Source organism: Centruroides vittatus, unplaced genomic scaffold, assembly GCF_030686945.1.
Source record: "Centruroides vittatus isolate TY-2023 unplaced genomic scaffold, ASM3068694v2 contig_749, whole genome shotgun sequence".
NCBI classification, from domain to species: Eukaryota; Metazoa; Arthropoda; class Arachnida; order Scorpiones; family Buthidae; genus Centruroides; species Centruroides vittatus.
The window spans coordinates 528,720-660,552 of record NW_027122485.1 but is presented as its reverse complement, the minus strand read 5'-3'; the positions used below and the strand labels follow the sequence as shown (position 1 = coordinate 660,552).

At 29.7% G+C, this 131,833-nt stretch overlaps 7 protein-coding genes across 9 annotated transcripts in view; 5 read left to right on the top strand and 2 right to left on the bottom strand.

The window, feature by feature from the left end:
• The first annotated feature begins 13,559 nt into the window (after positions 1 to 13,559).
• LOC136981261 (tubulin beta-1 chain-like) lies at positions 13,560 to 34,141 on the top strand. Its single transcript, XM_067277563.1, has 8 exons — positions 13,560 to 13,718; positions 13,976 to 14,084; positions 14,871 to 14,981; positions 15,458 to 15,702; positions 19,795 to 20,148; positions 24,794 to 24,933; positions 33,556 to 33,698; positions 33,769 to 34,141. Exons 1-8 carry the CDS (start codon positions 13,662 to 13,664, stop codon positions 33,948 to 33,950), a joined length of 1,341 nt encoding a protein of 446 aa, XP_067133664.1. The 5' UTR covers positions 13,560 to 13,661; the 3' UTR covers positions 33,951 to 34,141.
• A 2,128-nt stretch (positions 34,142 to 36,269) lies between these two features.
• LOC136981280 (uncharacterized) lies at positions 36,270 to 38,182 on the top strand. The gene is made up of 2 exons (XM_067277583.1): positions 36,270 to 37,075; positions 37,120 to 38,182. The coding sequence occupies exons 1-2, from the start codon at positions 36,270 to 36,272 to the stop codon at positions 38,180 to 38,182; spliced, it is 1,869 nt and encodes a 622-aa protein (XP_067133684.1).
• A 12,742-nt stretch (positions 38,183 to 50,924) lies between these two features.
• LOC136981235 (glutamate receptor ionotropic, delta-2-like) lies at positions 50,925 to 74,755 on the bottom strand. Of its 3 annotated transcripts, none has more exons than XM_067277513.1 (11): positions 74,592 to 74,755; positions 58,967 to 59,134; positions 55,251 to 55,319; positions 55,016 to 55,116; positions 54,697 to 54,787; positions 54,475 to 54,633; positions 54,241 to 54,406; positions 52,598 to 52,812; positions 51,592 to 51,697; positions 51,311 to 51,476; positions 50,925 to 51,160 (listed from the first exon to the last, which is right to left on the bottom strand). In XM_067277513.1, the coding sequence occupies exons 3-11, from the start codon at positions 55,311 to 55,313 to the stop codon at positions 50,941 to 50,943; spliced, it is 1,287 nt and encodes a 428-aa protein (XP_067133614.1). In that variant the 5' UTR covers positions 55,314 to 55,319; positions 58,967 to 59,134; positions 74,592 to 74,755; the 3' UTR covers positions 50,925 to 50,940. The 3 variants fall into 3 exon arrangements, with proteins under 3 accessions (XP_067133614.1, XP_067133615.1, XP_067133613.1); XM_067277514.1 differs by lacking the exon at positions 74,592 to 74,755 and adding an exon at positions 59,771 to 59,827 and having other exon boundaries at positions 58,967 to 59,124; XM_067277512.1 differs by lacking the exon at positions 74,592 to 74,755 and having other exon boundaries at positions 58,967 to 59,219.
• LOC136981279 (patched domain-containing protein 3-like) lies at positions 74,113 to 77,789 on the top strand. The gene is made up of 3 exons (XM_067277582.1): positions 74,113 to 74,821; positions 74,896 to 75,210; positions 76,552 to 77,789. Exons 1-3 carry the CDS (start codon positions 74,113 to 74,115, stop codon positions 77,787 to 77,789), a joined length of 2,262 nt encoding a protein of 753 aa, XP_067133683.1.
• A 4,505-nt stretch (positions 77,790 to 82,294) lies between these two features.
• LOC136981260 (pancreatic lipase-related protein 2-like) lies at positions 82,295 to 91,300 on the top strand. The gene is made up of 10 exons (XM_067277562.1): positions 82,295 to 82,423; positions 87,466 to 87,623; positions 87,688 to 87,834; positions 87,996 to 88,104; positions 89,466 to 89,582; positions 89,650 to 89,757; positions 90,009 to 90,257; positions 90,698 to 90,818; positions 90,893 to 91,078; positions 91,163 to 91,300. The coding sequence occupies exons 1-10, from the start codon at positions 82,333 to 82,335 to the stop codon at positions 91,242 to 91,244; spliced, it is 1,368 nt and encodes a 455-aa protein (XP_067133663.1). The 5' UTR covers positions 82,295 to 82,332; the 3' UTR covers positions 91,245 to 91,300.
• A 19,410-nt stretch (positions 91,301 to 110,710) lies between these two features.
• On the top strand, positions 110,711 to 114,629 carry LOC136981278 (patched domain-containing protein 3-like). Its single transcript, XM_067277581.1, has 3 exons — positions 110,711 to 111,621; positions 111,695 to 112,009; positions 113,350 to 114,629. Exons 1-3 carry the CDS (start codon positions 110,913 to 110,915, stop codon positions 114,627 to 114,629), a joined length of 2,304 nt encoding a protein of 767 aa, XP_067133682.1. The 5' UTR covers positions 110,711 to 110,912.
• Positions 114,630 to 131,263: 16,634 nt separating this feature from the next.
• The window catches only part of LOC136981234 (patched domain-containing protein 3-like), a 17,329-nt gene continuing 16,759 nt past the window's right edge, over positions 131,264 to 131,833 (bottom strand). Inside the window, exon 4 of the mRNA XM_067277511.1 lies at positions 131,264 to 131,833. This exon is cut by the window's right edge and continues 977 nt beyond it. Coding sequence (XP_067133612.1) covers positions 131,540 to 131,833 — 294 coding nt within the window. The 3' untranslated portion in view covers positions 131,264 to 131,539.

Below are 131,833 nucleotides of genomic sequence, written 5' to 3'. Positions count from 1 at the left end.
AAAGAAATTTGCGTTAGAAGAAATGGAATATTTTAAAAGTTTAATATACAAATTACATGATTTGTTCTATAAAATCACAGCGTGAATTTATCTTAATATATAACAGTGTTATTTTCCATTATTACCTTAATAAATACCGAAAAATTACTCTTAACTCAAAGATTTCCGCAGTGTGGACCAACGGTTAATACGTCATAAAATTGATTATCTAGAAAGTAATTATCTATGGAATTCTCTCCAGGTAAATAATTTTCAAAAATTATTGAACCAAATAAATTATACAATAAAACTGTACAGTATCAAATTACTTTCTTGTCTTATTAAAAATTAATTATACTCTATGACATTTTAAATTTTTGTTTTTTGAAAAGATACACGAAATCTTCGAAAGTAAATACGAAGTAGTCTAATTAAATATTGATTAAAAGTAAGTAAAGAGGAAAAAAAATGTATTAATGTAAACAGGTTGAAGTACGTTACACAGATAAATATAGAGACAAAAATAATAGTCAAATTTCTAGAAACTTTCTGAAATTGCCACTAAAATACTAAATATGCGAGTGTCCGTTGAAAGAAAACGCGTTATACGTGCCGCTTGCCAAAATAGGTAAATTGGACCTAAAAGTAATTTTATTCATGCCGTAGCTTTAGAGTTTAAATAATTATTTCTAAAGAAATGAAGTAAATATACTTTTAATTAAAATAAATTTAAAAAATATTGAGTAAGTGATAATGATAAACTGAAGATTGAAGATTGAAAGATTGATAAACTGAAGATTGAAGATTGAAGACTGAAAAATTGAAGATAAAACCAAGATAAAAAATCAAAGTTAGTAATGCATAAACTGAAATTAAACCATATGATTTCCGTACAGTAAATGTCATTTGTATGACACTTATTTCGTCGGATTAATCACGGACTTATTGGAATGACATTGATGAACTGATTTTGAAATATTTCATATTGAAGAGTCAATAGAATAATGCTATAATAATTGAAATCTTCTATTATTTATGATTAATAATTCCTATTGTGAATATTATACAATAAAAATATAAATGAAGTATAAAATGACGTCGCCAGATTAAAGTCTTCTCACGTGCCTTTGAGTACACATGCCATTCCTACTCTGTACTGTATTGTCTAGTTCAAAACCGGACATATTAACGTAATTTTATTTCTTTCATTAAATTAAAAAGGAAATTTAAAATTTTTAATCCAAATAATTTAAACTTTAATATGTATATAAAACTTTATATACAAATTTTCAGAATTTATTTAAATGAAATAAGCATAAATCTAAGTCTCATTAGCAGGAAGGTTAAATGTTTTGTTTATTTAGATAGTTACAGTAGTAAATTATTTAGGTTTATGAAGTTTCGAATATGTACAGTACATAAACTTTAAAACAATTTTTTAATTTGAAATTTTAGCGGAAGTACCAACAACTAATGAACAACTAAATTCCATTATTTTTCAATGCAATAGAATAATATTTAATTCTATATGAATTGTTTATAATTAAAATTTTGGAGAATTATTTAACTAGAATAAAATTATCGCTTTAAATTATGCGAAAAAAGAATTACGAGAACCGTATATTAAAAGAATTCAACTTTTAAAGTTTTTTTTTCTTTAAAGAAGATTTACTATTCAGGATTTGCAGGAATACATCAGAAGATATTTTGTTTCACTGCTTATTAATAGAGATGTTTTTATAATTTTAGGCTTTTTTTACAGGAAGATTTTTATTAACGAAAAATACAATAACATCAAATTTAATCTTTGACAGACGAATAACAATCCCCAAATGAGCAAAACTCCTTTCAGAAAAATTTAATATATATAACAATTTTAGTTTCTTTTTCCAAAAGTTCAATGGTATCTTCACCGAATCTGGTAAACAATATGTCAATAGAAATGATCTTATTTCAATATCTAATAGAAATATATGTATAATACAGTATTCACGTCAGTTTCGTTAATGATCGTAGAATGCGTACGTTTCTAAATACATGTTATTATTTATACTGAATAACTAAAACAATCAACGGATATGTTATCAATTACATGGCCAACCGTAGATTTTAAAACATTTATTTATTTTAAATATTCCTGTTTTCTTCTACATGTAGGCTAATTACATATAGTAACTCATATTTAACATAATGACTTACTTTAGCTTAATTCACATAGTTAGGATATAAATTTTGAGATAATTAACTCTATTCCAATGCTTAAATAAAATAAAAAGAAAGAAAGGTTATTAAAGTTACATGACTCTGTCTTTTTTAATTTTTTAAATATTAACAACGCAAGATTCGATTTCTGTGGTCAATAGTTGCTTCCATTCGAGTCATCAATAAAACTAAAAAAAAGAAAAGAAAATTAAAATAAATGGATATAAAGAAATAAGCTTCACAAAGAAATATTCGACAATATATCTCTGTAAAGATCACTTCCTATATTAATTCAACGACAAAAGTAAATGTAGAGAAAGAAAAAACAGCTGTTTAAAGAAAGTAATCTACAATTGTAACTGCAATGCAGCATATAAGCCTACATTAAATAAATATTTCCATTTATTTTCTTTCATATTATCATATCAAGCAATAATGAACGAGGATTTTAATTTACGTTTAAGATTTTATGTAGATGAAACTGTTCTTATAAGCAGTTAATAGAATAGAATAAAATTTTATATTATTAATATTTATATTGCAATGCTTTCTACGTTTAATAATTATTTATATTTCACAAAAGAACTGTATCAGTTTTGTGACTTGTTTCCGCTTTTTTATGTATAAGCATATAATCTACGTGTTATATCGCGATACTCTTACTATACGCACTTCTAAAAGTGCATAATTAGCATACAATAGAATTTTATATTATATTATAATGCATATTTTGTCAGCTATTTAGAAAAATTTACTAAACATTCTTAAAGCGTAATTTTTAAATTATTAAAAATTTTATCGAGATTGATTTACAGTATTTTTATTTAGGTGTACGAGATTTATTTTTGCTATTCCAATACATTGTAGAATTGGAAATGGTACCTACAAATGACCGTCGTTATATTTCTCAGTAAAAACACGAAACGAAATAGTACGTCAGGGATTAAAGACTATAAGTTGAGAAATCACGCACAGTTATTTCAACTTTTAAAATGATATTAAGTCATGGGCTTAGACAAGGGATGTCCAACGTTCAAGCGTGTTGAACACTGTTCTTTACGATGCCTTTAAATATTAAATTAGCCTGTAACGTTACTGAATTATTCAAACTAATTTAAATTAATATCCCTAAGACTATGCGGAATGTTAATATTAATGTTAACAATGTTCATAAAACTATTGTGTTCGTACACCGTGACATTTTTTCTTCCTTCGTTGATTTTGAAACCCAGAAAAAAATTCTGTCCACGCCCTGTAAGCGCATCTTTTAATAAACATAACTTCTATGATTTTTTTGTTAAAAAATGTCCTAAAAGCCAACATAGATTAAGTTTTAACTGTTATACAGTATATTAGAATAAGGCAATGTTTGAACAGTAAAAAAAAAAAAAAAAAAAAAAAAAAAAAAAAAAAAAAAAACACATTTTATACTTAAATTTAAAAAAAATTAAATAACAAATAATTAAAATTTTTAAAATATTGCAAAATTATTAAATATGATAATAATAGCAACAATAATTTATATATATTTAGCATAACAAGTACTCTAGAGAACCAGAAATCGAAGATGCAATAATTTAAAAGATGTTTGTAGCAGCAAACATCGTTAATGATAAAATAAATTTCTTATAAGGGTTCTTAATCTTTATTTATTTATTCTAACTTAAAACTTTCTAATTGATGTTTATTTCGTAAGAAATCTTTTAAATTATATACTTTACTTATAAAAAAATTATTTATTTATAACAATGTACTCAAATACTATTAAAGTTATAAAATATGTTTGCAGATATTTACTTTAGATTTTCTTAAATACAGTTTTATCTTTTAAACTTTTAGACATTAAATTTGTTTTCAAAATAAATTGGGCTTCAATTTGAAAAAATTGTAGATCTATAAATTTTCACTGCCGTCCGTCCATCCGTGTGTCTTTCCTTAATCTTGAGAACGAAGTTAGATAGATAAAAGAAAAGACCAGATATGGAAACCTTAGAGATAGTAAGCCAAGATTAACTCTATACGAATTTCCGGTTTGTACAGAAAGTTACGTTATTTCAATTCAAATCTTTTCCCCTGAAAGGAGTTAGATAGGTGACTAGCACGACTCCTTTGCTAACGAAAAAGTATGATGTACAGGGGCAAGACACTAAGGTAAGTAACTAAAAACTCATAAAAAAAAACGATATATATTTGATAAGTCCATATCTCTGATATGTTAAAGTTTTATTTTGTAGGACAGTTAATAATGCATTTGACATTAATATAATACCGCAGTAAAGATTTAAAACATTAATTCTTAACATTAAAATATCAGCGATATTAATTATTAACGTAAAAACTCATTCATATATTTTTTTAAATCAACGTTTTCGAAATTCTCGTTGGATGTGATTTTAATAATAATGTCGATGTTTTCTAAGGCAATCAATGAATAAAAATTTACACAAAGTTCTTCACGAACGTAACAATCCAAGATATCTTACTTTTTTACTGTATGAATGTATAAGAATTTCAAAACTTTCATTGCACTTCTATCTGCTACGGTATTATTGATGATATCTATCGAGTGTCTTCCAAGAAAATGGCATTATATTCTATCATATATAAGTTTTTTTGTTTTGTTTCGTAAAGTCTACTGGAATTATAAATCATACTATGACAGTTATCTAAGAAGTAACTATGTTATACAAGAGAAAAAGTATTTTGTTTTTATTTTATTGGTAATGTTTTCAATTTTTAATATTTGTTAATAAATAAATAAGTTTTTATTTATTTTAATTTTTCTTATACATCTAATTAATGTTGTAGAATAATATTTTCCTATTGTTTCAAAATTTATTTTATCTTTGCTAATAAACTATCGACAAAATTCAAGGAATTTGTTAATAAACACAGGGATTCTTCGTATTTCTCCTTCTTTCATTCTTTCCATACCTCAGGGATGAATAGTCTTAGGAAAAAAGAACGAAAGATGAAGAAATATTAAGAATCACGTGTTTTTCTTCAATTAATTAAAATTTTTAAAGATTTTCTTGTAAAATTTTTTAATGAAATTATTGTCCTGGCAATTTACCAGTTTTATTAAGGATATTTTATTAAATGACACCAAAATGATTCATGAAACGACAGACAAGTTTCTCAGACCTGTCACGAAAAAGTCCATGTTTTGTTTCTTCATCAAGACTCTAACAGTTCTTTCCACATCCTCATTTCAGTTCATACAGATGTCTACGAAAGAAAACCTTCGTGAACATCTGTATGAATGGTGGTGATTACACGGAGAAGTAAATACCGATAATAAAGCTCACTCAAGAATTATTTTAATATGGATATTTTAATAAGATAAATACTAAGACAAAAGTAATCAAAATGGAATCATTACTCTTCATTCAACCTTCGTACAAACGGCACAAATGATTTGAATCTTTCTTTTCAGATAATGAATTTTCGAGATCCAATAAGAATATATCATCAAAAGAAATTTTTTAGTTTTCACAAGTAGAAATTTCATATATTTCATGCGAATTCTATCGTAAGGTTACATATTGAGATATCTCTTCTTATATATCAGAAATTCCTTTTTATAAAGACTGCTGGTTATGTCTTCGTTAAGTGATATCACACAAACAGCTCAAAACCATCTGTCAATTATTCTTTTCTTTTTGTTAACGGATCTCTTTATTATGATCAACAATATCAGTTAATAGTTTCAACTATAGTCCAAGAAAATTATATAAATTCAAATTATTTCTAAAGTTTTCAATTTTATTTCATAAAAGAATTAGAAGTATTGACACATTAACACTAAAAAATAAATTATTTCATAAATAACTATTTAAACAATAATATTATAAAGCATGAAAATTAATACATTATAGCAGATAATTTTCTCTCGAGGCGTTATTATTATTTTACTTAATTTGTTTTCAGACAATATATATGATTATATGAAGAATAAACACACGGCTGAACATTGAATATTGTTTATGTCTAAGATTTTTGATTTATTACAAGATACTATAGAAAGTTATATTCATATCCAGCGTAACTTAATAGAAGCATATAACCCATTTTCATTTTAAAAATATTGTGTACGTAAAGAAACACGAAATTGGATTGTAAAGTAATGAATATAGGTCAAATGTAATTTGATTAAACTTGCTACATTTGTTATAGGCACTCATTAGTAGAGAAGCGTTCGTAAAATATAGAACGTGACAGAATATTTTTATCATACATACTATATATAAAAATTTAAACATTTAAATATAAAACTTACATCTAACCCATTCAAAAACTTGAAGTATCCATATTATATTTGACTTTAAATTTAGAGCATTATTTTATAAGTCTATTAATGTTAAATAAACATATTTATTCGTCCCTTATTGTAATATCGAAATATTTTAATGTTTAAATATTAAAATAATATTTTAATCCACAAATATTTTACATTATTGTTTCATCGGAATCCAACCTGATTATTTGTCGAACGTGACAATTATAAAACGTGATGCTTTGTATAGATGATGAATGTGTCCTCGAAACCTATATAAAACTACCAAATTTTTCTGACAGAAATTATAATGTGTGATTCTATAAGAAATAAATTCATATTACCTAGAAGTAGAGCACATTTTGTAAGTTTATAGCCTACCTAATTCAATTCTGACTGATATGCAATTTTATAATAATCTGTTCTATTACATCAGAGCTCCATCCAAATTCGAATAAGAAAAATTAATTTTAAATAACTTTTATATGACAAAAACATTTCTGTACACACAAAAGAAATAATCTGATTTCTATAGGCCACTCATAGACCAACAACCGATTTTTCTATTTTTTGAATCATAGAACGAAAATCTGTTTTGTTGCATGAAATTTACTTCTATAGATTCAAAAAAGAAAATAGAAGAATGGGAAAATATATACAGCATAGAAAAGCTTCAGTTAAATTTCTCGGAATCACTATATCCAAAATAAGAACTGTACCAAGTTTAAATTAAATATTAATATATCGTACAATAAATAATTAACCACAATGATAATAAATGTTTAAATATAGGTTTATACAGCCTAACTTATATACATAGAAACATTATTCTTACGTTTTAAATTATATTTTAAAATGTAATTAAGCGTTTTAATTTGTTTTATTCTACATATTTTCTGTTTTAGAAAATGTGAGTTTATAAATGTTTAAAAAATACATTTATAAATAATAAAATATTTTAAAATCTAAAAATGTAATCTAAGATAAAATTATTTCAGTTTTAAATAGTATTCATTTTAAGCTGTAGAGACTTACATAAAAATATATATAATATTTCGAGTCCCTTTTTTCAAAGACCAAAGAGGTAAGTCTCTATAGCTTGAAATGAAGAGAATCCTTGGGATATGTCGTCTTTACGTATGACTTTATGCAACGAATTCATTTTACTTATATATTTTTAAAAACAGCAAATAACAATGCAAGTTTTTGGCTTTCAGTATTATTTAAAATTTCTGGCCACAACCAAAAATTAATTTTTTAAAAATAAATAATATATTAAATTTAGGAACAGTTCCAAAATACTTATTATATAACTTCTGGCATATTACTAATTTATATTGAAATGAATAACAGATACCATGAAATAATCATTAACTTTTCTGTACTTTCTTTTTTATTAAAAATAATATATTAAAAATAGTTTATACATTACGTATTTACGTAGAGGCAAGTTTCATTTTATTCAGTTAGTTTAGATTTGTCAATACATCATTTACTCAGTTAATGACTTCCCTTGTGGTATTAAAACGTCAATCAGATTTTTAAAACATATTTATCATTACCTCTACATTAAAACTACTAACAAAACAAAATTTGCATGTTATACGCTGTTTTGTAATTTATAAACTCTTCTAGAGATAATAAATAATGTGTTTTTTGTAATATATTGTAAACAGAATAACAACGTATTCCTATATTAAACTGGTAACTTTCATTAATATTATGTCTTAAGTGACATCATTTCAGACATTTTATGTTGTTTAAATTGTAATTGTGTGATTTTTTTTTAATTTAGGCTATGTAATGATTTTCATTAACCAATATAAAATTATTGTGAATATATATGACGAAAGTTATGATTTTATTTTGTACAGTTATATGAGGTTATATAACAAGAATATATCATCCAAGTTACTTTCAAAATCAGAACAAAAATATTACGTTTAATGAGTTTTAAATATAGCCAGAAATTTTTATTTTGAGCAAAAATATAGATTTAAAATTATACTGTTTGCCAAGCCGAGTTCATGGTCGTTTATCAGTTTAAAAGCAATAGTCTTATATAAAGTGGCACGTGTTTCCTCAACTTCGCAAAAAGTTCGCTTATTAATCGATTATTATTTCCTTCCTTTCTTTAACAAATAATGGGCCAATCTGTAAAAGGAATCGTTATACTTAAACCAGTTTTCCTTTAATCTACATTATCAGAGGAATTTGTGATGTTCGACATGTAGACAACATGCTAAATAAAATTTCGATCTTCCATCATCTGGTAATGGATATAAAAAACAAATGTTTTATATATAAAATTTACAGTAGAACTTTATGACCTTGATATGGATATTGGCATAGAGTTATATAACAGTCACCATTCCCTTAATACTTATTATTAGGATATTCGACATATATATATGTCAATCTATAATCTAACGGCCTTTCGGATCGATATTATATTATATACGACGCATATATTAGCATTTTATGTGTCAAAATTTGGATTTACATTAGTCGTTCTTAACTTTATTTTTATACAAAATAATAGTTGTTTAGACAAGTTTGTATTACCATAAATGGCATTAGTGTACAAATTGACGAGAGTGTTATTTGTTTTCTCAAAGAATAATGCTCATCAAAGAAAAAGTGAGATTACATTAGTATCTATTTTTACACCATATTCAGAAAATTATGAAGTATATATTTTAATTTTTTTTTATTTAAATTAATAATAACGTACTTATTCAAATCATTATATTACGGAAGTACAAAAATCTCCTCTTTTTCTGCACAATCATTATTATTATAAATTTTAATTCTTTTCTTTATGACTGTAACTTAATTTAATAATTATATAAAAATGTAATCGACTAGTAGTTTATACCCCTTTATGAATTACAGCTCATAAAAATTGTGTATAGTAAATTGTAAACCTAAACATATAAATCAAGAATTACTTATTATAATAGATCGTTGACTTATAATGATAGAAAGTTCACGAAATATATCAAATTTTATGTGGCTTCTCTATATTTATAGCGAATTTCTTTTACTGGGACGTCTAAGCGGTGCATGCGTTTCCTTTCAATTGCACATATTCGAAGATAAATAGACAGATAAAATTATGAGAGCGTTCTATTTGCATACAGTAATATGTGTGCAATAACAATAACTTGTCAGTGTAAAATATGTATATGTATCGGCATTCAAAGTGTGTTGGAAATTTCCTACTGCTGTATTAAAATTCTAAGTATAAAACAAGTCGATAGTTTTTGTTTTCTCTCAATAGATGGCGAAACGATCTAAAAAGTAAATTTCAGAAAAATTTAATTTTTTTTTTTACTTTAAAAAGCTTCAAATAATATTTTTTTATTTTGAAATTTAAGTTGAATTATAAAAATAATTGAGATGTTTTTAAAAATCTTTTATCAAAACGAAAACAATATTTTGATTAAATATAAAAATAAAACACTAAAAAAATACATATTTTTCGTATTTTAAAAATATTTTAAAAAATGCAGTGTGAAAGTATATAAAATTTTTTAAATATACTGTAGAATATAAAAGGTAAAAATGTGAAAAGGATTTATAAAATTATTTCATAATTTATAAATTCTATTTTATAAAATTATAAATTATTAATAAAAATTTGAAATAAATATTTTAATGAAAATATAAATATAAATACAGCTCCCAAATTTTATAATTAAATTGGAAAATGTAAAACATGAGTATTTAATACATGTTGCATTTTATACAATGGTATACATGTATATAACCATTTATATACAGATATATATATATTTTATTATATAATTGCAGATTTCTTTGCATACACACTCATACACACCTACACACATATAGCTTATATAAACGAATAATTTACTAAAAACAATTTATTTTCGATACCAAATATGGTAAAATTCGAGTTCTTGTCACGATGAAGTAGCAATAAACAACACCCACATAAACCTATATCTTTCATGAATTTTTAAATATAACTGGTCTTAAATCCCACGAAACATATTGACATCTTACAAAGAACACCTTACAAGTTTTACAGGTATAAATAATTCCTTTGTTCTAAAAACCAAAAGCAAAATTTTACATTATCTATCTTTTAAATTTTAAAAAAATAAACTTATAATAGTATAGAACTTATTTAATGTTAATGACAATTTATTTTTGAAAGCAATAAAGTTTATGAATAAAACATTGGATAATATGTGAGATGATATAAGAAACTAATTCAATTGAAAATTTAAAATAAAATCGAAATTTTTAAGGTTTTCGGTATGTAAAAAAATATTTACAGCCATTCATGTGTCTTAAAACAATTACATTTAATAAAAATAAGCAAATAATACGTTAAAGTAATTTTGTGAAGTATCCATAATGCTAAATATTTTATATATAAGCTACCAAACAAGATATAGATAACAAACAATTTAGATTTATTTTATAATATTCTTGAATATTATTCCTTATAATAATGAAAAATATATTAGAATAAAACCTCCTAATGAAATTTATTATTGTTTTATGGTTTGTTTTCTGTTTTATTATAGTTAGAAAAAATTAGAAATAAAAATTTACGTTATTTCTGAGAAATGTATCGAAAACATATTTGAAGTGGTTTAAGTGTCGTTTTTTAAGTGCAAATCATTTAAAAAAAATAAAAAACAATGTAAAGTATTACAGAAAATTTTATTTTTTTAATAGAAATAGTTGGTAAAGGTTTCTAAGTACAGGAATAAAAATTCTTCATATAGCCTAGATACACGTACCGGTACAATTTTTTATATTAGAAATATTTAAGAATTATTTTTATAATTTAAAACCATTTTTCTTTTATTATACATTTATTTGAATAACTTTTGAAATTGTCTGGTTAGTGAAATGCTTAAAAGGACAAAATTTTTAATTAAAAAACAATAATTTCTAAAATTTTTATTAAAAAAGAGAAATATTAATTTTATATTAAAGAACAAGACTTTTTAAAAAACATCTTAAGAAAGACTATTTCTAAAGAATGTCAGTATTGAAAATTCATCTTCAAAAGTAAATGTTATTTTTTAAAAAATATAAAAAATATAATTCTCATCCAAAAAAGTACAAAGGAAGAATTCAAAGTTTGGATATTTGAAAAGAATTTTTAAAAAGTGATTTTATTTTATTTTTAAAACATTTCAAAATCCTTTTTTAAAAAACTTTATCCAGTTAAAACTTGAAAATAATTTTCTATTTAAAAAATATATTTAAACATTTATTATATTTATTTAATTTAAAGATAAATTTTAGATCAAATACAAATACAGAAATGAGAAAAATAAATAAATAACGAAAATAATTTTTTATTGAATTACAAAATACTGGAAAACATTATTAATTTTATAAAATAAAGAAATATCTTAAAATCTAAAGGATTAATTATGTATTTTAAAAACCTATAATTAAATATTTTTATAGTTATTAAAACATTGAGAAATCGGAAAAATGTTATATAAATCAAATTTAATTAATATCATATTACTTCGTCATCTAATCAGAACGATGAAACAGGAAAACGATAGAACAACTTTCGTTAAAATTAAATAGGTGTTATCTCCGAAGCTAAGATACAATATCATTTCATCTATTTATTATAAATACACCATTTTAATTACAAAAATATACAAACGTAATTTAAAAAGTAGTACAGGTTAAAAATTTTTTGTAATGCGGGGCATTATTACAAATTTTTATAAATACACACTAACCTTCGAAACAAGAGCGAATTAATTAAAAAAGTTAAAATTAAAACATTTGATGATGTCATACAGCCTACGACTGCATTGTGACACGTCATACTAGCATTTATATCTCGTATCAGATTTTTGTAATATTTATTTTAGAAAAATACATAGATAGATAAAGAAAAAAACTCAAAAGTTATGCGACGTGTCGTCTCGCTGTTATGCAGTTCGCTGACCTAGTAATGAAACCTTTCCAACCTGTTAAAAGCTTATTTAGTGCCTCAGGAAGTCGTAGTAGTGCTGAGGACGTGCCACTTAAACCATATTAACGGTCAAGATGATAAGAAATGTTTGGAAAATTGATAAAAGAACGCAGCATATTAGATAATATAATCATACAACAGATTTTCAGACGTTCAATGCTAAACGAATACTAAAATTAGAATGTGTAGTTAAACTTGCTGGTCTAGATACTTCGTCTACTTGTAGCATTTTCAGATGTTTTAATTGTAATGGTCCACTAGGAACTAAGTCATGTGATGACATTGATGAGACCGAAAGTTCTGAAACCATTAAAAAAAGAATCTCAACTGATGAAATCATACACTCAAACGGCTATTGGGGCTAAAACCTAAATTACTCATATGTTTGTCTTCTATGCAACGTGACACTTCAATTATCTAACTTGTGTTAAATCGATCATCGATTAGTAATTACGCTGATTACATAAAGCAAATGCCATATCAGAGCTGTTAACGGTGTCATATGATAAGAAATTATATATATATATATATATATATATATATATAATTTCTTTATATATTTCTTTATATTTCTTTATATATTAATTTCTTATATATATATATATATATATATATATATATATATATGTAGAGAAAATAAAATAGGTAAATGCTAGCTAAGTTCGTAGTAAAGAAATTTACTCAAATATAACTTTTAAATTATATTGCTGCGTTCTTAAATGATATCGTCAGTCGAAACTACATAATGCGACCTGTTTTCGACACGAAACTAGGTTAAAAAGAAACCTTGAAGCATCACAATTTATTTTTCACTCGGGTCGACAGGTAAAGCACGTGACAGATTTAGAAACGAAAGTGTGACGTTCTAGACGACTGTGACGTCATGGTTTTCGGTAACAAAATTTTGTTTACTGTATGTCCCCGATTTAAGATATTTCAGAAGAATAATGCTTTGTTTATAAGCAAAGCGGCGTTAGAGCATAAAAATTATTGAATTTTATAAAAGCAAGCTAGACTACGCCCAGTTTACATTGCAACTGGTTTGAACCTGATTTAAAAGGGAGTGGATGAATGGTGACGTTGCACTGTTCTTATTGGTTAGTATTCAATACGATAATACTGAGCGTATAAACGACCTCATCCTCTTTCGGCTTTCTCTGAAACTTGGTAGAGCTATCGATCTGCGAACTAACTTTACGAACTTTGTAGAAAATGCGTGAAATCGTTCATATACAGGCTGGTCAGTGTGGAAATCAAATTGGTGCTAAGGTAAGCGTTAAAACGTGCAATTAAGTCGCATCTGTTAAAAATATATATATATATATATATATATATTGTGACGTTACCTGTTGTATTCGGATGTTTCACGGGTGATATCATGACTAAATTTAGCATTTTAACTTTACAAAACTAAATACGCGGAGTAAATATATCTAAGAATTAACTTAGAAAACATTTTACCGTAGTGCATACATATCTAAAATGTGTACTGATGATGAGAAAAAGTAATTTTTTAATTATTTCAGTTCTGGGAAGTTATATCCGATGAACATGGAATTGATGCCACAGGATCATACCATGGTGATTCTGATTTACAACTAGAAAGAATTAATGTCTATTATAACGAAGCTGCAGGTAATTATAAAATTTCATTTTTTAGTCACATAAAACTTAAAATTTGCAAAATAATCCCTTATGTTATCAGATTAAGGAAGTGAATAATGTGTTGAAAACATTATCTTGTTAAATCAACTGAAGAAGAAATGTTTTTTTAATAGCACTTTTCATTATTATTTTTTGGTCTTGCTTTATAATATATTGTTTAAAATGGAAATAATTAAAAATATGTTACATTCTAATTAAATTCAAACATTTTATATAGTTGTTCTGTAGATATTTATCTGTAGATATAGATCTGTTTTGCAATATACACAGTCTGATGTGATTTGGTCTGATTATCCTTAGATGTATTTATTGTTGTTGTTAAATATTAGTTATTTTAAGCAATAATAATTAAATTAAAAACAACATTGCTTTCTTAAAATATTAATGATCGTGAATATTTTAAGAAACATTTTTGCTTTGAATATATAATAAATTGGTTATTATTTACTCATATTGATCTTAAATTTATTGTAAAACTTAATATAATTGCAATTATTTGCTTTTTGTCCAATATTGTAATAAATCTTAACAACATATAGCTGTTAAGATTTATTAATAAAATTGTTTTAAGGTAATTATTTCCAAATATAAACAGTTTTTTAAACTTAATATGTAGAAATTATAAAGAAATGGTCAAAGGTCATGATTACAAGTTTTTATATAGTAATTTATAAAATAGAAATACAGTATCAGTGATTATACATTATAATGAGTAATTATTTGGTTTCTAAACTTAAAATAATTTAAATTTTTTAGGTGGTAAATATGTTCCTAGAGCACTTTTGGTTGATCTGGAGCCTGGAACAATGGACTCTGTACGTTCAGGTCCATTTGGACTCTTGTTTCGACCAGATAACTTCATATTTGGTATGTAATAAACAATGATTTATATATAATTAATGTAGCTCATTACTTAACTCTATTTTATTTGAGAAAAAGTTAATGCAATAAACTTTTTTTTTTTTAAAAACAGTTCTATTTGGTTTAAATATATTTTAAGAAAAATCATGAATTTCATCTTTTATAAATTCTTCTAACAATTCTTATTTCATTCCTTCAAACTGATATAGGTCATATTGTTTGTAATATATTGTACTTAGTCATCTCTTTTATGTAATTTCCTGAAGTTGATCCATGTATTATAAACTTGTGTTGAAATTTCAAAAATAATTCTGTTTTCAAAGAAAAATTTTATCTTTATCTATCTGAACAATATATAATAATTTTGATATAGTAATATTATAAAATATACTGGCAATGTTAAATTTATCTTGGAAAATATAGATAATCTTTTTGCCTTTTGTGTTCACTTAAAAATTTTTAACAAAATTTTAAAATTTTAGGACAGAGTGGTGCAGGAAATAATTGGGCCAAAGGTCATTACACAGAAGGTGCTGAATTGGTAGATAGTGTTATGGATGTTGTTCGTAAGGAATCTGAATCCTGTGATTGCCTGCAAGGTTTCCAGCTCACTCATTCTTTAGGTGGAGGAACTGGTTCTGGTATGGGTACTTTACTCATTTCCAAAATCAGAGAAGAATATCCAGATCGCATAATGACTACATTCTCTGTTGTTCCATCTCCTAAGGTGAATTTTCAGTTTTAAATCTTTTATAAGATATATAATATTTATCAGAAATGAGTTTGCTTTTTGGCTTTGGCATACCAAAGCAAGAGTTTTATGCAATCCAGTGGCGTAGCATAATGGGGGCGGCAGGGGCGGCCCGCCTCGGCGGCACTTTTAGGGGGTGGCAAAATTTCACAAAAAATAATAATATCATGCAAAAATAACTAAATAAGGGGGCGGCGAAATTTTCCTCTGCCCCGGGCGACTGACACCCACGCTACGCCACTGATGCAATCATAATTGATATTAATATTTGTCTCAAGAACATTGCTTTAGTATTCTTATATATAAATCATCTTAAAATCCAACATAAAATTTTATTTAAATAAATGTTTGGTTTTTAAAAGCATATTTAGATAATATAGTTTTCAGAATCAAATATTAAATAAATATGAAAGAATGCATACATGATTTATCTTTATTTTTCTAAAGATGGCTTTTAAAAAATCAAAAACATCTAATTCTTGTTCATGTATTAGAAAAAAACAATTTTTAATTTTTGCCTCTGCATAATTTCTCTTATATCAATAATGGAAATTACAAGATAGCTGAAGCAGTAAAGTCTGTTTGTGCTTTGTAAGAAGAGAACAGAAGATAAAATGATACTAAATAGGTTTAGTATGCAACACTTCACACATTTACTAGTTTTGTTCTCCCTTAGTCAGTGAGAAATGTTGACAGAAGTTCTTTTCTCTGTTGATAGCCCACAATCCTTCACATCTTTAAACATAGAACTAATAAAATTGTAATGATTAGAACTTGACCAGAATTATTTTCAATGAATCTTAATTTATTTTTTATATGCAGTATTTTAAATTAATCAAATCTTAATTAATATTAACTTTACATATATAGTATATTTAAAACTTACCTGAGATATCAAAAATGTACTTTGGATCATTTTCCTTAATTTTCTTTTATACAGTTTTATTCTCTGTCCTCTCTTCTTGAATTAAAAAACAAGATTAACTTAAAAATATTACAACTCTAGAATAAAGCCTTGAAAGCATACCTAACTGCAAGTGTTGAAAGCATATCTGCATTTCTTTCATTCTTTTAAAGTATGAATGTTTATGGGAAGAGAATAATAGAAAAGAAAAGTGATATTTTTTTCATTCTCACAAAGTATGAACTGGCCTGAAAGGCATTAGCTTACCCTACTCAGGGACTCAGGTTCAAATTACGTAGGGAGGCTTAGGAATTTTTCATGGGCAAATCATCTCAGAAAGTCAAGCATCATTCCTCACCACCTGACTATTTTTATTATGGGCTTGGTAGAACAAATGCATTTCTAATAAGTGTGACACACAAACACACTTTTTAATTATGTTAAGAAATATAATAATTTAGAATTAAACAGCAAAATTTATTGAAATTCATGTAATAAAATGAAAATTTCATTTCTTTTGCATTAGATTTTCTTATTTAGTAAGTTTAATTTTTATATTTGTTTCATAAACACGAATAAATTGTATGACTAATTTTTTAGTCATACAATTTATTCCTGTTTATGAAGCAGTACAGCATACCTTTTTTCTTCTGTTTCTGTTGTCATTAGAAAGAAAAATTATTAAAAGGATAATACTAAGATTACTGGATATAATTTTTAATAATTTGATGTCCAAGTGTAAAAGTATACTGTAAGCCAAATGACTATATAAGAAATGAATGATTCATGTATAAATATAGAGACTAAAACATTATTTCCAAAATACAGGGTGTCTCAAAAAATGTATACACACTTTAAACAATTATAAAGTCAATGCTTATTAAAAATACAGTCAAACCTGTTTTTATGCAGGGGATAGGGACCGCATTAAAAAAAACGCATAAAAAAAATCGCACGAAACTTCACGAATGGCTGTAAAAAATAGTTTTCGCAACACAATTAAAAAAATATTTTTTTTATGCGGTCAACAGGGATCGCATAAAAAAGTCTCACATAGAAAATAACTCAAAACCGTACGAAATAGAATTTATTGACAACAGATGTCGGCACTTGACTGCATTGTCTGGTCTATTGTCTGTTTTACATATTTTTGTCCAGGTGGTGTTTTGTTGACTTAAAAAGTAAATTATTTCATTTTTCGCATATTCCTGCAATAATATTACTATAATAAGTTCATTTATGCTATAATAAGTTTATTTAGCTATAATAAGTCAACGTGAGACATGACGAATCGCACGAGACTAGTCGCCAACTATACCGCACAAATAAAAAATCGCACCAACAAAAACCGCACAAATTAAAAATTTGCATTAAAAAATCGCACATAAAAAGACCGCATAAAAACAGGTTTGACTGTATATTTCATTTTCAAAATGTAATAGAATTTTACAGACATTATTTAATTGTTTTGTCAACACCTGTTTTCAAACTGACATCCATTCTGGTCCAGGCACTGCTGACAATGTGAAGCAATGGAATCACAAAAGTCATGAAACATTTTGTTTGGTATATATTCTCGTTCAATGGCTGCTCTCAACAGCAACTGTTGCAGGTTTATGTAGACTTTGTCTTTTAAGTATCCCCTTAAAAAGAAGTCTAGTGGTGTGAGGTCTGGTGAACATGGAGGGTATTCTACAAAACCCCTTCATCCAATCCACCTGTTTGGCAAGATCTCATCAAGGTAGGATCTAACCCTTTGATGATAGAGTGGGTGGTGCCCCATCTTGCTGAAAATAAAACTCATCTTCTTCAAAGTCTTCTCCAATGCTTGGGCATGACAGACTGTTGCAGCAAGTCCAAGTAAAATGGGGCCAGTTACAGTAGCATCAAAAAAGATTGGTCCAATTAATCCTCTTGATGATAAGCCACATCACACTGTAACTTCTGGTAAATTAACATGATGTTCCACCATAACATACAGATTATCAGGTCCCCAATAGGTGCAATTCTGGCAGTTAATTGTACCATTTAATTTGAATGTAACTTCCTAAACTGTGTTTGCACTTCAACTGCATTTTCACACTTCCAGTAGCATTTTAGTATGAATTTCCTTTGTTCAAAGCTTAATCTGACTTCCATTATTAATTTTAATGGGTTTAACATGGAAATAAAAATACACCAATTGAGCTATCAGCTTTTAAAGTGTGTATACATTTTTTTGGGACATCCTGTATAGTCAAGTTATTATGATAGAAGATGGAGAATGATAACAACTGATCAAAAATCCTCACTATTATTGAATTTCAATAAAATATGTAAAAAAAAATATTTGATTTGCTAAATTGATATTTTAATATAACAATAGCACAATAATTTTGATAAGAATTTCCTCAGTATTTTTTATTTTGTTATTTTTTGAATTAACATGGTATATTCATAACTAATAACATAATGTCAGTAACTAAAGTGAGTGAATATTTTTAAGGTGACCAGACCTCTGCTTTCAGATGGCCTGTTCCATTGCTTACTCAGTTCTAAGAATGTCCTATTATATATATAACTGCTCTATTACATTCCTACAATTGTAAAAAGACTTTTAACCAATACAAATGCACTAATAATATCTGATAGTGCTTGAGTTGGCTTGTGTAAACAGGTTGTTAAATTTTCAAAAATTAGTGATATATTTTTATTTCTGAAATAAAGCAAAGAAAAAAATTGAAGCATTAAATTTTGTATTTCACTATGGTCTAAAAATTTCAAAGGCAAAAATGTAATAAAATGTGAAATATAGAGTTGGGGTTCTAATCAACAAAAATGCTTACAAAAATAAAACTACTTTCAAACATTTCTGTATTTAAAATTAATGTATATTTATATATAATAGATAATAATAGAATAATAAATAAACATTTATGTTGTGATTTCAATTTATTGTAATTGTTTAATAACAGATCAATTTATACACTAGTCTGATTAAGGACTGATAACTTTAAATTTAATGCAAATGTAAAACATTAAAAATTAAATTTTTATATTACAAGATTGATTAGATTATAATAAATTTTATCTGCTTCCAATTTTTCATTATCTTTAAAAAAGTATTGGAGTAAAAAGTTTTTGCTATTTTACTTTGATTTCTATATTCAAATTTTAAATTTCAGGTATCTGATACTGTGGTTGAACCTTATAATGCTACACTTTCAGTCCACCAATTAGTAGAAAATACAGATGAAACATTTTGCATCGATAATGAAGCTTTATATGATATTTGTTTCCGAACTCTCAAATTAACATCTCCATCATATGGTGATCTGAATCATTTAGTATCAGCAACAATGTCTGGTGTCACAACATGCTTAAGATTCCCTGGTCAACTTAATGCAGATTTAAGAAAGTTAGCAGTTAACATGGTTCCATTCCCCAGACTTCATTTCTTCATGCCTGGTTTTGCACCCCTTACATCAAGAGGAAGTCAACAATATCGTGCTCTATCTGTTCCTGAATTAACACAACAGGTAAATAAAAATGTTTAATGTTCTGTAGTCAAAATTAAAAATAGAACTTTCCTTAATTTAAGTTTAATGTAAATAAATATTTTTCTTATTCCTACTATAATTATTTTGATACATTACATTGACTAAAGAATAAATATCCAATGAAATGGATAAAACAAAAAAATAATAATTTAAATATCATGTTTGTAAAAAGAACAAGAGAGAATTATTACAATATTTATCAACCATCATAATTAATTCTAATAGCAATGCCACTGGTGTATTTACAATAATTGTTAACCAAACTTAATCTTGCATTTCTAATGAATATCCCCCAATTTTTGACCAGAAAAACCTTTCTAAACAGATTATGATTATTCTTTCTATAATTATTGTACAGTATAATAATACAATAAAAAAATCTTACATGATGATGATGACAAAATGAAATCTGATGATCAAATGAATAGATGAAATATTTTATTTAGGTTTTTGCAATACATTGTAATCATATTTAAACAGTCTTATCATCTTTTTAATTTTGTTAAAACTGTTAGCACTGTTAAAAAATGATATTAAGCTTATATTCTGAGAAACTTTAGTTCATAAAGTTTTTTTTTTTTTTTTAGTTTATATAAAAGTAAGGTATTAAACATTACTTTTATAAATCTCTATTTGAGAATAAAATAACATCAATTTTTAAAATAAAATCGTTTTCAAAATTTATTTTGGAATCAATTTTTTTTTAATTTCAAGCCATTTATTGCTGATTTATTTTACTGGCAATCAAATTATTTTAATACTTTCTCTGAAATTGTTAGTTTATATTTCATTTCATTAAATCATTTAAACAATCTTGTCATTAAAAGTGAAGTAAAATATAAAAATTGTTAAGCTCTGAACTTAGAAACATGAATATTAAATATTAATACCACTATCTGGATCAGGTTATTTATATATGTGGCTTGGAGGAATAAGGGCTAATGTCAAGTGCATTGGCTCTTATTCTTCCAAGCCACAGATATAACTTTAGTTGCTAGAATAGCATTTAGAATAACTACAGGTAGTAGATTAACAAGGGATTTTGATTTAATAATTATTTATTAAATAAATAATTACATATACTTCAGGAGAAAAACTTATATATATAATATATATATATATATATATATATATATATAATATATATAATTTGAAGGAGTTTTTATTTTTTGCCACAAGTACCAAATTTTATCACTATTACATTGCAGATTGTATATGTTAGGTTCAAAGACCAAAAATGCTCATTGAATGAAAAAATTGATCACAATGTACTCTGACTTCTCAGATCTAGTTACAATGCAAATTTTGCGTTATGGCACTTTTATAAATGTGCACAATATGTTTTGGCATATTCAATATGACCACAAAGTGAAATTTGTGTTGATATTCTTTTAATAATCAACCAAAACACGATGCATTGTGGATGTTTATCAATGCAGCCATGATGAATGTGATAAAAATATTCTGTGCAAAAATTTGTTACTTATTTTTGCATAGAATATTTTTAATAAATAATTTATGTATAATTTCCACCAAAGGACTAATTCTGAACAATGTTTATTATTAGAAAAATACTCATCAGTGAAAATTCTTTTCACAAAACATTATACTATGATTCTTTGATTCTTTTTAATCATATAAGAAATGTACCTCTTCATTTTTTGCAATTCACAGTCAAGAAGACAATTTGCTGTTAATTTTGTTTATGAATCCTTGGTACCTACATATACCTTAAAATCCTAAATATCCTAAAAGAAAGTATTATAGATTTAAGTCCAATAAGAAATTTATTTGTAAATCATTTTGTCAATTGAATGCAAATTTGTTTTCGATAATGACATTTCCACAAAGAGACTGACTCCACACAAATTTTTATATTAATATTAGTAAAAAATAATGATAAATAGAAGTTTATCTTAGAAATTTAAGGCTTTAAGGCAAAAATAAACTGTTTGTTTATTTTTGGTATAATTCTCAAATTAGATTAGAGTTTGATTTCATTCTAAATAATAAAGAAATTTCTTACTTATTTTTGCACAGATATTTTTATCACATTGCTTCATAGCTGCATTAATAAGCATTCACAACATGTGGCATTTTCATATTACCAGATTTATTGGCTGATTATTAAAAGAATATAAACACAAATTTCACTTTGTAGTCTTATTGAAAGTTGAAAGCCACAACACAATTTGTATTGTGGCTGGATCTTAGAAGTCAAAACATGTGATCGATTTTTTCCCTCAACGAGCATTTTTGGTCTTTGAGCCTAACATATATACTGTAAATATTTGACTGAGATAGTTATTCTAGACTTACCTTCCCAAGTTTAGAATATCTCCTAATACAAATTATAAACATCCAAATCAAATAGTTATACATTAAAGTCAAACAATATTATAATTAAATTAATAATTAAACTATTAGTTACATATTAAAGACAAATTTATCAGGTTTGGATGTTTGTATTTGTGTATATATATATATTATATATATGCCATGCAGAAGTAGATACAATGGCTAGTGGGAGTTATAGGCCATAGGTATCGAGTTGTCTCCAGCTGGCACCATAAGTAACTAATATAACCATACTCTGTTATATCTGTGTAAATAAGTTCTAGAAGTGAGGATTGGATGAAATCTAACTAGCATAACTGGCAATGCAACCACACAGTAAGCAGGGCTGTGTTCAGTAATGCAGAATTCTTGCTAAGTCTAGTTATGCTGCAATGTTGAACTCATTTCTAACTACAGCTTGACTCCTCCCACCGCTAGAATTCTAGCTTCTTTTATCTATGTAAATTCTACTAGTGACGTCATTGTTTTTGTCTCATACGATTTGCAAGATGGCTGCTTGTGTTGGACCAAATATTTATTATTATAACAATCACAATGCTATTCTCTCATTCAAATCATTATCTCATTCTAAAATGACTTCGAAATGTAAAATTATCATATATTGGTATAACAGATTCAGAATACATTTTAACAGAAGACAATGGTCCATTTCATTGATTACAATTAATAATTGATTCGTTAATTTCATCATGATCTGACGTAGCTTCATTTGAATAATTGTATTGGTTACTTCATCCTTTTTGATCAGTTCGTTTGCAACAATTGTTGCAATCATACAGTAATTTTAACTTTGTCCACCATTTTGCCCAGTTGTCTAACAGAATCGTTCAATGATGCTCAGAACATTCTCAGCTCCGCCCACTAAGCCACTTAGAATTCTAACTTAGATGTTCTGCGTTACTGAACACAGCCCAGGAGTTGTGGATTTGAATCTCACTTTAGGTTGATTCTTTTCTTCCAGAACCTTCTAAATTAATTATTAAATTTAGCAAGAGATGGTGCCTAATGCCTGCCTCTAGTGCCAAATAACATAGCATTTAATTAATAATGCTTATGAAATGACCAATTTTGCAGTGTGACAGGTTTTAACCTGTTTTATAGAATTATACATCTATAACAACTGTGGAATATTTATCTTATAACAACAGATCTGCATACATCACACACTAGTTTCTTTCAATGTAGTGAAAAACACCTCAGTGGGCTTTTAAAGTTGACCATGCAGTCAAATAAAATTCCTGCAAAGGAAAATTATAAGTTTAAACTGAAGTGTAATGCATCCAAAGTGACCCAAACATTAATACAATACTTGGACAAGAAACAGCAAGCAAAAGAATAATGCAATGCCAGCTCTAAAAATTTCATATAGGAAACATGAGCCAGAAAATAAGCAGTGTGGATATTCAGCTTACAGTTGACAATGACCAACATAGCAATTTTCTTATCCAAAACTGTTTAGGAAATATTTGCTATACTACATGTTCATCATTCAATAGTATCCAGATACCTGACTGCTCTAGACAAGATCAAAAAGCAGATAAATGTGCCTTATGAATTAAAAGACAGTATTTGTAACATAGTTGAATTCAGTTGGAGCAGTGACTTTTGTAAGTTAAGAAGCTGAAGCTGTCCTAAAACAATGAAAAGGCTCCTTTGTAAAAAATTTAAACAGTTGGCTACCTGAAAGTAAGCATTTTATACAGATAATAATATGAAGCCAGAAACATGAGGTAATATTTCATTATCTATATTATCAGAATATTTATTGTTTCTGAGATTCTTCTGTTCTTCAATATTTCTACATTCTAATATTTTTGGTAAGTTTGAAAGACACTGAAATTATTCCATTATTGTATTTCCATATTTATTTACTTTGGAGTCCTTTTTTTTTTTTTTTTTTTTTTTTTTTTTTTTTTTTTTTTTTTTTAGGCAAATGGAAAAAATGACATAGAAATTTCAAAAAAACAAATTCCTAAATTTTAATCCAATTTATAAAAATTATTAATTTTATTTTCTTTATCGCAATACCTATTTTATATATGTATTTATTTATTTACTTTTAAGATTATAATTTAATTTCTATTCTTTTTATAATGTTTAAATATGCTTGAGAAAGAATATATTTTATTAATAAGTCTTACACTAAAACATTTTGTTATTAATTTTTTAACATTTAAAGGCAAATTAGATATTATGTTATTTTTTCTGTTTAAGTTACGTAATTAAAATATCAAATATATGAATATAATTTATTGTTAAATGATAGATGTTTGATGCTAAAAATATGATGGCAGCCTGTGATCCTCGTCATGGTAGATATCTTACTGTAGCTGCCATGTTTAGGGGAAGAATGAGTATGAAAGAGGTAGATGAACAGATGCTCAACGTACAGAATAAAAATAGCAGGTAAGATTATGTTTTTGTTGTTTTATTTTAATAATATAAATGCAAATGTTAATGTAAAGAAAATTAATCTATATTTTGTAAATAGTTCCAAAATGAATTTTTAGTAGTAATGTTTTGACTTTACATTATTATCACATATTACATATTATTATCGCATGTTTTTATGATTAAATAGAATAATATGAGACAGTTGTCGTATCTACACAAGGCAATGAATGGAAGTATTGCAAAAGTACTTTTCTAGAACTTTCTAAAAAAAGACTTTCTGGAACTAAATGCCTGGAAAAAATTGCGTGAAGCAGCATTTGAATCTTTAATTCAGTACAAAATGATTATTGTAATAATTTTTTTATTTTGCATGAAAACATAAAACTGCAATATAAGAAAAATATAATCTTAGACTAGAAAAAATTAGGTTTAAACCTATCTAAAAATATATTGACTTAAAATTTTCTCAGAATTTATAGCATTCCAACTTAATGTTGAACAATTTTTAAAAAATTTTTGGTTACTATATTTTTGATTATATATGCTAAATGTTATTTTGTATTGCTACTAACAATTAGATAATAGTGTAAGAAGATGTTTGTTTGCTTGTTCTTATATTTTAATGGAAGAAGGTCATGCTGAACTTGAATGAATGCTTTTCATTCAAAACTGTGTTGTGAATGGAAGCATTCATGATTCTTTTTGTTCAATGTGGTCACATTAAACAGAAGTCTCTAATATCTATATCCATAATCAAATGTAGAGTTAGAAGTTAACCAATAAGCATTCATGTACTAAAAATAAAGTGAATTGTACAAAAATAAACACTGCAAAAATCTAATGAACCAGCAATAAAATTATACACAAAGTGCCAACATTTTCACCTGTGTTAAACGGGCATTGTCAGGCAACAGACTGCTGTGAAGATAGAGGGGATTGCCAAACAGGTGTATAGGGGAAGGGATGTATGATGTAAGAGAGGAGGGAGATTTATATTTTGTAGAAGTACTTCCAGGCATTTTAATCAAAGGAGTCCTCATTGCAATAGTTTATGGCTGCGTTATGGGAGTGGCCTTGTAAATTTCCACCTGTTCTGGATGTTTAAGCATATATAGTTTAAATTTGTAATGTAGGTGTGTCTCATGGAAGTCCACCTGGATGCTGGGGTGATGGATGACATACTGGCAAGGCACTGGACCCAAAGTACAGTAGGTAGGTCAACCTATGCTTTTGTGTCTGAAGTTGGTCATACTCCAGTGTGTTGTGATTGGCTTACAATGCAAATACTGACTGGACATGGGAGGTTTCCCCACTTCAAGTCCAAGTTTGGACAAGAAGATAGTGCCTCGCATACCCACAGGAGCAGTTACTATGTACTTGACTGTCCTCTTACTGAGGACTTCCACTGAGGGGCTGACCAAGCAACTGGTCTAAGCCTTCTGAACAAGTACTAGCAGCTAGTAAAGGAAACTTAAAGAAACTAAAGGAATTGATGGAAATTAATAGGTCTCTTTGACCTATAAGCTCAGTGGACACACTGGGCAGGGCCCCTTTTCTAGGGGATGGGACCCCTAGAAGAGGGGCTCCCACTGACTGTCATTGTGAGCTAGTCTCTCATTGGTAGAGAACTCTATGTGCAGTACAGGCTGCACCAAAATGTATGTCCATGTAAGAGGGTTGGACTTGAGAGTGAGGAAGGGAATGAAAGTTGGTGGTCCCCTCTTGGGTCACACTGGAACCTGAGCCAGAGTCAGACCCAAACATGTATCTCAGGTTCGACTTAAGAGTCCAAGTCACCCAGTAACTGCTGGGTTCCAGACCGAGCTTATGATTAAGACAGTCTTTGTATTCTGAAGTGCCACTTCACAGAGCAGAGGCAATTTACTTAGAGTTTGTTAATATGAAGCTGGATGTCTGGGTTGGATGCATATGTAGCCAAAGCCATATTGTTTAAACCAGGGTTGTCCAACCTTTTTTCTTAATGGGCCAAATTAGAAATTTAGTATATTCAGTGGGCCGCAAAGGTAATTGATATAAATATATGCTTTTAAAAAGATCAAAATGTGAATATCAAATTTTAATAACAAATAGACCAGTAAATAATACAGTATTTTTTTGTAATTATATATTTCTTTTATGATATTGTTAATATCTGCTTTTGTGGTACTAGTCTTAATTCTAAGAGTGTTAGTTAAATGGGAATAACTTAACCTATTTCTTTCAGTAGTTTTATGTTTTTCATGCACAAGAAAAATTGTTCACAACAGTATGTATTGTACCATACCATGTGCAAAACAGTTTTTTAGATAAATTGACAATTTCATCAAATTCATTGAAAGAATGAACTTTTTTTATAAAATTCAAGAAGGGAATGTTCTCTAGGATAAGTTTTTTCAAAGGTTTCCTGCTTTGAAATTCAATAAGTTCTAGCTGGTATTTGGCTGGTGCTTTCACATAATTAAATGAAAATGGATCACTAAACAATTTTAATTCAGTTTTTATTTTTCTGAAGTCAGAAAATCTGGTAGTTAAATCTTTTAACAAAACTACACATAGTTTACTACATTTTTCAAAGTTAACAGGAAATTCTTTTTTTCATTTTAATAAACTCTGAAAATGCACAATTTCACACAGTAATTTTATCATGACAAATAAGGCAAATATTTTTACACGTTTTCGATTATGAAATATTTTTATATTTTGTATTCCAGAAGATATTGAATTTTCTCTTTTCTTAGTATTAGATGCCATGACAAAATTCTGGGCTATAAAAATATAAATTTAAGGATAATGAAGTAATTATGAATATAACTGGAGGCAGTGCCGTAACTAGCCTTTTATGTGCCCGGTGCGAGCATCTGTAACTACACCCCAAAATTATGACCCAAAACTTGGTCCAGGTCATTTCTGTGCCCCCCCAGGGTCTACACTCTGTGCCTGGGCACTGCTGGCACCTCCCTAGTTACGGCACTGACTGGAGGTTGAAAATATTTAAATTTTTATATTAGCAAAAGAAATACAGTAGAGCATTGATTATCCGACCCCCGATTAACTGACTTATCGGTTAACCGACCGCGTTCTAGTCGGCAAATTCAAATGTCCGCTAGTGATGTGGCGCTACAATATTTGGTTATGTCTTGCTACTTTAATATTATTTTTGTTAAATTTTTGCATGTTTTAGCTGGCAGCACTGGCTCGACCATGAAAGAGAGGCTAGTATTTAAACCAGGCCTAATACACTATACTAATAATGTATTTTTTCATACTTTTTGGTTATCCGACTTTTCAGTTATCTGACCAACCCCAGTCCCCAATTAAGTTGGATAATCGATGCTCTACTGTATATAGATAGACCTGTCTATATTATATACTTGTAATTAGAAAAATTGCCAAAGTGGAATGGTCTAATTTATTCTTTATTTCTATAAAGAGTAAATTAGCCCTTTCCACTTTCATTAGGACTAGACTCGAGTCACTAAAAATGTCTGATACATAATCCCTCTTTTCAAAAGAGTGTTTTTCATCCGCCTGATGAAAGGTACACATTCAGCCTTTTTTTATCACTAACAACATCACTTTGTTTCAGTTTCAAAGATTTTTGTATAATCAAAATGACACCATGCCACCAATATTTTTGATTAGTCAGTTACAAATTATGTCACCAATTATGTCATTACAACATCAAAGTGTATCCAGTGAAATGAGAATAATTTTTATGACATAGTTTACCAAAATAAATAAAAATGTACGGTACCTTAAAAATTTAGGGTTCAGTAAGCTGCATAAAAATATAAAGTGGGCCAAGGATTGGACATCCCTGGTTTAAACCTTTTTTGGTGTTCCTTGGGACAGATATGTAGTGGGCGAGACATAGTACCTATGTATTGCCCTATGCTATGTAGGTGGCAGTTGTAACGGTGGCCTATGATGGGGATGCTGTAAATGCCTGGCAGGTGGTTCTTGCTGGGTTGGTCTTTGGTGTTGTGGAGTAGAGAGTCGATAGACAGACTTCTGCAGAAAGCCAATTGACATTTGTTTCCTCATGCAATTTCCCAGTAAAGTTTGTCAAGAGTTTTGTTGTAGGTGATGGTCTTGTATTACAGGAAGGAAGAAACAAAATTCATAGGTGCTACATCTTGCCCACTACATATTCGTCTCAAGGAACATCAAACATCTATCAAAAAAGTTTAAACAATAGGCTACATCTTTGGCTACATACACATCCAACCCCAGCATTCAGGTGGACTTCCATGAGACACACCTACTAGATTACAAATCTAAACCATTTGTGCTTAAACATCTAGAACAGGTGGAAATTTACAATGCCACTCCCATAACGCAGCCATAAACTATCACGATGTGGACTCCTTCCCACTGCCTGGAAGTATTTCTATGAAATATAAACCTCCCTCCTCTCTTCTTACATCATACACCCCTTCCCCTATACACCTGTTCGGCAATTCTCTCTATTTTCACAGCAGTTTGTTGCCTGACAATGTCCATTTAACACTGGCAAAATCATTAGTATAATAAAGCCTGTCATTAATTAAAGTTTTATAAGGTTCAGTTGTGTTTTCCCTTGTTTTCCATTTGTATACTGATTTTAAAGTGAAGATCAATCTTGTAGATTTTCTGGAAATAGAATTGATGAAACTAACTTTTAAGCTAATTAAGAATAAGAAATAATAATAAATCAACTTAATAAGAATTGATGTAAAGTTGCAAAATTTCTAAGATGTGTGCTTTGTTTACTTGTTTTAAAATCAGATTTATATAAATCTATACATTAGTAATATTTCTTCAGAACTATTTTATAACTATAGTATTACCCAACATATGCTTTGTGATTTCAAGATATTCAAAGAAATAATTCTGAAAACAATTTCATATGTAAATAATTTATTTGAAATTGTTGAACACAGACTTTATTGTGAAAGTGGTATGTTTTTTCTTTATAAAACAGATTTCAATAAATATTAATAAAAAATTTATTAACACACATTAAATATGTTTTTCTATCAAAAGCATTTTAGAGTATAAAATTGTTTTTAAAACAGGTTAGTTATTCACCTGGAATATACTTTAAATCAGCAGTTGGCAACCAGTGGTCCGCGAGAAAGTTTGGGTGGTCCGTGAAGAAATTTGGACATTGATCAACTGAAAGTTACATGAAGTATTACAAAAGAAATGCAAAATGCTTAGTTGCTTTTTTTCACTCATTGGGGGTTTTTATTCAAATCTAAAACCAAATACAAAGCGACTGTTATCAATAAATAATGAACAATAAGTAATATTGTGAATGCGATTGTTGTTCTTCATGGAAAAGTGCTAATAATCCATAAACTTATTTCAAAGAAGTGGCAATGAACTTTAGGCTTGTAATAATTTGTTATAATTAAACAAGCAAATTTCATATTAATATAGTAAAATTTAATCCTGTAGACCACTATCATGAATTTTTTTAAACAATACAAAATCTGTAGTATAATGATCATAAAAGTTCAAAATTGTGAATTTAGTGGTCCATGAGGTCAGAAAGGTTGCAGACTGTTGCTTTAAATCATATTGCCAATGCTTTTTTAATGAAATTTGTTTTCTGTAAACTGTGAATCAAACAGTAATGATAATTAAAACAGAGTTAAAATATCACAAAATAAACCTCTTCTACTATTAACACTATGTTTATAACTCGGGCAACATTGTTCTGGCGGTCTGGAGGGGGATGACATTTAGTTCTCAACCTGAAGAAGGTCTTGGTGGAGGCCAAAAATGTTAGGTTTGGTTTTCCGTCGAATACAACACTGCTAAAAGTTTTTGTTGTGACGTTGTAGAGTTAAACTTTCAGATTATATTTTAATATAATCTGAAAGTTGAAAATTTTTTATTAAAAATCATCAATTTATTTTAGTGTAACTTGAAAAATGTTTTTTCTCTCTACCTAAGAACGACTCTGATTTCAATGTGGTGCTTGGGTTTTGATCTAATGATGAGACAAACTATGTCTCATCAGTGTTGAAAATTGACTTCTTTAAACTTGTAGCATATGGTGATCAGTGTAACCTATATTTTTTAAATTTAGGAATGAAGTTTAACAGACTTAACTAATTTTGTATATTTTTAGAAATACACTTTCTAATAAATTGTCAGAGAAAAATCTAAACAAAGAAAGAAATACCACTTATATTATCATTAACTGAGTAGCTTTAATTTGATCATTGACACAAACTTAGAAAATAGTCAAAAATTTAATGAAGTAAAATATAAAACTGAATAATTTTTCAGAAGACCCCTATTTTAAGATTTTGATTGAGTTTGAAGTTTTCCATTTAGTTTATAAATTATTTTATCTTGTGATATTTTAAAATATCAATGCAGTGAATATATGCATAGCTTTTTAATTAAAAGTATAACATTTCTTTAGAAATATTCAACTCCATCTTAAAGTAAATTTAAAAAAGAACAAAATTCATGTATACAATATTTTTCACAGATTAAGCAAATTAAAAAACATTTAATAAGTTGTTATTCAAATCTAAAGATGGAGTAGATCGATATTTTGTAATTCTGTAAATAAATGTTCTTTACTGATTTAAACTAAAATTTAAAAATTTTTTATTAAAACATTATTGCATTAACTTATAACTAAATAAAATGAAATAGTGATTTGCAGTATAATTTTTTAACTTTAGTCTTAATAAATTGAATAAATTGACTTAGAAATATTTAGAGAGACTAAAAAATTGTCTTCTTTTCCAAGGGCTGTGGAGTTTGTACACAAATGCTTTGACTCTGACTCCAACTTTAACTTTTCAGAGTTGGAATCAAAGGGGTAACTCAAAAATTGCTTTTGACTCCAACTCTATAGCTGTTCCCTTAAATATATAATTTTTATATTTTCTTATGGACTGGTGATGAGCCATGAAGCAAAAGCATATTACAACTTATTGGGATAAGAATATAGAGAAAATCATTACTGTCAGGCCTGCTGTAAGCGGGCGTGCAAGGCGTGCACTGCACACAGGTGGCACGTCCAGAGGGCGGCAAATTGGTATTGCTGGCAAGCTCAGCGTAGGTTGTTGTAATTAAACAGGGGTGGCATAATTGGTATTGCACATGGGTGCTCAAACAGCTAGTGGCACTGCTGATTACTGTATCTCATACAGTTTGTACAAGAGAATTATAAAATCTAAATGTTGTATTATTATTGTGTTTGTTTATCTAAATGTTTTATATAACCCTATATTTGAAATGTTCTGTTGATGATGTGATTTGTAAATATTTTAGTGTATTATACTTAAAATTTAATATATCAGGTTGTAATGGTAAAATTTAGAAGTTTCAATTTTTTTCTAGAAATGACTGGAAAAAATATTCTAGTATCTCCAATAGGAGTGTATAAGAATAGCCAAAGATGTTTCATCACATTTCTTTGGAAATACACACATCAGCAATGTCTGACAATATGAAACTTTTAAAAGAGTATATTTTGCAAGCTATTGCTCTATCATTTCAAAAGTGGCCAAAACACAACAAAGGTCTTAAGATCTCATCTGCAAAGCATTTATAATATTCATGGGTGACCAAAGGTCAACTGGCTGATAGTGCAGAAGAAAGCAATGATTTGTGTTTGTTTGACATCATGACAATGGAGCTGCTTCCAATCAATATTGCTGTCATGAAAGAACTCTACTGCAGTGGTTCTCAAACTTTGTTTGCAATGGAACCCTTTTACATTATTTGTAATATAATGGAACCCTTATTTAAATTAATACTTATTATAATAAAAGAAATATTTTATTTGAAACACACTTACCGTAAATTGGAATATCAAATTTTAGTGAAATGAATGCATCTGTTTTTTTGACATAAGTATCTTCTGGAAATTTGGTTTTATACTTGATAACTGGATTCTCATATCTGGGGCAGCATCCAGTCTGCTTCAATACTTAGTTTTTGGTCTAGCATATCTCGAAAATCCTGATTCACACCAATATGTACCAATTTCTTATGTTATGATTAAATGTTGCTTTTCAATGTGGCTTTATGGAACCCTTGACCTTGCTTCATGGAACCCAAGGGTTCCGCAGAACCCACTTTGAGAACCACTGCTCTACTGTGAACAACTGGATTGTTTGAACATTGAGATAAAGAACTTTATCCAAAAATGGGCAAAGTCCAATACTACAATGACAATGTGCCAGCTCATAGATTTAAGATGACCTTAGAGCAGCTCACCAGTCCTGATGAGATGTTCTGCTTCATTCACCTTACAGCCCAGACTTGGTGCCAACTGATTACCATCTATTTTGCACCCTGAAGAACAGTATTGCTGATATGCAGTTCAATGACAATACCTGATATTTGAGTCATTCTAGACTCACAGGATTGAAAGTTTGCAGCAGAGATGGTGAGATTGATTGATATTGATGGTGATTATCTACCAGGCTGAACAGTAATCATTGTTGAATTAATTGTCAATAAAGTTTATTCAAAATGTCTAAATTTCACTCTTACAACTTGATGATAATAATAATAAAGAATAATTGTATTATTAATTAATTTTTTCTTAAATTTTTAATTAGTAATTTAATCTTTGAATATTTCATGATAAATTTTTTATTTTGTTATTTTTAGTTATTTTGTAGAATGGATCCCAAACAATGTTAAAATTGCTGTTTGTGACATTCCTCCACGTGGTCTGAAAATGTCAGCTACATTTATAGGAAATTCTACAGCCATTCAGGAAATTTTTAAAAGAATTTCAGAGCAATTTTCTGGTAAATTTTTAATTCTTTTTTTTTTATTAAAATGTTTGTATATTGTTTTGATATTTATTTTTTCCTTCAGCCATGTTTCGCAGAAAGGCTTTCCTTCACTGGTATACTGGAGAAGGAATGGATGAAATGGAATTTACAGAAGCAGAATCAAATATGAATGATCTTGTGTCAGAATATCAGCAATATCAAGAAGCAACAGCTGATGATGAAGCAGAATTTGACGTTGACGAAGAACCAAATTACGAGGGTTAAAATAATTACAGATACTTCTGATATTTATCTAAGAAGAATGTTGGTTGTGAGAGGTATTAATGGTTAACTGTTAAAATTTATAATGGAAGAATATATTTATCATTTGTATTTTGATAAAATAGAAAAATTTTGTAGTTTAACCCGGTTGTAAAAAAAAAAATGTTTCTATTAAAATGGCTGTTGTTATTTTATATTGGTTGATAAATGTCATTTTATCCTTTTGATAATGGTTTCACTTTATTATTTCTTCATCCAAAAGTTAAATAAAAGAAATTTCAAAAGGAATTGAAGGATATTAATAAAACAATATAAATTTTTTAAACTGGTTTACCTAGTGGTAAAGTTTAAGTTTTTGTTGTAATATTTTATAATTTTCAAATAGATAGCATAGCCCTACATGTTCAGCAAAATAAAGTTGAATTTGTCATAAAAGTACAGTATACTGTTAAATGAAAGTCACAGAAATAAAAGGAAATATGTAGTCAATCATATGATATATGACAGGTAGTTCAAATTGTCATATATGATATATGACAATTTGAAGTAAGTAAACTCCGGCAGTACTTTTGGAAACCATGTCATGACTAGAGAGGTGAGAGTGAACATGGATAGCATAAATAAAGTGATATTTGGGTTGAGCAACTACAACACACACCAGTTTCCTGGAGTAAGCTCACCAGATTATGGTAAAATAAAAAAATTTGGAAATTCACAGAGAATACCTACTATGAATATAGATCTAACAAGAAGAAAAGCTGAAATTTCTCAGATGTAAGCAATTTTTTTTTTAAAACAGTCATAACTAACTTGTGTTAAGGGTGACCATGCTAGTAAATATAATAAACCTCTCAGCATCCCAAATTACTCTGTTCGAGTGAGAAGCTGCCTGGGATGAGTTGGTTGCTCTGTCACCTATGTGTGGCGTCAGACCTGTGAAGCTTGCTCATGTTGTCACTGGATAGTGTTCTTTCTATTCTCTGAGATCCTTGAATCTCTTGACCTAGTTTGTCCTCTCTCCAGACATGACTTCAAACTCATTTCAAGCGAGGAGGGTTGTCGGACTATCCAAAAAAACTTATCAAGTCCAACTAAACCAAACAACAAGTTTAATAATTGTAAAAGCCTTACTGTCTTTAAATTCTAATATTATTGTTAATTGTCTACTTGGACTTTACTTATTAATAGGACTTTATACTGGTGTTTAAAGATTGGCACAGTAATGAGAGTTATTTCAGGAAAGAACGAAATTTCTTTATTATATCACCTGTAGTAATAATTTCTGTACTACAGGTGATATACAGTAGAGCGTCGAAAATTGGCGTCAATTGGGGACTGGGGTTGTTCCAATTAGTCATTTGTTCCAATTTCCGACTTTGTACGAAAAAATATATTAACCTGTCCGATGTTCAAATTTTTCTCCGTTGCGTATCGCTTTTTGTTGAATTTTTCTCTGTTGCGTGTCTCTTCGTGTTGAATTTTCGTCGATTTTAAGCCTAACGAAAATTTTTATAATAATAATCGAGGCTATCGTATCGTTAAAAATTATTTCTTTATTTTGTACAAACAAAATAAATATATTGAAGAATATAAAAAACATGAAAATTATACTTTAGAAGTAAATTTAGTATCAAAAACGTTCGATTCAGCACGACACAGTCCGACTGAAAATCGTTCCAATTTCCGGCCATTTCAATTACCGACGCTCTACTGTAATAAAGAAATGTGTGTTCCATTCTTTGGAATTATTTTTGTACGTCAGTTCGAACCTGAGGATGACCTATGGAATAGATCGAAAACGTTAGTTTTCTTAATTAAATTTCCCTCAGCAACTTATAAGGTGGTGGTTATTGGAGTATATATATTTTTGCTGAGTACGTTTATGTTCAATATCATTATGGCGGCACCGGTTGAAGCATACAAAGAGTACAGGAAGTTAGCGATGAAATTGGTCAAAGCTAATTGTAAGTTCGAATTCTTAAAGGAATGTTTGAAAAACAAAGTTTTTCCTATGTCAATCTTTAGACTCTCCGTCCCAAAAGAGTGCTACTCGCTAAAGTTCAGATTTTGTTTGGCGTGTCTAAGAAGGTCTATTAAATTAGTAAGAAATAAAAAATATGGGCTCCTGCGTCGCTTCATTGACCTCGAAGATAAGATTTTTGAAGAAAATCCGGAAAAGTTAATAGATATTAATGAAGGTGTTGTTGGTCTTACGGATAATATCCATAAGAGTTTAAAAAAGAGCTATGTTAAGAAAATGAAATGGATTCTTAGTAAACAAAGCACGAGAAAGATTGGAAAGAACATTACTACATATGTTGTATGGGACCAAGTTCAAGTTCCGGAAAGAGTAAAGGAAGTAGCCTACTGCGCGACGGCCCGAACTTCGTCCCCGAGAACGCAGCGAGTTGGGAAACCTCCATCCAAGAGATCGAAAGAGGATTAGTTGGCTTGGATCCGATAGAGAAAGATTATCTACGTTGGAAAACGATTATTATAAATCCAGAAAAGTGGAGAAGAGGAGGGACTGAAGACAAAGACATCCGTTACACTAAACGTTGGCTGAAAGTAAACAACTTGGTGGCTACAAGAGCGGATAAGAGTAAACAAATAGTTATCATGAAAAGGCAGACTTATAATAAAGCATTGGAAGAGTACCTCGAAGAGACGGAGTGTGTTAGAACCAAGGATAAAGTAGTTGAGAATATAGATAGGAGGCTCAAGAAACTCGAAGGAAGTAAGCTCTCGACGATTTTACCGTTTATCAAGAAGTGCTGTAACCCCAGACCTGGAGTCCCAAGGCTATTTGCATTTGCTAAAACGCATAAGGAAGGCAAGAGAATAAGGCCAATTGTGGAAAAATTTAAAGCCCCTACGTATTTCTTAGAAAAAAGGTTACACGGTTATCTTTCCTCCCTTCTGGAAGGCAATATATTGATTGCAAAGGATCCTACGGTAGTAGTTAAAGAGCTTCAAGACATAACTCTGATGGATGAGGAAGTGGGTACTATATTAGATTACGAGAGTATGTACCCATCCGTGAAAATCGAGTCCTGTTTGGAAGCACTAATGGAATCCTTATTTAAAGTAAACCCAGAGTTGTTACACCACAGGGACGATGTTTTGGAGTTGGCTAACCTTGTATGTTGTGAATCCTTCTTTGGTTTCGAAGGCCATACTTACAAACAGAAAAGGGGAGTTCCTATGGGAAGCCCTATGTCGGGCTTCTGTCCGAATTAGTGGTTAAGAAAATTGAAGAAAAAGTTCTACACAGCTTCAGGAACAATATAGTTTACTACAAGAGATATGTTGACGATGTCCTCATAGTATGGAGAAGTAATCGAGGAATCAGTACCTTTATAGAAAGAATTAACGATAACGAAGACGGCCTACGTCTGAAACTGGAGCAGAAAAGCTCAGTAGAGATACACTTCTTAGACATCAATATCACTTTTAAGAAAGGGCATCTATCAACTAAAGTGTATACTAAACCCACGCATAGCCCACTCTACATCCCGCCACAGTCAAATGATCCATTTCGTTATAAATTGGCAGCCTTTCGTACCTTAGTCAGGAGGGCTTTTACTTATTGCGATAACGTTATAGACATGGTTAACGAAATCGACAGGATCATGCGAATAGCTGAGAACTTGGGCTACCGAAGAAACGTAATTAATGGTATCGTGAAGAAGTTTGAAAAGAGTGATGCAAGAACCTCTAAACAAAGGCCTAGTGGATATACTAAGTTTACGTTCAACAAAAATGTACGGGGCATTATGAAGGAGATAGCGGACATTAAAAAATCAACATTGATCTTAAAACGAGCCCCGAACCTCTACAAAATTCTGAGAACGGATAAAGAAGAGATTAAGAAAGAGGATAAAGCTGGGGTCTATAGGATCCCTTACGAAAACCAGCAATTAGGACTAAAACAGGAATATATAGGGGTTACAACGAGAAACCTAGGTGTAAGAATCAAAGAGCATAAATATGATGTAAGGAAAAGTTCTAACGCTACTGTTCTGGCCCAGATGGCCCAGGCCGAAGGATTCGTCGTTGGATGGGAAGAAGCGGAAATCGTCAAACAAATATATTCTCCAACTTTAGCAGAGACGGCGGAAAAAATAGAAATTTACAAGAGTAGACTCGACAACAGATGCATTAACGCCAAGGACGCTGAGAGATTACAGTCAGCTTGGAAGTTTGCAATTAAGAGACTTACAAATGGCTCATGACTTGCGATGTGTTTCGTTTTCGGAGGACTTTAATATTTTATTATCTGTTAAATGATGTTAGCGTGTACTAATAACCTTGGTATTGTTATGTGTTTGTTAGTTTACATTTATGTATTTTTTGCGCTTTAATTCTAATTTTAATTAGTTGCTCCGTTGTCGTTTTTTTTTTGAATTTAAATATTTTGTGTTCCATTCTTTGGAATTATTTTTGTACGTCAGTTCGAACCTGAGGATGATCTATGGAATAGATCGAAAACGTTAGTTTTCTTAATTAAAATTCCCTCAGCAACTTATAAGGTGGTGGTTATTGAAGTATATATATTTTTGCTGAGTACGTTTATGTTCAATAAGTTTAATATTACAAATAACTAGTTATAAGAGAACAAATACATAGACATATAGATAGGCCATACAAACGTATTCAGAATTTCAAATGAAACATCGAAAGAACAAACTCAAACATATAACTACTTATCTGCTACTAGGCCAGGAGAGAGAAAGAGTTTACAATCAATTAAACATAATACCTCGGTAGTATTTATGAAACCGTGCCGGTGCTTATTCTGCAACTTGAACACAAAACTATATGGTGTATTTTCTCGGACACATGGCAATTTTCATCACTAATTTTTCTGATCAACTGAAGAAAACTTAGTGATGAAAATTGCCATGTGTCCGAGAAAATACACCATATAGTTTGTGTTCAAGTTGCAGAATAATACCTCGGGTAGAGTGTGTGATGTCTTCTCTAGGTCATCGAATCTCTGGCGTGGTGACCAGAGGCATTTTGGCGACAGAACTACTCCAACGTTTGTCCCAAGACTCAGGTGCAAACCTGTTATATCTGCAACCTCTTCCCACCAAGTGTGAGAATTTCGGTCAGGTGATTCTATGTCACAGCTGCGCTCCAGTGGGCCGCAATAAGATCTTGTCACGGGAATTTGACAATCTGGGCGAAGGTTTATTTCCCCTTTGTTATTTGATTCTCATGAACATGTAATCGTTTAGGTGTCATTATTCACACACATCAACAGCTAGCCAGTGTTGTCAGATATTAGGGAGATGAAACACCTATAGTGTAACTTAAAAGTACCTACTTTTTCCTACCACCATATTAAATTCCCTACTTCAGTTTTAAGGCTATAATATTAAAATAGAAATTATAATAAATAATAACAATAGGAATTTATTAATAGTTACAGATAGTAATATTTTATTGTCATAATTCAATGCTCTAAAAGTATTTTACATATCTTCATCACTGCTAATGTCTATATACAATGAAGACACTGGATACCATTGCTGTTCTGTGTTCTTCCTTCAAGTTCAACACATTCAAGTTACAGGAATTGAATAAAGAATACATATCTTTTGGGATCACATAATCATAGGAACGTTTTCCTTTCTTCTTCATATCCAGTTTAACTCTAACCAATGCCTCCAATATATCTGTAGCAGTTCTGTTTCGTGTTTTGTTTTAATGTCAGTTACCATGGAAAATATTCTTTCTACTGCAGCATCTGAATGTGGCAAATTAATACAATGTTGGCTAGCATTCTTATATTTTCAAAGTGACGAACATTATTGTAATTCTTGCACTGTGACACCTTTATCCAAAACTGTATAGTAGTTAGCTTAATTAAGCATTTCAGATTTTTCATTCTCAGAAAAGAAATGGGGCAAATTTCCCCATTCATCTGACAGTTTTGTTTCATTTAATTTAGTTTTAAACTTAATCAAAGCTTCTGGCACCATTCTTGGTACATCTGATTTACAGTTCAAAGCCATGGAAGGATCAAACAATCTGAATTCGTAACTTAAGGCATAATCTTGCTTTGAAAAGGGCTTCTTGGAAAGCAACTTGATAAAATCTTAAACAACATAATCTAAAAGTCAAAATATTTGATTTATTGTACTTGACATGGTTTGACATTTCCCATAGAATATTTTCGGTTTCTGTCCCAAGTTTTACTTCCACTACAGGCAATGAATTATAAGCAAGTTTTGGGTTGCATGTGAATATTTTTCCACTCTGTACTTCAGAAAGCTTCATAAATTTACTGGCAATCAGTTGCAGAAATCTTTTGCGTTTTGACCCTAATACTGTTATGAGCACTGTATCAGACTGGAGCATTATATTAAACAAATTTATATCAGGCAGCATAACATTCAAGAACTGTAAATATGCTTTTGTGAATAAATTATCTAAATCATTAAAGATTACTTCTGCAACTGTGCTATTGTATCATTGCTTTTGAAAAGAAGTTCCGTAAAACAGACCACTGCTTTTGGAATTCTGTCAACACAATGAGAAAGAGCCATCCATCTTGTTCTGCTTGGACCGATTATTTTTTGTTTAGCTACATTCATATATGCTTGCAGCTCCAATATAGCTTGTCTGTTTGAACTCCATGTCTGTTCAAATGTGGACAAGAAAACTAAATGAAAAAGTGACTGTATATTTTTGGCAATACTTGCAATGAAGTGTGCTGTATAACAAATAAAGGACAAAATTACGGTTTCAAAGTTCCTTTTCAAAATACTAGCATCAAGAGTTTTTACTTATCACACTAGCATTGTCACTACAATATCCAACAATTTGGACTATTCAAAGATCATGTTCATAGACTTTTTTCAAGATTTCTGAAAAGGTTTTCAGCATTTGCACCATCAGCCCCTATCTTAATCTAAGGTGACCAGATTTTAACATTGGTAAAACGGGACAAAATTCACGGGGAGGGGAAGGGGTTGTCTGTTTAAAAAATTATTCTAGAGCCACAAAATTTTATCATCAATAAAACTGCATAAATTGTATTGTATTTTTTTAAATTTCAACATATGTAAAATTTACAAATATAATAAATATAAATACTATTATAAATTTTTAAAAACTTTATTCTTTTACATATTTCTCATTTGAGTGAATTTTTTAAATAAATTGCTGCTGTTGTTTAAAATGTCATAAAATTTTCACAAGAATTTGTTAAATTATATTTTACACATAATATTGCTTTTATAGTCTCAACACTTAATTGTGATTTGTCAGATGTCCACAATTTATTCACGGTAGAAAAAACGCGTTCAGTGGGGGCATTTGTTCCTGGTAAGGACAGTGTGTATTTCACAATTTTTAATGCGTTATTGTATGGAATATTGTTTCAAAATGATGAAATATTTTTAGCCATTTGTTCTCTGTTGAGATTTTTGCTGATGCCCAAGATTGAACCTTTTCCTTATCAATATATTTCTAAAAAATAATAATACTTCATTAAAAAGATTATTTTCGGAAATATTGCTATCTGGAAAATGTTGACTAATGTGATCGAATGATTTTTGCACATCTTCCCAATTAAGTTCTTGTTTTAACATGACCCAATGAATATGCTCAATATCATTGTAACGTTCCAGCAAAGAATGCCCATTGTTAACATACACAGCCATAAGGGTCACATTCCTCTATTTTGTTCTAAAGGGATTGATTACAACCACCCAAGTAGAAAGAGTTGGAAAGGAAATTTCTAAAGGGACAAAATATATGTCTAATATGGAGTACATCCACAATACGAAACGATCTTTACCGAATCTTGAACATAAGAGGCAAGTTAAATATAAATTTTTAAACGTGTCCGATACGCATAGGTTCCTATCGTTTTATAAATTTGTAAACATTTCGGCGGCGCTTTTGATTACGCAATGGCGTCGACGAACGGTGCACATACGGTAAGTAATCCCAGAACTTTTTATTTATTGCATAGTTTATATGGATTATTTTAAAAAAATTATTCGTGAATTGGAAATGTTGAGTCAAATTAGTCTAGAATCGATTAATTTTATGGAAGAAAACATTTCACACAGCCGTTACTTCTAAACTGCACACGCGCCGGGCTCTGATTAGCTCATGTATTTAAGTGACACGTACAGTACAACACGGATTTATATAACACGGAACGTATCTACCATGTTATAGAAGAGTCTACTGTAATTTTAATGGCCGCCGCCATCTTAAAATAGAAAGTTTGCAACAAATCAAGTATAATTTATTTTTATATCGATGTTTCTTGTAAAAATTTAATTAGAAAAACACTGCGTAACGTAAAAAACAAAATACTTTTAATTGTAACGTTCGGCAAATTATAATTTGTGATATTTTCAATGGCCGCCGCAATCTTGAAATAGAATGTTCTTTAGAGATAAAAACTTAATTTTTATGTTATATCGATTACTTTTGTAAAAATTTAATTAGCGAAACATTGCGTAACGTAAGAAAAGAAATAATTTTAATCGTAACGTTCGACATATTAGAATTTATATTTCCAATGGCCGCCGCCATCTCGAAATAGAAAGTTTTCTCGAATTTTTTTATTATAAAATAAAATTATAAATAAAGTTGAAATAGATATATCTATTATTTGCCTACTCTAATATATTTTTATAAATTTATTTATTAATTTTTATATAATAAGAAATAAAATTGTTACATGTGCAAGAGAAAGTTTTTAAATAAAGTAAGATATTATCTCCTCCAAGTACTTTAAAGAGTTTAATTTATATATCATGTAAAAAGCCCCCTTTTGGTTGTTCCGACATGACAGAATAAGCTTTAAAAAATAAAAATCATTAAAACGAAAATAAATTAATAAATATGCATTGAATTAAACATAATCAGGTATTTTTACTAAATCGGCTTGGTCGTCCGCGAAACGCAACAATATTGGAAACAATAGATTTTTCCATTGTTTTACTTTCTTTGTTGTAAGTGGGCGATTTTCCAACGAGAAAGAAACTTTTGAGAGTTTTTTGCTTCATTTCGTGAGAATAATTGCTTCAGATAAAAATGTAAGTAATATTTTGGCAGATTACACAATATATCGTACAAATATTATGATAAAAATAGAATTAGTTTTATAAAAATAGGAATATTATTCATCGAAACGTTTTACAGATTAGAAATTGTCATAATTCCATTGGCCATTGCCAGTTTAAAGTTAAAAGTTCGCTAGCAAATAATAGTTATTTTTTTCGCAATTTTCCTGTTTCTTGTAAAAATTTTTATAGCGTAGCGTAAGAAACGACATATTCTTAACCGTTACGGTTAAGAATAAGGTTCGACAGATAAGAAATTCTTATATTTATAATTGTCGCCGCCATTTTGGAATGAAAAGCTCTAAAAATTGAAAGTTATTTTTTTCTTTATTTTGATATTTCTTGTAAAAATTTTTTAACGTAACATTGCGTCACGTAAGAAACGTAATGTTTTTCATCGTAACGTTCGACAGAATAGAATCTTTGTTATAATTTACCTAGCCGCCGCAGTCTTGAAATATAAAAGTATTTTAGGAATGAAAGAATCTTTTTATTTTTATATCGATATTTTTTTGTAGTAATTGAATTAGCGAAACATTGCGTAACGAAAGAAACGAAATATTTTTAATCGTGACGTTTGACAGATTGGAATATGTTCTATTTCCACTGGCCACCGCCATCTTGAAATTAAAAGTTCGCTAGCAATTAAAAGTTACTTTTCTCGTTATTTTCATATTTCTTGTAAAAATTTAAATAGCGAAACTTTGCGTAACGTAAGAAACAAAATTCTGGTCCAATAGCGGGCATTGCCTTTGAGTTTAAACGAGCACTAAACCTACTAAAAACATTTATTATTCAACGGCCATAAAAATTGTATTTTTTTAATGATGTTTCAAAAGTTAAGTTATTTTTCTGCGAAAAATTTGCTGATCAGAAAAGGCGCGCCCGCCGTTCGATGAACCGCTCCGACGAAAACAAGCTTAAGAAATGGCGTCGACGAACAGTGCACATGCGATAAGTAATCCCACAATTGTTTGTTTATTGCATAGTTTATATGGATTATTTTTAAAAAATTATACGTGAATTGAAAGTGTTCAGTCAAATTGGTGTAGAATGAATTAATTTTATGGAAGATAACCTTTCACACAGCCGTTACTTCTAAACTGCACACGTGTCGTGCTCTGATTGGCTCATATATCTAAAAAGCGAAGATTTTACTGCGCCGAAATCAAACAGCGCATAGGTTCGTATCGCTGTATAAATTTCTAAACATTTCGGCTGCGTTTTTGATTAAAAAGCGAAGATTTTACTGCGCCGAAATCAAACAGCGCGTAGGTTCGTATCGCTGTATAAATTTCTAAACATTTCGGCTCGTTCTTTGATTAAAAAGCGAAGATTTTACTGCGCCGAAATCAAACAGCGCGTAGGTTCGTATTGCTGTATAAATTTCTAAACATTTCGGCTGCGCTTTTGATTAAAAAGCGAAGATTTTACTGCGCCGAAATCAAACGGCGCATAGGTTCGTATCGCTGTATAAATTTCTAAACATTTCGGCTGCGTTTTTGATTAAAAAGCGAAGATTTTACTGCGCCGAAATCAAACGGCGCGTAGGTTCGTATCGCTGTATAAATTTCCAAACATTTCGGCTCCGTTTTTGATTAAAAAGCGAAGATTTGACTGCTCCGAAATCAAACGGCGCGTAGGTTCGTATCGCTGTATAAATTTCTAAACATTTCGGCTGCGTTTTTGATTAAAAAGCGAAGATTTTACTGCGCCGAAATCAAACGGCGCGTAGGTTCGTATCGCTGTATAAATTTCTAAACATTTCGGCTCCGTTTTTGATTAAAAAGCGAAGATTTGACTGCTCCGAAATCAAACGGCGCGTAGGTTCGTATCGCTGTATAAATTTCTAAACATTTCGGCTCCGTTTTTGATTAAAAAGCGAAGATTTGACTGCTCCGAAATCAAACAGCGCGTAGGTTCGTATCGCTGTATAAATTTCTAAACATTTCGGCTCCGTTTTTGATTAAAAAGCGAAGATTTGACTGCTCCGAAATCAAACGGCGCGTAGGTTCGTATCGCTGTATAAATTTCTAAACATTTCGGCTCCGTTTTTGATTAAAAAGCGAAGATTTTACTGCGCCGAAATCAAACGGCGCGTAGGTTCGTATCGCTGTATAAATTTCTAAACATTTCGGCTCCGTTTTTGATTAAAAAGCGAAGATTTGACTGCTCCGAAATCAAACGGCGCGTAGGTTCGTATCGCTGTATAAATTTCTAAACATTTCGGCTGCGTTTTTGATTAAAAAGCGAAGATTTTACTGCGCCGAAATCAAACGGCGCGTAGGTTCGTATCGCTGTATAAATTTCTAAACATTTCGGCTCCGTTTTTGATTAAAAAGCGAAGATTTGACTGCTCCGAAATCAAACGGCGCGTAGGTTCGTATCGCTGTATAAATTTCTAAACATTTCGGCTCCGTTTTTGATTAAAAAGCGAAGATTTTACTGCGCCGAAATCAAACGGCGCGTAGGTTCGTATCGCTGTATAAATTTCTAAACATTTCGGCTCCGTTTTTGATTAAAAAGCGAAGATTTGACTGCTCCGAAATCAAACGGCGCGTAGGTTCGTATCGCTGTATAAATTTCTAAACATTTCGGCTGCGTTTTTGATTAAAAAGCGAAGATTTTACTGCGCCGAAATCAAACGGCGCGTAGGTTCGTATCGCTGTATAAATTTCTAAACATTTCGGCTCCGTTTTTGATTAAAAAGCGAAGATTTGACTGCTCCGAAATCAAACGGCGCGTAGGTTCGTATCGCTGTATAAATTTCCAAACATTTCGGCTCCGTTTTTGATTAAAAAGCGAAGATTTGACTGCTCCGAAATCAAACGGCGCGTAGGTTCGTATCGCTGTATAAATTTCTAAACATTTCGGCTGCGTTTTTGATTAAAAAGCGAAGATTTGACTGCGCCGAAATCAAACAGCGCGTAGGTTCGTATCGCTGTATAAATTTCTAAACATTTCGGCTGTTCTTTTGATTAAAAAGCGAAGATTTGACTGCGCCGAAATCAAACAGCGCGTAGGTTCGTATCGCTGTATAAATTTCTAAACATTTCGGCTGTTCTTTTGATTAAAAAGCGAAGATTTGACTGCGCCGAAATCAAACAGCGCGTAGGTTCGTATCACTGTATAAATTTCTAAACATTTCGGCTGTTCTTTTGATTAAAAAGCGAAGATTTGACTGCGCCGAAATCAAACAGCGCGTAAGTTTGTATCGCTGTATAAATTTCTAAACATTTCGGCTGCGCTTTTGATTAAAAAGCGAAGATTTGACTGCGCCGAAATCAAACAGCGCGTAGGTTCGTATCGTTGTATAAATTTCAAAACATTTCGGCTACGCTTTTGATTAAAAAGCGAAGATTTGACTGCGCCGAAATCAAACAGCGCGTAGGTTTGTATCGCTGTATAAATTTCTAAACATTTCGGCTGTTCTTTTGATTAAAAAGCGAAGATTTGACTGCGCCGAAATCAAACAGCGCGTAGGTTTGTATCGCTGTATAAATTTCTAAACATTTCGGCTGCGCTTTTGATTAAAAAGCGAAGATTTGACTGCGCCGAAATCAAACAGCGCGTAGGTTCGTATCGCTGTATAAATTTCTAAACATTTCGGCTGTGCTTTTGATTAAAAAGCGAAGATTTGACTGCGCCGAAATCAAACAGCGCGTAGGTTCGTATCGCTGTATAAATTTCTAAACATTTCGGCTGTTCTTTTGATTAAAAAGCGAAGATTTGACTGCGCCGAAATCAAACAGCGCGTAGGTTCGTATCGCTGTATAAATTTCTAAACATTTCGGCTGTTCTTTTGATTAAAAAGCGAAGATTTGACTGCGCCGAAATCAAACAGCGCGTAGGTTCGTATCGCTGTATAAATTTCTAAACATTTCGGCTGCGCTTTTGATTAAAAAGCGAAGATTTGACTGCGCCGAAATCAAACAGCGCGTAGGTTCGTATCGCTGTATAAATTTCTAAACATTTCGGCTGCGCTTTTGATTAAAAAGCGAAGATATTACTGGTGACTAAAATAGAAAACAGTTAATTCCCTGTTTTAAGTCCTTAAGACAGGGATTGTGTCATTAACTGTCATGTTTTTTGAAGAAGTTCTTGGAATTTTCAGCGAAAAGAAAGAAGGATGGAATATCATTACCATTATATGAAATTTGTCAACCAACTTCGGAAGGAGGGTGTACAGAAGCGAAAGACGGACAACAGGTTGTTCTATCAACATCTGCAGAAATGGAACAGAAACTCGAGGACAAGAGTGCGTTTTATTAACATCTACCTACGGAAGGGAAGTAGAAGCGCAATGATTAACAAATTTTTGATTCGTTAGCAACATCTACTGTTACTCTTGTTTTATAGTTATTTGAACAAAATAAAATTGATGACATTTCAAAGAAATTTGTCTAATCTGAAAATCCAGGTGTGGCCAAAATTTTTCTCAATAAAAAAGACTATTTAGTCGAACATCCCCCTTTGCAAATCATCAACTAAAATTTCCCAAGATATAAGTCAAAAAGAAAATTTTTACTTCTTACTATAGTATATTACTTCCAAATAAAGAAAAAGTATTAAGGTTATGATTAGTCTAGTCTATTTCTAAAGATTCGATATTTTGTTTGTACTGTAAATTTTTCGGTGATGGAAAATTGCAACTTAATAATGAATATGAATGCAAAGACGCAACCATTTATCACGTATTTTTAGTAAACATGAGAAAAGTGAACCTCACATCAAAAATTGTATCAGTTTTGTTCAGAACAAACTTAGCAAAAAATATCACAATTGATTCGCGAGAACAGAAGTTGTATGAGACAGAGAAAGAACTGTATCAGTGTATCTGGTAATCGAACGGATAATTCATGCAATACAGTTTTTAGCCAGACAATCCTTAGCTTTCCGTGGATCATTTGAGCAGTTGTTTAAAAATAATAATGGCAATTTTTTTATGTTAATAGGAACGTTCTCAAAAGTTGATCTACTTATGGCAGGACATTTACGCCGTATTTAAAATCCCAACTTGAAAAAATATTATCCATTATTTAGGATATCAAATTCAAAATGAAATTGTCAAACTTCTTTCTGATGCAATTAGCCAAAATATATTAGAAATGGTCAAAGATGCTAAGCATTTTTCGATTATTTTGGATAAATCCCTGATGTAAGTCGAGTTGAACAAATGTCAATTATAATTGGTTTCGTACATTATAATAAAAGATCATTTCATTTGTGTTAATAAATGAAATTAGAGAACATTTTCTAGGATTTTGTTCAGTAGACGACACGACGGGAGAGGGATTGTGTGATTTTATCTTAAGTCATATTAAAATACTAAATTTAGATATTCTAAATCTTTGGGGACAGGACCGCTAATATTAATATGAAAGGCAAATACAATGGGCTACTGAAAAAATACTGGAAAATTATCCTAGAGGTTTTTATGTTCCTTGTTCAACACATTTTTAACGGTTTTTCGAAAAAGTTGTCTGAGTTGAAGGAGGTTTGTATTAAAAATTTTTAAATTTCCGGTAAGAACAACCAATACTAAGCAGAAAAATAATTTCATCAATAAACACCAAGGGCTGTTTGCATATAGCAAATAACACATTTGTGTATAGCAAATAAATGCTAAGAAACATTTATTTGCTTTTTTGAAATTTTTGAACAAGTAGGCAAAGCGAGTAGGGGCTAAGCCACTTGGTAAAATATAATTTGATGAAAATCATACAGATGAATTTGATTCAACAATGTAGTTTAATATATAATAAAATTTGAATGTATTCAAGATCTAATTCCATTTGTAAACAATTTAAACTCGTGCTTCTAAAATAATTTCTGAATATTACCATAATTAAAAGAATTTATCTAATACTGTTATTGGACAAATTAGATTTTGACATGTTCAGTTTCTGAATAGAAGAAAATAAAGTATGTTCAATTTTAAAAATTTACTGTAGACCCAATATTTTTAGTAAAGAATGAATTTATTTAAATATCTGTGCGAACATTTGTATATGAATTTCGCTAATTTACATTGATAAGTGCCTATATTCCGTATAAATGTAATGCCAGAAATATGGTTTTGTTGAAATTCAAACACGAAGATAAAAGCTATACTTTTGGTGCCTAAGAAGTTCAGGACTACGTGGCTCTATTTCTCATAAGTTAATCTTCAACTTTATTATTCCTATTTATATTATTATTAAAAACGAGAGCTTAATTAGCGACTAGCAGTCTTAAAAGACTCAAGTTTTCTTAAAATTTACTTAAATACATTTCGCAAAAATTAAACTAAACTTAATGATCGACATATTAAACTTGAAATGTTTGCTGATTTTTCCTATCTTTTCTATCTCATTTATGTCTACCAAATACTTTGTAATTCGTGCATTTTAGAAACTGTAGAGAATGTAGACTGCCAGGTCTTACATTTTTCCCGTATGCTTTACGTCTTTTTCGTACATTTACGGTTTATGCTTTTCTTTTGCCTGTAAGACAATTTCTTCCTTTTTTTCCTCTCGCATCTATACACACAGGGGCGAATCTAGGTTTTTCGGGGCTTAGGGCTTATTGAAGTCCAATGGCTCTATTTACAATAAAACAAATACTATAAATTATCATTATTACTACATTATTAATATTAACTATTTTTTACTACATGATAAGTGCTCATTGTTAATGAAAAAGTATAAAAAATTTGTAATAATAATTCAATTTTTGTGGGCCCTTGACATTTGGGGGCCCGAGGTTTAAGCCCTATTAGTCCCTATGTAGATCCGCCCCTGTATACATCAAACTACTACATCAAAAGATTTTTTATTTTAAAACTCCCAAAATATTGTAATTACAAGTAGAATGTTCTAGCTTTATAAATGTTGTTGATATATATTAAAATTGCAAGAATTTGTTAACCTTGATGAGCTGCATGAAGAATTGTGAGTGGAGGAATGTTTTATTAGTGTTTTAATTAACAAGATGTGCAAAATGAAAAAAAATACAGGCAGAGATATGCCTGTATTTTTTTCTAAAGTTTCCAAGAAAAATGTTCCAAACATAAATAAAATCATAGGGTTTTTACTAAGCATTCCAGGCTCTAATACCTTTGTATAAACGGTTTTTTTCAGCAATAAAGATTAAATAAACAGATGTTAGAAACAGGAACCATCCGGAGCTGATCAAAGTGTAACTACAGAATGTAAACAATTTCTCTCTTAATTCACTTATAAGCTATTTTACCAATTTGCAAAACAAGATGAAAAATTATTAGCAGCAGCTAAATCACGAGAAATATTAAAAGTAAATGGCATGTAATTAATGTAAACAATGTTCTACACAATGTAATAAAACGTTTGATCTGTGGTAGAATTTTTTTTGTGAAAAAACTTGGCAACCATTAGAGAATGTATTATACTCGACTCAGTGATAAAGATTTTTGAAAAATTTTCCATTATGAAATTTTATTAAAAATAAAAGTTTGGATAAAGCGCTTTTTCTGATATCTTGATTGGAAATAAATCTTAAGAATAAAAAGAGAGTCAAAAACAGAAAAATTACAACTACCTTTGTGACATAAGTTGCACAGTAGCTCTTATAATTTAATTTGATTTAAAAATCTGTGAATCCAGAAAAATAGGTTCTAAAAATAAACAAAAATTATAGAGTTATAAAATGTTTTTTTTTAAATAATATATTTTATAGGTTACCATAAATATATGTTATATAAAAATATTCTTACGTACTTGTATATGTCGTAGTCTGAATACTTATATATATTTGTAGAAGTATAAACTCTTATTTTTATTTAATAGATAATTTACAATTTTAATAAAATATACTTTTACATTTTAAAATTTTAAAGTAAATTACTCGTATTTATAGGCTATCAATTTAATAAAATTTTATTTTTTTCTTTTCCAAATTTTTTCCATTAGAAATGCGACAATCGATACTGCCATACCAATTAAATAGACTATAAAAGCCCCTATAATATCTCTTAATGATAAAGCAAGCTCAAAAGAATTATATCCAGTTGTAGAGGAAAGTGTGCAGGTGTGAGCTGGTATTAAATGTTGTAAGATCCACTTGGATAATAATCCCGTTCTTGTAATTAATTGAAAACTATAAAAAAAAAAAGAAAAATTATCAAAAAGTTATTTATAATGAGAAATTCAAAGCATTTTCCAAATTACAATAATATAATATACATACAAAATAAAATTATTATGCGAAGTATAATTTGGAAGATGTTATTCAAATTACAAAACTTACAAATGGTTAAATTCGTTGATATATTTATTATTTTTAGAAAAAGCAAAACTATAAGAATTCTTGAAAAATTTAAATCCGGTAGTCGCCAGCATGCATTTGTTATGCTTCATTAATTCTCTTTGTGCTATGAAGTTTAGAGCGAATGAATTCTGAAGGAATACATAATCTAAAATATGATTAAGTTTTTAATATTCTCATTTTTTTAGATTAAAGTTTTATAAAGAAAATATTATAAAAACAGAAATTTATTTTATTTATTTAATTAATATTATAAAATTTACCCTTTTCTAAAATAAGTTGCAGAATCTTATCGTCTTCTGTTAAAAATAAGCCTTTATTTTCATTTAAAGATTTCTTCAAAGTTGAAAATATCGGTTCTTCTCCTTTCTTTATTAAAAATATTTATAAATTACAGTTTAGTTAAAGTAAAACTTGACATCTTCTTAGGAGGAATATCATTAAATTAAAAATAAAATACTTTATTCAGATGCTAGGGAAATGCGGAGAAAAATCATTCATTTTTCTTTCACCGCGTCTCGAAATATAAGTGATAGATTGACCGAATTTAGAGAATTTCCGAGCGGACCGTTTGCTTGGCCGTCGTTTCGTATTTTAATATATTTTATATTCCACTTAAAAAAATAAATTATGAAAATAAATGCAAGCGCTGTCTAATGCATCAAATTAAAAAAGAAAATAAAACGGTATTAATCTAATTCAGACGTCGTGGTATGACCTGTACGAATTGACGTTTGGTCCACCACAATGTGCATTTTGTAACTTCTAATTTTAAAAATTAACTGATCATAATGGAGCGTAGGAGGTCATAATTTTGTTTATTTTTTTCAACCTTGGACTCTAAAAAAAAAGTCCTTCTTCAAGCCCACCTTAGGATAGGCCTACAAAAAGGCGACCGAGTAAGGGGACGGGATCCAACATATCCGGACACACTATATAAATACAGTCAATAAAACTACTATATAAGAAAAAAGAAGCGTGCGGGGAGAAGAGAAATTATATATAGATGGTCTCCAAACAATACAGATTTACGATACAACTCTGAATCGATTTTGAATTGTCATGTTCTTGTGAAAAAAATACGAATAAAATCGGTCATTTATAGTTATCAATAATGACATAAAACTATAAAAATCAATTTTCCAGATAAAATAGATTTAAAAGTTCTCTCTGAATATTGAAGTCGATATTAAGTTGTGCAAATACGATATAAATACTTTAACAATTAAACTACATTTTACTTATAACTTTATGAAACTTGCAACTTACTAATACATTAATATAAAGAGCAGATCCATTTCTGGCAATCCACTTCTTATCTGTATGATCCAAGATTCCATGTAAATCCTTCTCTACTGCATATGTTTCTAAACTCAAAAAAGCTGTAAGATTTGCTGTATAGAAGGTGGTAATCACCAAAGTGAATAACCACCAAGCCGCAAACAGTATGCGAGTGGAGTCATAACTTGGATTTAGTTCACTGCCTAGAAAAAATATCATTTTACATATTATTACAACTGAAGTTGTATACCGCATTAATTTAACATTAATAAATAACATATATAAATTAATAAATAAATTAAGCGAGAGAAATCAAGCTTGTTCCTAAATTAACTTCTTGAATAAATGATCGAGTAAATTATGCATATTCAGTAGCATTCGATCTACGACAAATATAATGAAATATTGCTTTCTTTTATTCATTTCATTTACAAGAGGAATTAGTCGATACAAAGAATGTCGACCAATATTTACAGTACAAAATATTTTAATTATGACTTCGACGAGATTGAAATTCCAGCGCGCCCCGATTAAATGGCTTTTAAGTTCCCGTCTCCATTTTCTTTGTTTCATTCACGTTGTATCTTTGTTCTCAGGATAAGGTACCGTCAATCATTACCTGAGAACAACACTAATAACTTCTCTAAACAATTATTACTTTTCTCTATCAGTAATTACAATTTTATTAACTGAAAAATGACATTATTTTGTTCCGTACTTGTTATAATTTGAAAAAAATGTAGAACTATAAGTTTCCACTGTCGTCCGTCTGTCTTTCCTTAATCTCGAGAACGGAATTAGATAGCTGAAATTCGAGACCAGGTATGGAAACCTTAGGGGCAGGAGGCCTCGATTACTAGATACTATACACAAACTTCCGATGCAAACCGGAAATCACGTTATTTCAATTCAAAATTTTCTTCTGAAACCAGGTAATAGATTATCGGCATGACTACTGTTAAAGGAAAAGTATAATGTACAGGGACTAGCCACTAATAATGATTTAAGGTAGAGAGCATATATTTTAAATTAAATAAATGAAAAATATGATTGAAAATTGCAGCCCGGCATTATGACGATGTCACAATAAATAATTGCTCGTGTTCTGCTTACTTATTATCTTAACTACTTTTCATTTTCTTATCATTAAATAAAGGCATATCTGATGGAAACTAACATTATTTGTTTTTTTTAATGTTAATATGTTTTAACAGCATAAATCAACACTTTTATTTTATTTCGTTTAGAATCATTGATTGATAAGTAAATGCGTGTTTTGCAGGTCTTTAATCTTATTTGGAGAACGTGAGTGGATGACTAAATTATACAGGAACTAGATACAAATTTCTACCATAAGAAATAACGAATAAGTTCGTCCCGATTTAAGTTTTAATTTACGCGTAAATCAGCAACACTACGTTGTATCAAGTATTTAATGTCTATAGAAAAATGAATATTTTCTTATAATATTGTTGAGATATTTTTTTAATCGAATATAATATATATTTATTGTATGGAAATATTACTTAAATTCATGCAACTCATGTAAACTGAATTGTTAATATCGTAAAAATAAATAAATAAAATGAATTTAAAATAGTGATAGAATGAAATTACAAACCCCACATTACCTTGTCTAATTAATGCAGAATAAACAAACCAAAAGCATTCAATTAATTTGTAATCATTCCTTTTGTCCGGTTCTTTCTCCACGATTATCAATTTATAATGAATATGTTGCAATAAATAAACGAGTGGACCCATTAGAATGGAAAAAACAATGAGAATAATCCAAACCTGATCAATAAAACAAATTTTAATAAACTTTAACGAGATAGACATTAATAAATTAAATATTAACTCACGTAGAGATTAAACGGAGAAAGCAGAGCTCCAGCATTACCACTTGCACTTGGTTGTTTCATAAGAATACTAATACTGTCTTTGAAAAGAGTAGCGGAGAAAACTGCAACTTCCTTTCTCTCTTGAATCACCGTAAGAGGAATTGCAGCAATATCTGCTTCCTAATGTCAGTTATTTTGTATTCGAGAACAATTCTGAATTTTTAATTATAAAAATAAACTTACATTATTTGCAAGCATTCCGATAATTCCTATCCAAGTTCCATTGGGTAATTTTGAACCGTAAACTTTATGGATCGGTATAATAATTTCATAACTAGAGAGAAATAATAAATATATTATTATTTTTTCTATGTAAGGAATGTAAGTAATTTCTATATAGTCTAAATAGGCATATATAATTAAAAAACAAGTGGATAATAAAAGTCAAAATTATTAAAAAATTATAAATTGTTTAACTTTTGTAATGTAGGTTTATTTAATTTTTTCTGAGAAATAACATCAGATTATTTAACCACATATTATAAAAATAGAGATAACGTACGTAAAGTTAAAATATTCTGCCATTTTATTGATGATTTCGAAGCTGAATCCTTCCCCTGTGCACTTTTTCATGCAGCAATTAACTTTCTGATATGGTTCTCTCTACAGATTAAAAAATAAACAATTACATTTCCAAGAAACTTGCCTTTATTTTTCAGAAATGACAGCTAACGATTTAATAAATTTTCAGAATTCGTTTTATAATAAAAATATTCCCCAGAGTGTAATATACTTACCGTCATACTAGCGACTTTTAGAAGAGAACCGTTAAGATTAATGCTTGGTTGATTGTCAAACATGCGGCCCTGTAAATTGAATTGTCAGACTGAAGACTCATATATATAACGTAATAATATAAATATAATATTTGAATTTCTTTTTAAATAAATAAATTAACATGTTTTTCTAACAAGTAAGTTGTAAATATCACAATTGTTAGTCTAAACGTTAAAATAAATTTAATGTATTAAATATTATTTTCATTATTTTCATGATCCTTCTATTTCGGGATAATTTTTTTAGAAGTTGTTTAATTAATTATGATTAAACACCATTAAAATGCACTGTCAGAAGGTAGAAATGAATAAAATTTGATTTGCAAGATTTGAGAACATGATATAAAGAAATTTAAATAAAAGAGTTTAATATAAACGAATTTTTTAAAAATTTTAAGCAAAATAATTTAGAATCTTTTATCATTTCTTCAATATTTACATCAATACAAACAGAAAAAATTAGTTTTTATTATATTTTTCATTAATGACTTGGAATAAGAAAAGAGTAAACTCTATATGCCAAATTTACAAATTATTTATAACCAAATATTTATCTAACATAATGATTTAAATGTATTTGTATATGATTTATTATTTGAAAGTAAGTAAGTAAGTAAATAAGCTTTATTTATAATAGGTGTGTGCCTGTTACAAGAGGGTGCTTATATTATTACAAAATATTTTGTTAATACAAATTACACAAAAACAACCGAAACAAAATAAACAAAAACGGTCTTTTACAGATTTTTGTAAAAAGAAAAACATAGATATAAACATTCATAAATCCATTTGAAATTAACATAAGAGTTACAAAGATATTATATCAAATTGGCCAGTTACAAAATATTTTTGTGCGTAGTTATATAAATTATATATTGTATTAATTTTTGCTTTATGAAAAAAAGATACATGGAATTGTCATTATTCATAAAACCCAACACTTCAAGATTACATCTTTTTCGAAATTCTTGTGCCTTGGCAGTAATAAAACAAATGAATTTTAGACAAAATCTCATCACAACTAATACAATATAATTTAGAAAATTGGTATATATTATTATTAATAATTATGATCTCTTTATTCAATCTTAATTGAATAAAAATTTTTTTAACAGACAAATCCGTATCCATATAACTATTAATATTAGTGTAATTATCCAAGCAGGACTATTACGGTTCTTTACATCATAAATGTCATGAGATAAAGATATTACTAGGGTGTTCTGAATTAGATGAGTGTTGTGTATTTCACATATATCAGATTTTTTCATAACCGGATCTATCGAAAAGCCGAACATATTAATTAATTTTGACAATTGGCAGACCCATTTTTTTCTTGACTTATCAACTGAAGATTTTTGGTATAATATTCTCAACAATAAAGCTGGAAGCTCTTCGTTATCTCTCGACCGAGTGAGAAATCTGATGTAGCCTTTAATAAAATAAGAACCCGAATTGAATCTATTCAGTTCTAGACAGAGAGCCGAACCAGGGACATTATAATCCAGAGAAAAAACTTTGCGTATGAATTTATTTTGTATTATCTCTAGCTTATTAAAATTACATAAGTTCCAAATCGGAGCAGCATACCCAAAAGCATTTAAAATTAGAGAACTAAAAAGTTTAAACTGGACTCTAATATTTCGTATTTTCAATTTAGTAAATAATTTTACTATATTATTGGTCAAGGTAGTAGACTTTATCCTGACTTGCTTAAAACGCTTTTCGAACGACAAGGACGGAGTTAGCACCACACCCAAGAACTTAATCTCTGGAATTATTAAAAGCTTTTCTTTGTTGAGATAAAAAGATATTTTGTTGTTCAATAAAAAATTAATCGGTTAAAAAGAAGTAGTTACTCGTCCTTTTAATCTGAGAATAATCTTTATTTTTAGAATTTTACAAAAAAAAATATTTTATTGACAATCTAGAACCATTTTGAAATATCGTAATGAAGGCTTTTTTGGGGGATTAGCTTTCAATTTTAATTTCTCACAATATTTTTCTAGAGCATTTATTTTTCGTCGAAGCGCAGCTGCGGTCGGAGCTAAAACTACTATATCGTCAGCATACGATATAGAATGTATTATTTGACCGTCAAAGCAAAACCATCATCTTCGTTAACAAAGCTATCATTCAAATCATACACCCTCTAACAGTCCGCGACTTATTTCAAAGGCTGGCCATAAACTTTTGTTCTGTTTTATAATAATTTCATACTGACCAAATAGTAAACCCACTGCTCTAATCATTTTAGCATCTGCTCGACATTTTGACATTTTATTTCTGTAAATTTTATATTAGAACTGAGTGATACGCCTTTTCTATGTCAAAAAAAAAAAAAAAAAATGCAAATACTTTGTCTTTTTTTTCGAAGTTGGAGTTGTATTAATGCTAGCAATGCAAATAATGCTATAAGAGTGCTTCCATCTTTATTAAAAGCATATTGGGTGTTATGCCTATAATCATTTGTTGCAGTCCATTCATTAAATTTTGTCATTTATATAGATATATATAGCTTCCGAAATCCAGATAATAAAGCGATTGGTCTAAAATTGGCTGGTTGTGTTCTATCACCTTTTTTTAAAAATCATGTAAAAAATAACTTTGTTTCATTCTTTAGGCAGTATGCCTATATTATATAGATCATATATATTAAATATTCTGACCAAATACTCAACAATTGGCCTCGACAATTTCTTTATTGAAGAGTTTTGTATTGCATCATATCTCGGAGCGGTTTTATCTTTTAATTTATTAATATAAGAATACAGGATTTCCGTATTAAACAGTCCTTCATATAGTTGATTATTTTGTTGTTCATTATACACCACTCATTTTGTTATTAGTTGAATAACAAATTGAAAAATCATTAAAATAATTATACAAACTATTCAGAGGAATTATCAGACTGTCAGCTGGCATAGGATATCTACGAAAACCGTTTATAATTTGCCGAAAAATTTTGGTGTCTTTTTGGCCTATTGAAGAGTCACTTATAGTAGAAAAATATTTTTTCTTTTTGGCTTTAATTAAATTTCTATATATTTTTTTTATTTAACAGATATTTCGTCAAGTAATAGGTTGAGTTTGTCTTCCGAAATCGTTGTAAAATTTTTGCTTTTTAATTTTATAGTAATAACATTTATTATCGAACCGAATTTGTTTCCATGTCATAGGAGTTGTTCGGAATCCAAAACAATTAATTTCAAAAAGTAGGTTAAAAACCATAGACAAGCTTCGCTAAAAAATACGACAGCAGCTTCGGCCGAATGTCATTTATTTGAAAGTAGAAAAATTAATATATATCCCAGACTCATTTTTTCTCTAAATATATATAATATATAAATATATTATGTATATTATGTTATAAAAATATACTTATTATATATAATAACTATACAACAAAATTTATGATTCTTTAGGGTTATTGTTAAATAATTTTTTTTATTAAACTTAAAAATATGTCTAAGAGCAAATGGAAAACAATTGCAAGCAAACCAACTAACCTCTAAATAAACATATTAAAACATATAACTATATCATTAAACTATTATAAAATATTTCAGATAAATTTAAATTCATTTAGTGAAATATTAATCACGATACACATTGTAATTTCCATGTTAAACAAAGATTTAAATTTAAAGAAGATGATGAAAGTATTATTTACTTACAGAAAATTTTTAAGTTTATTACTCCACAAGAAAGTAACACTACTAATTAATTTCGGAATATACCGCAAGATGGCTTTTGATCAATGAGCGTTTATTAGTTTCGTTGTGACGTCTTTCGTAGTGTGTTTGTCATAAAAGCTTCAGAAAGTTTCTATGACCTATCAAGGGCTATGGTTAAATCACAGATTTATCAATCGTAATTTAATTGAAATAAAAATTAAAAAATAAATGATATTTTCTTAAAAATTTGTATAATAATTATCTATTTTGAAAAACTATGATTAATTAAAATTAATTAGTAAAGTAAAAGTATCTTAAAAATTTTCAAATATTTACTAACTTATATTTTATTTATTAAATATAATAAATATTAAACATAAAATATATTTCGAAATTGTATGCTCGAAGTGATGAAATCTCTAACAATAAATTGTAACAATAAAACTGTATGAAAGTAATGTCATACATAACTATAAATGCTTATCTTATTTATTTATTTAATTGTTTCCTTCCGAATATATATAAATATTATGAAAATGAATATTAAAACCGAAATTCAAAACTTGCAATTAAAATAAAAAAAATTACACACTCTATTGTTATTTAACACAAATACACAGAACAAAGTAATCAAAACTAAATGATTTAAAAATCTTTATAATTGGGGCAGAGGTATGTGAAAAAAGATATTATGAAGATGGTTCTTTAACTTTTTGAAATGTTTTTTCTATTTCTATTATACTTAATGGTTTAATTTTATAAATTGGGTGAAATACTCGAATAAATTAAAACAATTTGACTTACAGTACGTTTTTCATCCAATTCTGAGAAAATCATTTTCCATTTTGTTTCAGTTCTCTTGAATAATAAGAATCGTCACATTAAATATTTAAAATTTTAATTTGAATGTAGATATTCAAGGATTTTTTCCTATTTTTGTAAATTATCTTGTTTTATTTAACGCTAAAAAGACTTGAACAAGCGGGGTTATTTTCTGTCCAGCAATACTGACTGGAATAATCTTAATAATAAGAGGCGTGAATAATTAAAACGATGCAGTTGAAATTAAGTTTGTATTTATCAATATGTATCTCAAACTTTGTGGCACAATTTCTTCAAATACTATTTTAAAAGATCTTCCATGAACGAAAAAAATACAAAATTCTCGACATTAATTTCTTCATTCAGTAACTTCTTATTTCTTTTTCTTTTACAAATTTCTAGCTCATTCTTCGTTACGTTTTGATACAGCCAGATTCTTTGTAATTAAAAGACAGAAATTTATTTTCGTTATCAGCCAATGATTTTCCGATACATTTTATAACTATTTGAATAAAAAAATTTATTGAAATTTATATATTAAAAACGGAATACCAAGGCAAATAATTTACTGTTATTTCACAGATTCTAGTAAAAGATCATTGATTTGAGACTATAGTTGTGTAAATTTATATTGTTTCCTTAAAGAATCTCACAATTTCAGGGAGAAAAAAATCAATAAATCAAATAAGAGTAGTTTTTCTTTTCATTGAGTTATTAAACATTTATTGCTTTTTAAGCAGAAGTTTTTTTAAAGAACCAATTCAATTAACGTGGAGAAAGTTGAATACATCCCACTCTTCATCTACAAAAGAAATTAAGTCATAACAATTCAATATATTTTATTTCAATTGTAATAAATACTTTATTACTATTAAATATAAATATAGAATTATTATTAATTAATGTAATTTTATAAATACATATTAAATTATGTAAACCAGTGTTCCGCGACCCGTGTGTCGTCACAAGGTGAAAGGTGTGACGTGAACTTTTACATATTCTATTAATTTCAAGTTTTATTTATATATTTTTATTACAGTTGATGTGTTTCTTATGCTTGTATTTCATTCTCTGCCGCAGCACTGATGAAATAAGATGACGTTTGTTTATTCTTTATTACAAGCCACGTATTTTAATGTATTCTAAGAAATTAAATGTAAGATAAAGTTGCTCACAGGTGTTGAGGTCTGTTTATTAATAATAATAGGTTAGTGGCATTACGTAATTCTATTAACAGGATCATATCATACGTTTTTGAGGAGAATAACATTTTGGTGTGCCGTGTTAAGTTATGTAGAGTCATGGGTGTGTCGCAAGTAGAAAAAAGTTGCGGAACACTGATGTAAACAATGTAAGTACAAAAGAAACGAGCAAAACGTATTGTGACATCGTCACAATGCCAAGCTGGGATTTTTAACCATATTCCTAATTTATTTAATTTAAAATATATGTTTTCGATCTCAAATTACTAGTCTTGCCCCGTACTTCATACTTTTCCTGTTAGCAACAGAGTCATGCTAGTCATCTATGTAACTCTTGAAATAACGTAACTTCCGATTTGTATCTGATATTCATATATAATTAATTGGGGTTTATTGCCTCTATGTTTTCTATATCTGATCTTAACTTTCGTCTATCTGACACCGTTCTCGAGATTAAGGAAGGACAGACAGCAGACGAACGAAAGTGGCAATTTATGTTTACCATTTTTTAAATTGCAGCCCAATTATTCTTAAAACAGTTACAAAAAAGTGTAAAAATATTTAATGAAAATATAAAAATACGAACTAAAATAATTACTTATTAATATAAATGTAATTTATTCACAAAAACTTCAAAAGCCAAAAAATTTAATTTTGTAATTCTTGTAAATATCTGAAATAAGAATATCAGACATGCAACAACGAGTTACATAACTTTCTCTTCAAAAAATTTGTCTGTAGCATCATCTGTTATGAAATGTTATTAAAAAACTTTTTATATTATTAATTATTATAAAATGACAAAAAAACTTAATTTTGAGAGTAGAAATGAGTTTTATAAAAGATTGTAAATATTACTAACGAGTAAAATCTTCATAAGTCCAACCACACTCGAGATATGACACATGACCTCCCTCTCTATTTTTCCCTCCCTCGACCTTTTATCACCAAAATTTAATAGCATCAATGCTCCTAATATGTAAATCTTGCAAAATTTCGGAAATTTTCGACAAAAGACACAGGAGTTATTAATTAAGCTTCAAAGAGAGTGAGTAAACAAAATCGTGCTCCCCACACACATACACACACTAACATCCATACATACAAAAATTACCCCCCCCCCGAATTTCTTTGCATTTCTCGACTTTTCAAGATTCCCTGAGTCCATAAATGTAAAAATTTTGGAGGGTCATTTTTTTAGCAGTTGCCATACTTTCCCTTTGTTATATACTTATAACAACTGGGAAAGTAAAAATCAGAATAAACTAGAATTATTAATTGTTAATTATGGTTTTAAAAAATATTGTTAGTTTAATTTAAATAATTTTTTAAATATTTAAATTAACAATATTAATTCCAATACCGAATCGAGCGCTTTGCGGCGGTGACTTTAAAATCATCAATAGTGGATAAATCGATGGTGTGAAATCATCGACGGTAGATCGATGTCTTGTTGTGGTCTAGCTAACTGATTTCACAAAGAAAACATAACTGCAGTATTTTTTAAACAATATTCTTATATTTAATTAATTACTATATACCAAAAATTCTGTAATATCGTTCGAATATTTAATTATTTGAGACGATAATTTTCTATTTGACATTTTTTACTCTGTAGCTGTAACTCATAAATACAGTCAATATGTAGTTTTGATATTTCGGGAACTGTACAGTACATAATACATAAACGCCATCTTGGAATCGGTGTTGATAGCCCTCGACTATCGATGCAAACCACAGCACTAGCGTTTTTTTTTTTTTGTTTGTTTTTTTTATAACTCTGCCCTGTGGACACTAGAGGACCTCTTTTATCAAACCCATTATGGATTCGATCTGGCCGACAATGGGGCGGCCGGGTAATGAGGGACAAGACTCGACATATACGGACGGACCATTCCCAGTTTAGACAACCTTTGTCTCTTCAATCCGACGCTGTCATTTTACGTAAACGATTGTTTTTTTTAACATCCGTTATTGTTGTTTATTTTTTCTCGTTTGATTATTTATAAATACGGCAAAACTATATTGGTAATTTGTCAGATGATAACGAAGTCACTGTGCGAGATTTGTGCCACGAGCACTCGAGAATTATGCTCGAGACTGTTCTCGTGTTCTTGTAAAGAAAGGCGGTTTGTTCAGTTCCGATTCCGAAACTGGAACTTTTCCAGAGAAATTGCTTAGTTTGTTGGACTAGACGGAATTACCAAGATATTCCATCGGAATTGCCAAGATATTCTAAGCAGTTCCGGAATAGAATCAACGAATAAAAAACATTATTTCTTTATATATGGAAACGAAATAGCGGAAGTGTAACATGAAATGACATTACTGTCAAAAATGTAGTAATAACTAAAATGTTTTTGACATACACACGCAAGTTATAGATATATATATATAGAGTATGTCTGTCTCTCTGTTCTAAGCTTTTTGATCGATCTGCACCAAAGTTTTCATACTTATTATTAACTTGGATTCTGTGATGAGATAATATTGTTTTCATTTTAACTTTTAGCCATCTTACTTTTGACCGAGCAAAGTTGGATATATCTGCTAGTAAGTAATAAAAACAAATAATTATGAACTCTAATCTTTCTTCTTTATCCTCGCCTTTCCCATGTTTATATGGAGTCGGCGTTTCCTTCTCTAATACGTATCTTCCATTTCTTCCTATAAAAGACGTCTTCTCTCTTAAGTCCTCTGTGATTCAAGTCTTCCTTCACCTTATCTTTCCAACGCACCCTTGGTCTTACTCTCTTTCTTATTCCTTTTACTGCCAGTTTTCCAACCCTCTTTTCAACATAATCTTACTACTTCGCTCTACGTGGCCAAACCACCTCAACCTTCATTCTTGCATCTTCCTGCTCAAAGGACCCACCTTAACAGATCCTCTAATAAACTCGTTTCTTATTCTATCCTTCCTTGACACTCCACACATCCATCTCAACATTCTCATCTCCGCCACCTCCATCTTTTTTCTTGGGCTCTTGTGATTATCCATGTCTCAGTCCCATACAACATTGCAGATCCAACAACCGATCTGTACAATTTACGGTTTTATCCACATTGTAAATGTCATTGGGGCGGAAATGGTAACGCTCAAATAGATTTCATAAATTTGTGAAAAAGGCATCCACATTTATCTTATTGAAACTTGTGGCTCTAGATAGACTGGTGGCTTGGGGTGTTCGTATCGGTAGCCTAAGATGCCTCTTTAGGAATCCTGTAAACCAATCAGGGCCTGCCATTAGGGTATCACTCCAGATTTGAGCAAACGATTTATTAAGCGTGTTGCATAGTCATATGCTAATTTACGTACTTGTTTTGGCATTAACCCAAAATAAATATCGGAAGCTTTTTTTATATATTTTTCCAACTCCAACTCCTCATCACTGGTAAAGACTTGTCTGCTCTTTTTATAACCCATTTGAACTGTAGAGCTTCCAGAATCAAGTTTTTCGTCAGTTATTTTCTTGCTAAAGTTCTGTAATGGATATTGTATTCTTCTGCAGCTTTCCTAATGGAAATTGGCTGAACATTATTTTTAACTGCTTTAGCAGCTCTTAGTAAAACGACTTCAGGTGGGGCATTTCTATCAGTTTTCCTTTTATAATTTCGTACCATCTGGATAAAGAGAAGAACAAACTAATTGGAGTAATGTTTTCCCCTTTCTAATTTTAAAACTATAATGTATAATGATAAAAAAAATCGTCAACCGCTTTCCTTCTCTTTTAATAAAAAGATTGTACACAAAACGGGGTAAGTTGTCCGTTCGATGTGTGACAATTCGCCCCAAATGAACTTTCTTAACAAATCAGTTCATAGTTTCTAATTTCAAAATAGAAAATTCGATTGCTGGTAATGTATATATACATTAATTAAGGACCTACCTAATAGGAAATACAGTTGTTACTAACCTTTAACTAATTGCAAGTTTTCAAACGGCACGAAACATGACACATTTAAATTTAGGCGACTCGCCGTAAATCTTTTAACAGCTAATTAACGGAAAACAATGCAACGGATATTATTCGAATTTTGTGATGACGTAGGCGAGCGGAAACGAATCTACTCCTAGATGACGTGACCGTTCAGTTTTGATTATATAGGCGATATTTGCTTTGTGACAACATGCTCCTTGTGACAACTATGGTCTCCCCTATGGAAGTTATGACTGAAGGTATCCAAGAATTCTCAACGAGAAGAATGTATCGTTACTCGCTGTATCGTTAGGTTGACAATTTGGTCAACCTAATCGATATAACAGGACTAAGAGATGTAGAAGAGCAGGATATTGAAGAGCTACTGCAGGTTTCTGGTAAGAGTCTTACCAACGACACCTTCGAGAACAGGCAAAATAAGATATTCATGTAGAACTGGAAAATAGTGATTCTGAAAACGAAGAACCCAAAGAATTTTTCTATAGAGTTCCTTAATAAAAATTTGGTAACGATAACCGAAATCATTGATCAAATTGTAGCGAATGATTCAGATTTTGAAAGGAGTGCAAAAGCAAAACGAAGCGTTTCGGATGCGATCTTCTGCTGCCGACATTTGCTTAAGGAAAGAGAAAAGCGACAAATGAAACTTCACGACTTTATTGCAAAAAAAGAAAAAGAAAAAGAAAAAAGAAAACAAGAATTTCAGAAGAGCCAGGACCTTCGTCACAAAAAATGAACTTTACATTTTTGTGTGCATATGCTTATGTGTTATTTAACATATATTATTATGCAAATTAATATAAAAATAACTTAAAATTAAAGTAAAATCTGTTTATTTTTGGTCGCGTTTTCCTCTTTTCCTATTTACTCTATGTTAAAATGACCTCGTTTAACGCTGTTCTGTTTATTGCTTTGTCGTCTAGGAACTTATCCTAGGAGCGTTAAGCGGGGTCTTACTGTATTAAGCTTCTTTTTTAGTTTCCCAGCTATTATATATAACAGAGGAGGAAAGTATGGCGATCGGTCAAAAAATGATTCCCCTCAAGATTTTTACATTTCTGGACTTAGGACATCATGAAACGTCGAAAAACTTGGGGATAATTTCTGTATGTATAGATGTTAGTTTTTGTGTGAGGCACGACTTTATTCTCCCTATTTGAAGCTTAATAACTGTTGTGCTTTTCATCGAACATTTTTGAGATTTTGCAGGTGGTTTGTTTATTAGGGGGATTGATGCTATTACCTTGTGATGGTTAAAGGTCGAGAGAGTGGGAGATAATGGGGGTCGTATATCTCCAGTAGAGTGGGTCTTAATGACGATTTTACTCGTTATTAGCATTTATGATTTTTTTTATAAAACCCATCCCTACTCTCAAAATTAAGATTTTGCCATTTTATAATAGTTAAAATATAAAATTTTAAAATAAAATATGATAACAGATGGCGCTACAAAAATTTTAAATGTTGCCGGGAATGTTGAGCAACTCGTTGTTGGAACATAAATTCACATCGCAAATAGTAACGAAAATCTGTCGCTCGCCGTAGTAGTTCGAGTGAGACAGTTTGCCGGGTGCAGGCAGACTATTTTCCAAAATTTCTATAAAATTTTATAAAATATTTCACAGAAAAATGTACCAGTACACGTGATAATATAATTTTTTATACCCGTAAGTGACAATGACAATTTTCTATGAATTTTATTAGTTCGCTCATGTAACAATTTTGGAATTTCGGCGTCCCATCATCTCGGCGCCCTGGGCACGTGCCCTCTCTGCCCCTCTCTTTCCATGACCCTGTTGCTGCGTCACTACTTTGGTTCGCAAATGTCAGAGGTTAACAACTACAGTTGTAGTTGTAGTTGTTAACCTCTGACACTTACGTTGTGTAGTATTCTATTAAAAATATTTATTTTTGTACATCAATAATGTTTTTTAATAAGAACTTTTAAAACAAAAACATGTTTCAAACAAATTTCTGAATTTTCGTAATAAGCACTTTTGAAATATTCAGAAGAAGAAAACAATACAACGTTCTTCCTTATATTCACCTATTCAATTATTACAAATTATGTTCAAGGTTTTCCTATTTTTGCCTCTCCTCCCAGTGGGCTGTAAGATAGTCAGTGGCGTAGCGTGGGTGTCAGCCGCCCGTGACGGAGGAAAATTTCGCCGCCCCCTTATTTAGGTATTTTTACAAGATATTATTATTTATTGTGAAATTTTGCCGTGTCCACTACGCTACGCTACTGAAGATAGTCTTTCATCCAGAACCGTGTTCTGTCAGGACAACAATTGAAGCTGTGGTAAAGATTTTTGTGTTTTTCCAGTCTGGCAATTTGAACTTGAGAGAATTTTTCGTCCTTATTTTAAATTTCTCTGCGAATTTTATTTAAAAAAAAAAAACAAAAGAGACATTGCGAATGATATGAGTCTGAAATCTAATAAATATGAAAATATAGCTTTTACATTTCTGACTGTTATGTATGCGTAACAAAGAGAAGTATTGGAATCGTGTCGTAGAAATTCATGGAATCGTATTAAAATATTTATAAGTTATTTTTTTAAATAAAATCTAATAACAGCCTGGAAAGTTACGCTAAAAATTTTTTAAAAAAATACAATTTGAATTTCAATTTTTATTGAAACCGAAAGCATTCAAATTGAATGGCATTCAAAATTTATAAGTATTTTAGTTTCTCTAAAGGAAAGTAATGGAATAGTTTTTTTTATAAATTTTAAATTTAGAATTTAATTATACATTTTAATTTAGAAAAAGTATATATATTTTTATTAAAAACATTAAACTAAAACTTATTTAAACAACAGCTTGGTGAAACGAACATGAAAAACTAGATTCCTACTTTCTAGCATTCAAAGAAAAATTTTCAACTAATTTAGTTAGTCAATTCTCTGGTTTCACTACTTGAACTATCAAAGCATAAGGCATGATAGTTTAAGTAGTTGGAAGCTGATTTATTTACATAAAAAATTTAATTCCGAAGATTCTTCAGAAACTGAAAGTTTAGTTTTTCAAGAAGTAGTATATTTGTAATTGATAAAATTAATTTTTTTAATATTATGCTATAAATTTATAGTTCTTAAAAGATAAGTTTAAAAAAATTTTATGAACTAATCTTACGTGAGTAAAGTAAAATAAAGAGAAAAGTAACCGCGTTTATTTTAACAAACACTCTTCGTCTTTGCTTGGTTGCTTGGTCTGTGAGGAGAAAACCTGAGAACCAGTGCTTAGTGGTTTTATCCACTCAGCAACTGACGGATGTTAAGTAGAGGGAAAGGCTACGGAAAGAGTGAAGTAAAATAGATGTTAAAAGTTAAAAGAATTTGGAAACATTCAAAAATGATTTTTCTCCAATGGCGTAAATAACAAGTCATCATGACTGCGGCATGGGCAGACCTCCAACCAAGAGAAGTTCCTGCAACAGGTAGAAATAAAATAAATATAAACACTAAACAAGATATACGCTGTAGCCTGCATTGGTATTGAGTAATAATCTTGAAAATCTGTTTTATTTTTCCAAATAGTTAATTTCGAGTAATTAACGTATTTTTGGGAAAGACACCAGCAAAAGTTTTGCTTGCAAATTATCCAATTTTCAGTTAAACAACTGTTCTTTTCTGTTATGATAATAATTACCTTTATTTAAAACTATTTATTTTTGAAATAACTCAAGTGTTTCGAGTGTGCTGTATTTAATAATAATACACACTCGATTTGAATTTAAATATACATCTTTCTGATCAATTTCATTGTTTCTCATACAATAGGAAATTTAAGAGCGACAAAAAATCTTATTGTAAATGTATGAATTTTTATCCTTGATTCGGGTTCAGATTCTTTATTACGGATGTAAAATAAAGAAGTCACTATAAGTATTGTGCATTCTTTATAAAATTTATTGGATAAGTTGAGAAAGACATCAGGATTTTTATTCACTAAAGGTAAAGTTAAATTTGTAGTTAAATCTTTATTAATATAACTTATACATACAGTATCAGGCCAGTGCTTAGGATTTTTAAAATAGTGGAATTTTAAAAACAGCACATTATTTTTTTAAAACGTAGTATATTAATTTTTACAATAAAGGTAATGCAATATACAATACAATAGATTACAGAGAAACTGAACTGGTACAAATTTAAATAAATCAGTATATTGTATATAATTTATATTTATTTTTACCCGATAATCTCAGTATTGGAATGATCATAGATCATTCATTTTCAAATTGCATTGTAAATCAATAGCTGTTAAATGATAGATTATAAAAAAATTTCGTATCATTCAACAGCTATTGATTTACAATGAAATTTGAAAATGAATGATATTTGATAATTCCAATATTGAGATTACTATAGTTTAAATTTCTTACTCACATTGCTTTTTTATAATTATTAGAAACTTATTAACTCTTTAGTTCCAATATTTATATTTTAAATAAACGCTTTTATTTTCTTATTTTTCGAGATTGGTGATGAGAGATGGTACGGTGTAAGGTGGCGGGGATGATAATACCGCCTATATATCACTACGGTGCATTTACACGTATACAGTTTCAGCATTTTATCTTAATTAGAAGTAATTGTTTGAGTTGCAAGATTTGAGGACATAATAATAATTATAATAATAATAATAATAATTGCAAACAAAATATACAAACATGTTGAAGAACACGACATTCTAACAGAACAACAAAAAGGTTGTCGTAGAAACCACAGGGGATGCAAAGAACAGTTACTCATAGATTCAGTCATTCTACGGCAAGCACACAGACAACACAGAAACATACACATGGCATATATAGACTACAGAAAAGCATTCGACAGTGTTCCACACAGTTGGCTGCTACATATTCTACACATGTACAAAATACATCCATCACTCATTGCATTCTTTCAAAACACTATGCAGCACTGGAGAACAACACTACATCTCAGGGTTAGTAACACTTCCATACAAACAAACCAAATTTTTATTAGGCGAGGAATTTTTCAAGGAGATTCCTTGAGTCCTCTCTGGTTCTGCTTAGCCCTGAACCCATTATCCAACATGTTAAACAACACGCAATATGGTTACAATATCAGACACGAAAAAACAACACAGTTTACACTGTCACATCTCATGTACATGGATGACATAAAACTTTATGCATCCACACAAAAACAACTTCATCAACTCCTACAAATCACACATTCATACACCAAGGACATACAAATGGAATTTGGCCTAGATAAATGCAAAACACTTCACATAGAAAAAGGAATCCTGAAGAAAGAAGATTTTGCACTTGGAAATGGAGACGTTATTGAATCCATGAAAGAGGGCGAGTTCTACAAGTATTTAGGATTCCAACAGGCCAAACTAACAGAACATACACAAATAAAGCAAAGATTAATTAAAGAATACCAAAGTAGGTTAAATGCTATTCTCAGAACACAATTAAATGCAAAACACACAGTTAAAGCAATAAACACATATGTCATCCCAGTACTCACATATTCTTTTGGAGTTATACATTGGACTCACACTGATCTTGAGCAACTCCAAAGGAAAACAAGAACAACACTTACTAAGCATAAACAACATCATCCTAAATCCGCCACAGAAAGATTAACCCTTCCACGTAAAGATGGCGGACGTGGCCTGATTGACATAGTTAACCTTCACTACAAACAAATACAGTCACTGCGAGAGTTTTTCTACAAAAAACAAGAAACATCACAATTACATAAAGCAGTAACTCTAGCAGACTCGAATAACACACCATTAAACTTACACTCACATCATATGGACACAACACAACATATAAAAAGCATAGACACCATTAAGCAATCGTGGGCTCGAAAGGCACTCCATGGCAGGCATCCTTACGATCTGGCCCAGGATTTTGTTGACAAAACTGCGTCAAACAGCTGGTTAGCTCGGGGATGCCTCTTTGGGGAGACGGAAGGATTCATGATTGCCATACAGGATCAGGTCATAAATACTAAAAACTACAGAAAACACATACTCAAAGATGCAACACTCACAAATGACACATGCAGAAAATGTCACATTATGCCAGAAACTATACAACACATCACCTCTGGTTGCAAGCTCTTGGCACAGACAGATTATTTACACAGACATAATCAAGTAGCAAATATAATACACCAAGAGCTTGCAAAGAAACACAAATTAGTAGACATCCACAAACCATACTACAAATACATTCCACAGACAGTATTGGAAAACAACACGCACAAAATGTACTACGACAGAGCCATAATCACAGATAAAACAATTTACCACAACAGACCAGACATCATACTCATTGACAAACACAATAAAATCACATACATTATAGACATAATTATTCCAAACACTCACAATATACAAAACGCATGCACTGAAAAAATTAGCAAGTACACAGAACTCGCCCAGGAAATAAGGCATCTGTGGAGGATGGATAAGGTGCTTATTGTACCTGTTGTTCTCTCTTCTACAGGTGTCATACCACACACACTACACAAAAGCCTGGGCACATTACAATTGAATAGAAACACATACATCACACTACAGAAGGCCACTATATTGAATACATGTCATATTGTGAGAAAATTCCTGAATACAGACACACACACTGATACACTTCTTTAATTTCTGTTTTGGTTACTATGCCTTGACTTTGGTCCGGCATAGTACACAGCCACCGGTGTTAACCGAGTATATCTCACTTAACCCAACATAATAATAATAAACTTATTAGTCATATTAGGCCATAGCTTGCTATTACAGGGTGTTGTTACATTGTATTTACCTTAATCATAACATTAAAATATATTTTGGTATCAACTGTACGTCTTATTACATTCATTAATTGAATTAGTACGAATATTTTAGATTTTAAGGAGGTTGATAACAAAAGCTTTTTGCATAATTGAATAATTTGTAAATCATTACTGTATTTGCTTCATGAAACAAACGATACATTTGATATTCCTCTTTAAGAAAATTTAGTTGATTTAAATTCGCTTTGTTTCTTAGTTCATAACTTTTTTTTACATTCACAAAACATGTGATATTTAGTAAATACCTCTTGACATCTTGGACAGTTGGTTTTTGAAAGCTCGTAGATTCTAAAAGTTGTAAATCTCTACAATGGAATTTTTTTAAAAAAATAAAGAAGTATCGCGAATCCATTCGACCAATTATTGAAAGTTAAGTAGCTAATTTTGAAAGGTTAATCGCGGGCCGCATAAATTCATTAAGCGGGCCGTATGTTGGCCACGCCTGGTTTAGACGATGGCTGTAGTTTTCCTTCTACGATGATTTTCAATAATGTTTAGAAGATAACTGTTATGGTTTTAAGTTTTATAAATTTAAAGGAGAGAAGTATAGTTTGCTTTGCGTATAAAGTTTTTATGTTGTCGATTTTTTCTTTTTCATAACAATAGGAAGTTAGTTCGTAATAGTTTAGTTTGAAAATGGATCTCATTAGATGATTTTGTTGTGTTTGCAGACTGTTAGCAATATAGTCTGATGCGGTTCCCCATATAGTTATACCGTACTGAATTTTTGGTTCTGTATAGTCGTTTTATTGTATTTATGTTTAGGAAATCCTGTATTTTTCTGATTATGCCAATAAACTTAGCGACAGTTTTTGTTAAATTTTCGATATGTCTGTCGTATCAAAGAACAAGAATAGATTTTTCAGAATTGTATGATAGTTGCGTTATGAATTTAAACATGGTAGTATCGTATAACATCCTATTATTGGGCTGCAATTTAAGAAATTGTAGATCTATAAATCCGCCAGTCCCTCCGCCTGTCTTTTCTTAATCTCGATAAAACATTAGATACATGAAATCCAAGACAAGATTTGGAAACCATAGGGGCAGCAGGCCCCACTTAACTATATACGAACTTCTGATGCAAATCGGAAGTCTCTTTATTTTAATTCAAAACTTTTTTCCTAAGATCAGTTAACAGATGACGACACGATTGTATTGTTAATAGAAAAATATGATGTACAGTGTACAGATGTGCAGTACAGTGGCAAGCCACAACTAATAATTTGAGGTGGAGAGCACATATTTTAGATAAAATAAATAAAAATTGCAGTCCGGCATTGTAACTATGTAACAATAAGTAATGGTTTGTATCATTTTCATTTTCTTATTTGATATCTTATTATTCATCTTTTGACTTTTCCTACTCAGTGAACACTAATAAATCCTTTTTTTCCATATCCATCGTGGGATGGGTGAGGCCCACAAGGAGCCTGGGCACTCAGAAGGCCCAGGAACCTGGAGGTGAGAAATGCGCTTGCCATATCCGGAACAAACCGTTCATGAAAAACTTCTACGGTTGCTCGTCCGCTTTTCACCTCGAGTTATCTAGTCTTAGAGTGATACGATGTCCTCTTAACCGCTTTGGCAATCCGGCCGTCTTAAATCGGTTGTAGAATCCATAGTGCGTTGGCGTGTCACGTCAAAAAATTAAATTTAATTCTTTTTTTATTTTATATACAATACGTATCAACAGTATAAGCTTGCAGTATTATTTTAAAAATATTCTGCAAATTATGCTGTAGGATTATACTAAAATATTCTGAAAATTATCAGTACAAAGGATCTATTATCTTTCAAATATGTCAATCGTATTTATGAATATACGTTTAAAAAATATCTTAAAACACAAATAAAAAATTGCATATTTTTATATTTTAAAACATTTTTATTAATTTTATATTCAAGTATTTTGAAATGGATAAACAAACTTGCCATTATATACAATAATATTAAAATTAAAATTACGTATTTAAAATATAAAAACCGAATTTTTTATTTACTCTATTTCTTGCAGATACGCAATGAACACCACATCTGACTGCAAAATAAAGTTTGATTGTACAAAGAAAATACTTTCTTTACTTTTCAGAAATTTAGGAAAGAGTATTGGATGTTATCCGTACTATTTTATACTTTTTCCTATCTTATTATCCGCATCACTCTCCGTATTCATTTTTGACATAAACACTATAAAAAATATAGTAAATTTAACAATATCAGACAGAGGAAAAATATTTAATGCACAGAAATTTATCGAGAAAACATTTCCTTTTAACACTTCCGTATTTCTCGATCAATTAAGATTCACAAAAATACCAAAATTTATCTTTGTAATGTTTACAAAAACAGACGGAGGAAGCATGTTAGACAAGAATGTTCTTTTGGAAATGAAAGTAGCTGATGAATTTATTAAAAATATTACTGTTAAAATTGACGGAAGAGAAATTGGATATTCGGAAGTTTGCGGTCGGGTTAATCAGAGATGCTTTGAAAATCCCCTTATTGAAACACTGTCGGAAATAGACAATATACTAACAAAGAAAAAAAAGCTAAAATATCCGATAGATATAGACCCGTTAACTTACTCCTATAAAATGTATAATTTGAATTTGGGTGGTGTAACTGTAGATCAGAATGATTTCGTTGAGAATGTAAAAGCTATGAGGCTGACATATTTTACTGACGAAAGTGACGAGAAAAAAGACAAATGGATCGAAAAATGGACAATGGAAGTATACAAAAATATTGAAAAATATCATTTTAAATACGTCAAATCTTATTCTAATAATTTATGGATGACAGAAAATCATACCTTTTTATTACTTGAAAATATAAAACCGATGATAGGAGCATTATTCGCATTTATTTCTATATTTGCTGTTATAACTTGCATGAGTAATAGTTGGACAAGGAGCAAACCTCTTCTAGGTGTTGCTAGTGTTGTATCTGCAGGCTTGGCTATTGTTTCTTCTTTCGGATTGATGTCGGCTTTCGGTATTCAAAGTACTATTTGGAATATTACCATTCCGTTTTTAGTTCTTGGTAAGTGCCCATTTTGGTATTACGGATAATATATGAAATTAAGTGAAATTATAAACTGTTTACTTTTTATGTAGTAACCGAAATAGACGACGCTTTTGTATTGATTGCTTGTTGGAGAATCACTAACCCGAAACACAAAGTGTCTACCCGTATGGCGGAAACGTATTGTGAAGCAGGCGTTTCCATTACTTTAACATCGCTGACTAATCTCTGTTCGTATTGTATCGGAATGATGGCATCGTTTCCTTTAATAAGAATATTCTGTTACTATTCTGCTTCCTGCATATTTTTTACTTTTCTGTACCAAATTACGTTTTTCGGAGGATGCATGGCTTTAAGTGGCTGCAATGAAGAAAAAGAGCATCATGTTTTATCAGTTCGTAATTTAGGTAAGTCATAATTTTCTCATGTCAAAATACTAATTTTTAAGTACAAATTGAAACTAAAAACGAAATGATGTATTCTCACATTTTTTTTCGGTCATTAGAGACTATTGGCTATGGACTATATGAAAAGATCTGGTTAATATAAATATCTTTAAATCATTAATAAAACACATGAAATAGTTTGCACATTTATTCAACTTCTTTTACGTTTGTATTTATTATAATTATATATGTATATAAGGCGGACTTCTACTTTCGTACCTAATTGGTTGCTGAAATGTGTATGAAAGTTGAAACGTATGAACAGTAGAACAATGTTTAAAAACGAAAAAGGGATTTCTAAATATTTATTTTTATTGATTAGTATTTGGTGATTTCTTTATAAATTTGTCAAGAGGTAATTGAACTGTACTCTTTTTCTTTTCTTGATAAACAGTTCTGTAACGTGCTGTGTCTTTTTCTATTGCCCTTGGTACATGAGATATACACTCGCTATCATATGGAGGTTATGAGACCTTGATTTCTTTTTGGCCGTATCAACACTACTGTTTTCTTCGTTTTTAACTCATGTCTATGAATTAATAAGAACGAATTTTTTCACCAAAACAGAAATGTACATAAAGTAAATTGATATAAACTTTCAAATGTCTTTCACATGTATTCATATGAAAGCCATGTTGGCAAGAAGCGCCGATTAACTACATATCAACTTCTAATGCAAACCGAAAGTTACGTTATTTCAATTCAAAATTTTCTCCTGAAAGCAGTTAATAGAAGACCAGCACGACTCCATTGCTAACGGAAAAGTATTATGTACAGGACAAGACACTACAGTACTAAATTCATGAAAAGAGCATATATTTTGAATTGAATAAATTAAAAATTGCAGTCCAGCACTGTGATGATGTCACAATAAATAATTGCTCGTTTGTTTTTACATCGTTAATTCTTTAATAATTTCGACAAATTTTATGATATTATACTATACAAGTAATTTATACACTAACATTTAAGGGTGAGTGCATAATATTAATTACATTGTAGCATTTATTTAATACTGCTCACAACTTTTTGTCTAAAAGTTTTCAGTCGTTTTAATATATTTAACTTTGTGGTCCCGAGAATATTCTAATTGCCTTAACGTCTGTTCTTGATACATCCGAAAGTCAAACACATACGATCAACATGAACAATTATTTGAAATTGATTATGTATGCCAGACATATTTGCATGAATGTAATAAACATAGCAGTAAATACAAATTTTATTAAATAAATGTAACTTCTCATTATTTTACTCATTTCTTTTATATGAATAATGTGATATTTTAAATTATATTTTCAGATAACTTCGAAGATGTTTCTCAACAGCGTGAAAAGTTAAGAATAGATCCGATGCTGAGATTTTTCAGAGAGAAGTTAGGAAATATACTTTCTCATAACTTGGTCAAAATAATTGTCATTGTAACTTATTTAATAAATTTAACATTTGGAATATGGGGAGCGTTAACTATAAGACACGGTTTAAACTTTAAAAATATGTTTCCAGACGGATCTTTAATAACAGAAAGCAACGAAATTTATTTTAAATATTTTATTCGATATGTATATGCATATCAGATAATAATTAATAAGACTTTAGATTATTCAGATGTAAAAGTACAGAAATCCTTAGAACAGCTTTCAGAAAAGCTTCAAATACGTCCGTATATGTCAGAATCAAAGTTCGTCGTTTCTTGGTTAAATTATTATAAAGAGTTCCAAAATCAGCCGATAGCAAAATATTCATTAAGAGGGTACAATATGTCCGTGAAAGAAGACTTTTTAGAAGGACTTCGCAACGTGTTTCTTAGGTTTAAAGCAGCTCAACAATTTTCTAGTGATATTGTGTTCAACCATAATGGATCCGATATTATATGTAGCAGATTTTTCATCCCTGTCAAAGATGCGGTAAACATAAAAACCGAACAATGGTTATTATATAGATTATGGAAGATAGCCGAAGAGTCAGAACTCCCTATTCTAATTCACTGTCCTGCATCGTCTGCTATTGAACAGGCAATTGTTATTGGAAGTATAGTTAATGATTTATTTTGGATCACCTCTCTTATAATAATTGTGCTTTTTTTATTGGCCATACCCAATATTATTTCGGCTTTTCTTGTAGCTATTTCAGTTGTTTCTACCATAGTGGAAACATTAGGATATATGACTATGTGGGGCATAAACTTGGATATTATATCTCTTATGAGTCTCGTATTATGTGTTGGATTCTGTGTTAATTATCCAGCACATATATCTTATGCATATGTTTCGTCACCACATAAAATTCCAAATGAAAAGATGAAAGATTGCCTCTATCGTATTGGTTATCCTATATTTCAGGGGTCTCTATCTTCTATTTTAGGAATACTATTTATACATAATAATTGTTATATATTTTTAACATTTGTTAAAATCGTATCTATTGTTGCTATTGAAACAGCATTTCATTCTTTATTTTTTGTTCCTGTTTTGCATTCTCTCATATCTCCAATTTTTGAAAACAAGAGTTTCTTAAATTCTGATCAAATTGAAGAGTAGCATTGACGAAAGATAATTTCTTAGAAAAATTAAGTACTTGAAAACAATTATAATAATTTTATTTGTAGCATATTATTGTGATCTTATATAACAGACATGGGCAAATGCGGCTCTTTTTGAGTTACGTGCGGCTCTTGCTGAAAGTGTTAATTTCTGTTTTTTATTATTGTTTTTACAATGTTATTTTTATAATTTTGTGAAAATATGTTTATTAAAAAAATTCAATATTTGTTTTATATTATATAATAAAATCGCGCACCTTACTTATCCACCACGACAGTAGAGAACTGCGGCTCCCATGCATTTTGCAAAACCTACATTTCGGCTCCCACTGAACTCTTGCTTGCCCACCTCTCTTATATAAAAAGTTGTTTTTGAAACTTTTTAAATCGATAAGAAAATGTCTTTTTATAAATGTAAAATTTAAGTATTTATACTAATTACTTTGTAACTCAAATTTTTAACTAATATCTGTTCAGCTGTTAATAACTATGCTGTTTAGTTTAAAAGTCTACTTATATATTATTCTATTCAGAAAAATATAATACTTTTTAAAATTTATGTAAAAGTCGTAAATTATATCGTCAAATCGAGTTTTCGATTGAATTTTGCAATTTTTTTCATCGAATAAGTTTCTCCTTGGGAATTTGTTGTTATAAATAGCCTATTATAAGTTAAATAATATAATAAATACGCAAATGATTTTAAATAATAAAAAATCTTCATTTTTTAAAGCTGCGTATTTTATTGTTTTGAAATAGAATATATATAATAATAATAAATAACACGTTTAGAAACATTGAAATTTATTGCTGAAATACGCAAAAATTTACATAAGAATATATTTAAAAATTCAAGAACGTTTCGTGCAGGCCCGTAGCCAAAGTTTCGGGGGTCTCATTCCTCAAATTTTATTCTTTATTCGGCGATGATCACAGCCAACACCTTAACGTACTGGCCTTCCGTCCGTCGTTTTGTCCGTAGGTTTCTACCAGAATTTTTGTGTCTTCAGCCTGACGAGCACCCTTCTTGCTTAATTGCCTGGTTTGATGATAAAAATCTTTATTTCGGATGGATTGAAAACATTCTGGTCTTCGAAAGTAATCATATTCAAAGCAAATATATATATCGTTATGGTCAGGGCCGGATTAACCCACTTTGGGGCCCCTGGACATTTTGTTTTTATCGGACTCTTTCCCTCTCCCGCAAGAAATAGGACACACGAAAATATAAAACAATAAATAAAACAAAACTAAATAATTTGAAAAACTAAAACAAATCTTAAATTTTTATTAATAAAAAATATTTAATATACAACAATAAATTTTAGTTTTTCTAGAAAAGTTTGAACAGTTTGTTTATAAATTTAAAAAAATTGAAATTTATTTTATTAAATGTCTAACAAAAGTTGTTATACAATAACAATATTACCTTAAAATATTAGTTGTTTAATTTAACTTTTTTTGGTTAACATTTAAATAATATAATATTTTACCCGTGAAAGGTAAATTGAATAATGAAAAAGATAATTTAAATAAAAACCAAGATAGTTTTTAAAAAGTAAGTATATAAATATGAATAAACTTTATTTAAGAATTCAGAAAAGTAAACTATCTTATTTACATATCTTTTCAAAATAGACAGTTTGACCGGGCCCTTGAAAACACCGGATCCTAGACATTTGTCTCATTTGTCTATGCGATGATCCGGCCCTAGTTATGGTTTCATATGTACTATTTAAATTGATAGTTTGTTCCATCTCATTTCCTTACCCGTTACTCAGAATTGAGAATTGAATTGGAATTAGAATCTCTTAACAAATAAAATTGACAAAGGGTTATTCTACCTGTTACGAGTTTTGTTTGATAATTTTTATATTAAAGGTAAAAAATATAAAAAAATAATTAATTTTAAATGAATTATTTCTAATGTAGAAACTATGTGAAATATCTCATATCAAATTACAATGGAATAAATCATTACTATTTAACTTTGTATACTGTGAGAATAGAATAAAGATGCTGTAAAAAATAAACAAACAAGAAACGTGACATTAATACATATGATCTAATTTGTTTGTTAACTTTGCTGATATATAATAACACCATTTTTAATCACACGAACGACAACCCTTAAAATGTTTTAATGTGAGTGATGGTCCCAATTTCCAAGCTTGTATTATAAATATTAGTTGAGTCAACGCACTAAAACTATATTACTCAACTTTCAATTGACGGAAGATTGTTGTCCTGCAAAGCAATATATTGTAGCTTATTTCATAAAAATAACAAATTCTTTTTATTGTTCCTTTGGTTTAAAGAAAACTTTTTAAAAATCTGTGGCAAAAAGACGAAACTATTATAAATAAAGAATTCATAATATTCAATTCCGAAAACACAGAAAGTATTAGATTATTTATTTATACTTAGCATACACAGAAGTCTCAAATCTTTCCGATTTTTCTCATTTGATATGCTTGCATTACATTGGCTCAACGATATTCAAATTATAAGATTCCATAAAGCATTTTACAGGTCAGCAAGTATAATTGTGATGTAATGATTATTTTGACAATGTAAAATTATTCTCATTAAAAAAAAACTTTTAAATTTTTAAACAAATTTACATCATAATAACGTCTTATGTCCAGAAAAAACAGATTTAAAAATTGAAAATAATGATTTTAAAAGGTGTTTCTGCGGTATATAAATTTTTGTATCTAATTGTCATTTTTATTACGAGCTTTGCAAAAATAAAATTTAATTAAAAAAGATTCTATGGTTTTTGAAAATATGAAGACCATCCGATTACAATTTTTCGAAAGAAATCAATATGATGTTATAGGCTGAATAATCGACATCAACGTTGTCCATTGAATTTAAAAAAGACTTTATTTTTAACCGCTGATGACCTCTAACCTATATCATTAAAAGATACAACGATTTTTGTGATAATTCATAACAAATCATTCAATTGATTTATTTGTACAGTTATATCTGTTCTAGTTAATATTGTTATTATTAAAAGTATCTACAGCTCGAACTATATGTATGTGACCGGAGGGTCGGAGTCTCTTTGACCCCTCGTCAGGATGTGACACCACCGAGTCTGTGAAGACTCGGAAATCGCGACGCAGAGTTCTTACGTCACGCGAGCGGTCGCGGGTGAGCGGGTATGTTCACGGGGGAGGTGGAGGTAGGAGAACCGAGAAAGTGATTCACTCGTACTGGCTAAGTAACAAGAATAACTTTAATAAAAATGTATAAAAATTTACAGCACGACGCATAGCTAATAATGACGTATTCCGAGATACACGGAGAGAAAGAGTTTACAAACGATTCGCGAGTTGATAATTACCTTGGTTAAGGAGAGGTGAGAGTCCTTGAGCCGCCGGGTATCCACGATCCGAGACTGTATATTCCTCAGAGGTTCACAATCCACAGAATAAACAGTCCACAATATAAAACAATCCGCACGGTACTATGTCCACGGTATAAAGTCCCAGTCTTTTAGGTGGGGTCGCTTCGGAAGTAGATCGGAAGATTGCGGGAAGGGTTTCAGGGCTGGACTCGCGGTGGCTAACCAAACGACGACTGACGGATCTGTCATCGTTCCTTCGTATTATTTTTCGACTTGGGTTTTTTCCATGAGGTCAGAATGTCGTTAAGGGTCGGGTGTCCAATACGTAAATTACTTCTGAAAGTTCCGGGTGACATACGTCTAACTAGATGGATCATCCTCAACGAGGAAGCAAGTTCGTGGGAAATAATATTTATGGGTTTCAACAGATCTTTTGATAAAATGGTGGAAGGAAAACAATCGAAAAACTTTTGGTTGAACACCTTCGTCCATTCGTCCGTCAACGTTGTCCATTGAATTTAAAAAAGACTTTATCTTTAACCGCTGATGACCTCTAACCTATATCATTAAAAGATACAATTTTGTGATAATTCATAACAAATCATCCAATTGATTTATTTGTACAGTTATATCTGTTCTAGTTAATATTGTTATTATTAAAAGTATCTACAGCTCGAACTATATACCAATAAATATTATATTTACAAAAATGTAATCAGATAAAATTACATAATAATAATAATCGATTTTGTAATATTTTCTTAATCTATTAATGATATTAAATCAAAATAATTATTACAAAAATAAGGAATAACATTTTAATGCTGTAAACTCTTTACATAATATTGAGAGAATTAAAATGTAAATAAATTATATAAAATTAAAGAATATACACTTTTACTATTTCCTCTCCCAAATTATGTACTGTACATTGATAAAATTTAACTTAATTAAAGAATAAGTTTGTAATTTTCTTCATATAATATAAGTTATAAAAAGACTAAGGTGAGAATTGTAAGATGTTTTCATAATTTGTTAAGATCTTTAATTTGTAGTGTAAAATAAAAGCACATTTGTATAAGAGAATGACCTATAAATATCGAAATTCCAGTACGTAGTGGGACGGAGATCACGTGATTAACAGATGTAACGACTCATTATATCATATACAGTTTCTGAATACATGCAGTGTTACTACATGCGTTTCTCTTTGCTCTTCGTTCTAATTTACCTGCCTTTGCTATTTTCTTATAATGAAGATAACATAGATAAAGGTACATATTTATCTTATAAAACTAATTAAATTAATCGCAAAGTTAGTTTAATGAAATATTTTAAATAGAACATTTATTTATTAGTAAGATTCAATAATATTCTAAACTTAATATTTAAAGATTGTTTTAAAATTATAAAAAAACGCTTAATTTAGTTTTTTTTTAAAATTGTTTTAGAAGTGTAAAACAAATTTCGTCATTACGCAACGTTCGGTGAAACAGCATAATTGACGTCATAGTTTACCGATATATTACTCAATTACTACGTAATATCGATTAAGTTATTAAAGTTGAATAAAAATTTTAATTTAATATCCTTCCAGCTTAATGGATAAAAATTTTAATTCAAACATTAATTATATTGACCTTTGTAATTCACATTTATTACTTTAAATTTAACAACATTTTTAATTAAGCATTTATTTAATTTTTTAATTTCCGCTAATATAAACTATTTTAACAGTTTAAGCCTGTATTAAAACGTGTATAAAAATTACTAGTTTTATAAGTTTTCTTTTTAAATGTTGACAAATATTAGTTTATATATTTATTACGTTGTTGACAAATTACGTTAAGTATAATGGCAAATTATAAACGACATTAGTTTCTAAGTGTATTATTTACTTTAAAAATAGTAAATAAATATACAACAAATGAATAATAACCAAAAACTATAGAAATTATGCTCGGTAATGAGCATAGATTAATTAAATAAAGATTAATTGATTTAGTGATTAAAGAATTATGTAAAGCAGTGATAAACACCTTTCTATAGATGTTGGCGACGAGTGAACTCTGTAGACTACCGACAGGCGCATGCATTTCTTTTCTATGGAATTGCAGGCTTCAGCATGCCAAGTACAAATATACTCCATAATCGCCAATATACTAGTGCGGTACTAAAACAATGTTTGCTAATGTCAGTCACATCGAGAAACGCGAAACCATGTTTATCGATGTAGTCAAGCAGTTTGAGCAGTAATATGTTACAAATCAAAGATTATAAGTGGTTTATTATTGATTAAAGAAAATATGATGAAATGTGCAGATAAAAAAGACAAGTGTAATAAAGAAATTAAATTTAATTTAACTAAAGTGAAAAGTAAGAAAATATAATAATAATAAAATAAATTCAGATAGCACTTAAGCTGGAAAAATGTTGGATAAATTGGAGTCACTCGTTAAAACTATCCGCGTTTGAGATTTCATCCAGTCTGGACTGAGGGAACTGTGTCTCAAACATAACGTCGGTTGATAGGGCTAAAAAACATATATTTGAAATAGTTACATAAATGTTACAAATTTCCAATGGGATGAGAGGAAGGAGTTGAGCGTAACTGCCGACATGCTGACGAAAGGAAATGACAATTCGTTTAAATCGGTACTGGCCCGGGCATGCAGTTATAGAAGAGGTAATCGAAGAACTAGGTAACGTGGCGCCATCTAATGAGAATGTGGGATGTAAATCTGATTCCTTTTTCTTAGAACTTGGGTAATTCAACAGAAATTTGCCAAACTCTGGAAAAATATGAAGAAGCTGTGTGGCTTTACATTCCAAAAAAACAGCACCCAAAAATGTCAAAATACTTTTTGTTATTAAGCGTCAAAGAGGCGAAAGTCGACATTTTCGTTTTTTTTGAATATATTTTTTAGAGTTAATTATATTGTAAAAAAAAGTAATTTACGCCCATGCTAGGACTCCGCTGAGCATTCTTACATGAAAATAAGCAAATGTAACGTGGAAATGTTTTTTCATAATTCAGACACGAAAGTGAAAAAGTTACCACAATAGCCTGTGTTTCTTACTGCTCGTCCAGGGTAATAATACTTGTTAATGATATACAAATTAAAAATATATGGTTTATGCTCATCATTTTACTAGAAAAAATTGGATTTTGATCAAGTTTGAATGTTTTTCGTCAGAATATTAGTTTAGTTAAAAGGTTGCATAAGGGCTCGATGCAGAAAACATAAAAGTAAAATTACGCTGACAAAGTTCGGGGACCACATATTAGGAGCACGTGGACCGCTAATTACTCGTGACCAGAGGAAGACAAAATAAGCGAAAATATTTCATTAAATCTGAGGACTAGTTATCAAATAACTGCAGAATTTCCGGGAAAAAATTAAACCCTTTTATTTCCAGTAAGACAGACTTATTTTGTATAGGTTTGAGGTAAACAATGATCTTTTATTGTGATTGTCTAATGGGTTGTAATAAGTAATAAGAAGCTCGCACTTGTGAAGTAGCCTAAACACAAAAAAGATATTGAGAAACAACTTTTATAATATAGCAACCGTTACAACTCACCGCTTCATAAAAATAAATTAAAGGTGGAAGAATTAATTGCTGTCAATTGGCAAAGAAATAAATTAAACCAATAAATAAAATAAATATTGAAATTTTAGCATTGCGACATTAAGGGTAATAATAATATACATATGCCAACATAATGTAATCAATACTTATGCAGTAGTATCTAAAGAAATACATAATTTATTTTCTTGAATATAAATGAACTGAAATTCAAAACTTATAAACATAACGGTTAATCAGTTAACCGTTAAAATTGTTCTAAGAAAAACTTGAATTCTAACGTAGTTGATAAATACGCATGTTTCACATAAAACGCGGTTGTATAGAGATACAGATGTACAGTACAGACAAGAATATTACATCTAAACAAAAACATCTGAGACGTTTTTATATCACATATTTTTTTGTTTGGAGATAACAGTTTTGCCTGTATATCTGTATCTCTATACCAGGGTGATCAAACATTTTTCACATCGGTTCGGATAACTGAGGGAATGACGAGAACGGGCCGCATAAACATTTTGTTAACCACTGAATACACAAAAAATAAAAACAACTAACATTTATTTACCAATACACAAACACGGTCGCTGCAGCAAGTTCGTAATCGCTTTTCATAGAAACTTTATTGCAGGTACAGTACATAAACAAAAAGCGCTCTGATATTCAAAGTCGCAAAAAGTCACTAAATTTTTTATTTTACTGATTTCCCTAAAAATAATATTACTGTCAGATGCAAAAATCAGATTAAACCAATTTTGGCATTTTTACTTACACTTATTTTAATTTATTCTACATAGTAAGTTTATCTACAATATATGATATTTCCATATAAATATCAATAATTATATTTTAGCTGATTTGTCGCACAGTGAGGCGGCGGGTCGGATGAACTGTCCTCGCGGGCCGTAGTTTGGTGACTCGTGCTCTATACAAAAACATTGTGCCAAGTAAAAAATTATAACAATTTAAATGACAGTCAAAGTTTTTCTTCGGAGTTTTTCTTGTTTTTCTTTGGTAAAGATTTAAAAAAAAATGCAGGAAATAATAATAAAAATCTTGTGAGGTCGGTACTCACAAAATTATTATTATTTCTTGCTTCGAAGCGCCAAGCTTATCTTTACCAAACAGAAAACTGTTTTTGATGACTGCCGATGACCGAATGTTTTCAATATGCAATTTAGTTCGATCCTACCAAGAGCCGGTTCTGATACGTATGCCGTGCGTGCATTATGCATGCAGGCGGTCCAATTATTAGGGCGGTCGATGGTGCACTTTAAAATATAAAATTCAAATATAATTTAATATTACTCTAATAGTAGTCGGCGATGAAACAAATTGATGTTTGCATGACTACCGATGATATAAGTTAGTATAGCCGTCAGTTAATGGATGTAAGTAACGCTGAAGCATGTTTAGTGTCTTGCATTAGAAAACTTAAAAGTACAAGCAACAGGAGATGAGGGATTTATCCCTTAAACGAGAGAAAATTCATCAGTAGGAATTCCATAACCACTATGATTGTTTCTTGTTTTAAATCTCGTAAAAAGTACAAAAACTTGAAGTTCGCAGACTTTTAAAGTTTGCAAATTCCAACCTTTATTTATGTTAACACTTTATGATTAAGTTTAAGATTAACTTACGTAACTCGTTGTAAATGGTTGCCTTAAATAACATAGATACATGGTTTTAGATTTATGTTTAGTTTTCATTATGAATGAGCCTTTATTCCATTTAATGGGATAAAGACCGATTAAATGAAAAAGATTATCCGTTTTAGTGAGAATTTGGATACAAGGAGTTCGGATACTAAAATATAGATACAATAAAACCTCGATTAATCAAGATTCCGCATTATTCGAGATCCGACGTTCTACATTATAAGTGAATACGCTACTTTTCTTATATTGTAATTCCTAAAAGAAAGTTTAAAACGCAACAACTATTACAAAATGATTTATTTCTATTATTTTTTATCACTGAACTTTAACTTGAAGTATGAGACAAATCATTCAAATTAAAATATAACTGTACAATAATACACATTTTTATTTATTAAAACCATTGTACTGTACATATTAGCTGTATAATGAAGGATGTTAAATTGTCGTTCTTATATATGATTAAATTCACTAAGGTATAAAAAGAGGTTCAACATTGATACCGTATAAATCTTTAATCTTACTTGTTCGTAAATTTTAATCTGAAATGGCCAGTGCCATTCGTTTTCTCTGAATTTCGGTTCGCCGAGATAGCATCAGTCTACATTATTTCGGATAACCAGGGTTTTATTGTGTATATCTTTAAATTTTTCTGCCCTACACAACAGAAAGACTTAAAAGAAGAAGAAGAAAAAAACGTAATACCTACATACATCAAATGTATTTATGCCATTATGTATTCAGCCACGACTACAATGGAGATCGCCATTCTCGATATATCTGGATAAAATCGCCCAATAAACCCGGAACTTCAGAAATTCATTGGTATCTCAGTCATGCTATCTTAATATCTATTAACAAAATTCAAAATTATTGAATATAGAATCTTAATATTAAATAGCATAATGATTTTAACTAGCATAATATCAAATAGCATAAATAATTATTTCATAAATAAATAATATGAAGAAAACGACACTGTTCTATCATTGAAATTAATCCGAATTTTCTACATTATTCTTGTTTGCTGATTTGAAAAAAATAAATAAAAATTTCGTTTTTAGATATTACCTTTTTCTTATACACAAGAGACAACAGACATTCTGAGGTTCTTCGAACGAATGTAACTGACCTGAACACTACTAATTTCGACGGTAACCGTTCAACTAAGATTCTCATCCATGGTTACTTAGATGACGTGAGAAAATCATCAAGTTGGATGGTATGAACTTTATTTTTTACTTTTTGTAGAGATTGAATACAATTGTAACAGATTTTACCTGCAGACGATTCGCCAAGAGCTTCTATTTCGTGGTGATTATAATGTCATAATCGTTGATTGGTTTAGAGTTTCACTCAATTTTTATCCGGAATTACTTTACGATCTCGAACTCATAGGAAAGAAAATTGCAGATCTCATAAAATATCTTAAGGTAATAAATAAATAAACAAATAAATGAAATAAATAAATAAATAAATAAATAAATAAATATATATATATATATATATATATATAAATCTGATATTTTAAATGATTCGTATTTTATCGAACACGATATTAATTACGAAACGTATTAAAATAGAATATTTTCAGGAATATGGTGGAGCTAAATTTGAAGATTTTCATTTGATTGGGCAAAGTTTAGGAGCTCAAATTTCAGGATATGTAGGAAATAACATCTTTAAATTAGGGAGAATAACAGGTACGATTTTAAAAAATTTTCCTGATATAAATCCTAAGTTAATTTATCTGAAAAATGTATTCTAAAAATCATTTTAAATGGAGACAAGATTTATTCTGATTTAATTTAGACTTCAATACATTCGTTAAGCTCCTTTCCATTCAAAATATTAAGAGGAATTACTTAGAAAAAGAATTTTATTTTTCTTCACTCTTATAAATGTATTAAATACACAAGGTAATATAAATAGTTATAAATACTAAATGAGTAAAAAATAATAATTCTTCGATGTTAAAATGTGCTCTCGCACTTTCAGGAAATTATTTTAGTTTAGAGGGATTAAGAAACTCACTACACCACGACCTGTGGGTCGTGGGCCTACACCCAGACCAGGCCCATGATCGGGCCAAATGGAGATTCAAAATAAAATCCAGATGTGCCGACCCCGCTGTTAAGCGGGACTAAGGCCAAAGAGAGGAGAGGGATTAAGAAAGTATACTTAGCTGTGCCCTTTTATCATAAAAATATTTAGGTTTAGATTAAAAATTTACAATAAAAAAATAAATAAATATAAATTTAAAATTTACATTGTTATATATTTATTAAGATCTTATTTAAAAGAAAAACCCAGTTCTCAATTTTTAAAAAATCTCGCAAGGTTTCTTGCTCGATATTCTCGCTTCTGGAACAGGAGATTAAGATGACCAGCAAGAAAGTTTAATAATTTTCAATTATACTACTACATAAAAATTATAGTTTTCCATAAATCACGGTAACCGATATCGGATAGCCACTTCTCCCATAATATATTCTTATTTAATTCATTTTTAACGTGTTAAAATAATCATGTTTTTGTTTATCCTTAATTTATGAAAACTATAAATGACACTTTACCATTGAAAATATTAAACACGATTTCAACATTTAAAAAATTGCATTATGAGTAGCATCTTTTTACTCAATATTATTATTAATTTATATTCATTTATTATTATTAATGAAGTGCAATGTGAAAAAATTGTAGACCTATAAATTCCTACTCTCTGTCTGTCCTTCTTAATCTCGAGCACGGAGTTAAACAGATAACAATCGAGACCAGAAATTAAAAGATTAGGGGCACATGGCCCTGATTAACTATATGCGAACTTCCAGTTTTCGCCGAAATTCACATTATTTCAATTTAAATATTTTCCCTTGAAAGAAATTAGATGACTGGCAGGACCATATTGCTAGCAGGAAAGTATAATGTACAGTACAGGTGCAAGACACTACTAATTTGAGGCGAAGAGAATTTGAGGCGAATATTTTAAAATAAATAAATTAAAATTGCAGCCCAGCATTGTGACGATCTCACAATCAATAATTTCTCATTATTATTACAGGTTTAGATCCTGCAGGGCCAAAATTTCAGAATGTATCAAATTATCAGCATCTGGAAAGATCCGATGCAAATTTTGTAGATGTAATCCACACTGACATTGCCAATGATGTACTAGTTGGTACGTACAAAGTAATTTAAAATAAATGTAAAAGTAGAATACAATTTTTTCATACTTTTGCTTTCAGGATTTGGAACCGCTGAAGTAGTCGGCCATGCAGATTTTTATCCTAATGGTGGAAACAATCACGCTAACTGTGGATTTCGCAATATGTTTAGACAAACTTCTGTTAGAAGTACGAACTTTCTATTTTTATAATTTATATTTTATCTTACCTGACAAATCGTAATTTATAATATTAAACGAAATGAACAATTGCATCAATTTTTTGAATTTTTTTCTACGCTTTTTAAAAACAGTCTAAAAGACAAGGTTATATTTAATTTCATAATTTTGATTTAATTATGAAAATATATGTTATATTTATTCGTTCGTGATTTATTAATATTTCTTGTTTAATTTACTTACGCATGTTTTTACTTTTAGATTTTTTTCGACAAATGTTTTGCGATCACCTTACATCTTTGGCGTATTTCACACAATCTATCAGAAAATGTTCTTTTGTAGGAATAAAATGTTCTGATTGGAAATCTTTTAAAAATGGACATTGTGGTGATTGCAGAGATGACGGAAACTGTGCAATAATGGGCTATGATTTAAACCCAAAGCAAATAGATTTCGGTAGCGAGAAAAATATTTTCTACTTGAAAACTACGGAATATTCTCCATATTGCTGTAAGAAAATTTATTTTTCGATTCACTAAGCTAATTATATACATAATTATAATTATGTATAAAATCGTTTCACGAATCTTGGATGAGTCTAACTTGTCTCGAGTTTTTATTAGTAGTAGGCTATATTATAACATGTAGTCTTCGTAAACTAGCATTCTTGCTACTGTACATCATAACATCTCGACCAAAATTCGCGAAACGTACTGAAACTTCTATATTAAAAATATATACTTCTTTTATGGAGAAATCTTTATATAGAAAACCTAACTTTAAAACAAATTTTACTGCCAACTCTTTAAAGTAAGAGACAAATAACTTGGGATAATGATATATCGAAAAGTTTTAAACTTTGATGTTGTTAAACTTCTAATAAACTTAAAAATATCCAAAAATATGTAAAATTTAACAAGAAATTAATTAATTCAACTTTTTCCATTCAGCTTATCAATATCAAATTTCATTGATCTTCTCACAGTCAAAAAATTCTTCAATCAAAGTAAGCGGAATGTATATTCATTTAAGTGGTAACGAAGGAGAATTATTCACAGCCTTGATAACAGGGTACGTTAAACTTTACTCATAAAAAATTAATTATACATTTATAATTAAAAAGTTATAGTGATATTTGTTAACAGATTTGCCACTTTGAGAAGCGATGCCGAACAAACATATCTTGTAATTTCTGAAAATAATTTGGGAGATATCGAAAAGTTAACTTTTCTTTGGTTAGATGATTCGTATGGTTATTTGAGAGAGAGAAGAAGAAGGAGAAAGAAGAGACTGCATTTGCAAGAAATACATGTTTCACCATTACAATTAAGGTAAAAGGCATATTTTAAAATTATTTACTTATCAAATATTAAATATTTTAAAATGGTAATAATAATAATTTTAAAATTTTTTAGCAATAATGAAAAGAAACATTACTGCAGAATTAACAAGAAAGGAATTTCTTCTAATAAAGAAGAAATATTTCAAGCATGTTGAATATTACAGTATTTTTACTCAAAGAGCAAACTTAATAAATCGTAATATTAAATGTATATGCAATTTTCTCATTATTTAGTATTTATCTGAAATACAAAAACTCTAAAAATTAAATATATTATTTTTATTATATTGAGTGATTATTATTTTCATTAGCGCTTTAGATGAGATTATAATCAATATTAGGCATATCATCTACTATTAATGTGGATATGTAGGCATTTCTTTATATCTACTGAAAATGTTACGTGAAACGAGCCTAGGGACAATGAGCCAATGACGAAGATTTAGAATGAAAAACGAATTCTCTTGATTTCTCTTGAACTGCTTCTCTGAATAAATTCGTTTATTAGAGATAGATGGAAACAATTATCGGACAATTACAATTACAATTAGCAGACCTTTACTCCAAATTACAATTTTGACACAACGTGACCGGAAGATAACAAAAGTCACTTAATGTTCGGACATTCGAATTACAAGTCCTAATTTCTGTTAATGTTTGAAGTTATTCGGACGATATGTTTCTTGGCATATCCGTCTCATGGGAGTTGGAAATTGCCAAACTCGCAGGAACTGACACGGGAAGTAATCTCAGCAACGGGTAGACACACATAATAACCTTTCGCACACTTAACTCAAGATACGTTTTTGAATCACAGTCAGTGGCAATATCTTGAATATCAATGGAATTCTGTAGCTGCATAAGTTCACCACTGCATACTCCTTGCATGGCGGTTTTAAGAGATTGATTCCTCGACCGAGAATTCCGATTAACTTTGAACTTTCTTACTATCGAATTGTCCCCTCACACGTCTCCAGATGAAGATTGAGACACATTTCGGATCGTCGACAATGACAGTTTCGACCCCTCTGTTTGAGATACCCATGTTGTTTAAATCACGTTATGTTTATTAACAATGCTTATTATTTTTACACGTTCTTTTAGTCTTCTTTGATATACATTTTGTTCTCTATCAATAATTTTTAAGTTTGCATTATCTATTTCAGCGGTCTCCAAAGTGAGGATCGCGTATCCCAGCGGGTACGCGAAGTAATACTTGTGGGTACTCCAACTCTCCCTAATATAATAAAATACAGTGGGTGATCGGTTAACAAACAAATCGGATAACGAACACTTTCGCGAAAGATTTCTATGTTCGGACAACGAACACATGTTCGGATAACGAACAACTCACAGAACAAACACAAGAAGAAGCGACGTAAAATTACGAATACCGATTGATCTTCCCTTGTCTTCAAACAACAATTCGAAACTTTTTGCAGTGCAGGAGACGTCGACATCGACGCTCAACCCGGTATATACTGACCGGATAGTATTCCTCCGAACTTTGAAACTCTCCCTTGTAATTCCAGCCTTTTATTTTTCTGACAGAAACAATTCTTTTATAGTATTCGCAAGACTGTCGCGCGGGCACTCGTTAAGTTTTGCGTGAATTTTTCTTTTCGAAAGGTGAGAGTATAATAGAGTGGACCATACTGCTTAGAAACATCAGACATCTTCTGTGGGCACACTCTAATAGAGTGTGTCCACATGTGTGTAATAGATGTATGATGTTTCTGGGCAGTATGGCTTGAACAGGTCTACAGTAGGCCGCAGTTCAATCTTATCTAAGAAAGATACGGTATAATCAAGAAGACTCAATCAGCTAAAGGAGTAACAAAAATCACATCCGAGAAATAAAGAACATTGAAGAGCTCATAATAGAACCTGAAACGGATCTGACGACAGAAGAACGCCAAAAACTCTTGAATGAAAAACACCAAGAAACTCGACGAGATACGTTTTCTTTTGAAAAAGAGAATTAATGCCGTCATCTGCTATTAAAGATCTTTTGAGGAAGTGGGAGAATGTTAGAGCAATTGTCTTAGAATGGCATCCAAACCAGGTTGAGGTTAATAGGCTTGGGGATCTCTACGACGACAATGTTATTAATTACTTCCGAAAAATCCTGAAGAGAGAAGAGCAATCGACATTGGACAGATACTTTAACGCCCCACAAACGGAAAAAACGTGACTGATAAAAATGCAAGACTGTGTATATATGTATTTTTATTATTACATATAAATGAACGTACTAGGAAAGTATATATTTTTTATTTTTTTGAGTCTCCAGAACGAATTAATCAAATTCCCATAAAAACCTATGGTAAATCGATAATTGGTTAACGAACAAAGTCTTGTAACGTGTTCGTTAACTGATCACCCACTGTATAATATTATATATATATATATAGTATAGTCTGGAAATTAGTATAGTATAGTATAGTCTGGAAATTCTCTAATTAGTCTGGGAACAGGGGGATCCAATTCTTACATTCTGAGAAAACGGGTAAGGTTGACTATAACGTAATACTCTTAATCTTCGCTATCGCTACTTTTGCTCGAGCAACGCCGGGCCTACCTGCTAGTTATACTATATTATATTATAGGGGTACGCGATAAAAAAAAAAGTTTGGAGACCACTGGTCTATTTCACAACCTTCGGTATTATAATGTTGTACTATTGCTGAGTTTACAAAATAATATTTTATGGTTCGAAAATGTTATCTTAGTCTATCATCAAGTTTTCTCTCGGTTTCACAAGTATAAATCTTTTGGTTATAGGTGGATGTTGATTTATAAACTATTTTTGATCTTTAATAACTGAGCTGAATTTCCGATTTTGGAATTAAAGTTTCAATTTTATTATCAAATTTCGGTAATAACATTATATTATGATCTCTGTTCAATTCTTAAAATATTAAAAAAATCTGAAATGTATTGAAACGAGATATAGTCTTAATGTATACACTACGTTTCATAATATTTAGCCTATATTACGAAAAGTAGTGTATTTGGCCTAATTATATAAGTTCGATATTAGTTAAAATAAGAATGCCTTAAACAGTATAATTATTTTACTTTTACTTATAAATATAGATTATATCCCATTTTTTTTTTTTTTTTTTTTTACACAAGAAGGATTTCGATATTTTGATAAGAAAAGGTTTAGATATTACTACAGTTCAGATAAAATGCTAGACAGTATTTTGTTTTTCATATTGAAAAAAAAATAGCACTAAACTAAGAACAAACATTGTTTAATATCTCAGTTTTTGCACCAGACTTGAAGCAAACTAAACAAGAATTAACGAGCTTCACAATGTCTTTTAAATTTCAGTTATTACGGACTCTAAACAATGTATAATTGTTATCGATAGAACTTTCTAAAATTATTATTATTATTAACACATTATTTAAGATTCACAATCCTGAAGATTGTGATTTTTAAATAATGTTCTCACTACGCTTAAAATTTGTAAGATTATTGTTGATTAATTTATTATATTTATTATTATTTTATTGTTTTCTAATTGTCTTGAAAAAAATGTGTGTAAAGTTTAAAAATTTATTATTTAAATTAAGTATATTAAAGTGTTTATTTATTTGTACAATTAGGAAGGATTTTTTGTCGGTTAAATTACCCCAATAGAATTTTACCCAACACAAACAAGAAATATAATGTATTTTTTATAATACAATCTATTAAATTTTCTAATAATATAATTTCAATAAAATCACTATATTTATATAATTATACACGTACGTAATATATGTGAATTATTAAATTAAAAATAGTTATTATTTACATGATTCTTTTTAGTTTACTTTATTCTATATATGAATTTAAGATACTTATCTTAAATTCAATATACAGTATAAAAAGTATCGAGAAAAACCGCTTTAATTATTGAAAGACAAAGCTGTTTGAAATATCTACCCGAAAGTCAGTCTTAATAATATAGAGAAAAAATCTTTTAACTATTTGATGAAAATATATTAAATATTTCAAATTCTTCAGTGACCAAGAAAGTTAACAGTCAACATCTCAAATAAATATTTTTCAGGAGATTCTTTTCAATCTAAATATAAAATTATTATACTTTAAACTAGATTTTCTCATCATAAAAACGTTCACAAAATATTTTTTTAAGTGTTTCGTAATCTTAACTTTTCATTAATAATACGTAAACAAACCCTAGAAGATAATACAAAAATGATTCTAAATATCTATATTTTGCTCTAAAACGTTCCAATTTTATATGAGGGTTATTAAAATAACTTTCATTTTTACAAAAAATTTAAATAAATTATTAAAATTTCCAAAATATATGAAGTTTCAAAATCATCTTTCAAATTGTTTAATAGTAAATATCACTATTTCTTAAGCTCATTTTCCATCCATATCTAATTAACCTACTAGAAATAAACTGAAAAAAAAAATGTGCTGTATCTAATTTTCCTTGTTGTCTGCATTGTGAAACACTAAAACATTTTTAACTTCGACAAACGATTATTATTAACCTTCAACGTTTTCCTTCATAATTAAAACTAGTTATTTTTATGTAAATTATACGTGTCGTGAGTAATATTTTAAATATTGAAGTTTTTTAAAAGATATATTTTTATTAATTTAATAATACAATTATGTTTATTATAATAATATCATTAAAAAATGAATTTAAGAGTTTTTAAAAATTCAAATTCGGATTATTATTATCTTTTTTAATTGAAAATCGCATGTTTTTCTTTCTGTTAAAATACTGAAAGTAAGAAAGGGAGTTGGAGAAACACCTTTTTTCTTTTCTTTTGTCGCTTTTTAATTAATTTATTATTATTATTATTATTTTAATAGATACAAGACTTCATACATTTTATTAACTTTCTATAAACAGTATGATTTCATGGACACTATATAAGATCCATTCTTTTCCTTCACTTATAAAGTATCTTTTGTAGTAAGTAAATAAAAAAGTCATTTATCATCAAAATAATTGCATAATAGAGCATTTATATATAGCGAATTTCAGCATATATTATTATTTTTACTTTTCCGACTGTTATATATAACAGAGGGAAAGCATGGCAAGCAGTCAAAAAATGACTCCCCAAGATTTTTACATTTTTGGACTTAAGACACCTTAAAACGTCAAGATATGCAAAAAAATTCGGGGGTAATTTCTGTGTGTATGGATCTTTGTATATGTTTAGAAGGCACGATTTTGATTACCCTGTTTGAAGCTTAACTCCTGTGCTTTTTATCAAAAATTTCCAAAATTTTGCACGAGTTTCTTTATTAGGAGGATTGATAGTACTGTATTAAATTTTGGTGGCTATAGATTGGGGCAGATAATGAGAGTCGTGTGTATCTCTAGTAGGGTCGAACTTAATGACGATTTTAATCGTTATTAGCACCTTTTTTTATAAAACTTATCTAAAAACATTAAGCTTTTTGCAATTTTGTAATAGTTAAATATATAAAAATATTTTAAATAAAATATGATAACAGATGGCGCCGGGAAAGTTGAGCAACTCGTTGCTGATTTATTTTATAATTCAATAAGAACACCAAGCAATATGTAATGATTCTAGAAACAAACAGTTAATGAAATAATACTTTAAAACCGAAATCCATTGAATCGACAGAGATTTTTTCTTTCAATATTAATTCTTTAAGCGTCTTTATTGGCTAAAATTTTAGGAAACTTATTTCGATACCATTTATTACATTTATTGTTGTTAAAATACAAAAAGTAAACAAATCTTTACATTTCAAAAGTTATGGTTTTAAGGATTTATACACATTGATATTTAAGTATTACTGTACTTAACTCAGTAGTATACACTACTCAGTTCAGCATTTTAATGAATATCTGTAAAAATTGTAGAATATCAAATGATTAGCCTAATAAAATAATACAAAATACAATAAAAGAACATAATGGCAAAGAGTGAGAAAATTAAAATGCATATTAAATAAAATACGAAAATTTCCGAAAAACGTAGCAAAATAAATCTCTTATGCAATAACTTGCCATATAGATAAAATGTTATTTTTACTGTTTTATTTAGGGCAAAATATAGTAATTTCATTAGAATTTTAAAAGAAATTCTTTAAAAAATATTATCAATTATGTTATCCGTTAATCGAGACAATCATCTTTATTAATTAATTCATATATGGTGTTTTGTAATTTCTTAGGACACGTTGAAAATATTATTGTACTGAAAGTGGTTTCAATACAATAATATTTTTAATGTGAACTTTTTATTCAAATTAATTAAAAAGTATTGTAAAAGTTATTAGTAATTCATTATCTTTCAGATATAACATGAATATCAAATAGTATTTCTGAAACTGTTAATATTCATATCACGCCACTGAACTTAATGTTTTCCCTTGAAATTGTTAATGCTTATGTCATGTCATTTAATTTAATTTTTACTTTTGAAAACTTTAGTATTTATGTTATATAAGTCATGAATATTAATTCGCATTATAAAAATGTTCAGAGTTTTACTTATTTATTCAAAACATGGTGAGATTTTTAGCAATTAGCATTCGATAAAAAAGCTATAAAAAGTTTTAAGAATATTTTTTGTAATCCTACCCCGAATAATTTTTATTTTCTTTAATATTCAGACATTTTTTATAATTTGAAGTCGTTAACAGACATCAGACTGCGGATTTCTTATTTAACTTTATCTTGAAATGGTCTGAAACAAGCGTACTTTAATTTAATAATTAGAAGAATCGTTTAAACGAAAAATAAAGGTTATTCCAAAAAGCAAATTCTGAAATGCTGTTTAAAACGTCAAGATTAGCTTGTAGCTTATTCGATACATTTTTGGTGACTGCAAGTTAATATACTTCATTTCTTCATATTCAAAAAGCATAATTTATAAAATTAAATGATGGTTGTTAAAATTAACAATTTTAAACATTGCCAATTAAGTTTACTTTGAAGAATTTGTTTAGGTAAGAAATTAGAAGTTCCTAAAACTAGTAATACAGGAAAAGTCATAATAAGCATGTTCGTCTGTTTTTTTATTTTTTGATGTTTTCACTTTGTATGTACACTCTCTGTATGTACCTTTGTACACACTCTGTATGTACCTCTGTACACACTCTGTATGTACCTCTGTACACACTCTGCATGTACCTCTGTACACACTCTGTATGTACCTGCCTATTGTGGGTTTGGTCCACAACAGGATCACGATTGACCCACAAATAAATCATTAATAATTGATTTTGGGAAAACACTTAAAACTGGAATAATTATTTATAAATTCAAAATACGTGTTAATAAAATTATAGCATAAGTGAACAATATCCATTCACACACCCGATTCAATTCAGGATCGGGGTGTGTGATATATTTACTTTTCCTGTCTTGCGTTATTTTTCTTTTTAAAATGTTGAAAACTGTATTATAAATCAAAACATTCAATTTAAATGTTTAGTATATTTATAGTGAGTAAACTATTATAAAATGAATTATCTTATATTGAATAATGATAAACCTTGACCATCTCGATCATTCTACTGTCATCAACAGACTGAAAACAACACATTATTAAACTTTTATATCTATTTATTTAAGTTCTTAATAGCTTTCACATTCAAATTTCAGAAATAACAATTCAAACTTTCCTAAAATTAATTTAAAACTTGTGATTTAAAAGTAATTGAAACTAATCTAAAATATCTGTTAATTAATACATTAGGTAATTAATACAACTTTTAAAATATAATTTTAAATATTGAAAATTAAAATTTGTTTTTTATTTCTGTCTTAGAATTAAAGCTTTTTAATTGATAAGCTGTATAATAAATCATTTATTATTTGTCAATTGGTTATAATCAAAGACGTGTAATTACCCAAATTATAAAGTCAAAATCTAATAATAATTACAAACAATACACAGTATTTCTGTACATACAAAATCACGCCCTTATATGTGAGCATTTAGGCTATTCATAGTGAACAAATTATTATAAAATGAATTATACTCGGATATAAGAGCAGACTATAGGTAAATGTACTGTACTATATTTCTTAAAGTAACTATTAAAAAATTAACTATTTTAAATAAAATCTTTTATAATATCGGAAGCAGTTATTAGACTGAAATTTGAAAAAATTGTAGACCTATAAACCCACTGTCGTCCGTCTGTCTTTCCAGAATATCAAGATCGAAGTTAGATAGATGAAAGTCGAGACTAGATTTGGAAGCCGTAGGATTAGGGGGTCCCGATTAGTTATATACGAACTTCCGAGGCAAAACGAAAGTCATGTTATTTTAATTCAAATATTTTCGCTGAAAGGTGTTAGATATATGACCAATTATTTATTGTGCCGATATCACAATAAATAATTGCTCGTTTATTTTGGGTTTTTATTTTTAATAATGACTATTTGTGGTTATCACAGAAATGTCACTTATAGTTACTATATCATTACATTTACATTTAATTACATTAACACAACAATGCAATGCGAGAGCAAGCTGACACATATAAGAGCATGCTCTCATAAGCGAAGAAAAACAAGCGAGTTGCACATTTAATTTTAGCGGAAATACGGTATTTTTTCTGAACATTTAAGTGCACTTGTATTACAATAAAATGCCAAAATTGAATTTACTTTAAAAAGTTGCAAATGGGTAGGAAATTAAAAAATTTTTGTTTTATGTAAATGCTTAAAACAAATTTTGTAATTTCATAATTCCATCTATCACACCACAAGGATAAAAAATCAAAATCAATCTTTTATAAGCTTTTTCCTGTATATGTAAAATTATTTAAGACTCTAGACTAGTGCCAGAAAGCAGATCCCAGTTTTTTTATTTTTTTTATTTACGAATTTTAATTTAAGATAATTTATTCTTGTTAAGATTTGCTTTTAACAGAAACATAATGCATGCGTTAACTAATACATTACTTTAGTAAAATACCCTGTTCAAGAAACGAAAATTTCCTGTTTGTTTTATTTATATCTTTTAATTGCAAAATAAATAGACTGTTGTGCAACAGTCTCAAACGTGCGTTTAATACAAATCATAGATAAGGCAAATTAGATTTGTCCGAAAATTCTTTTAATGTAATAAAACAATATCCTTCAATTTATATATAAAAAATGATTATGAGGAAATGCATTATCAATATATAATACTTAAAGATTGTATTGTTTTTCAGTATCTTGTTTAAATAATTGTTAGTGCAGCATTAGTATTTTCACTCACTCAAATAAGAGAATTCAATTCGGTAAGATTTTCTCTCTGTTTTTATATTTTATTCTTATACTTTATTATATATAATGATTAAATGGGATTGTGCGAATTAAAATATGTAAACATTTGCTTTACTGTTTATGTAATGTTACATACAAAACCCATTTTTAGTTAGAACGCGTTTTAACTAGTTTATACTGGATGTCTTTGTTAAAACCCGTTTTGTTTAGTTAAAACTATTTTTAACTCAAATTCATTTTTGACTAGCAGTAAATTCTAGTTTTAACTAGACAAAATCGGGTTAGCAGTAAATTAACTAGACAAAACGGGTTTTGTCTAGTTAATTTACTGCTGTACATGTTTTGATTTTAGATAAAACTAGTTTTAACTTTTAACATTAGTTAAAACTAATTTTAGCTACATAAATATGTTTGGGGGAAATAAATAAAGTTATGTATAGTGATTCGAAGGAAGACGCCTAACATTATGCTGATAAAGGAAATTATAGCGATAATTTGGGTTTTGGAGGCCTCTAACGAAAATATTATATTCTTGAGCATGTTTTTCAAATAAAACTTTGGAGTATATGAAAAATAATTGTATATTGTGTTTGCAATGACGACTTTTTTACTGTCTGGCATTTTAGGCATCTCACCCTAAGTATCCGGGTGAGATGCCAAATGCCATAACAAATATAATTGCATAAAATTAGTTTTCGAATATCTTAACCAAATTTAATTTATTGCATATGTAGTACAAAGTACTTCATAGTAAGTATAACAGCACAGTATAAGTATTGTTAAGTTTCCGCCCGTTCTAACGTGCTCTATAGCTAGCTGAAAGCTTTTTCAGTGCATAAACGTTTTTGAGAAGTCTTTATATAATTTCTATGCATATCCTGCAATAAAACGAGAAAACAAAAATTTATTAAAAATAGGCATATTGGAATTCAATCAACAAAAAATAGGCATGTTACCCCAAGAAAAATGTGACATCTTTCCCATTAGACGGGGTAAGCTGCCTAGTGGAGTCATGTGTTCCAGCATATCCGATCGGGATCGGCGGTAGCTCACAATGGAAACTTTAAAACTTTAACTGCAACACACATTAATTGTTTTTCGCAATTTTTAATAAATTCTATTTTAACTTTCAGTTTTGAAATGATTCTAGAAACATTTCGCAACAAAAACTTAGTTTTTATTTTGTTTTTATTCTTCTCAGATGTAGAAAATGAGGTAACGGTAGCAAACTACAGCTTTCCGCACTTAATATTGGCCCAACGATTCATCATACAAACATGACAATATCTGACGTCACCGTTTGAAAATATCAAAAAGTAGGCATCTTTCCTCGCTTACCATCTTACCCCGAATCACTCTATATGTTGCAGTAAAAACCAGTTTTTAGTTAGGATGCGTTTTAACTAGTTTATACCGGATGTCTTTGTTAAAACCCGTTTTGTCTAGTTAAAACTAGAGTTTACTGCTAGTCAAAAATGAATTTGAGTTAAAATTAGTTTTAACTAGACAAAACGGATTTTAACAAAGACATTCAGTATAAACTAGTTTCAACTAGTTAAAACGCGTTCTTACTAAAAACGGGTTTTGACTGTAACATATATATATAGTATATACTTATGAGAAGAATGTAGGCTAGTCATTAACGATTGATAGGAATATAATATTTTCACTGTAAATTATATGTGACATTACATACAGATTTTTTACTCTAGACTCTAGAGTCTACATCAGTGGTTCTCAAATCATTTTTAAAGATCATTCTCCAAACGACTTCTTTAAATCAGTGTTTTTTGTAATTACTCTCTAACAAAATATAAATTTATATTTATCGTTTTTATTATTACTGTTTATTCAAAACTATTTATTTAGTTATTTTATATAAATATATATCATTATATTTTACCTGATTGTGATAAAATCTCAATTTTTTTAAAAAATTTAAAACTAATTTTCTCCCTCCCTGAAAACTATTTTCTCTCTCGTTGAGAAATACTGCCTTAGAATCATGTGAAATTATATACTTACTTAATAAATTGGACGTAAAAACATACATTTTACCTAAATATATAATAACTCTAACATATATTTCGAAAAAGTTGAAAGGTTGAAAGGTTTAAAATATGTTTATAATAACATAAATACTGGTTTGTAAATAAATTATTTTGAAAATTTTATATTCCAAATAAAGCTATCTGAAAAAATATGCACGAAATTTTCTAATACAATCAGAATTTCGATTCTACTTTAATATCCAAATTACTAAATATATTCTATAATGATAGCGTAGAACCACATTGCATCTTATTATATGTTGTGTTGTCATCAAGTTAAAGTTGTAATTTTAAACTAATTATTAAATATTTTAAAATATAAAAGAACAAGATTAATCATATCTATTATGCCCATTAACACTTAAACTTTATAATAGGTAGAATTTTCAAATAGATTAAAGTGAGCATGATATACAATATACAGTATAATGCTCTTTTTGCCCTGTAGACAACAATATATCTTTTTCCAAACCCAAGTTGGGTTCGGCCAAGCCCCAAATGTCTGATCGATGATGAACAAGGCCCCATATATCCGACCCAAGAAAAGTTTCGGGTCGGATTTGATCAATGGTCCCCCTGGGTAGTAGCTTGATTTTAATCTCTTTGGCCATCCGGATAGACGTTATGTAATTAATACTACGTAAATACATGAACATACTATTGTTCTTTTAACCTTGTGGATAAATATTGTAATACTCCAGACTAAAGAAAAGTTTAAAATATTTTATTATGGATTATATTTTCTTGTACAAAATATATTTTGCACATTATAAATTTATAATTCATAAAATAAATTAATTACTGAATTTTTATTCAATAATTTTACTAGAAAATCTAAAAATACTTTTATATTGTAGATTATATAATATTGATATGTTGTAAAAAATTTTTGATTTATTATATAATAAAAATAGTAAAGGACTCACAAAACGTTTTTGAAAATTCCATAAATAGCGCCAGGAAAATCCTACAAAACTTAGTATGGCCACATTTCCATCAGTTGATTGGGATGCAATTTGAAAAATTGTAGGCCTATATCAGTGTTTTTCAACCTTTTCATTGAGTGGCACCCCTGATTGAAAAATAAAAAATCGTGGCACCCTTGACCGGCGGCGGATCTAGAATCTGAATAAGGGGGGCTAATGGGGAGAAGATGAAACTTTTTGCGAAAACGAATATTATGCGCAACGCTGGGGTGGGGTCCGGGGAAGGGACTCTCTTCCCGGAAAAAAAATTTTAAAAATTGACAGTTTGAAGTAGCATTTTAATGCAAAAGTAGTGTTTCTACGTGTTCAAAATCAAAATTTAAGTCCATTGAATTTTGTCGAAATACTGACAATGAGTTATCTTGAACTACACTTAAGTAAATTTTCAAAAAAATGCCTAAAGGTCCTAAACTTTGCGACACCCCAATCGTGGCGCCGTGGCACCCTAAGGTGCCACGGCACCCCGGTTGAAAAACACTGGCCTATATATTCCCACTGTCATTTGTCGGCTGTCTTTCCTTAATCTCTAAAACGGAGTTAGATAGATGAAATCCGAGACCAAATGTGGAGACCGTAGGGGCAGGAGACTATGATTATTATACACTATATAGTATACACAAACTTCCAATGAAAACCGGAAGTTACGTTATTTCAATTCAAAACTTTTCCCCTGAAAGCAGTTAATAGATGACCGGCACGACTCTATTGTTAAAGGAAAAATATGATGTACTGTACAGGGGCAAGCCACTATTAATTTGAGGTAGAGAGCATATATTTCAAAATAAATAAATTAAAATTATGATTAAAAATCGCAGCCCAGCATTGTGACGTTGTCACAATAAATAATTGTTCGTTTATTTTATAATATTGTGATAAATTATTTGCCAGTTCGGAAAATCACTAACATTTTTTCCGTTTTATTATTATTTTTTTAAAATTTACTTAATTAATCGTGTAGTCTTCGGAGTGGTATGAAGATGTGGATTTACGTTAGCTAAATTAAAAGAAATAAATATTTACGAATTTCTTCAACAAGAATATAGTCTATCATTGTTTTTCAAAATGAACACATAACTCTTATTGATTATTATTTATAACAAAATACCCTATTTCTATCAAAATAATTTGATATCAAAACATTATTTACAGTTTTGTAGAACTAACAGCACTTTTATTTCATTTTCCTATTTTAGACATTGAATAATAAATACTTTTTACAGATTGTTATGCATAATAGCATTGTATAAACGAAATATTATAGACGTTTGACATTTCTAATATCGTTACGCGTAGATTTTTTACTAATCTCCATTCAATAAGAAACTGATACGATAATTTCGCAATTGAAAGTTTGATAAGTATTGTAAAAATAAGATTTAATTTATTTTGTGGTTTTTCTGTAACTCTTAACACAGTTGTGTTATTTATACGCATTATAATCTATTAAGATCACACATCTGCCTATTATTTCTAGTTTTATCCGTTATTAAAATATAATTTCATTTTTGATGCTTATTGTAGAAATGAAATTTTCCAACTTTTTATTCATAACAAAGAATTTCTTGTTTGTTTTGTTTTAGCAACTGTTAAAACTAGAAAGAAAAACATTTACATTTACATAACACAGCCTACACCAATCGGGAGAACTATCGTCTTCCTCCATTTATTATTTTCTGTAATAATGTACTTTTAAAAATAATTCTATTGTTTTATTTAGTCAGAATAATAATCACGTTTCAATCGTTTTAATTCTGTCAGACAAAAACTTCTTTGAAGATAATTTATTTGCTGCTAAAAATGTTTGTGTTTAAAATTTACAACAGCTTATCAGTTTGCCATTATCATATTTTTCCTGGTAACCTGTAATTAAATTGATAAAATTTTAACATTGAATGTTCTGAACTTATTATTCTTGTATTTATCTGATTGCAGAATCGATTGTAAAAAAATATTGTTATGTTTGTTCTTATGCAGAATAATAATAGAGAAACAGACAAAGAATGTATACTGGTACGATGCCAAGTTTGAAAATTTAATAGAATACAATTAAAAAGAAAATACATGCATTTTTCATCTCGTAGTCGCAATGTTTTAGTATTATATTGGAATGTATACGTTAATTCATTCAGTGTAATTTTGAATAGAAAAAAATAATATCAAACAGTAACATTTCATAGTCAATTTTGCAATCAAATATATATGAGAATAACAATTTAAAAATATTCAGTGTCATAATTTTATTAATTTAATTAAAATAAACTCAGCTGATAGATCAGGCTGCTAATATGGACCAGCTATATTCCTCTGTACTGATTCACTCGACATCTTTTGGAAAGTGCGTGACACGTACTTGCATCCCCATGTCCCTGTATGATGAAAATGACCAACTCAATGGGAATGTGGATGACAGGCTCGGACGTTTTTCGTATTATTCAATTCTTGTTTGGCCGTTGATACTGCAGCCAGTGTAACCCTGAATGAATAAGTTGCCAAATATCGTAATTTTTTCGTAGTTTGCTGTGTTGTTGGGCTGCAATTTGAAAAAAAAAAATGTAGATCTATATTTCCACTATAATACTCTAATAAAGAAAGAAGGGCTGCCTGCTTTTGCAAACTTAGCCCACTAGGAAGAAAAAGGGGTGAAGAAAAAATTGAAGAAAAGGTTCTGAAGGGAGAAGTATAAAGGAAGAGGGGGAAAAGTAAAGGTGAAAAAAGTTCTTAGAACCTCAGAGCGCGGCATCGGAAATTATTAATAACCAAAATTACAACGGTTGATAAAACCGTTATACAATATTATCAATTACAAGAAATGGTCCGGTTACAATAGTATGCAAAACCCATCACTTATGGGTAGGTAGATAATAACCTTGATCACTGCAAGGTTACAATAATATTAAAAACTAATTACGATTTTAATACGCAGAGAATGTAAATATTAGCTTACTATGTTATAATAATACTGACTACAACTTCTATTCGCGGAGAAGGTAAGTGATTTAAGTTATTTACAAGTTCCCTTACAATTGATAAATTAACATGCCGTACATATATAACTGACATGAGGATGAATATGCCTTTCTAATAAATGTTGATTAATGTTTTTAACAGGTTCACTGGCATATGACACGTTAACATATCGAACATTGCCGACATTAGACTGAATTTGCCAAACCATTTACAGTATAATACATAGAATAACGTTTGTAAATAATAAAAATTAAAAAAAAAAAAAAAAACATAATAATGGTACGTGAGGTCCCGATACACATTAATGGAAATACTTTTTTTAAAATCTATAATCTAAAACTAAACTAATACTAGACAACTAAACTATGTACAGAAGAATTCTACACGGCCGATCAATCGCTGATAACGTCATTTTTCCGTTGTTTCATTGTCTTCCTGGTCATCTTGTCTGTTCTCGTTTTCATTCTCAAAAATTTTTTCTTTCCTGTAGAAGTCTGGCTGAATAGTCCTGGTGCTTTCAATAGACCTTTCAAAACACTTCCAGAGATTTTTCTTATCAAAAATGTTTTGTAGTGTCGGTGGCCAATTAAGTCCTTCTTGAATGCATTCCCTATAGAATGGAATGCGTTGATCTTCATATCGTTCACAGTGAATATAAAATGTATGGCATCTCCTACAGTATTATTGTCATACTGACATTTATTAGTGTTTCTCTTCTTAAAGCGATAGAGGTAGGCCATAAAATTACCGTGCCCCGTTAAACATTGGGTGGTTTCGGATATAGGTTCGTTGTAATTAGCCTTGATGCGTTTAGTAATAGAGGGAATAAACTGGTCTCCCCGTTGTAGAATTATTCCAATCTTCCTGCCATTCAATTAGCGCCCATTCGTGTTGATTTTGGTAACCTGGTATACGTATCCTGTGTCTTGAGAGTACCAGCCGTTTTGGTCAAAGAATCAGCCAGTTCGTTTTCTTTATGTCCTTTATGAGCTGGTATCCAACTGAATTGGATATTGCGGATAGTACTGAAATATTGTGCTACTTCATAATTTCTTTGCCCAGTAGCGTGATGTTTTTAGTTTTTGCAAAGACATGAAGAACCACCTTGATTGTACCCCTCATTTAAGAAATTTAGTGAGTAACCGTATTGTTAATTTTACATGTTGTAACTTTAAATTAAAAAAGAAAAAAAGCTAATTTATAATGTTGATAAAGAGAATATATTTATGTTCATACATGTAAAAATCAATACATTTACAATACAAATATAAAAACAAATATAAAAATTATAATAAAAATAAAATTGCACAAAAAAAAAACTAACTAGAAAGTATTTAATTTCGTATTAAAGGAGTTCAGTGTGAGCCTTGTCCTTGTTTTTTCTCATATAATTTTTTTTATGTCAGGTTCGACTGATGCGAGGTATAATCTTAAATCTGGAACTACCTTCAGCTTATTACGATACTCATTTTTAATATTTAGATAGGAAGAAAAAGCTCTTTCCACAAACACAGTACTTGTAAATGGCAACAAAAACTGAAGTGCTTTATCAGAAAGTAGCTAAAATTCTTTGTTAATGTCTGCTCAAAAGTTAAAAAGACATTTTGATTTAAATTGACATTTTAAAATCGAATCGGTTGAAATTTTGATCAAATTCTCTTTTTCCTTACTTGATAATTTAGCTACCTAAAAGTATTCCTGTTCAAATGGATTTAGAATCCAATAGTTTGTGTTGTATAAACAAGACAGTCTTGTCAATAAAAAATTAATAGAAATACTGAATAAATAATGAAAAAAATTACCGCTTGTAGAGAAAATCTGGAGAAACTAGACTATGTCCTTTTCCTTGCTAACAATAGCGAGGTTGAGGCCGAAGTTTTAAACGCTTAAACGTATACGTCGGAGGTTCAGCGCCGCTTTCCTGTAAGCCTAGAATTTTGAAAATGGCGTTTGGAATGTCGAGCATGATTCCACCGACTTTCCAAACACCAATGTCAAACTTATAGGCTGACAGGAAAGCGGCGCTGAACGTCTGACGTACACGTTTTCGCGTTTAAAACTTCGGCCTCAACCTCGCTAATAAAAAGTACTTTTTCAAACAACACGTGGGAATATTGTTGAGAGATAATAATAATAATAACGGTAACACACCCCACCATCAAAAGTCCGTAGCATAATCACTAATTACACATAATGGTATCCTCATTACTATTGACAGACTGTGCAACATTTATCGATCTGTTGCATTGTACAATCGGCAGCATAAGTTTTTATTTCTATTTTTGCATTTTGAAATGTATAATAAAGTTTGTTATTGTTGCAAGGAACATTTTTACCTAATAATTTTTTAATACTATTAATTTGTGATACATAATATATTATTTTTTCTGTCATAATAACTAACTTTTTTCTGTACCCCTAAACAACCCATCGCGTACCTTTAAGGATAAGGGTACCCCGGGTTGGGAACCGCTGCGCATTCTTGTTGATATTTATATGTTTTATTTGCGTGTAGATAAACCTATGGCCGACGTTATTATGAAACGTTATTATGTATCACTTGCCGAGGTACATAATAACGTTTTGCAATTCTCTACTATTTGTGCTAGTTCTGTTGACACCAGACAAACGTCTATCAAGCCTCTAATGTGTGGTGTGAAAAAAGTCGGATGGTCAGTCATATTAACCGAGACTAAACCAAACTCTTCCATCAAGTTAGTTACCAGCAGGCCCCTGTTATCCTCCTGTATATTAAACTAAACCGCCGATTTGGCATTTAAATCACCAGCAACAATCACATTTTCACTATCCACTTTTCTTAGTACCTTCTCAAAAACCATGTCAATTATATTTTATTCATTTATTAATAGCTTACCGTATGAACATACGTAGCCCATACATTGCAAGTTAGTTATTAAATTATTGTTTATACAATTACATTAAGAATAACTCTCTTTACTGTAGCAATAGCTTTTTTTATTTAATAATTTACAAGCATCTGTGATAGGATGTGATGTAAGTAGTGACATACAGTTATGTAATAGCAGATTTTGTTGTTTATTTGAAAAAGAGCAGTTTTTGGGTTTTGATTTCTTAATTATTTAATAAAGTTGTGATTTATTACAATTAAGTAAATCATAAAATGAAAATGTGAAATATGCAACAATTTGAAAAAAAGCTGCTATAGCTTTCCTTTTCTCAATATATAGGAAATTTCCATTCGAAATTGAATTTTAGAAATTTCAAATTTATTTTAACAAATTCCAGTTAAAAGCAATCTTTGCTACGAAAAGGTACATCAGAACAAGACCATGGTAGAAATATCTTCTACCATGCTGAGAAATAACTTAAGTGTTTTTTGATAGAGAGAATTAAAGGTCAAGGTGTAAGGTCTGCGGTGATTCACTCTTTCCTAATTCTGGTTTCCCATCTATATAATTAAAATAATTCTTATTAACAAAGAATGTAATAGTATATGAAAAAAATTATAGAAAATTATAGGAGGGTTGATTAATCAATAAGATCTCCATTTTTATAAATTTACTTTCAAAGAGTTCACGTGAAATACTGCGACCAATTTTAAGAAGTAGAAATAGCATTTATTTAAATTATAGATACTCAGTTTTTAATATAATTGTTATTCGTAATGATATATTTTCCCCATTTGTCCATTTTTTCCCATTCTCTGAATGAAGAAAAAAACTTTGGAATCCGATATCTCCTTGGATTTTGGAAACAATCAGAATTTCTGATGATGCCAGACAAAATAAGAATGATGAGATATCACATGTAACCTAATATAGTGCAATCTTGTACTATGATTTAATAAAAGACTGTTTTTTTCTGGTCTTACTCCGAGAATACGTCTTTTGAGTACTCGTAAGGTTTCATAATACTTTACTCAATTCATTGTTATTATCTTTCTTACACTAATTCTCTTTCCATCTGAAAACATCTTTAGCATGGACTTCTAGGCCATGTTAAAGATGTTTTCAGATAGAAAGAATTGTAATTTTCTTAATAGGCAAAGAATAGAGATGACGATACTATATCTTATTCTCTGGATCATAATTATAAGACTGAACACTCGTGGCTACAAAATGGTGGTGGGCACGTGATCTACTCCCAGTTTCATAGAACGCAGATCCAAGAGATTTCGTAAATTAGCACTCATATAAGCATAAGTTAATTATAAATTTTCATTTTAAAAATCTTATATACATATTTTCTCTATAGAAAGAAGAAATATTTTTCAATTTCGAATCCATTTTAAAATGAAAATTGACTGCATAAGAAGAATACATTCGTCGCTCTTTCGAAGATTAGGAAAACTGATTGGCTATCATCCGTATTATTTCATAATTTTGCCAGTTTTATTATCTGCATCACTTTCCGTATTCATTTTTAATTTACAAACCATAAAGAATGTCATTGAGTTGATAGTATCGGATAGAGGGAAAATATTTGATACACAGAAATTTATCGAGAAAACATTTCCTTTTAACACTTCCGTATTTCTCGATCAATTAAGATTCACAAAAATACCAAAATTTATCTTTGTAATGTTTACAAAAACAGACGGAGGAAGCATGTTAGACAAGAATGTTCTTTTGGAAATGAAAGTAGCTGATGAATTTATTAAAAATATTACTGTTAAAATTGACGGAAGAGAAATTGGATATTCGGAAGTTTGCGGTCGGGTTAATCAGAGATGCTTTGAAAATCCCCTTATTGAAACACTGTCGGAAATAGACAATATACTAACAAAGAAAAAAAAGCTAAAATATCCGATAGATATAGACCCGTTAACTTACTCCTATAAAATGTATAATTTGAATTTGGGTGGTGTAACTGTAGATCAGAATGATTTCGTTGAGAATGTAAAAGCTATGAGGCTGACATATTTTACTGACGAAAGTGACGAGAAAAAAGACAAATGGATCGAAAAATGGACAATGGAAGTATACAAAAATATTGAAAAATATCATTTTAAATACGTCAAATCTTATTCTAATAATTTATGGATGACAGAAAATCATACCTTCTTATTACTTGAAAATATAAAACCGATGATAGGAGCATTATTCGCATTTATTTCTATATTTGCTGTTATAACTTGCATGAGTAATAGTTGGACAAGAAGCAAACCTCTTCTAGGTGTTGCTAGTGTCGTGTCTGCAGGCTTGGCTATTGTTTCTTCTTTCGGATTGATGTCGGCTTTCGGTATTCAAAATACTATTTGGAATATCACCATTCCGTTTTTAGTTCTTGGTAAGTGCCCACTTTGGTATTACGGATAATATATGAAATTAAGTGAAATTATAAACTGTTTACTTTTATGTAGTAACCGAAATAGACGACGCTTTTGTATTGATTGCTTGTTGGAGAATCACTAACCCGAAACACAAAGTGTCTACCCGTATGGCGGAAACGTATTGTGAAGCAGGCGTTTCCATTACTTTAACATCGCTGACTAATCTCTGTTCGTATTGTATCGGAATGATGGCATCGTTTCCTTTAATAAGAATATTTTGTTACTATTCTGCTTCCTGCATATTTTTTACTTTTCTGTACCAAATTACGTTTTTCGGAGGATGCATGGCTTTAAGTGGCTGCAATGAAGAAAAAGAGCATCATGTTTTATCAGTTCGTAATTTAGGTAAGTCATAATTTTCTCATGTCAAAATACTAATTTTTAAGTACAAATTGAAACTAAAAACGAAATGATGTATTCTCACATTTTTTTTCGGTCATTAGAGACTATTGGCTATGGACTATATGAAAAGATCTGGTTAATATAAATATCTTTAAATCATTAATAAAACACATGAAATAGTTTGCACATTTATTCAACTTCTTTTACGTTTGTATTTATTATAATTATATATGTATATAAGGCGGACTTCTACTTTCGTACCTAATTGGTTGCTGAAATGTGTATGAAAGTTGAAACGTACGAAAGTAGAACAATGTTTAAAAACGAAAAAGGGATTTCTAAATATTTATTTTTATTGATTAGTATTTGGTGATTTCTTTATAAATTTGTCAAGAGGTAATTGAACTGTACTCTTTTTCTTTTCTTGATAAACAGTTCTGTAACGTGCTGTGTCTTTTTCTATTGCCCTTGGTACATGAGATATACACTCTCTATCATATGGAGGTTATGAGACCTTGATTTCTTTTTGGCCGTATCAACACTACTGTTTTCTTCGTTTTTAACTCATGTCTATGAATTAATAAGAACGAATTTTTTCACCAAAACAGAAATGTACATAAAGTAAATTGATATAAACTTTCAAATGTCTTTCATATGTATTCATATGAAAGCCATGTTGGCAAGAAGCGCCGATTAACTACATATCAACTTCTAATGCAAACCGGAAGTTACGTTATTTCAATTCAAAATTTTCTCCTGAAAGCAGTTAATAGAAGACCGGCACGACTCCAATGCTAACGGAAAAGTATTATGTACAGGACAAGACACTACAGTACTAAATTCATGAAAAGAGCATATATTTTGAATTAAATAAATTAAAAATTGCAGTCCAGCACTGTGATGTTGTCACAATAAATAATTGCTCGTTTGTTTTTACATCGTTAATTCTTTAATAATTTCGACAAATTTTATGATATTATACTATACAAGTAATTTATACACTAACATTTAAGGGTGAGTGCATAATATTAATTACATTGTAGCATTTATTTAATACTGCTCACAACTTTTTGTCTAAAAGTTTTCAGTCGTTTTAATATATTTAACTTTGTGGTCACGAGAATATTCTAATTGCCTTAACGTCTGTTCTTGATACATCCGAAAGTCAAACACATACGATCAACATGAACAATTATTTGAAATTGATTATGTATGCCAGACATATTTGCATGAATGTAATAAACGCAGCAGTAAATACAAATTTTATTAAATAAATGTAACTTCTCATTATCTCACTCATTTCTTTTATATTAATAATGTGATATTTTAAATTATATTTTCAGATAACTTCGAAGATGATTCTCAACAGCGTGAAAAGTTAAGAATAGATCCGATGCTGAGATTTTTCAGAGAGAAGTTAGGAAATATACTTTCTCATAACTTGGTCAAAATAATTGTCATTGTAACTTATTTAATAAATTTAACATTTGGAATATGGGGAGCGTTAACTATAAGACACGGTTTAAACTTTAAAAATATGTTTCCAGACGGATCTTTAATAACAGAAAGCAACGAAATTTATTTTAAATATTTTACTCGATATGTATATGCATATCAGATAATAATTAATAAGACTTTAGATTATTCAGATGTAAAAGTACAGAAATCCTTAGAACAACTTTCAGAAAAGCTTCAAATACGTCCGTATATGTCAGAATCAAAGTTCGTCGTTTCTTGGTTAAATTATTATAAAGAGTTCCAAAATCACCCGATAGCAAAATATTCATTAAGAGGGTACAATATGTCCGTGAAAAAAGACTTTTTAGAAGGACTTCACGACGTGTTTCTTAGGTTTAAAGCAGCGCAACAATTTTCTAGTGATATCGTGTTCAACCATAATGGATCCGATATTATATGTAGCAGATTTTTCATCCCTGTCAAAGATGCGGTAAACATAAAAACCGAACAATGGTTATTATATAGATTATGGAAGATAGCCGAAGAGTCAGAACTCCCTATTCTAATTCACTGTCCTGCATCGTCTGCTATCGAACAGGCAATTGTTATTGGAAGTATAGTTAATGATTTATTTTGGATCACCTCTCTTATAATAATTGTGCTTTTTTTATTGACCGTACCCAATATTATTTCGGCTTTTCTTGTAGCTATTTCAGTTGTTTCTACCATAGTGGAAACATTAGGATATATGACTATGTGGGGCATAAACTTGGATATTATATCTCTTATGAGTCTCGTATTATGTGTTGGATTCTGTGTTAATTATCCAGCACATATATCTTATGCATATGTTTCGTCACCACATAAAATTCCAAATGAAAAGATGAAAGACAGTCTTTATCGGATTGGCTACCCTGTATTTCAAGGATCTTTGTCTACTATTTTAGGAATATTGTTTATATATGAAGATATGTATATGCTTTTGTTATTTGTAAAAATTGTTTGTCTTATTGCTTTGGAAACTGCATTTCATGCATTATTATTTATTCCTATTATGCATTCCGTAATCTCTTCTATTTTTATGAAGATAAATTTCTCTGCTTCTGTTACAGAAGAAGTCGAGCTCATGCAAAAAAGAATTAAGACGATAAATATAAATGACTGAACTTTTGAATATTTTGATACAATTTTTTTAGTTAACGCTATTAAAAGAAAACTAAGTTTGCCATAGAATTTATTGTTTTAGAAATACTCTGAACCGTAAACTGAATAAACATGATAGACTTTAATTAATAAAGCTGTGTCATCAAGCTAATGGCAGTCCATTTCATTTGAAACGGATTATGTCATTGGCTGCATTAAAGTTTATTTATCGGACAAAGCGTTCAATATCTCATTAACAGTAGCCTAAATAATTTGCAAAGAGAATAAAATACTGAAATGAAAAAATAAATAAGAAACTTAGAAGTTAATTAAAATATTTAATTAGTATTAAAACAATTCTTTATATATAAAAGCACAAACCTATACTGTAATAAAAACATGTAAAATAAATACTGTATAACTTATATACAGAAAAATGCATAACTTTAATAATATTGCTGAATGCAATTTAAATAGAAATATATAATTAAAATATATTGTATATGATAACTTTTATAAGCACTATTATATTTTTGTTGCATTGATTTATTAGTAAAATAAAAGAATATTTTACTAATTTACTAATTTGTATTATAGTAAATTGGTTATGTATTATAAAAATTTTGAAACAGAAAAATTAACAACTTTCTATTATTTATACAATCGATAGCAAGTTTATTTGTGTCAAGTTGTACAAAGTTATAAAATACTATTTTAAAATGTTTCTATGTTAATTATAATGGAAATTCTTTTATATGGAGGTCTGAGTTTTATAAAAAAGAAATCCATTTGAAATCATTATTTTATTTTGTTTAATTAAGAATTATTAACTTTGAATTATCAATAGAAATTAATAGCAATTAAACATCAATTTTTATTTTTTAAAAATATAAACTGAAGAACGTTGATTGTTGTTTTAATTAAATTTTAAAAAATCTAAGTTTAAATAATTTTAAAAGCATTTCATTTATATTTCTCATAATTATTTTTATAAAGAAAATGTAAAATTTATTAATAAATGCATTATATTTAGTTTTGATTGTTTGATCTTTTGTTTTTTCGTAGAACTTATACGTTAGCGAGGTTGTGGCTGACGTTTTTAACACGAAAACTTGTATGTCGGACGCTCAGCGCCGCCTTCCAGTAAGTCTAGAAGTTTGACAATGGCGTTTGTAACGTCAGTAGAATCATGCTCGACGTTTCAAACGCCATTGTCAAACTTCTAAGCCAGCTGTGCTCAGCGGTGCTGGCATTGTACATTATACAGACTGAATAAAAGTATTGAGTATTGAGTATTGTCAAACTTCTAGACTTACAGGATTGCGGCGCTGAATGTCCGACTTACACGTTTTCGCGTTGAAAATGTCGGCTGCAACCTCGCTATTATAGTTTTGATGTTCATAAAACTTTTGCTATTGTTTCAATGTTATGAATATTTTAAATTATAAATGAATATAAATTATTGAGAATGATATGTGCTGTTGTACAGCATAATACATAATTTCATAAAACTGCAATTAAGTAATTAGAACAATTCTACATTATTGTCTGAAACAGGAATATTTAAAAAATAATTAGTTAAATTCTTCCTTATCAAGCATCATTTTATCAACTTAAATCAATAAAAATATTAAAGGATGACATGAATGCGACTATGATGAAAGAAATATTTAAAGACAATTAAAGCATTCAAATGCAACAAGAAACAAGTACGTGGAATATGTGAAATTTCGGCATTTATTTATTGAAATAAGTAAATAATGTCAACATAATATTTATCTTAATATTTTGAATATTATTTCTTATAATATATCTTCAACATTATTTAGTGATTGAAATTATTATTATTATTTAATAGTACAAGGGAAACCCTGTATGTACGGGCATATTACAACAGAACAAAAAAACATTACAATCATTAGTATCAATTCCAGTACAAAATATATTAAAGTACAGCGCATAACAATTAGTCCGTTAAAGGAATAATACAAAGTTAATATCAATAACAAACAAAAGCGACAATAATAATAGTTATATAGCCTAATAATAGTTTAAAAAAAAAGATGCACACAAAAATGTCAGCGAATAGTTGACGCGCACAAAAAATACTATAAAATAATATAGAAAAAAATTAAACAGCCACCTGAAAAAAATGAAATTACTAATTATAATACACCCAAAAGCGCCGACCATTAACGCTGCCAACTGAAAAGCACAAAATCGTCCTCGAATATACTGTACTATATTCACACCACCTGGTGGTTAAACTTCTGAAAAAAAAGGATCTTAATCTAAACAAATAAATTCCTTTAACCATTTATCTTAGAAATAAAACTATAAATACAATGATATTTATTATAATTGTATACAATAATTGTATATAATTGTAACAATTGCTTATATGATTGAACCGAAAAATAATCTTTACCAAAACACTTTTGTCTGACGGATGCCAGAGCCTTACATTCAGTTACTACGTGAAAAACATCAAAATTAACACGAGTGTCACAGAATTCACAATAATCCATACACGGAGCCATCATTTTTTAAAATACATTACATTGCTCATATAATACTGCTTGTATAATGCAAAATGGTCTTTCTGTATTCAAATACGTCACCAACCCCCATTATTAAAAACATCCAAATACCACTTACTCCAAATATATAATATTTGATGAAATCCATCTTTTTAAAGAGTATAAACGTTTAATAAAATTAATTTGTAAATTATCATCTCTTTCTCTCCAATCAAAACTCCAAATCTCGGACCCATATAAACAAATAACCGAACAAATAACTCAAATAATTTTAATTTATCTTTCCAGAATACCAATCTACCAGATACACAAGCCTTAATAATCTTATCTGTTCCAATATTCACACTTTACTGTGAATACACTTTAAATGCTTTAAGAAACGCCCATTAGACTAGAAAAATAAACCCAGATACTTATACTCATCAACTACTTCTATTTTACAATTTTGTAAAAACCAATTCTCATTTTTAGAATGTTTTCCTCCATTTCGGAATACCATTATTTTAGATTTATCAATATTAACAGAAAGTTTTAACTCCTGTAGTGTATTTCCCGAAAAGTCAATCATTCTCTGCAGACTTATAGGCGAGTCTGCCATAACAACCAAATCATCTGCGTATGTCAAGATTTTCACCTCCGTTCCCAAAAGATCAACACCCACTAATTCAGAATCACTAAATTTACATACAAGTAAATTTTGATATAAATTGAACAATATTGGGCTCAATACACAACCCTGTTTCACACATTTTAACGTAAAAAAGGTCAGACGAAGCGGGGCTCTTTTTGATATTGTAGAACCAATAAATTAATATGTTACTTGGGCAGTTTAAATTTACCCTCCTTACCAGACACACAAGCCTCTGTATTAGTATATAACTGACTCAAAAAATTTACAAATTTTTAGCTCAAACCAATCTTCAAAAGCTATCTCCACAAAAAGTCTATCTAAAGAATCGAATGCCGATATCAAGTCGACGAAAAAAGCGTAAAGTTTGCCTTGTTTCTTCTTTAAAGACTTTTGTATTAAAGCATGTAAAACAATAATATTGTCCAATGTCGAAAAACCAGACCGGAAACCAACCTGGAAATCCGAAAGTACTTCAAACTTATTCAACCAAGTTACCAATCGCTTACATAAAATTTTACAAAAAACTTTAGAAATTGTTATTGATTCAGTAACGAAATTGCTCTATAATTATCAGGCAAATCTCTAAGCCCCTTTTTAAATATAGCAATCACCTTACATATACGCCAGTCCAACGGGATCATTCCTGATTGATTAACATTATTAAACAAACCTACCATATATCCAATCAAGCATGGGAAATTCTTATATAGTTTTACCGGTATACCGTCAATACCTGGAGCAGTACAGTTTTTCATAATAATTAAAACCTTTTTGACTTCCTGTTCTGTTATCTCCTTATCCAACACATCATCCAACCAATTCACACACCAGTTATATATAGAAATATTCGGTAAATATTTTCTAGAATGAAATTTCCTTAAAAAATAAGCTACCCAATCAAGATCTGGAAGGGCTCTATATTTTCTTTTAACAAAAAAATTAATAAATCTTCAGAACTGTTTGCTGTCGCCAGCCGCCAAATTTCTAATAATCCTCTGTAAAAAAAAAAAAAAAAAGCTTTTTCTTAGTACTACATAAATTACGAGTCACATTACATTCTTTAACAAAATTACACATAGCTACACTATTTCCAATCTTCGCTCGTCTCATCCTGTTCAACGCATGATTTCTTCTAGCAATACTCTGCCTACAATCTGTATCAAACCACGAAAAATTGGAAGTTCCAACCGTCCTTTGGCACCAATCTAAAAATGAGGATTTCATTAAATAATCCAAAACCTCAAACGTTAAAACTGACTGACTCTGAATCGCACACAGCAGTTCACTATATTTATGATTTATCAACTCACTACTTTCTTCCCTCCAAAAAATTCCTTCTCTACTACCCATAGACCTTTTGAATTCTTCTCGAATTTTCTTTTTAGATTTGCAATCTAAAACCACCTAATTGGAAAATGATTACTATATACTTTTTCAGGGGAGAATCCTGATTAAAACTTTTGGGTATGCTGAAAGTTATAAGAATAAAAGGCCTATCTCTAGCACTGAACAATAGGTAGTTACGTTATTTGGTGTGAATAAAAAAGTATGGACTATTATAAAGCCCATTATATATCTACACATGAAATATATTATAATGAAAAAGTATTAAAAATTGATATATTAAAAATTGATATGATAATAATTCAATTTTTGTTGGCCCTTGATACTGAGGGATCAGGGCTTAAGCTCGATTGGTCTCAATGTCCAAAACCTCAAACTTTAAAACGTTTGAGGTTTTGGACTGGTAAAACGTAAATCCCCTGTACACAATACATGTATGCAAGCCTTCGATACAATCTAGCCGTGTTAAATTCTTCGAATGATGTCATGCGCGCGCACTTGTTTGCTGCGGCAAACCTCCATACGAGCAAGCGATCGAATTCCCGCAAGCATCGCACTGACTTAAAACGGCTAGCCTCTAGCTTTCAATGTAAAACTAACACAAATGATAAAAGAGTTTACACGTTAGAATAAATTATTATTGGCATATTTGCTCTTATATAAAAAGTATATTGACAGTCAAAGCTTTCTATTGAGCATGCGGCGCATGCTAAGCAAGCCCAGAGAATTCACCAATGTACAGTACTTTACCTAATACAGAAAAACTTGTTACAATAGATAACCGAGTCAACTTAATCAAGGCTAAATCAATTACAGAACATCCTATGTCACTCACGTAAGTATAATAACCTTTAGACACAGATGATCCTTTACCATTTAAAATTATATATCCCTCATCTTCACAAAAATCTAACACCAGTCTTCCACGATTATTTATCAATGTATCTTGTAATAGCCATGACACCTAATCTCGATCAAGATCCTCATTACAATCATAAATTCATTTCTGTGGCTCCGGATCAGTACGAGCGTTAAAATCACCAATTAAAAAATCTAACTTATAACAGCAGACTAACATAACTAACTCTGTTCAAATAGCATTTCATAGAGCAGGTCTTATATACATAAAACAAAAAGAAATTACTAAATGCCCTATTGTTACTTCCACAACAATCCAATGCCTATCTTTTTCCAAAATATTCATTTTCAAGGAATTGACTATCAATAACATCCAGCTATCAGTCTCTCGATAACCTACTTTCTGAAAAACAGAAAGGTTATCCCATACTATGAAAATCGGGAATAGTAATCTTACCATCCCACCACGTCTCCATTAAGAAAATTGTATCAAAAGTACACAAAAAATTCCAAAAAGAATTAGGTTTACTTACAACCTCTGTACAATTCTAGAGTACCGATGTACTGTACCTACTCCCAGTCAAGTTGAAATTTGCTCTTCCATTTTCTTAGAAACTATATTATATTTATAAATTTCGTTATCAACTTTTACCGCATTTCTATTATTTAAATAAATAATTGAAGTTCCCATCCTCTTTTTTTCTTTAGAAAAATTATTAATTATTTTCCTTATATCTCTAGTTAGAGGAGGAAGGTCATTCATTATAAATATCCTGGTGCCCTTTAATTTAGATGCCGCTCTTCTAATCTTACATTTGTCACCATAGTCCAAATAATTACAATGAATCAACCTAGCTCTATCATTTTATTGTTGACCCAATCAATCTATAGCACCGTTCCAAACTAACATGATCAACACTTAATTTATTCCGAAAAAACTCCAATACTACATCTCTAATCAGCAAGTTATCATTTTCCAATTAAGGTAATCCAAAAATTATTAAATTATTGCGCCTTAAAACACACTCAAAACTGCTCCTGACCTAATTTAAACTCGGCCAATTTATTCTCTAGGTCTATTCCATCAGCCGATAAAACTTTGCCCGTGTCGTATGTAATTTTTTCTCTAATCCTCAAGTCTAGTTTCTAAATTAACAATAGTTTCGTCCAAATTTTCTACCCAGGTGTAAATTGTGTCGATTTTAGCAATCATTCCTTCCAATTTAATATTCTGCTTTAAATTTAGTTCAATTAATAACGATATCCCATCCTTAATATCAAGATTTCCCTGAAGTAACTCCAAAATTCTCGTCTCCTCCAATGGGTCAGGATGGAAAATTTTACATGTACTATTCTACTGACTTACTGGTGAATAGGTCTTCCTTTTAAACGTGACGATTAATACCGATAATCTTACCTGAAAAAAATTAAATTATTAATTATAATACGCCCAAAAGCACCGACCATAAATGCTGCCCGATTGAAATTATTAAATGAATCAATTAAATGCACTGCTTCCTACATAAGCTATAAATTAATAAGGCGGTAGTATCTTACTAATTTATAACTTTTAGTGTGAATTTTAAAATGAATATATGAAAACAGTTTCACCTAATAATCTAATTAATAACAGAATAATTGTATATCAGAAATAATTGTATTATATAAGACTACTTGTTGCATCATTTTTTCTCTCGTTTTATTGTTTTTGCAATGGAATTTCTGTACTAATTTGCTTTGCCCCATGATGATTATCATTAAATTTTAATATTTCAAAATACTGCTAGGGAAATTTAAATCTAAAGAAATTTACATTGTAATTTTAAGAATCATTTATTAAATAAAAGTTATTATTTATTCTTGATTTAGTTTCATTAAACACTCTTACTTTCGATTTTTAATAATTTTTAGAACTAATTTAAAACATCCCTCAATAAATAAATAAAATTATAAACATTAATAAAAATAATTAAATTACATTTTTATTATTTGCTATAACTTAAAGTACTGTACTGTACGTACAGACGAGTTATAATTTTTTAATAAAAATATTTTATTTCAAATTGTTTTCATTAAAAATTAAGTAATTGTTAATGATGAATTGAACAACTTATTAAAAATAGTAAACTACAATATGAAAACTAAAAGCAACTTATAAATATTACCCATCAATCTTTTGATTTCGATTTAGCGGTCAAATTGTAAATGGTTTAGCTTTGCATGAATATAGGCTTAGCTACACTGTCTGATCAAAAGACATTTGGGCATCTATGCAAAGTAGTTGAAGTCAAAGCCCATCTATTAAAAGAAACTATTGCTCGACTTGTAAAAAAATTAATGAAAATAATGTTAATTTTATAAGGATAGGAACTATTACCGGCCTTTAAGTATTCTCTCTGCCCGAAGATGATGCCCAGCTTTAATAGACGACATTGTCTATTAGAGTACAGTCAAACATTGGTTTTCGAACATAATTTGTTCCTAAAAAATGTTCGAAAATCGAAACAAATTTTTCCATTTTTTTATTTACCTTTTTAGTTATATTTAATGCATTAAAATGCCTACAAATGCAATATAATATATAGGAAAAGGTGGTGCAAGATGGGGCCATGGGGTAAGACGGGAAGGTCTGTTTACTCGTGGTTAACGTGCTTTCATCTAGCTGTTATTTGGAGAACTAAATATCAATCTCTAAAGGGATCACGGGACGAGAGAACGTCCGAATCGTTCTCTTTGTTTGGAAGTAAGACGGTTTTCCATATTTCAGCAATACTTCATCTAATTTTACGCCCGCTAAAAAGTTTCTACAAAATAAGTATTATTATGAACTTTTACATTACCTTTTAGATGAAGATATTTTGGTATTCGAAGTAACCTTTAAGACTGAAATTGTTTAGTTTTAAAATAAAGTTGACCCGTGTTTGCAGTCAGTATGAGAAGTGCACGTTGGGGCAAGATGGTGCGGGCAAGATGGGGTATCTTGCCCAAGGTTGGCCACGAATTCTGCTGCTGGCTAGAGGCGCTGCAATATAATGCAGTGAACTAATTTTAAATTCGTTGTCATTGATAATTCTATATCACCTTTTTGAATACATAAAATGATCATTTTTAAAATGATCTTTTTATAGAAAATAAAATATTCAACTTTTAAATCATATCTAACTGTAATAAATTTATACAGTATATACTGTATTACTTTATTATTTGTTTTTACGTTTTATTTTATTTATGAAAACATTTTTTTTAAATTTAAATACTATCTTAACAAGAAATAAAATGTGAGATAACAATTGAAATAAAAATTTTTTCCACGGAAAAAAATATCGCCTGCTTACAAAATAGCGAAACTGAGCATGCGCGAAGTGACAGTATCGTCTGGTAAAGTAAATACGAGTAAGTTCAAACTTTTATATTTATTTATTCGGAAAATAATAATAAATGTAGCCGTTGTGATAAATGGGCACAAGCCGTTGTTCTTGTGCCAATATTGAAGAAAACGACAGTTTAACCATTTTAATTTGTCCTTGTGTATAAAAATAATATACCCATTTTACCCCATGGGTGGGGCAAGATGGTGCATTTACATATAATTTTAAAATATTAAATTTTCTCGTTTTTAAAAACGGTTTTCAAAAATTAAATTTTGTATTATATATTACCAAATGTAGTTGCTGAGAATAAAAAAGTTATTGTTTTCATTAAAGTGGTTGCTATCTTATGACTCCTCAACGTTCTCATCCTGCAAACCTCAAACCTCAACGTCCTCATCCTGCCCCACCTTCCCCTATATATAATATATTATTATATTAATAAATTTTTCTTATTTAATTTAATTTAACACAGATACCATTTATATTACGTGAATGTCAACTAACTCGGTTTTTATTAATTAACTAGCAGATGATCCCGACGTTGCTCGGGCAAATAGTAACGATAGCGAAGATTAAGATTAGATTATAGCCAATCTTACCGTTTTCACAGAATGCAAGAATTAGGTCTCCCTATTTCCAGACTAATTAGAAAATTTTTAGATGGGTCCTAAAAATATGTTCGATTTCCCGCAAAAACACAAAAAAATCGCATCTAAAATAGTACAGTAGCGCTTGAAATTTGAATGAAATTTCAAATTTCAAGCGCTCAAATTCAAATTTGAAATTTGAAATGAAATTTTCGTGTTAGCGCTTGTCGATGTATGTAACAGACTGGTGTATACTGCCGGTTGCTAGTTGTTTGTTGCACATGCAGTCGGCAGAACAGTAACAGTTGTGATTAATATGATATACGAACCTATAAACCACGTACAGTACAGCACATACAGCACCTACAGGTACAGTGTATGCATATAAAATCCAGTAATCCGACACTGCCGATCTGATATGCACGTATGTGAGATTACAGACACTCTGCTGTATTTTATTTTTACAATTACATTTTTATTGTTTCCTAAAAACTATTCGACATATCTAGACTTTATGTCAATATCAAAAAGTAACTATTTCGCCATTCTTGAGAATCTGACAGTACTTTTCAGATATAATTGTATAGCACTTAAATTTTTTTTAGATTAAATTACATTAACCTTGTACTTGTGAGATACGATAGTATGTCCTTTGTAACTTGGCACTTAGCGTGGACCAAATTTGTTTTACCACATGAATCTTCTCTGCTGTCTACTACATAATTTATATACACGTTCATTCGGAAACAGAAACAATGTAATATTTTGATTAATAAAATCACATTTTTATATTTTCTATTATACAGGTATACCTCGCCTTACGTCGGTAATTGGTTCCAGGAGAGGCGACGTAAGTCGAATTTACTTGTGTAGTTACGACGCAAGTCGAAACTACGGTGGAAAACGCCAATAATGAGTACTTAAAGACCGCTAAATAAGATGACAACACAGAAACACAGATGTTTTCGTGTTTCGTTCTCTAGGATTTATGATGATTATGTGAGGACCGAATTAAACCGGCCAGTCTGATTTTAAACTTTTATTGTTCGAATCCCCTCGAGAGATAATGATCAAGATCAGAGATAGCGATCAAGCTTCAAAGGATGTACAGTCTTCCGCCGTCAAACACGCTTCCCTCCTCTCCGGATCCGACTTCTGAGTCAATGAGCCCGAATCATCACCCTCCGTCGCGATTGGTGATCGTAGCGGACGCGATCGGGAGTATAAATAGGGGGAGATATCTGAGAACGGGGTGGCTAAACCTAGGACGACGACAAACGTCCCGTCGAAACCGAGTCGAAAGCGAGGGCCAACTCGAAGACGCCGACGCCGCCGAAGACGAGCCTGACCATCCCTCCGCCCACCGCCTGAGCCCACCGCCAGCGCCGACGAACAACCGGCGATCGCTATCGATACATCGACGAGGTATGATTCCCCCAACCATTGTGAACTCTCTTTCTCCCGCGATTAGAGACGGGATGCGTAGCTTCTCTGTAGTAGTTTCGATATTCAAATAAACCATTATCTGTGTTGTCCTGTTATTACGAATATTGCCTTTTCTTATCGACGACCCCACACACTTCCACCACTCGACCTGACAATTCATTAACCTATCCCGACGAGTCGGGATATCGCGAAAAATTAGCCATCCTTGACAGTGGGGTGGGTCTTGCCGACCTGTTCGCCGACAAAAAGGAGGTACGACTCCGTCCTACCTCTCGGCGTTCCCACAATTATGTTAACATTTACTGTAAATGTACATATTTTAATATGATTTCATGTGCTTTTAACGCTTTTCTAGTGATATTACGACTTCAATATTTGTGACAGACGGATGTAAAGTCGAACAAAATGACTTAAACTTGATTTTTATTTTTCCATATACTTTTTTGACAAACGACGTATAATCGAGAACGACGTAACTCGAGGTATACCTGTATTTATTTTAATTTATTTACGTCAATATCACATTTAATTAATTTTATTTTAAAAACGCGTAATTAGAAAAAAAATTGAATAGAAACAATGCTTTTTAAAAAATTAATATGAAGTGACAATGAATCCCATTTATTAGAACCGTTTTATTGTGAAAAATTCATCTTTAGTTTTAATATGCTGTGAGAATTTCTTATTATGTGTGTTATGCTTTAAATGTTGCGATGCTTCATAACTAAAAGATAAGTATAAATCCAATTTTTGATAATTGTAAGAGTTATTAATTTCAATTTATTCATTTTCAGATTTCAAGTATTTGTCCATAGTTAACATGTTTCTGATTAATTACTTATGATTTTACTTTTATATCAGTGTGGACTTAATTTAAAATACTTAAATGAGATCCTATTATTATCGCTGCGTGAAATGACTATTCCTACCAATTTTGTACGATCAAAAAAAAATTTACAAGAATCGAATTTAAAAAGTCTGTCTGAATATCACAATTCTTGATGAAAAAAAGAAATCTTATTTAATTAAAATAATTATTCTCATCTTTCCCGAATTCAAAAAGTGCAGAATCATCAGCCATTTTCTATAGTTTTATCGCTAACATAATTTAACTCGAAATGTATTACATCCGATATAATATGTACTGTAATATATTCAATATGTAAATGTAACACATATTATAAACATTGTTTTCCAAAGAAAACCCACCATAAAATATTAGGATATTATGCGGAGAAGCTTGAAAGAGAACCATCAGAAGCAAGTGTTGTTAGTATGATGCATCATTTGAATCTACAATAATACTTTTAAGCAAACTTTCGAATTCATTTGTAATGTTTGTGTTATGAGAATGGCGCAATTCCAGTTTTTCCCGTAATGTCGATTCTGCCTAGTCATTACGGGATTTCTGGACGAACAAAAAACTCACGGAGAAGGGTGAGACCTTAACGATGGTTCCGTGGTTTCAAATAGAATTTATTTTCTGTCACTAACTTCACCCGGCAGAAGTCAGAAATATTTCTAAAATATGTATTTCTTTTTTACATTTATTCTTAAGGCATACCAGTAATCGAGTAGATAAAACCGCCGAATACTGGTGTTGTTTGAGTTCTTGCCTGGCCAACGTGAAGTTTTCTGGGTATTTTTCACTTTATTGACACCTAAATAACAATCAGTTCCCAGTAAAAGATTTCGAGGATGACATTTTTCCCTCCGCAGATTGCCTATGTGTCGCGTTAGCGTATACGAGTAAAACTCATAATAACATTTATTGTTGTTATAGAATTTTTTCATCAAGAATGTTGATTTTTAAAAATTGTCAAATTGAATGTTTAGTGAAAGCAATGAATCAACTTATTTAGGCTATGCTATCAGGCATAATAATGTGCATCTGACTCATAAGGAAGTCTACTGTTTGCTTTTTTTTTTTTTTTTTTTATTTCTTTCTACTTTTTGGGGCGGAACGTGGATCTCTTTTGCAAGCTCATTATGGATTCGGCCAGGTCCTTCTTGGACGACCGAAAGGAAAGAGACAAGGCCAGACGTATTCGAATAAACCACTTTTCTAAAATTTCCTCGGTATTTCGACCCGTTTGGATTTGATCTCGGATTCCCTAGACTCTAGGGATCAAATCCGAACAAATAACGACTTGACATCCGGCGGTCCAATGACGTCTACTATCATGAGTTAAGAATAAAGAAGGATGTCTCCAGTCGTACTTCTAACTATAAATTATGAAGATCAGGATTGAATTCGAAGTGTTCTTGCATGGTGATGAACAGTCGCCTTATTGTGTGCAATTTTGCCAACATAAAATTTTATCAGTTTGTTGTGATTGAATTTCTGATTTTGTTTGCTGGAATTTGTTTAATATAAACCGATTTATTTTCATTTTCTTTCCCAAAGTTTAAATCATATTTTCACATATTTATTTTTTATTTCTAATATTGATATCTGTATACTACAGCCTCGTCCATGGGCGTAGCCAGGAAGGGGCATGGGTGGACACGGCCTCCCCAGTTAACCTGATGCCCCTTCCCAGAAAATTACAGCCCGGCCCCCACACAGTTAACCTGGTGCTCCTCCCCAGAAAATTACAGCGCGCCCCCTCCAGTTAATTGTGCCCCTCCCCAGAAAATTACAGCCTCTACTAGGCCCCCATAACAAAACCTGGCTACTCCAATGGCCTCGTCCCTGAATTATTGTATGGAATGAGGATAAAATTCTTGAACAGAAACTGTATTTCAACAAAATAATCCGACATCGACATACATCTTATACTAGTGCGTTATTTCATTACGACATGGTACTTTTAACATTAAAAACTTGTTAAAATATTCGAGTAATAATTTTAAAAAATCACATAAAAAGTGAATAAAGTTGCGATGCGACGTGAAAAACTATATCAAGTGATCAAACTATTAAACTAGACTTGTGTATATTTTATCCACTGGACAATATTTCCAAAAGTGCTCAGTTTATAAGTGTCAAAACTTCCAGATTGATCCATAAAAATTATTTGAAAATTATCAAATAATACTTGTAATTTTTAAATAATTTGTTCTATCGTTTAAAATTTCTACATTGGCATTTTTCTGAATAAAACAGTTTTATTGAAAATGCTAGGCAAAATAGAAAATAAAAAAAGTGGAAAATGTCAGTTGTAAGAAACGTTTATTAATTTTAATATAAAATTCACAATTTTCATTAATAAACCAAGTTTATGCCGTATTTTCGCGGAATGACCGGCATGCGGCATAAAAACGAGGGAGAATAGCATGCCGGAAACCCCGGAGTTAACGACATGCCAGTTAAACTACTGTAAAAGTAATCGGATCTAACAAAACTAGTTAATTAAATGTTAGACGTTCTTCCGAGTTCAATAAAATAATGACATTGTAATTTGACTGACTTAAAATCGAGAAGAGAGTTTTCGTTTACAAGACAATAAAACAATTAACGACTTATTGAAATTAGTAGTAGCAGTAGTAGTAGTTAGTCAGTGTGGGCCACACTGACCATCTACCCTGACCTTAAAAATAACACCCTCTTAAATTTCACACAAAGCCGATGTTAATCGGTGTAAGCTGAGATAATTTACAGAAAGTTTCTTAAATTTAATGCTTATTTTTGCGTTTTTGAATCGAATAATAATAAAATACACATAAAAAGCACTTTCGGATTGCAAGAGTATTTTACGTCCATGAAAAAAAACAAAACAAAGAAATTAAACATACAGGGTGGTTATAATTAAAATCGCCCTACTCAGACTTGTCTAGAGCCCGTTCTCGTGGACGTATTTTGATGAAACTTAGTATATATGTTATATGGACCATGGGAAAAAGGAAAATGCAAAAAATATATTTAGTTCGAATTTTTACCACTAGGTGAAAAAATAGCGCATGAAGAACAAGAAACACAAAATGGAAACACGCAAAAGGTTTTTATTTACAGCATTCGTTCAATGTGCAATCCATTTACATCAGTCACGTGTTCAAAACGCCTTACAGCATCGCCATTTATTCACCTAATGGTAAAAATTCGAACTAAATATTTTTTTTTTTTTTTTTTTTGCATTTTCCTTATTCCCATGTCCATATAACATATATACTAAACTATACTAACATATATTTTATTAAAATACGTTTACGAAAACGGGCTCTAGACAGGTATGAGCAGGGCAACTTTAATTATAACCACCCTGTATAATCGTAGTTTTTGATGTAATGCTGGAAGTTTCACAATTTTAGAATAAATACTCGTTCATTTTTACGTGACGTAACTCGTTCGAATTTTTTAATGTGGCTTCTAGAAAGGGATGCATAACCTCACTTAAATCGGCATGCCGGCTTTAGTGTATGGTAAAATACGGAAATATCTAATTTCCTGGTCACCCCGGATAGACCGGCACGCAGGTCATTCCGCGAAAATACGATAGAATTTTATGTAATTATGCAAATTTGAAAAACAAAATAATGGAAATAAAAACATGAATAATATTTTTATCATCTTCTCACCGAACTTTAACAAAAACGAATATTTTCACTGTTTCGTGAATTCCAGAAATTATGAAAAAGCAAAATTTTTGTATGACTTAATGCACAATTAATATCTTTCTGTCTATGATATGACTCTAGAAAGGAACTGTCTGTTAATTTTCACATTTGTAATCATTGTCATTTATTTTATGATTTCAAATCTTTTAATTTAAAAAATACAGAAAAAATTGTTGAAATAAAACTGATTTTATATATTTAAAAATTAAATTAACAAAAAAATTGTTTACATTATAGAGACGGAGAACTTCTGTGATATCTGGAGAATACAAATACCATTATATTGGAATTTTTTACATTTTATTTTAATATATAAATGAAATGCACTCTAAGATACATTTTAAAATTATTTTTTATCATCTAATTTTATATTGAGTATCGTTTACTTTTTAATTAACATTCTGAAAGATAAAAAATATTGCAATTATTATCAACTTCAACAAATTTATAACAATTCCGTGAGTATTTTATTTTATTTATCTATTTATTTTTGTTTCCCACCATGCGAACACTGAGAGGATCTTTAGGCCCACAATGAAGTGGCCGGGTGGCGAGAGGGAGGGACACATTTAGGACAGACCGCCAGCAAAAAATTCCTGGGGTTGCTCTCCGGATACTCGATTCCGGATTTCCCAGAGAGGTAGACCGTAAATGCCTTGGTCGTCTGCCCATCGAATACATATGTTATGCAGAACCCGGTAATATTGCTCATTTCGTAAAATAGGCAAAAATTTGCATAATTAGTGAAATCAGCAGTTGCTGTGCCGATTTCAGGATTTGGAAATAATGCAGACAAATTCATGAAATTGGCAATCGCTTCAAGTAACATTAGAGCAGCATTAGAAACTTAGGTATTTTGGAGAACTTTCACTTTGGTTTGGAGTGTTTTAAGTTTTTGCTGTGAGCACTTACTTTTCATTATATATGCTTAAGTCTTATTCTAGCATTTAACTTAACACGTACTGTACTGTACGTAATAAACACCATTAGGAAGTATAAAACCATTAAGTAAGAATGTGATGCTAAAATAAATCTTTGCCTAACGTTTTCTAAGCCGTAAGTCAAAGAGCGAAACAAATGTCTGTATTTTATTGAAAAATATAAAAGACATTTTCATAAAATAGACAAGTCAAAAGTAGCCAATTTTAATAAAACAGACAGAAATTTTGCCTAATTCGTGAAATGGGCACATCAACTGCCAATTTCACGAATTATGTAATTCTTTGCCTATTTGGAGTGACATATAGGCCTGTATTTTATTGGAAAATTTCATAAACAATAATTGTCATTTATAATGTTAATAATAAAATTTAAATGACTTTTTTAGAATATTTAATGGCTACGTGATTATATACATTTAATGATTTGTTTTTTTATAATATTTAATTTCTAACACTTCTTATAGAATACAAAAGTGATATCAAACCATCTAATTGTTTTTATTTTATTTTCTAACATTTTTTAAAAATTTGTCATAATTGCATTAATAGATTCCACATGATATCGAGAATCAAAATTGCATTCCATTAAGTCAAATTAGAATGAAAGAATACAACAAAGAAAAAAATTTAGGGAGGTATAAATGAAATTCTGCCTATTTATTTAGTGGATTCATTTTTATTTGAAAGTAAATCGAATTCCTCTGGAAAAAATTTTGTAGATTTTTTCTTAATGCAACAAGAACTTATAAGGGAATGAATAACAGGAATAAACAGCAAAGCGTGAAAAGCAGTTTCTATGGCTATAAGACAAACAATTTTAACAAATGTGAAAAATCCATATTCCTGTTTGAATATAAAAAATATACCTAAGATAGTGGATAAAGATCCTTGTAATATTGGAAAACCAATACGATATAAAGAATCTTTCAATTTTTCATTTGGACTTTTGCA

Coding starts and splice junctions, on each gene's coding strand:
- LOC136981235 (XM_067277513.1), bottom strand. CDS start 55,313: ATGTTTGACAATCAACCAAGCATTAATCTTAACGGTTCTCTTCTAAAA. Junction 55,117..55,250: donor TAAAAGTCGCTAGTATGACG/GTAAGTATATTA, acceptor TTTAATCTGTAG/AGAGAACCATATCAGAAAGT. Junction 51,477..51,591: donor GCAACTTATTTTAGAAAAGG/GTAAATTTTATA, acceptor ATCATATTTTAG/ATTATGTATTCCTTCAGAAT.
- LOC136981280 (XM_067277583.1), top strand. CDS start 36,270: ATGGGACCAAGTTCAAGTTCCGGAAAGAGTAAAGGAAGTAGCCTACTG. Junction 37,076..37,119: donor CACAGGGACGATGTTTTGGA/GTTGGCTAACCT, acceptor TTGGTTTCGAAG/GCCATACTTACAAACAGAAA.
- LOC136981279 (XM_067277582.1), top strand. CDS start 74,113: ATGTTTACAAAAACAGACGGAGGAAGCATGTTAGACAAGAATGTTCTT. Junction 74,822..74,895: donor CATTCCGTTTTTAGTTCTTG/GTAAGTGCCCAT, acceptor CTTTTTATGTAG/TAACCGAAATAGACGACGCT. Junction 75,211..76,551: donor TTTATCAGTTCGTAATTTAG/GTAAGTCATAAT, acceptor TTATATTTTCAG/ATAACTTCGAAGATGTTTCT.
- LOC136981261 (XM_067277563.1), top strand. CDS start 13,662: ATGCGTGAAATCGTTCATATACAGGCTGGTCAGTGTGGAAATCAAATT. Junction 24,934..33,555: donor GTACAGAATAAAAATAGCAG/GTAAGATTATGT, acceptor TGTTATTTTTAG/TTATTTTGTAGAATGGATCC. Junction 33,699..33,768: donor AATTTCAGAGCAATTTTCTG/GTAAATTTTTAA, acceptor TTTTTCCTTCAG/CCATGTTTCGCAGAAAGGCT.
- LOC136981278 (XM_067277581.1), top strand. CDS start 110,913: ATGTTTACAAAAACAGACGGAGGAAGCATGTTAGACAAGAATGTTCTT. Junction 111,622..111,694: donor CATTCCGTTTTTAGTTCTTG/GTAAGTGCCCAC, acceptor ACTTTTATGTAG/TAACCGAAATAGACGACGCT. Junction 112,010..113,349: donor TTTATCAGTTCGTAATTTAG/GTAAGTCATAAT, acceptor TTATATTTTCAG/ATAACTTCGAAGATGATTCT.
- LOC136981260 (XM_067277562.1), top strand. CDS start 82,333: ATGCAGTGTTACTACATGCGTTTCTCTTTGCTCTTCGTTCTAATTTAC. Junction 82,424..87,465: donor TGAAGATAACATAGATAAAG/GTACATATTTAT, acceptor TTTCGTTTTTAG/ATATTACCTTTTTCTTATAC. Junction 88,105..89,465: donor TAAATTAGGGAGAATAACAG/GTACGATTTTAA, acceptor TTATTATTACAG/GTTTAGATCCTGCAGGGCCA.